At 46.9% G+C, this 144,179-nt stretch overlaps 1 protein-coding gene across 1 annotated transcript; it reads left to right on the plus strand.

Moving 5' to 3' along the window:
* The first annotated feature begins 49,790 nt into the window (after nt 1-49,790).
* On the plus strand, nt 49,791-106,591 carry LOC138520069 (hatching enzyme 1.2-like). Its single transcript, XM_069632596.1, has 9 exons — nt 49,791-49,891; nt 79,509-79,554; nt 79,665-79,754; nt 95,606-95,758; nt 98,034-98,151; nt 100,353-100,531; nt 102,908-102,989; nt 104,869-104,990; nt 106,426-106,591. The coding sequence occupies exons 1-9, from the start codon at nt 49,808-49,810 to the stop codon at nt 106,428-106,430; spliced, it is 879 nt and encodes a 292-aa protein (XP_069488697.1). The 5' UTR covers nt 49,791-49,807; the 3' UTR covers nt 106,431-106,591.
* Nucleotides 106,592-144,179: the final 37,588 nt, after the last annotated feature.

Below are 144,179 nucleotides of genomic sequence, written 5' to 3' on the forward strand. Positions count from 1 at the left end.
AGATACTCCTCAAGTTAAATATAGAGTAATGGAGGACACCAAGCAGAACCCACGAGTATCAATTGTCATACTCCCCGAGTGAAATATAGAGTAATAGAAGACACCAAGCGGAACCCATGAGTAACATGTGTCATACTCCCTGAGTTAAATATAGTGTAATGGAGGACACCAAGTCGAACCCACTAGTATCACTTGTCATACTCCCTGAGTTAAATATAGAGTAATGGAGGACAACAAGACAAACCCACGAGTAACATGTGCCGTACTCCCCAAGTTAAATATAGAATAATGGAGGACACCAACCCGAACCCACTAGTATCACTTGTCATAGTCCCTAAGTTAAATATAGAGTAATGGAGGACACTAAGCTGAGTTCATGAGTAACATGTGTGATACTTGCCAAGTTAAATATAGAGTAATGGAGGACCCCAAGCCGAACCCACGAGCATCACTTGTCATACTCCCCGAGATAAATATAGAGTAATGGAGGAAACCAAGCCGAACCCAAGAGTAACATGTGTCATGCTCCCTGACTTAAATATAGAGTAATGGAGTACACCAAGCAGAACCCACGAGTATCACTTGTCATACTCACCGAGTTAAATATAGAGTAATGGAGGACACCAAGCCGAACCCAAGAGTAACATGTGTCATGCTCCCTGACTTAAATATAGTGTAATGGAGGACACCAAGCCGAGCCCTTGTGTATCTCTTGTCATACTCACCGAGTTAAATATAGAGTAATGGAGGACACCAAGCCGAACCCACAGTAACATGTGTGATACTCCCCAAGTTAAATATAGAGTAATAGAAGACACCAAGCCAAACCCACGAGTAACATGTGCCATACTCCCCCAGTTAAATATAGAATAATGGAGGACACCAACCCGAACCCACTAGTATCACTTGTCATAGTCCCTAAGTTAAATATAGAGTAATGGAGGACACTAAGCTGAGTTCATGAGTAACATGTGTGATACTTGCCAAGTTAAATATAGAGTAATGGAGGACCCCAAGCCGAACCCACGAGCATCACTTGTCATACTCCCCGAGATAAATATAGAGTAATGGAGGAAACCAAGCCGAACCCAAGAGTAACATGTGTCATGCTCCCTGACTTAAATATAGAGTAATGGAGTACACCAAGCAGAACCCACGAGTATCACTTGTCATACTCCCCGAGATAAATATAGATTAATGGAGGACACAAGCCGAACCCACAAGTATCACTTGTCATACTCCACAAGTTAAATATAGAGTAATAGAAGACACCAAGCGGAACCCATTACTAACATGTGTCATGCTCCCTGAGTTAAATATAGAGTAATGGAGGACGCTAAGCCAAGCCCACTAATAGCATGCGCCATACTCCCCAAGTTAAATATAGAGTAATGGAGGACACCAAGCCGAATGCATGAGTATCTATTGTCATACTCCTCGAGTTAAACATAGAGTAATGGAGGACACCAAGCCGAACCCACGAGTAACATGTGCCATACTCCCCAAGTTAAATATAGAGCAATGGAGGACACCAAGCCGAACCCACGAGTAAAATGTGCCATACTCCCCAAGTTAAATATAGAGTAATGGAGGACACCAAGCCGAACCAACGTTAACACTTGTCATGCTCCCCAAGTTAAATATAGAATAATGTAGGACACCAAGCCGAACCCACTAGTATCACTTGTCATACTCCCCGAGTTAAATATAGAGTAATGGAGGACACCAAACTGAACCCACGAGTAACATGTGCCATACTCCCCAAGTTAAATATACAGTAATGGAGGACACCACGCCGAGCCCATGAGTATCTCTTTTCATACTCCCTGAGTTAAATATAGAGTAATTGTGGACACCAAGCCGAACCCACGAGTAACATGTATCATACTGCCTTTGTTAAATATAGAGTAATGGAGGACACCAACCCGAACCCACGAGTAACATGTGTGATACTCCCCGAGTTAAATATAGAATAATGGAGGACACAAAGCCAAACGCACGAGTAACATGTGCCATACTCCCCAAGTTAAATATAGAGTAATGGAGGACACCAAGCCGAACTCACTAGTATCACTTGTCATACTCCACGAGTTAAATATAGAGTAATGGAGGACAACAAGCTGAACCCACGAGTAACATGTGCCATACTCCCCAAGTTAAGAATAGAGTAATGGAGGACACCAAGCCGAGCCTATGAGTATCTCTTGTCATACTCCCCGAGTTAAATATAGGGTAATGGAGGACACCAAGCCGAACCCACGAGTAACATGTGCCATACTCCCCAAGTTAAATATAGAGTGATGGAGGACACCAAGCCGAACCCACGAGTAAAATGTGCCATACTCCCCAAGTTAAATATAGAGTAATGGGGACACCAAGCCGAACCAACCTTAACACTTGTCATGCTCCCCAAGTTAAATATAGAATAATGGAGGACACCAAGCCGAACCCACTATTATCACTTGTCATACTCCCCGAGTTAAATATAGATTAATGGAGGACACCAAGCTGAACCCACGAGTAACATGTGCCATACTCCCCACGTTAAATATACAGTAATGGAGGACACCAAGCCAAACCCACGTTAACACTTGTCATACTCCCCAAGTTAAATATAGAGTAATGGAGGACACCAAGCCGAACTCAAGAGTAACATGTGAGATACTCCTCAAGTTAAATGTAGAGTAATGGAGGACACCAAGCAGAACCCACGAGTATCAATTGTCATACTCCCCGAGTGAAATATAGAGTAATAGAAGACACCAAGCGGAACCCATGAGTAACATGTGTCATACTCCCTGAGTTAAATATAGTGTAATGGAGGACACCAAGTCGAACCCACTAGTATCACTTGTCATACTCCCTGAGTTAAATATAGAGTAATGGAGGACAACAAGACAAACCCACGAGTAACATGTGCCGTACTCCCCAAGTTAAGTATAGAGTAATGGAGGACACCAAGCCGAGCCCTTGTGTATCTCTTGTCATACACCCCGAGTTAAATATAGAGTAATGGAGGACACCAAGCCGAACCCACAGTAACATGTGTGATACTCCCCAAGTTAAATATAGAGTAATAGAAGACACCAAGCCAAACCCACGAGTAACATGTGCCATACTCCCCCAGTTAAATATAGAATAATGGAGGACACCAAGCCAAACCCACTAGTATCACTTGTCATACTTCCTGAGTTAAATATAGAGTAATGGACAACACCAATCTGAACCCACAAGTAACATGTGCCATACTCACCAAGTTAAATATTGATTAATGGAGGACACCACGCCGAGCCCATTAGTATCTCTTTTCATACTCCCTGAGTTAAATATAGAGTAATTGTGGACACCAAGCCGAACCCACGAGTAACATGTATCATACTGCCTTTGTTAAATATAGAGTAATGGAGGACACCAAGCCGAACCCACGAGTAACATGTGTGATACTCCCTGAGTTAAATATAGAATAATGGAGGACACCAAGCCGAACCCATGAGTATCACTTGTCATACTCCCTGAGTTAAATATAGAGTAATAGAAGACACCAAGCGGAACCCATGAGTAACGTGTGTCATACTCCCTGAGTTAAATATTGAGTAATGGACGACACAATGCCAAACCCACGAGTAACATGTGCCATACTCCCCAAGTTAAATATAGAGTAATGGAGCACACCAAGCCGAACTAACTAGTATCACTTGTCATACTCCACGAGTTAAATATAGAGTAATGGAGGACAACAAGCCGAACCCACTATTATCACTTGTCATACTCCCCGAGTTAAATATAGAGTAATGGAGGACACCAAGCTGAACCCACGAGTAACATGTGCCATACTCCCCAAGTTAAATATACAGTAATGGAGGACACCAAGCTGAACCCACGAGTAAAATGTTCCATACTCCCCAAGTTAAATATAGAGTAATGGCGGACACCAAGCCGAACCCATGTTAACACTTGTCATACTCCCCGAGTGAAATAAAGAGTAATAGAAGACACCAAGCAGAACCCATGGATAACATGTGTCATACTCCCTGAGATAAATATAGAGTAATGGAGGACACCAAGCCGAACCCACTAGTATCACTTGTCATACTCCCTGAGTTAAATATCGAGTAATGGAGGACAACAAGACAAACCCACGAGTAACATGTGCCGTACTCCCCAAGTTAAGTATAGAGTAATGGAGGACACCAAGCCGAGCCCACGAGTATCACTTGTCATACTCCTCAAGATAAATATAGAGTAATGGAGGACACCAAGCCGAGTTCATGAGTTTCATGTGTGATACTCGCCAAGTTATGATATGATATGATATGATATGATATGGCATTTGTAACGCGCCTATACACAGGTGTTTCAAGGCGCGACGAGGCAGGGAGGGGAGGAACAAGGGGAGACAGACAACGATCCTACTAGGCCAAGTGTCATTCAGATCGCGCAAGTGCAGGGGTGGGGGAGGGGGAAAAGTGCAAGGGGAAGGGGAGGGGGGGAAGTGCAGTACAAGGTAGGTGGCGTAAAGTAATAAATAAATAGGGCCAGCTGGTGGCAAGTGCAAGGTAAGTGCAGAACAAGTGCTGGAAAAGGGGGGGGCTGTAGGGATACAGAGACAGTCCCGCAGTGCAAAGGGGTTCCAGGGCATCAGTGCAAGTGGAGAGTGACTAGGCCCAGGACCGAGGCTGTTAAGAGTGGTCCAGTTGCAGAATGAGTGCAGTTTCAGTGAAGAATATTAGATGTTCAGCAGGGGAGAGGAAGAGAGAATGCAGAAGCAAAGAGGAAGGTTTTGAGGTGCTTATAGTGTAATGGAGGACACCAAGCCATACGCCCCGAGATAAATATGGAGTAATGGTGGACACCAAGCCGAACTCATGAGTAACATATGTGATACTCCCTGAGTTGAATATAGAGTAATGGAGGACACCAAGCCGAACCCACGAGTATCATTTGTCATACTCCCCGAGTTAAATATAGAGTAACAGAAGACACCAAGCGGAACCCGTGAGTATCACGTGTCATACTCCCCGAGTTTAATATAGAGTAATGGAGGACCACAAGCCGAACCAACGAGTAACATGTGCCATACTCCCCAAGTTAAGTATAGAGTAATGGAGGACACCAAGCTGAGCCCATGAGTATCTCTTGTCATGCTCCTGAGTTAAATATAGAGTAATGCAGGACACCAAGCCGAACCCACGAGTAACATGTGACATACTCCCCAAGTTAAATATAGAGTAATGGAGGACACCAAGCCGAACCCACCTTAACACTGGTCATGCTCCCAAAGTTAAATATAGAGTAATGGAGAACACCAAGCCGAACCCACTAGTATCACTTGTCATACTCCCCAAGTTAAATATAAAGTAATGGAGGACACCAAGCCGATCCCAAGAGTAACATGTGTCTTGCTCCCTGAATTAAATATAGAGTAATGGAGGACACCAAGCCGAACCACCGAGTATCACTTGTCATACTCCCCGAGATAAATATAGAGTAATGGAGGACACCAAGCTGAACGCACGAATATCATATGTCATACTCCCTGAGTTAAATATAGAGTAATAGAGGACACCAAGCGGAATCACGAGTAACATGTGTCATACATTCCAAGTTAATTATAGAGTAATGGAGGACCACAAGCCGAACCAACGAGTAACATGTGCCATACTCCAAAAGTTAAGTATAGAGTAATGGAGGACACCAAGCTGAGCCCATGAGTATCTCTTGTCATGCTCCTGAGTTAAATATAGAGTAATGGAGGACACCAAGCCGAACCCATGAGTAAAATGTGCCATACTCCCCAAGTTAAATATAGAGTAATGGAGGACACCAAGCCGAACCCACCTTAGCACTGGTCATGCTCCCCAAGTTAAATATAGAGTAATGGAGGACACCAAGCCGAACCCACTAGTATCACTTGTCATACTCCCCAAGTTAAATATAAAGTAATGGAGGACACCAAGCCGATCCCAAGAGTAACATGTGTCTTGCTCCCTGAATTAAATATAGAGTAATGGAGGACACCAAGCCGAACCACCGAGTATCACTTGTCATACTCCCCGAGATAAATATAGAGTAATGGAGGACACCAAGCTGAACGCACGAATATCACATGTCATACTCCCTGAGTTAAATATAGAGTAATAGAGGACACCAAGCGGAATCACGAGTAACATGTGTCATACATTCCAAGTTAATTATAGAGTAATGGAGGACACCAAACCGAACCCACGAGTAACATGTGCCATACTCCCTAAGTTAAATATAGAGTAATGGAGGACACCAAGCATAACCCACGAGTAACATCTGCCATACTCCCCAAGATAAATATAGAGTAATGGAGGACACCAAGCCGAACCCATGAGTAAAATGTGCCATACTCCCCTAGTTAAATATAGAGTAATGGAGGACACCAGGCCGAACCAACGAGTAACATGTGCCATACTCCCCAAGTTAAATATAGAGTAATGGAGGACACCAAGCCAAGCCCATGAGTAACATGTGTGATACTCTCCAAGTTAAATATAGAGTAATGGAGGACACCAAGCCAAACCCACGAGTAACATGTGCCATACTCCCCAAGTTAAATATATAGTAATAGAGGACACCAAGCCAAGTCCATGAGTATCATGTGTGATACTCGCCAAGTTAAATATAGAGTAATAGAGGACACCAAGCCAAACCCACGAGTAACATGTGCCATACTCCCCAAGTTAAGTATAGAGTAATGGAGGACACCAAGCCGAGCCCTTGAGTATCTCTTGTCATACTCCCCGAGTTAAATGTTAAATATAGAGTAATGGAGGACACCAAGCCGAGCCCTTGAGTGTCTCTGGTCATACTCCCCAAGTTAAATATAGAGTAATGGAGGACACCAAGCCGAACCCACGAGCATCACTTGTCATACTCCCCGAGATAAATATGGAGTGAAGGTGGACACCGAGCCGAACTCAAGAGTAACATGTGTTATACTCCTCAAGTTAAATATAGAGTAATGGAGGACACCAAGCAGAACCCACGAGTACCACTTGTCATACTCCCCGAGTGAAATATAGAGTAATAGAAGACACCAAGCGGAACCCATGAGTAACATGTGTCATACTCCCTGAGTTAAATATAGTGTAATGGAGGACACCAAGTCGAACCCACTAGTATCACTTGTCATACTCCCTGAGTTAAATATAGAGTAATGGAGGACAACAAGACAAACCCACGAGTAACATGTGCCGTACTCCCCTAGTTAAGTATAGAGTAATGGAGGACACCAAGCCAAGCCCTTGAGTATCTCTTGTCATAATCCCCGAGTTAAATATAGAGTAATGGAGGACACGAACCCGAACCCACTAGTATCACTTGTCATAGTCCCCAAGTTAAATATAGAGTAATGGAGGACACCAAGCTGAGTCCATGAGTAACATGTGCAATACTCACCAAGTTAAATATAGAGTAATGGAGGACACCAAGCCGAACCCACGAGCATCACTTCTCATACTCCCCAAGATAAATATAGAGTAATGGAGGACACAAGCAGAACCCACAAGTATCACTTGTCATACTCCACAAGTTAAATATAGAGTAATAGAAGACTCCAAGCGGAACCCATTGTTAACATGTGGCATGCTCCCTGAGTTAAATATAGAGTAATGGAGAACACCAAGCCGAGCGCATGAGTATCTCTTGTCATACTACCCGAGATAAATATAGAGTAATGGAGGACACAAGCCGAACCCACAAGTATCACTTGTCATACTCGACAAGTTAAATATAGAGTAATAGAAGACACCAAGCGGAACCCATTACTAACATGTGTCATGCTCCCTCAGTTAAATATAGAGTAATGGAGGACACTAAGGCAAGCCCACTAGTAGCATGTGCCATACTCCCCAAGTTAAATATAGAGTAATGGAGGACACCAAGCCGAACGCATGATTATCTCTTGTCATACTCCCCAAGTTAAATATAGAATAATGGAGGACACCAAGCTGAACCCACGAGTAACATGTGCCATACTCCCCAAGTTAAATATAGAGCAATGGAGGACACCAAGCTGAACCCACGAGTAAAATGTTCCATGCTCCCCAAGTAAAATATAGAGTAATGGAGGATACCAGGCCGAACCCACGTTAACACTTGTCATGCTCACCAAGTTAAATTTAGAGTAATGGATGACACCAAGCTGAACCCACTATTATCACTTGTCATACTCCCCGAGTTAAATGTAGAGTAATGGAGGACACGAAGCTGAACCCTCGAGTAACATGTGCCATACTCCCCAAGTTAAATATAGAGTAATGGAGGACACCAAGCCAAGCCCATGAGTAACATGTGTGATACTCTCCAAGTTAAATATAGAGTAATGGAGGACACCAAGCCGAACCCACGAGTAACATGTGCCATAATCCCCAAGTTAAATATATAGTAATAGAGAACACCAAGCCGAGTCCATGAGTTTCATGTGTGATACTCGCCAAGTTAAATATAGAGTAATGGAGGACACCAAGCTGAACCCACGAGTATCACTTGTCATACTGCCCAATTTAAATATAGAGTAGTGGAGGACAACAAGCCGAACCCAAGAGTAACATGTGTCATGATCCCTGACTTAAATATAGAATAATGGAGGACACCAAGCAGAACCCACGAGTACCACTTGTCATACTCCCCGAGTGAAATATAGAGTAATAGAACACACCAAGCGGAACCCATGGGTAACATTTGTCATACTCCCTGAGATAAATATAGAGTAATGGAGGACACCAAGCCGAACCCACTAGTATAACTTGTCATACTCCCTGAGTTAAATATAGAGTAATGGAGGACAACAAGACGAACTCACGAGTAACATGTGCCGTACTCCCCAAGTTAAATATAGAGTAATGGAGGACACCAAGCCGAACCCACGAGTATCTCTTGTCATACTCCCCGAGTTAAATATAGAGTAATGGAGGATACCAAGCCGAATCCACGAGTAACATGTGCCATACTCCCCAAGTTAAATATAGAGTAATGGAGGACACCAAGCCGAACCCACGTTAACACTTGTCATGCTCCCCAAGTTAAATATAGAGTAATGGAGGACACAAACCCGAACCCACTAGTATCACTTGTCATAGTCCCCAAGTTAAATATAGAGTAATGGAGGACACCAAGCTGAGTCCATGAGTAACATGTGCGATACTCGCCAAGTTAAATATAGAGTAATGGAGGACACCAAGCCGAACCCACGAGCATCACTTCTCATACTCCCCGAGATAAATATAGGGTAATTGAGGACACAAGCCGAACCCACAAGTATCACTTGTCATACTCCACAAGTTAAATATAGAGCAATGGAGGACACCAAGCTGAACCCACGAGTAAAATGTTCCATGCTCCCCAAGTAAAATATAGAGTAATGGAGGATACCAGGCCGAACCCACGTTAACACTTGTCATGCTCACCAAGTTAAATTTAGAGTAATGGATGACACCAAGCTGAACCCACTATTATCACTTGTCATACTCCCCGAGTTAAATGTAGAGTAATGGAGGACACGAAGCTGAACCCTCGAGTAACATGTGCCATACTCCCCAAGTTAAATATAGAGTAATGGAGGACACCAAGCCAAGCCCATGAGTAACATGTGTGATACTCTCCAAGTTAAATATAGAGTAATGGAGGACACCAAGCCGAACCCACGAGTAACATGTGCCATAATCCCCAAGTTAAATATATAGTAATAGAGAACACCAAGCCGAGTCCATGAGTTTCATGTGTGATACTCGCCAAGTTAAATATAGAGTAATGGAGGACACCAAGCTGAACCCACGAGTATCACTTGTCATACTGCCCAATTTAAATATAGAGTAGTGGAGGACAACAAGCCGAACCCAAGAGTAACATGTGTCATGATCCCTGACTTAAATATAGAATAATGGAGGACACCAAGCAGAACCCACGAGTACCACTTGTCATACTCCCCGAGTGAAATATAGAGTAATAGAACACACCAAGCGGAACCCATGGGTAACATTTGTCATACTCCCTGAGATAAATATAGAGTAATGGAGGACACCAAGCCGAACCCACTAGTATAACTTGTCATACTCCCTGAGTTAAATATAGAGTAATGGAGGACAACAAGACGAACTCACGAGTAACATGTGCCGTACTCCCCAAGTTAAATATAGAGTAATGGAGGACACCAAGCCGAACCCACGAGTATCTCTTGTCATACTCCCCGAGTTAAATATAGAGTAATGGAGGATACCAAGCCGAATCCACGAGTAACATGTGCCATACTCCCCAAGTTAAATATAGAGTAATGGAGGACACCAAGCCGAACCCACGTTAACACTTGTCATGCTCCCCAAGTTAAATATAGAGTAATGGAGGACACAAACCCGAACCCACTAGTATCACTTGTCATAGTCCCCAAGTTAAATATAGAGTAATGGAGGACACCAAGCTGAGTCCATGAGTAACATGTGCGATACTCGCCAAGTTAAATATAGAGTAATGGAGGACACCAAGCCGAACCCACGAGCATCACTTCTCATACTCCCCGAGATAAATATAGGGTAATTGAGGACACAAGCCGAACCCACAAGTATCACTTGTCATACTCCACAAGTTAAATATAGAGCAATGGAGGACACCAAGCTGAACCCACGAGTAAAATGTTCCATACTCCCCAAGTAAAATATAGAGTAATGGAGGATACCAAGCCGAACCCACGTTAACACTTGTCATGCTCCCCAAGTTAAATATAGAGTAATGGGTGACACCAAGCTGAACCCACTATTATCACTTGTCATACTCCCCGAGTTAAATGTAGAGTAATGGAGGACCCGAAGCTGAACCCTCAAGTAACATGTGCCATACTCCCCAAGTTAAATATAGAGTAATGGAGGACACCAAGCCAAGCCCATGAGTAACATGTGTGATACTCTCCAAGTTAAATATAGAGTAATGGAGGACACCAAGCCGAACCCACGAGTAACATGTGCCATAATCCCCAAGTTAAATATATAGTAATAGAGGACACCAAGCCGAGTCCATGAGTTTCATGTGTGATACTCGCCAAGTTAAATATAGAGTAATGGAGGACACCAAGCTGAACCGACGAGTATCACTTGTCATACTGCCCAATTTAAATATAGAGTAGTGGAGGACAACAAGCCAAACCCAAGAGTAACATGTGTCATGATCCCTGACTTAAATATAGAATAATGGAGGACACCAAGCAGAACCCACGAGTACCACTTGTCATACTCCCCGAGTGAAATATAGAGTAATAGAACACACCAAGCGGAACCCATGGGTAACATTTGTCATACTCCCTGAGATAAATATAGAGTAATGGAGGACACCAAGCCGAACCCACTAGTATCACTTGTCATACTCCCTGAGTTAAATATAGAGTAATGGAGGACAACAAGACGAACCCACGAGTAACATGTGCCGTACTCCCCAAGTTAAGTATAGAGTAATGGAGGACACCAAGACAAGCCCACGAGTATCTCTTGTCATACTCCCCGAGTTAAATATAGAGTAATGGAGGATACCAAGCCGAACCCACGAGTAACATGTGCCATACTCCCCAAGTTAAATATAGAGTAATGGAGGACACCAAGCCGAACCCACGTTAACACTTGTCATGCTCCCCAAGTTAAATATAGAGTAATGGAGGACACGAAACCGAACCCACTAGTATCACTTGTCATAGTCCCCAAGTTAAATATAGAGTAATGGAGGACACCAAGCTGAGTCCATGAGTAACATGTGCGATACTCGCCAAGTTAAATATAGAGTAATGGAGGACACCAAGCCGAACCCACGAGCATCACTTCTCATACTCCCAGAGATAAATATAGGGTAATGGAGGACACAAGCCGAACCCACAAGTATCACTTGTCATACTCCACAAGTTAAATATAGAGTAATAGAAGACACCAAGCAGAACCCATTACTAACATGTGTCATGCTCCCTGAGTTAAATATAGAGTAATGGAGGACACCAAGCCGAGCGCATGAGTATCTCTTGTCATACTCCCCAAGTTAAGTATAGAGTAATGGAGGACACTAAGGCAAGCCCACTAGTAGCATGTGCCATACTCCCCAAGTTAAATATAGAGTAATTGAGGACACCAAGCCGAACGCATGAGTATCTCTTGTCATACTCCCCAAGTTAAATATAGAGTAATGAAGGACACCAAGCTGAACCCACGAGTAACATGTGCCATACTCCCCAAGTTAAATATAGAGCAATGGAGGACACCAAGCTGAACCCACGAGTAAAATGTTCCATACTCCCCAAGTTAAATATAGAGTAATGGAGGACACCAAGCCGAACCCACGTTAACACTTGTCATGCTCTCCAAGTTAAATATAGAGTAATGGAGGACACCAAGCTGAACCCACGAGTATCACTTGTCATACTGCCCAATTCATACATAGAGTAGTGGAGGACAACAAGCCGAACCCAAGAGTAACATGTGTCATGATCCCTGACTTAAATATAGAATAATGGAGAACACCAAGCAGAACCCACAAGTATCACTTGTCATACTCCCCGAGTGAAATATAGAGTAATAGAAGACACCAAGCGGAACCCATGGGTAACATGTGCCGTACTCCCCAAGTTAAGTATAGAGTAATGGAGGACACCAAGCCGAACCCACTAGTATCACTTGTCATACTCCCTGATTTAAATATAGAGTAATGGAGGACAACAAGACGAACCCACGAGTAACATGTGCCGTACTCCCCAAGTTAAGTATAGAGTAATGGAGGACACCAAGCCGAGCCCACGAGTATCTCTTGTCATACTCCCTGAGTTAAATATAGAGTAATGGAGGACACCAAGCCGAACCCACGAGCATCACTTCTCATACTCCCAGAGATAAATATAGGGTAATGGAGGACACAAGCCGAACCCACAAGTATCACTTGTCATACTCCACAAGTTAAATATAGAGTAATAGAAGACACCAAGCGGAACCCATTACTAACATGTGTCATGCTCCCTGAGTTAAATATAGAGTAATGGAGGACACCAAGCCGAGCGCATGAGTATCTCTTGTCATACTCCCCAAGTTAAGTATAGAGTAATGGAGGACACTAAGGCAAGCCCACTAGTAGCATGTGCCATACTCCCCAAGTTAAATATAGAGTAATTGAGGACACCAAGCGAACGCATGAGTATCTCTTGTCATACTCCCCAAGTTAAATATAGAGTAATGGAGGACACCAAGCCGAACCCACGAGTAACATGTGCCATAATCCCCAAGTTAAATATATAGTAATAGAGAACACCAAGCCGAGTCCATGAGTTTCATGTGTGATACTCGCCAAGTTAAATATAGAGTAATGGAGGACACCAAGCTGAACCCACGAGTATCACTTGTCATACTGCCCAATTTAAATATAGAGTAGTGGAGGACAACAAGCCGAACCCAAGAGTAACATGTGTCATGATCCCTGACTTAAATATAGAATAATGGAGGACACCAAGCAGAACCCACGAGTACCACTTGTCATACTCCCCGAGTGAAATATAGAGTAATAGAACACACCAAGCGGAACCCATGGGTAACATTTGTCATACTCCCTGAGATAAATATAGAGTAATGGAGGACACCAAGCCGAACCCACTAGTATAACTTGTCATACTCCCTGAGTTAAATATAGAGTAATGGAGGACAACAAGACGAACCCACGAGTAACATGTGCCGTACTCCCCAAGTTAAATATAGAGTAATGGAGGACACCAAGCCGAACCCACGAGTATCTCTTGTCATACTCCCCGAGTTAAATATAGAGTAATGGAGGATACCAAGCCGAATCCACGAGTAACATGTGCCATACTCCCCAAGTTAAATATAGAGTAATGGAGGACACCAAGCCGAACCCACGTTAACACTTGTCATGCTCCCCAAGTTAAATATAGAGTAATGGAGGACACAAACCCGAACCCACTAGTATCACTTGTCATAGTCCCCAAGTTAAATATAGAGTAATGGAGGACACCAAGCTGAGTCCATGAGTAACATGTGCGATACTCGCCAAGTTAAATATAGAGTAATGGAGGACACCAAGCCGAACCCACGAGCATCACTTCTCATACTCCCCGAGATAAATATAGGGTAATTGAGGACACAAGCCGAACCCACAAGTATCACTTGTCATACTCCACAAGTTAAATATAGAGCAATGGAGGACACCAAGCTGAACCCACGAGTAAAATGTTCCATACTCCCCAAGTAAAATATAAAGTAATGGAGGATACCAAGCCGAACCCACGTTAACACTTGTCATGCTCCCCAAGTTAAATATAGAGTAATGGGTGACACCAAGCTGAACCCACTATTATCACTTGTCATACTCCCCGAGTTAAATGTAGAGTAATGGAGGACCTGAAGCTGAACCCTCAAGTAACATGTGCCATACTCCCCAAGTTAAATATAGAGTAATGGAGGACACCAAGCCAAGCCCATGAGTAACATGTGTGATACTCTCCAAGTTAAATATAGAGTAATGGAGGACACCAAGCCGAACCCACGAGTAACATGTGCCATAATCCCCAAGTTAAATATATAGTAATAGAGGACACCAAGCCGAGTCCATGAGTTTCATGTGTGATACTCGCCAAGTTAAATATAGAGTAATGGAGGACACCAAGCTGAACCCACGAGTATCACTTGTCATACTGCCCAATTTAAATATAGAGTAGTGGAGGACAACAAGCCAAACCCAAGAGTAACATTTGTCATGATCCCTGACTTAAATATAGAATAATGGAGGACACCAAGCAGAACCCACGAGTACCACTTGTCATACTCCCCGAGTGAAATATAGAGTAATAGAACACACCAAGCGGAACCCATGGGTAACATTTGTCATACTCCCTGAGATAAATATAGAGTAATGGAGGACACCAAGCCGAACCCACTAGTATCACTTGTCATACTCCCTGAGTTAAATATAGAGTAATGGAGGACAACAAGACGAACCCACGAGTAACATGTGCCGTACTCCCCAAGTTAAGTATAGAGTAATGGAGGACACCAAGACAAGCCCACGAGTATCTCTTGTCATACTCCCCGAGTTAAATATAGAGTAATGGAGGATACCAAGCCGAACCCACGAGTAACATGTGCCATACTCCCCAAGTTAAATATAGAGTAATGGAGGACACCAAGCCGAACCCACGTTAACACTTGTCATGCTCCCCAAGTTAAATATAGAGTAATGGAGGACACGAAACCGAACCCACTAGTATCACTTGTCATAGTCCCCAAGTTAAATATAGAGTAATGGAGGACACCAAGCTGAGTCCATGAGTAACATGTGCGATACTCGCCAAGTTAAATATAGAGTAATGGAGGACACCAAGCCGAACCCACGAGCATCACTTCTCATACTCCCAGAGATAAATATAGGGTAATGGAGGACACAAGCCGAACCCACAAGTATCACTTGTCATACTCCACAAGTTAAATATAGAGTAATAGAAGACACCAAGCGGAACCCATTACTAACATGTGTCATGCTCCCTGAGTTAAATATAGAGTAATGGAGGACACCAAGCCGAGCGCATGAGTATCTCTTGTCATACTCCCCAAGTTAAGTATAGAGTAATGGAGGACACTAAGGCAAGCCCACTAGTAGCATGTGCCATACTCCCCAAGTTAAATATAGAGTAATGGAGGCCACCAAGCCGAACCCACGAGTAACATGTGCCATACCGCCCAAGTTAAATATAGAGTAATGGTGGACACCAAGCAGAACCCATGAGTATCACATGTCATACTCCCCAAGATAAATATAGAGTAATGGAGGACACCAAGCAGAACCCACGAGTATCACTTGTCATACTCCTCAAGATAAATATAGAGTAATGGAAGACACCAAGCCTAACCCACGAGTATCACTTGTCATACTCCACAAGTTAAATATAGAGTAATAGAAGACACCAAGCGGAACCCATGAGTAAAATGTGTCATACTCCCCGAGTTAATTATAGAGTAATCGAGGACACAAAGCCGAACCCACGAGTAACATGTGCCATACTCCCCAAGTTAAATATAGAGTAATGGAGGCCACCAAGCCGAACCCACGAGTAACATGTGCCATGCTCCACAAGTTAAATATAGAGTAATGGAGGACACCAAGCCGAACCCACTGGTATCACCTGTCATACTCCCCAAGTTAAATATAGAGTAATGGAGCACAGCAAGCCGAACCCAGAAGTAAAATGTGCCATGTTCCCCAAGTGAAATATAGAGTAATGGAGCACACCAAGCCGAGTTCATGAGTTTCATGTGTGATACTCGCCAAGTTAAATATAGTGTAATGGAGGACATCAAGCCAAACCCACGAGTATCACTTATCATACTGCCTGAGTTAAATATAGAGTAATGGAGGACACCAAGCTGAACCCAAGAGTAACATGTGTCATACTCCCAGAGATAAATATGGAGTAATGGTGGACACCAAGCCGAACTCATGAGTAACATATGTGATACTCCCCGAGTTAAATATAGAGTAATGGAGGACACCAAGCCGAACCCACTAGTATCACGTGTCATACTCCCCGAGTTAAATATAGAGTAATGGAGGACCACAAGCCAAACCAACGAGTAACATGTGCCATACTAACCAAGTTAAGTATAGAGTAATGGAGGACACCAAGCTGAGCCCATGAGTATCTCTTGTCATGCTCCTGAGTTAAATATAGAGTAATGGAGGACACCAAGCCGAACCCACGGGTAACATGTGACATACTCCCCAAGTTAAATATAGAGTAATGGAGGACACCAAGCCGAACCCATGAGTAAAATGTGCCATACGCCCCAAGTTAAATATAGAGTAATGGAGGACACCAAGCCAAACCCACCTTAACACTGGTCATGCTCCCCAAGTTAAATATAGAGTAATGGAGGACACCAAGCCGAACCCACTAGTATCACTTGTCATACTCCCCAAGTTAAATATAAAGTAATGGAGGACACCAAGCCGATCCCAAGAGTAACATGTGTCATGCTCCCTGAATTAAATATATAGTAATGGAGGACACCAAGCCGAACCACCAAGTATCACTTGTCATAGTCCCCAAGTTAAATATAGAGTAATAGAGGACACCAAGCGGAATCACGAGTAACATCTGCCATACTCCCCAAGTTAAATATAGAGTAATGGAGGACACCAAGCCGAACCCATGAGTAAAATGTGCCATACTCCCCTAGTTAAATATAGAGTAATGGAGGACACCAAGCCGAACCCACTAGTATCACTTGTCATACTCCCCAAGTTAAATATAAAGTAATGGAGGACACCAAGCCGATCCCAAGAGTAACATGTGTCATGCTCCCTGAATTAAATATATAGTAATGGAGGACACCAAGCCGAACCACCAAGTATCACTTGTCATTGTCCCCAAGTTAAATATAGAGTAATGGAGGACACCAAGCCGAACCCACGAGTAACATCTGCCATACTCCCCAAGTTAAATATAGAGTAATGGAGGACACCAAGCCGAACCCATGAGTAAAATGTGCCATACTCCCCTAGTTAAATATAGAGTAATGGAGGACACCAGGCCGAACCAACGAGTGACATGTGCCATACTCCCCAAGTTAAATATAGAGTAATGGAGGACACCATGCCAAGCCCATGAGTAACATGTGTGATACTCTCCAAGTTAAATATAGAGTAATGGAGGACACCAATCCAAACCCGCGAGTAACATGTGCCATACACCCCAAGTTAAATATATAGTAATAGAGGACACCAAGCCGAGTCCATGAGTATCATGTGTGATACTCGCCAAGTTAAATATAGAGTAATGGAGGACACCAAGCCAAACCCACGAGTAACATGTGCCATACTCCCCAAGTTAAGTATAGAGTAGTGGAGGACACCAAGCCGAGCCCTTGAGTATCTCTTGTCATACTCCCCGAGTTAAATATAGAGTAATGGAGGACACCAAGCCGAACCCATGAGTAACATGTGCCATACTCCCCAAGTTAAATATAGAGCAATGGAGGACACCAAGCTGAACCCACGAGTAAAATGTTCCATACTCCCCAAGTTAAATATGAAGTAATGGAGGACACCAAGCCGAACCCACGTTAACACTTGTCATGCTCCCCAAGTTAAATATAGAGTAATGGATGACACCAAGCCGAACCCACTATTATCACTTGTCATACTCCCTGAGTTAAATATAGAGTAATGGAGGACACAAAGCTGAACCCTCGAGTAACATGTGCCGTACTCCCCAAGTTAAGTATAGAGTAGTGGAGGACACCAAGCCGAGCCCTTGAGTATCTCTTGTCATACTCCCCGAGTTAAATATAGAGTAATGGAGGACACCAAGCCGAACCCACGAGTAACATGTGCCATACTCCCCAAGTTAAATATAGAGCAATGGAGGACACCAAGCTGAACACACGAGTAAAATGTTCCATACTCCCCAAGTTAAATATAGAGTAATGGAGGACACCAATCCGAACCCACGTTAACACTTGTCATGCTCCCCAAGTTAAATATAGAGTAATGGATGACACCAAGCCGAACCCACTATTATCACTTGTCATACTCCCCGAGTGAAATAAAGAGTAATAGAAGACACCAAGCGGAACCCATGGGTAACATGTGTCATACTCCCTGAGATAAATATAGAGTAATGGAGGACACCAAGCCGAACCCACTAGTATCACTTGTCATACTCCCTGAGTTAAATATAGAGTAATGGAGGACAACAAGACGAAACCACGAGTAACATGTGCCATACTCCCCAAGTTAAGTATAGAGTAATGGAGGACACCAAGCCGAGCCCTTGAGTATCTCTTGTCATACTCCCCGAGTTAAATATAGAGTAATGGAGGACACCAAGCCAAACCCACGTTAACACTTGTCATGCTCCCCAAGTTAAATATAGAGTAATGGAGGACACCAACCCGAACCCACTAGTATCACTTGTCATAGTCCCCAAGTTAAATATAGAGTAATGGAGGACACCAAGCTGAGTCCATGAGTAACATGTGTGATACTTGCCAAGTTAAATATAGAGTAATGGAGGACCCCAAGCCGAACCCAGGAGCATCACTTGTCATACTCCCCGAGTTAAATATAGGGTAATGGAGGAAACCAAGCCGAACCCAAGAGTAACATGTGTCATGCTCCCTGACTTAAATATAGAGTAATGGAGGACACCAAGCAGAACCCACGAGTATCACTTGTCATACTCCCCGAGAAAAATATAGAGTAATGGAGGACACAAGCCGAACCCACAAGTATCACTTGTCATACTCCACAAGTTAAATATAGAGTAATAGAAGACACCAAGCGGAACCCATTACTAACATGTGTCATGCTCCCTGAGTTAAATATAGAGTAATGGAGGACACTAAGCCGAGGCCACTAGTAGCATGTGCCATACTCCCCAAGTTAAATATAGAGTAATGGAGGACACCAAGCCGAATGCATGAGTATCTATTGTCATACTCCTCGAGTTAAATATAGAGTAATGGAGGACACCAAGCCGAACCCACGAGTAACATGTGCCATACTCCCCAAGTTAAATATAGAGCAATGGAGGACACCAAGCCGAACCCACGAGTAAAATGTTCCATACTCCCCAAGTTAAATATAGAGTATTGGAGGACACCAAGCCGAACCCACATTAACACTTGTCATGCTCCCCAAGTTAAATATAGAGTAATGGATGACACCAAGCCGAACCCACTATTATCACTTGTCATACTCCCCGAGTTAAATATAGAGTAATGGAGGACACGAAGCTGAACCCTCGAGTAACATGTGCCATACTCCCCAAGTTAAATGTAGAGTAATGGTGGACACCAAGCCGAACCCACGAGTATCACTTGTCATACTCCCTGACTTAAATATAGAGTAATGGAGGACACCAAGCTGAACCCACGAGTATCACTTGTCATACTCCCCGAGAAAAATATAGAGTAATGGAGGACACAAGCTGAACCCACGAGTATCACTTGTCACACTCCACAAGTTCAATATAGAGTAATAGAAGACACCAAGCGGAACCCATGAGTAACATGTGTCATACTCCCTGAGTTAAATATAGAGTAATGGAGGACACCAAGCCGAGTGCATGAGTATCTCTTGTCATACTCCCCGAGTTAAATATAGAGTAATGGAGGACACGAAGCTGAACCCACATTAATACTTGTCATGCTCCCCAAGTTAAATATGGAGTAATGGATGACACCAAGCCCCACTCACTAGTATCATTTGTCATACTCCCCGAGTTAAATATAGAGTAATGGAGGACACAAAGCTGAACCCTCGAGTAACATGTGCCATACTCCCCAAGTTAAATATAGAGTAATGGTGGACACCAAGCCGAACCCACGAGTATAACTTGTCATACTTCCCGAGATAAATATAGAGTAATGGAGGACACCAAGCCGAACCCACGTTAACACTTGTCATGCTCCCCAAGTTAAATATAGAGTAATGGATGACACCAAGCCGAACCCACTATTATCACTTGTCATACTCCCTGAGTTAAATATAGAGTAATGGAGGACACAAAGCTGAACCCTCGAGTAACATGTGCCGTACTCCCCAAGTTAAATATAGAGTAATGGAGGACACCAAGCCGAACCCACGTTAACACTTGTCATGCTCCCCAAGTTAAATATAAAGTAATGGAGGACACCAAGCCGAACGCATGAGTATCTCTTGTCATACTCCCCGAGTTAAATATAGAGTAATGGAGGACACCAAGCCGAACCCACGAGTAACATGTGCCATACTCCCCAAGTTAAATATAGAGCAATGGAGGACACCAAGCTGAACACACGAGTAAAATGTTCCATACTCCCCAAGTTAAATATAGAGTAATGGAGGACACCAATCCGAACCCACGTTAACACTTGTCATGCTCCCCAAGTTAAATATAGAGTAATGGATGACACCAAGCCGAACCCACTATTATCACTTGTCATACTCCCCGAGTGAAATAAAGAGTAATAGAAGACACCAAGCGGAACCCATGGGTAACATGTGTCATACTCCCTGAGATAAATATAGAGTAATGGAGGACACCAAGCCGAACCCACTAGTATCACTTGTCATACTCCCTGAGTTAAATATAGAGTAATGGAGGACAACAAGACGAACCCACGAGTAACATGTGCCATACTCCCCAAGTTAAGTATAGAGTAATGGAGGACACCAAGCCGAGCCCTTGAGTATCTCTTGTCATACTCCCCGAGTTAAATATAGAGTAATGGAGGACACCAAGCCAAACCCACGTTAACACTTGTCATGCTCCCCAAGTTAAATATAGAGTAATGGAGGACACCAACCCGAACCCACTAGTATCACTTGTCATAGTCCCCAAGTTAAATATAGAGTAATGGAGGACACCAAGCTGAGTCCATGAGTAACATGTGTGATACTTGCCAAGTTAAATATAGAGTAATGGAGGACCCCAAGCCGAACCCACGAGCATCACTTGTCATACTCCCCGAGTTAAATATAGGGTAATGGAGGAAACCAAGCCGAACCCAAGAGTAACATGTGTCATGCTCCCTGACTTAAATATAGAGTAATGGAGGACACCAAGCAGAACCCACGAGTATCACTTGTCATACTCCCCGAGATAAATATAGAGTAATGGAGGACACAAGCCGAACCCACAAGTATCACTTGTCATACTCCACAAGTTAAATATAGAGTAATAGAAGACACCAAGCGGAACCCATTACTAACATGTGTCATGCTCCCTGAGTTAAATATAGAGTAATGGAGGACACTAAGCCGAGGCCACTAGTAGCATGTGCCATACTCCCCAAGTTAAATATAGAGTAATGGAGGACACCAAGCCGAATGCATGAGTATCTATTGTCATACTCCTCGAGAAAAATATAGAGTAATGACCAAGCCGAACCCACGAGTAACATGTGCCATACTCCCCAAGTTAAATATAGAGCAATGGAGGACACCAAGCCGAACCCACGAGTAAAATGTTCCATACTCCCCAAGTTAAATATAGAGTATTGGAGGACACCAAGCCGAACCCACATTAACACTTGTCATGCTCCCCAAGTTAAATATAGAGTAATGGATGACACCAAGCCGAACCCACTATTATCACTTGTCATACTCCCCGAGTTAAATATAGAGTAATGGAGGACACGAAGCTGAACCCTCGAGAAACATGTGCCATACTCCCCAAGTTAAATGTAGAGTAATGGTGGACACCAAGCCGAACCCACGAGTATCACTTGTCATACTCCCTGACTTAAATATAGAGTAATGGAGGACACCAAGCTGAACCCACGAGTATCACTTGTCATACTCCCCGAGAAAAATATAGAGTAATGGAGGACACAAGCTGAACCCACGAGTATCACTTGTCACACTCCACAAGTTCAATATAGAGTAATAGAAGACACCAAGCGGAACCCATGAGTAACATGTGTCATACTCCCTGAGTTAAATATAGAGTAATGGAGGACACCAAGCCGAGTGCATGAGTATCTCTTGTCATACTCCCCGAGTTAAATATAGAGTAATGGAGGACACGAAGCTGAACCCACATTAATACTTGTCATGCTCCCCAAGTTAAATATGGAGTAATGGATGACACCAAGCCCCACTCACTAGTATCATTTGTCATACTCCCCGAGTTAAATATAGAGTAATGGAGGACACAAAGCTGAACCCTCGAGTAACATGTGCCATATTCCCCAAGTTAAATATAGAGTAATGGTGGACACCAAGCCGAACCCACGAGTATAACTTGTCATACTTCCCGAGATAAATATAGAGTAATGGAGGACACCAAGCTGAACCCACGAATATCACATGTCATACTCCCTGAGTTAAATATAGAGTAATAGAGGACACCAAGCGGAACCCATGAGTAACATGTGTGATACTCGCCAAGTTAAATATAGAGTAATGGAGGACACCAAGCCGAACCCAAGAGTAACATCTGTCATGCTCCCTGACTTAAATATAGAGTAATGGAGGACACTAAGCAGAACCCACGAGTATCACTTGTCATACTCCACAAGTTAAATATAGAGTAATAGACGACACCAAGCGGAACCCATGAGTAACATGTGTCATACTCCCTGAGTTAAATATAGAGTAATGGAGGACACAAAGCCAAACCCACGAGTAGCATGTGCCATACTCCCCAAGTTAAATATAGAGCAATCGAGGACACCAAGCCGAACCCACGAGTAAAATGTTCCATACTCCCCAAGTTAAATATAGAGTAATGGAGGACACCAAGCCGAACCCACATTAACTTTTGTCATTCTCCCTAAGTTAAATATAGAGTAATGGATGACACCAAACTGTTCCCACTAGTATCACTTGTCATACTCCCCGAGATAAATATAGAGTAATAGAGGACACCAAGCGGAACCCATGAGTAATATGCGTCATACACACCGAGTTAATTATAGAGTAATGGAGGACACCAAGCGGAACCCACGAGTAAAATGTGCCATACTTCCCTAGTTAAATATAGAGTAATGGAGGACACCAAGCCAAACCAACAAGTAAGATGTGCCATACTCCCCAAGTTAAATATAGAGTAATAGAGGACACCAAGCCTAACCCACTAGTATCAATTGTCATACTCCCTGAGTTAAATATAGAGTAATGGACGACACCAAGCTGAACCCACAAGTAACATGTGCCATACTCCCCAAGTTAAATATAGAGTAATGGAGGACACCACGCCGAGTCCATGAGAAACATGTGTGATTCTCGCCAAGTTAAATATAGAGTAATGGAGGACACCAAGCCGAACCCACGAGCATCACTTGTCATGCTCCCCGAGTTAAATATAGAGTAATGGAGGACACCAAGCCGAACCCAATAGTAACATATGTTATGCTCCCTGACTTAAATATAGAGTAATGGAAGACACCAAGCCAAAGCCACGAGTATCACTTGTATACTCCCCAATATAAATATAGAGTAATGGTGGACACCAAGCCGAACTCATGAGTAACATGTGTGATACTCCTCAAGTTAAATATAGAGTAATGGAGGACACTAAGCAGAACCGACGAGTATCACTTGTCATACTCCCCGAGATAAATATAGAGTAATGGAGGACACCAAGCCGAACCCACGAGTATCACTTGTCATACTCCCCGAGTTAAATATAGAGTAATAGAAGACAACAAGCGGAACCCATGAGTAACATGTATCATACTCCCTGAGTTAAATATAGAGTAATGGAGGACACCAAGCCTAACCCACGAGTAACATGTGCCATACTCCCCAAATTAAATATAGAGTAATTGAGGACACCAAGCCGAACCCACTAGTATCACTTGTCATACTCCACGAGTTAAATATCGAGTAATGGAGGACAACAAGTCGAACCCACAAGTAACATGTGCCATACTCCCCAAGTTAAGAATAGAGTAATGGAGGACACCAAGCCGAGCCCATGAGTATCTCTTGTCATACTCCCCGAGTTAAATATAGAGTAATGGTGGACACCAATACGAACCCACGAGAAACAGGTGCCATACTCCCCAAGTTAAATATAGAGTAATGGAGGACACCAAGCTGAACCAACGTTAACACTTGTCATGCTGCCCAAGTTAAATATAGAGTAATGGAGGACACCAAGCCGAACCCACTAGTATTACTTGTCATGCTCCCCGAGTTAAATATAGAGTAATTGAGGACACCAAGCTGAACCCATGAGTAACATGTGCCATACTCCCCAAATTAAATATACAGTAATGGAGGACACTACGCCGAGCCCATGAGTATCTCTTTTCTTACTCCCCGAGTTAAATATAGAGTAATCATGTACACCAAGCCGAACCCACGAGTAACATGTATCATACTCCCTTTGTTAAATATAGAGTAATGGAGGACACCAAGCCGAACCCACGAGTAACATGTGTGATACTCCCCAAGTTAAATATAGAGTAATAGAGGACACCAAGCCAAACCCACGAGTAACATGTGCCATACTCCCCAAGTTAAATATAGAATAATGGAGGACACCAAGCCAAACCCACTAGTATCACTTGTCATACTTCCTGAGTTAAATATAGAGTAATGGATGACACCAAACTGTTCCCACTAGTATCACTTGTCATACTCCCCGAGATAAATATAGAGTAATAGAGGACACCAAGCGGAACCCATGAGTAATATGCGTCATACACACCGAGTTAATTATAGAGTAATGGAGGACACCAAGCGGAACCCACGAGTAAAATGTGCCATACTTCCCTAGTTAAATATAGAGTAATGGAGGACACCAAGCCAAACCAACAAGTAAGATGTGCCATACTCCCCAAGTTAAATATAGAGTAATGGAGGACACCACGCCGAGTCCATGAGTAACATGTGTGATTCTCGCCAAGTTAAATATAGAGTAATGGAGGACACCAAGCCGAACCCACGAGCATCACTTGTCATGCTCCCCGAGTTAAATATAGAGTAATGGAGGACACCAAGCCGAACCCAATAGTAACATATGTTATGCTCCCTGACTTAAATATAGAGTAATGGAGGACACCAAGCCGAACCCAATAGTAACATATGTTATGCTCCCTGACTTAAATATAGAGTAATGGAGGACACCAAGCCGAACCCACTAGTATTACTTGTCATGCTCCCCGAGTTAAATATAGAGTAATTGAGGACACCAAGCTGAACCCATGAGTAACATGTGCCATACTCCCCAAATTAAATATACAGTAATGGAGGACACTACGCCGAGCCCATGAGTATCTCTTTTCTTACTCCCCGAGTTAAATATAGAGTAATCATGTACACCAAGCCGAACCCACGAGTAACATGTATCATACTCCCTTTGTTAAATATAGAGTAATGGAGGACACCAAGCCGAACCCACGAGTAACATGTGTGATACTCCCCAAGTTAAATATAGAGTAATAGAGGACACCAAGCCAAACCCACGAGTAACATGTGCCATACTCCCCAAGTTAAATATAGAATAATGGAGGACAGCAAGCCAAACCCACTAGTATCACTTGTCATACTTCCTGAGTTAAATATAGAGTAATGGACAACACCAATCTGAACCCACAAGTAACATGTGCCATACTCACCAAGTTAAATATTGAGTAATGGAGGGCACCACGCCGCGTCCATGAGTAACATGTGTGATACTCACCAAGTTAAATATAGAGTAATGGAGGAAACCAAGCAGAACCCACGAGTATCACTTGTCATACTCCCCGAGATAAATATAGAGTAATGGAGGACATCAAGCCAAACCCACGAGTATCACTTATCATACTGCCTGAGTTAAATATAGAGTAATGGAGGACACCAAGCTGAACCCAAGAGTAACATGTGTCATACTCCCAGAGATAAATATGGAGTAATGGTGGACACCAAGCCGAACTCATGAGTAACATATGTGATACTCCCCGAGTTAAATATAGAGTAATGGAGGACACAAAGCCGAACCCACTAGTATCACGTGTCATACTCCCCGAGTTAAATATAGAGTAATGGAGGACCACAAGCCAAACCAACGAGTAACATGTGCCATACTAACCAAGTTAAGTATAGAGTAATGGAGGACACCAAGCTGAGCCCATGAGTATCTCTTGTCATGCTCCTGAGTTAAATATAGAGTAATGGAGGACACCAAGCCGAACCCACGGGTAACATGTGACATACTCCCCAAGTTAAATATAGAGTAATGGAGGACACCAAGCCGAACCCATGAGTAAAATGTGCCATACGCCCCAAGTTAAATATAGAGTAATGGAGGACACCAAGCCAAACCCACCTTAACACTGGTCATGCTCCCGAAGTTAAATATAGAGTAATGGAGGACACCAAGCCGAACCCACTAGTATCACTTGTCATACTCCCCAAGTTAAATATAAAGTAATGGAGGACACCAAGCCGATCCCAAGAGTAACATGTGTCATGCTCCCTGAATTAAATATATAGTAATGGAGGACACCAAGCCGAACCACCAAGTATCACTTGTCATAGTCCCCAAGTTAAATATAGAGTAATAGAGGACACCAAGCGGAATCACGAGTAACATCTGCCATACTCCCCAAGTTAAATATAGAGTAATGGAGGACACCAAGCCGAACCCATGAGTAAAATGTGCCATACTCCCCTAGTTAAATATAGAGTAATGGAGGACACCAAGCCGAACCCACTAGTATCACTTGTCATACTCCCCAAGTTAAATATAAAGTAATGGAGGACACCAAGCCGATCCCAAGAGTAACATGTGTCATGCTCCCTGAATTAAATATATAGTAATGGAGGACACCAAGCCGAACCACCAAGTATCACTTGTCATAGTCCCCAAGTTAAATATAGAGTAATGGAGGACACCAAGCCGAACCCACGAGTAACATCTGCCATACTCCCCAAGTTAAATATAGAGTAATGGAGGACACCAAGCCGAACCCATGAGTAAAATGTGCCATACTCCCCTAGTTAAATATAGAGTAATGGAGGACACCAGGCCGAACCAACGAGTGACATGTGCCATACTCCCCAAGTTAAATATAGAGTAATGGAGGACACCATGCCAAGCCCATGAGTAACATGTGTGATACTCTCCAAGTTAAATATAGAGTAATGGAGGACACCAATCCAAACCCACGAGTATCACTTTTCATACTGCCTGAGTTAAATATAGAGTAATGGAGGACACCAAGCTGAACCCAAGAGTAACATGTGTCATACTCACAGAGATAAATATGGAGTAATGGTGGACACCAAGCCGAACTCATGAGTAACATATGTGATACTCCCCGAGTTAAATATAGAGTAATGGAGGACACCAAGCCGAACCCACTAGTATCACGTGTCATACTCCCCGAGTTAAATATAGAGTAATGGAGGACCACAAGCCAAACCAACGAGTAACATGTGCCATACTAACCAAGTTAAGTATAGAGTAATGGAGGACACCAAGCTGAGCCCATGAGTATCTCTTGTCATGCTCCTGAGTTAAATATAGAGTAATGGAGGACACCAAGCCGAACCCACGGGTAACATGTGACATACTCCCCAAGTTAAATATAGAGTAATGGAGGACACCAAGCCGAACCCATGAGTAAAATGTGCCATACGCCCCAAGTTAAATATAGAGTAATGGAGGACACCAAGCCAAACCCACCTTAACACTGGTCATGCTCCCCAAGTTAAATATAGAGTAATGGAGGACACCAAGCCGAACCCACTAGTATCACTTGTCATACTCCCCAAGTTAAATATAAAGTAATGGAGGACACCAAGCCGATCCCAAGAGTAACATGTGTCATGCTCCCTGAATTAAATATATAGTAATGGAGGACACCAAGCCGAACCACCAAGTATCACTTGTCATAGTCCCCAAGTTAAATATAGAGTAATAGAGGACACCAAGCGGAATCACGAGTAACATCTGCCATACTCCCCAAGTTAAATATCGAGTAATGGAGGACACCAAGCCGAACCCATGAGTAAAATGTGCCATACTCCCCTAGTTAAATATAGAGTAATGGAGGACACCAAGCCGAACCCACTAGTATCACTTGTCATACTCCCCAAGTTAAATATAAAGTAATGGAGGACACCAAGCCGATCCCAAGAGTAACATGTGTCATGCTCCCTGAATTAAATATATAGTAATGGAGGACACCAAGCCGAACCACCAAGTATCACTTGTCATAGTCCCCAAGTTAAATATAGAGTAATGGAGGACACCAAGCCGAACCCACGAGTAACATCTGCCATACTCCCCAAGTTAAATATAGAGTAATGGAGGACACCAAGCCGAACCCATGAGTAAAATGTGCCATACTCCCCTAGTTAAATATAGAGTAATGGAGGACACCAGGCCGAACCAACGAGTGACATGTGCCATACTCCCCAAGTTAAATATAGAGTAATGGAGGACACCATGCCAAGCCCATGAGTAACATGTGTGATACTCTCCAAGTTAAATATAGAGTAATGGAGGACACCAATCCAAACCCGCGAGTAACATGTGCCATACACCCCAAGTTAAATATATAGTAATAGAGGACACCAAGCCGAGTCCATGAGTATCATGTGTGATACTCGCCAAGTTAAATATAGAGTAATGGAGGACACCAAGCCAAACCCACGAGTAACATGTGCCATACTCCCCAAGTTAAGTATAGAGTAGTGGAGGACACCAAGCCGAGCCCTTGAGTATCTCTTGTCATACTCCCCGAGTTAAATATAGAGTAATGGAGGACACCAAGCCGAACCCATGAGTAACATGTGCCATACTCCCCAAGTTAAATATAGAGCAATGGAGGACACCAAGCTGAACCCACGAGTAAAATGTTCCATACTCCCCAAGTTAAATATTAAGTAATGGAGGACACCAAGCCGAACCCACGTTAACACTTGTCATGCTCCCCAAGTTAAATATAGAGTAATGGATGACACCAAGCCGAACCCACTATTATCACTTGTCATACTCCCTGAGTTAAATATAGAGTAATGGAGGACACAAAGCTGAACCCTCGAGTAACATGTGCCGTACTGTTCTGACTTGAGTGTCGTGTAGACCGATGAGACCTCCGTCCCCAAGTGACGTACAGGGGAACTAAATAGAAACCCACTGTACGACCCTTGAGGCCACAGGTGAGAGATGTCTTCTCGGATCCACGGAGCCTCTTGGAACACCGATGCTGCTGTCAAGGGGGGAATGAGGTTAAGTACCAGGCAAGCACAATACAATGAAGAAGACAAGTAACTAAAGTGTCTTACCTATCTGGTGTAATGGAGACCCAGGTGACCTAGTATGGAGGTTCGAGGCTCATTAGATGCGGCGATCCTTGGAGTGGTAGAACCGCAGGTTCAGCGTGGATGAAGAGTAGCCACCTGTGGGAGTTAGGGCTTGACTTGAATCCCCAGTGGGGAAGAAGGCGTAGAAGATCAGCAAGGTACCAAGGGATGATCCAAAGACAAGTCGAGGTGTAGTCCAAAAATCCGGCAACGGGTAAACAGTTCCAAGCAAAAGTACCAAGGGGTGTCCGAGGGAGTCCGAGATAGAGTTCCGTGATCAGGGTAACAAGGAGCAAGTTGTAACGCCAAACAGTGTCCGAAGCCAGCTGAGAAGCAATGAGCGTTCTGTCTCTCAGACCTTTATACTGATCGCCCCTGGGTCATGTGACGTCCACCAAGATCACATGGGGAACGCCGCAGTGTATCACGTGACTGGCGGGAAGACGTAAGGCCGCCCTTACTGCTATACGTTCTCCAAGGCAGTTGCCAATGCAGAAAGGGTTGCAATCGAGCCCGTACACTGGTACGGAGCCTTCGGTTCTGTGGGTTCACCGAATCACTTGAGCCTCGAAGCTTGGGAGGAGATGTTGGGGGAATGTGGGCAGTGTTCTGATGTGTCGTGGCCTGGTGTGCAGAGGATCGCCTAACATAGCCCCCCCCCAACGGCCCACGACCCCGTGGGCAGGACGGATGATCCCTATGGAAGCGGGCTACCAACCGCGGGGCGTTCACATCAGATGCGGAAACCCACGAACGCTCCTCCGGGCCGTAACCCGTCCAATCCACCAGATACTGGAGCCTACCCCTAAACCACCTGGAACCCAAAATGGGCGACACCTCAAAAACATCAGGAGAGGTCAAGGACACCGGCGCAACAGGTGTACGAAGACGGACTGAGTCAGGACAGGGTTTGAGGAGGGAGACATGAAACACAGGATGGATACGCCAAGAGCTGGGGAGAACTAGACGAAAAGCCACCGGATTAACAACCTGCGAGATCACATACGGCCCGACAAAGCGAGGCAGCAATTTCCGGCAACCCACCAGGCGAAGATGTCGGGAAGACAACCAGACCCTAGAACCCACCACCAGGGGGGGAGCAGCACGACGCTTGCCATCCACACGGGCCTTCATAGAGGCCTTTGCTTCAGTGAGATGAACCACTGTACTCGCATGAATAGCAGAAAGATCCCTAAGACACGTCGTGGCCGCGGGATTCAAAGAACCAGAGGCATCAGGGACCGGCAAGACCTTGGGATGTTGACCATGGAGGGCGTAAAAAGGAGAATAACCAGTAGCCGAATGAGCCGCGTTGTTATACGCGAACTCCGCAAGCCGCAAAACGGCCAACCAAGAGGACTGATGTTGCAATATGAGGCAACGAAGGTATTGTTCCATCGATTGATTCGTCCTTTCGGTCTGACCATCGGTCTCCGGATGATAGGCCGAAGAATACCTCGTATCGATGCCCAATAGTTTCGTCAAGGCCCTCCAAAACCGAGAGGTGAACTGTGAACCTCGATCGGAAACTATGACCGAAGGGAGGCCGAATAGCATAAACACATGTTCAAAAAACAAGTCCGCCAAGACAGGGGCCGAAGGGATACCCCTACAAGGAACAAAACGGGCCATTTTAGTGAATGTGTCCACCACTACCCAGACGGTATAAAAGCCTTTTGACTTGGGGAGATCGGTAACGAAATCCATTGTCAACGTATGCCAGGGCCTGGGAGGTACCGGAAGTGGAAGCAACAATCCAACCGGTCGACCCCTTTGATGTTTAGCCTGAGCACATACCGCACAAGACCTGACATAACACTCCACATCGCGCTTCATAGAAGGCCACCAACACCAACGCTTGAGTAGATCTAAAGTGCGCTCTTGTCCAGGATGGGCATTGAAGGGAGCGTCATGAGACCACTCAAGAGCTAGGTTACGTGTATCAGGTGTAGGAAGAAACAGGCGTTCATGTACGAAGGGTAAACCATCAGAATATACAGGATCCCATTCTCGCAACTGGTCAGAATGAACGCTAGTCCAGGACCGGACCGAATCCAATAGTGACAATGAGGGTGTACAGAGACAAATCACATGGCTCTTACCGAGGACAGTGTCGGGGAATGTAGGCAACTGGACCCCTCCCGGAGAACGTGACAAGGCATCCGCCTTCCCATGTGAAGTGCCAGGACGGTGCATGATATGGAAATCAAAGGCGGAAAAGAAAAGATGCCATCGGACCTGTCTGCTATTAATGCATTTCAAAGAAGCCAGATCCTGTAAGTTCCGATGATCGGAGTATACCGTGATGGGATGCCTAGCCCCCAGAAGATGATGACGCCAGACACGGAAAGCATCCATGACGGCCAAGAGTTCCTTCTCCGTAACGGTATAATGAGACTCAGTACTGGAAAACTTACGGGAATGATATGCAACTGGATGTAATTTGCCTGTATTTGGACATGTTTGTGATAATACCGCACCGAGGGCAAAGGAAGAGGCATCCGCCTCTACTATGAACGGAAGATCAGGATTTGGATGTTGGAGTACCGGTGCGGTAGTAAAGGCGGTTTTCAAAGCCTCAAAAGCCTCCTGCTGTTCTCTCTGCCATTGATAAGATACCTGAGGACTAGTCAGGGCCGTAAGCGGGGCTACAATCGTGGAGAAGGAAGAAATGAAACGTCTGTAAAAGTTGGCAAATCCTAAAAAAGCCTGCAAGGATTTGAGTGTTCGAGGTACTGGCCAATCTAATACTGCTTTGACCTTAGATTCATTCATGGATAACGCCCCAGGGGTGATGTGAAAACCCAAAAACTCAACAGTTGTCTTATGGAACTGACATTTCTCAGGTTTGGCAAACAAGGAGTGTTCTCTCAAACGGGTCAATATTTCTCGGACATGGTTCACGTGTTCGTCAAGATCACGAGAAAAGATTAAGATATCGTCCAAGTACACAACCATATGTACATCCAGTATATCCCTGAATATGTCGTTCATGAATCGTTGGAAAGTGGCCGGGGCGTTACATAGGCCAAAGGGCATGACCAGATATTCGTACAGGCCATACCGAGTGCAAAAGGCGGTCTTCCACTCGTCTCCCTCGCGGACGCGTACTAAGTTGTATGCGCCGCGTAGGTCGAGCTTAGTGAAAATGGAAGCGTGTGTTAAATGGTCTAGTAGTGGAGTGATTAACGGGATGGGATACCTATCCTTTTTTGTGATAGCGTTAAGACGCCGATAATCTACACAAGGCCGTAAATCCCCCTCCTTCTTGGGTACAAAGAAGATAGGACTTGCCGCGGGTGAAGTGGAGGGGCGGATGTGTCCTAATCGTAGGGCGTTCTGTACATAGTCTTTTAGCGCCAGTTCCTCCGAAGGAGACAAAGAATAGATCCTGCCCGAAGGAATATTGGAATCGGGAAGCAGTTCGATTGGGCAGTCATATGGTCTGTGTGGAGGGAGTACCTCAGACGAGCCCCGGTCGAACACTGTCTCAAATTCTCTGTATTCTGGCGGAATCCCAGATACCAACCCCCCAACAGTATGTGTATGCACAAACTCTGGATCGTCGACAGTCAGTGTGAGTTGGGCTAAGGCCCCCAAGACCCGAGAAGGTGTGTCAGGGGCTTGATGGACCGGAAGACAATAGTTCTGACAAATATCAGACTCAAAGACTACAGTACCTGACTGCCAATTGATCAATGGATTATGTTCATGTAACCATGGAATCCCTAGTATGATGCCGAATTGGGGTGTGGTGATCAAATCAAAACTCAGGGTTTCGGTGTGTACTTCTTGTATGGTTAACAGGAGGGGTGCGGTTTGATGTCTGACAGGACCAGAAACCAGTGCAGAGCCGTCTACGGCTTGGACATGTTCCGGACGTGTTTTCACCACTAAAGGTAGGTTGAGGGAATGGGCCAAATCAATATCTATGTAGTTACCAGTGGCACCCGAATCGATAATGATATTGACTGCATGAAGAAGGCCTGTAGAGGGACATAGGGTAGCCTTTACAGAAATGGGTTGCACACGAGTAAAGGCAAGAGAGGTACCCGGAGAAGATGACGGAACACTCGACCTGTTCTCCGGTTCTAAGGTCGAGCCGTCCGAAAAACCTGACTCTTCCGGGGCCGTCGAGGACACTCTTTCACGAAATGGCCAGTGGTACCACAATAAAAGCATGCATTATCCACCCTTCTACGTTCTCTCTCAGATGTTGTAATGGGACTACGTAACCCTCCCACTTGCATAGGTTCTTCGGTACTGGAAGCAGGTGTGCCAACAAGAGTGGGAGAGGAAGAGGCCCCTATTTCAGCTCTACGCTCCGATCGTCGCGCATCTACCTGCAAGACCAGATCAACCAATTCCTGATACTGAGTAGGCATAGAAGGGATCACTGCTAAGGCATCTTTCATGGTGTTGCTCAACCCCCTATAGAAAACCACCGCCCTCTTGTTTTCTGGCCATGATGTTTCCGCAACTAGTTGATTGAATCGGGTGATGTAATCTATCAGAGACCTTTTACCCTGAGTCAATTCCAACAACTCCAAATCCCTAGACTGTACCTTGTGTCAGGTATCGAATACTCGGGCCATTTCTAGGACCAACAAATCAAAGTCATATAGAAGTGGGCTGTTGTTCTCTAACAGGGGATTAGCCCAAGCAGCTGCTGTTCCGGCCAAATGGGAAAGGGCGAAGGCAGCTTTAGCAGTGGTGGTGGGAAAAGCCAAAGGTCTGCATAGGAAATGTAACTTGCACTGATTAATAAAGGTTCTGAACTTCTTGGGATCCCCTTGATAGCGTTCAGGAGCAGCTAAGGGGGAAGGAGTTGGGAGTATCATCGGAGTCGGGACTACAGGAGCAGTAACGGGAGAGGGTGTAGTGGAGGAGCCGGTATCGCCAAACTCAGGGTCTGCAGGAAGGGAATGTTGAACACTTTGTATGGAATCCAACCTTTGATGGATCACAGTGTTTGCGGCGGCCATATCTGCCCTTAATATTGTAATTGCCTGAACTAAAGCAGCTATGGGTTCATCCGTGGATCCCTGCATCGTCTAACACGACTATACGGCTTCTCAGTCTGTTCTGACTTGAGTGTCGTGTAGACCGATGAGACCTCCGTCCCCAAGTGACGTACAGGGGAACTAAATAGAAACCCACTGTACGACCCTTGAGGCCACAGGTGAGAGATGTCTTCTCGGATCCACGGAGCCTCTTGGAACACCGATGCTGCTGTCAAGGGGGGAATGAGGTTAAGTACCAGGCAAGCACAATACAATGAAGAAGACAAGTAACTAAAGTGTCTTACCTATCTGGTGTAATGGAGACCCAGGTGACCTAGTATGGAGGTTCGAGGCTCATTAGATGCGGCGATCCTTGGAGTGGTAGAACCGCAGGTTCAGCGTGGATGAAGAGTAGCCACCTGTGGGAGTTAGGGCTTGACTTGAATCCCCAGTGGGGAAGAAGGCGTAGAAGATCAGCAAGGTACCAAGGGATGATCCAAAGACAAGTCGAGGTGTAGTCCAAAAATCCGGCAACGGGTAAACAGTTCCAAGCAAAAGTACCAAGGGGTGTCCGAGGGAGTCCGAGATAGAGTTCCGTGATCAGGGTAACAAGGAGCAAGTTGTAACGCCAAACAGTGTCCGAAGCCAGCTGAGAAGCAATGAGCGTTCTGTCTCTCAGACCTTTATACTGATCGCCCCTGGGTCATGTGACGTCCACCAAGATCACATGGGGAACGCCGCAGTGTATCACGTGACTGGCGGGAAGACGTAAGGCCGCCCTTACTGCTATACGTTCTCCAAGGAAGTTGCCAATGCAGAAAGGGTTGCAATCGAGCCCGTACACTGGTACGGAGCCTTCGGTTCTGTGGGTTCACCGAATCACTTGAGCCTCGAAGCTTGGGAGGAGATGTTGGGGGAATGTGGGCAGTGTTCTGATGTGTCGTGGCCTGGTGTGCAGAGGATCGCCTAACACGTACTCCCCAAGTTAAGTATAGAGTAGTGGAGGACACCAAGCCGAGCCCTTGAGTATCTCTTGTCATACTCCCCGAGTTAAATATAGAGTAATGGAGGACACCAAGCCGAACCCACGAGTAACATGTGCCATACTCCCCAAGTTAAATATAGAGCAATGGAGGACACCAAGCTGAACACACGAGTAAAATGTTCCATACTCCCCAAGTTAAATATAGAGTAATGGAGGACACCAATCCGAACCCACGTTAACACTTGTCATGCTCCCCAAGTTAAATATAGAGTAATGGATGACACCAAGCCGAACCCACTATTATCACTTGTCATACTCCCCGAGTGAAATAAAGAGTAATAGAAGACACCAAGCGGAACCCATGGGTAACATGTGTCATACTCCCTGAGATAAATATAGAGTAATGGAGGACACCAAGCCGAACCCACTAGTATCACTTGTCATACTCCCTGAGTTAAATATAGAGTAATGGAGGACAACAAGACGAACCCACGAGTAACATGTGCCATACTCCCCAAGTTAAGTATAGAGTAATGGAGGACACCAAGCCGAGCCCTTGAGTATCTCTTGTCATACTCCCCGAGTTAAATATAGAGTAATGGAGGACACCAAGCCAAACCCACGTTAACACTTGTCATGCTCCCCAAGTTAAATATAGAGTAATGGAGGACACCAACCCGAACCCACTAGTATCACTTGTCATAGTCCCCAAGTTAAATATAGAGTAATGGAGGACACCAAGCTGAGTCCATGAGTAACATGTGTGATACTTGCCAAGTTAAATATAGAGTAATGGAGGACCCCAAGCCGAACCCAGGAGCATCACTTGTCATACTCCCCGAGTTAAATATAGGGTAATGGAGGAAACCAAGCCGAACCCAAGAGTAACATGTGTCATGCTCCCTGACTTAAATATAGAGTAATGGAGGACACCAAGCAGAACCCACGAGTATCACTTGTCATACTCCCCGAGAAAAATATAGAGTAATGGAGGACACAAGCCGAACCCACAAGTATCACTTGTCATACTCCACAAGTTAAATATAGAGTAATAGAAGACACCAAGCGGAACCCATTACTAACATGTGTCATGCTCCCTGAGTTAAATATAGAGTAATGGAGGACACTAAGCCGAGGCCACTAGTAGCATGTGCCATACTCCCCAAGTTAAATATAGAGTAATGGAGGACACCAAGCCGAATGCATGAGTATCTATTGTCATACTCCTCGAGTTAAATATAGAGTAATGGAGGACACCAAGCCGAACCCACGAGTAACATGTGCCATACTCCCCAAGTTAAATATAGAGCAATGGAGGACACCAAGCCGAACCCACGAGTAAAATGTTCCATACTCCCCAAGTTAAATATAGAGTATTGGAGGACACCAAGCCGAACCCACATTAACACTTGTCATGCTCCCCAAGTTAAATATAGAGTAATGGATGACACCAAGCCGAACCCACTATTATCACTTGTCATACTCCCCGAGTTAAATATAGAGTAATGGAGGACACGAAGCTGAACCCTCGAGTAACATGTGCGATACTCCCCAAGTTAAATGTAGAGTAATGGTGGACACCAAGCCGAACCCACGAGTATCACTTGTCATACTCCCTGACTTAAATATAGAGTAATGGAGGACACCAAGCTGAACCCACGAGTATCACTTGTCATACTCCCCGAGAAAAATATAGAGTAATGGAGGACACAAGCTGAACCCACGAGTATCACTTGTCACACTCCACAAGTTCAATATAGAGTAATAGAAGACACCAAGCGGAACCCATGAGTAACATGTGTCATACTCCCTGAGTTAAATATAGAGTAATGGAGGACACCAAGCCGAGTGCATGAGTATCTCTTGTCATACTCCCCGAGTTAAATATAGAGTAATGGAGGACACGAAGCTGAACCCACATTAATACTTGTCATGCTCCCCAAGTTAAATATGGAGTAATGGATGACACCAAGCCCCACTCACTAGTATCATTTGTCATACTCCCCGAGTTAAATATAGAGTAATGGAGGACACAAAGCTGAACCCTCGAGTAACATGTGCCATACTCCCCAAGTTAAATATAGAGTAATGGTGGACACCAAGCCGAACCCACGAGTATAAATTGTCATACTTCCCGAGATAAATATAGAGTAATGGAGGACACCAAGCCGAACCCACGTTAACACTTGTCATGCTCCCCAAGTTAAATATAGAGTAATGGATGACACCAAGCCGAACCCACTATTATCACTTGTCATACTCCCTGAGTTAAATATAGAGTAATGGAGGACACAAAGCTGAACCCTCGAGTAACATGTGCCGTACTCCCCAAGTTAAATATAGAGTAATGGAGGACACCAAGCCGAACCCACGTTAACACTTGTCATGCTCCCCAAGTTAAATATAAAGTAATGGAGGACACCAAGCCGAACGCATGAGTATCTCTTGTCATACTCCCCGAGTTAAATATAGAGTAATGGAGGACACCAAGCCGAACCCACGAGTAACATGTGCCATACTCCCCAAGTTAAATATAGAGCAATGGAGGACACCAAGCTGAACACACGAGTAAAATGTTCCATACTCCCCAAGTTAAATATAGAGTAATGGAGGACACCAATCCGAACCCACGTTAACACTTGTCATGCTCCCCAAGTTAAATATAGAGTAATGGATGACACCAAGCCGAACCCACTATTATCACTTGTCATACTCCCCGAGTGAAATAAAGAGTAATAGAAGACACCAAGCGGAACCCATGGGTAACATGTGTCATACTCCCTGAGATAAATATAGAGTAATGGAGGACACCAAGCCGAACCCACTAGTATCACTTGTCATACTCCCTGAGTTAAATATAGAGTAATGGAGGACAACAAGACGAACCCACGAGTAACATGTGCCATACTCCCCAAGTTAAGTATAGAGTAATGGAGGACACCAAGCCGAGCCCTTGAGTATCTCTTGTCATACTCCCCGAGTTAAATATAGAGTAATGGAGGACACCAAGCCAAACCCACGTTAACACTTGTCATGCTCCCCAAGTTAAATATAGAGTAATGGAGGACACCAACCCGAACCCACTAGTATCACTTGTCATAGTCCCCAAGTTAAATATAGAGTAATGGAGGACACCAAGCTGAGTCCATGAGTAACATGTGTGATACTTGCCAAGTTAAATATAGAGTAATGGAGGACCCCAAGCCGAACCCACGAGCATCACTTGTCATACTCCCCGAGTTAAATATAGGGTAATGGAGGAAACCAAGCCGAACCCAAGAGTAACATGTGTCATGCTCCCTGACTTAAATATAGAGTAATGGAGGACACCAAGCAGAACCCACGAGTATCACTTGTCATACTCCCCGAGATAAATATAGAGTAATGGAGGACACAAGCCGAACCCACAAGTATCACTTGTCATACTCCACAAGTTAAATATAGAGTAATAGAAGACACCAAGCGGAACCCATTACTAACATGTGTCATGCTCCCTGAGTTAAATATAGAGTAATGGAGGACACTAAGCCGAGGCCACTAGTAGCATGTGCCATACTCCCCAAGTTAAATATAGAGTAATGGAGGACACCAAGCCGAATGCATGAGTATCTATTGTCATACTCCTCGAGAAAAATATAGAGTAATGACCAAGCCGAACCCACGAGTAACATGTGCCATACTCCCCAAGTTAAATATAGAGCAATGGAGGACACCAAGCCGAACCCACGAGTAAAATGTTCCATACTCCCCAAGTTAAATATAGAGTATTGGAGGACACCAAGCCGAACCCACATTAACACTTGTCATGCTCCCCAAGTTAAATATAGAGTAATGGATGACACCAAGCCGAACCCACTATTATCACTTGTCATACTCCCCGAGTTAAATATAGAGTAATGGAGGACACGAAGCTGAACCCTCGAGTAACATGTGCCATACTCCCCAAGTTAAATGTAGAGTAATGGTGGACACCAAGCCGAACCCACGAGTATCACTTGTCATACTCCCTGACTTAAATATAGAGTAATGGAGGACACCAAGCTGAACCCACGAGTATCACTTGTCATACTCCCCGAGAAAAATATAGAGTAATGGAGGACACAAGCTGAACCCACGAGTATCACTTGTCACACTCCACAAGTTCAATATAGAGTAATAGAAGACACCAAGCGGAACCCATGAGTAACATGTGTCATACTCCCTGAGTTAAATATAGAGTAATGGAGGACACCAAGCCGAGTGCATGAGTATCTCTTGTCATACTCCCCGAGTTAAATATAGAGTAATGGAGGACACGAAGCTGAACCCACATTAATACTTGTCATGCTCCCCAAGTTAAATATGGAGTAATGGATGACACCAAGCTCCACTCACTAGTATCATTTGTCATACTCCCCGAGTTAAATATAGAGTAATGGAGGACACAAAGCTGAACCCTCGAGTAACATGTGCCATATTCCCCAAGTTAAATATAGAGTAATGGTGGACACCAAGCCGAACCCACGAGTATAACTTGTCATACTTCCCGAGATAAATATAGAGTAATGGAGGACACCAAGCTGAACCCACGAATATCACATGTCATACTCCCTGAGTTAAATATAGAGTAATAGAGGACACCAAGCGGAACCCATGAGTAACATGTGTGATACTCGCCAAGTTAAATATAGAGTAATGGAGGACACCAAGCCGAACCCAAGAGTAACATCTGTCATGCTCCCTGACTTAAATATAGAGTAATGGAGGACACTAAGCAGAACCCACGAGTATCACTTGTCATACTCCACAAGTTAAATATAGAGTAATAGACGACACCAAGCGGAACCCATGAGTAACATGTGTCATACTCCCTGAGTTAAATATAGAGTAATGGAGGACACAAAGCCAAACCCACGAGTAGCATGTGCCATACTCCCCAAGTTAAATATAGAGCAATCGAGGACACCAAGCCGAACCCACGAGTAAAATGTTCCATACTCCCCAAGTTAAATATAGAGTAATGGAGGACACCAAGCCGAACCCACATTAACTTTTGTCATTCTCCCTAAGTTAAATATAGAGTAATGGATGACACCAAACTGTTCCCACTAGTATCACTTGTCATACTCCCCGAGATAAATATAGAGTAATAGAGGACACCAAGCGGAACCCATGAGTAATATGCGTCATACACACCGAGTTAATTATAGAGTAATGGAGGACACCAAGCGGAACCCACGAGTAAAATGTGCCATACTTCCCTAGTTAAATATAGAGTAATGGAGGACACCAAGCCAAACCAACAAGTAAGATGTGCCATACTCCCCAAGTTAAATATAGAGTAATAGAGGACACCAAGCCTAACCCACTAGTATCAATTGTCATACTCCCTGAGTTAAATATAGAGTAATGGACGACACCAAGCTGAACCCACAAGTAACATGTGCCATACTCCCCAAGTTAAATATAGAGTAATGGAGGACACCACGCCGAGTCCATGAGAAACATGTGTGATTCTCGCCAAGTTAAATATAGAGTAATGGAGGACACCAAGCCGAACCCACGAGCATCACTTGTCATGCTCCCCGAGTTAAATATAGAGTAATGGAGGACACCAAGCCGAACCCAATAGTAACATATGTTATGCTCCCTGACTTAAATATAGAGTAATGGAAGACACCAAGCCAAAGCCACGAGTATCACTTGTATACTCCCCAATATAAATATAGAGTAATGGTGGACACCAAGCCGAACTCATGAGTAACATGTGTGATACTCCTCAAGTTAAATATAGAGTAATGGAGGACACTAAGCAGAACCGACGAGTATCACTTGTCATACTCCCCGAGATAAATATAGAGTAATGGAGGACACCAAGCCGAACCCACGAGTATCACTTGTCATACTCCCCGAGTTAAATATAGAGTAATAGAAGACAACAAGCGGAACCCATGAGTAACATGTATCATACTCCCTGAGTTAAATATAGAGTAATGGAGGACACCAAGCCTAACCCACGAGTAACATGTGCCATACTCCCCAAATTAAATATAGAGTAATTGAGGACACCAAGCCGAACCCACTAGTATCACTTGTCATACTCCACGAGTTAAATATCGAGTAATGGAGGACAACAAGTCGAACCCACAAGTAACATGTGCCATACTCCCCAAGTTAAGAATAGAGTAATGGAGGACACCAAGCCGAGCCCATGAGTATCTCTTGTCATACTCCCCGAGTTAAATATAGAGTAATGGTGGACACCAATACGAACCCACGAGAAACAGGTGCCATACTCCCCAAGTTAAATATAGAGTAATGGAGGACACCAAGCTGAACCAACGTTAACACTTGTCATGCTGCCCAAGTTAAATATAGAGTAATGGAGGACACCAAGCCGAACCCACTAGTATTACTTGTCATGCTCCCCGAGTTAAATATAGAGTAATTGAGGACACCAAGCTGAACCCATGAGTAACATGTGCCATACTCCCCAAATTAAATATACAGTAATGGAGGACACTACGCCGAGCCCATGAGTATCTCTTTTCTTACTCCCCGAGTTAAATATAGAGTAATCATGTACACCAAGCCGAACCCACGAGTAACATGTATCATACTCCCTTTGTTAAATATAGAGTAATGGAGGACACCAAGCCGAACCCACGAGTAACATGTGTGATACTCCCCAAGTTAAATATAGAGTAATAGAGGACACCAAGCCAAACCCACGAGTAACATGTGCCATACTCCCCAAGTTAAATATAGAATAATGGAGGACACCAAGCCAAACCCACTAGTATCACTTGTCATACTTCCTGAGTTAAATATAGAGTAATGGATGACACCAAACTGTTCCCACTAGTATCACTTGTCATACTCCCCGAGATAAATATAGAGTAATAGAGGACACCAAGCGGAACCCATGAGTAATATGCGTCATACACACCGAGTTAATTATAGAGTAATGGAGGACACCAAGCGGAACCCACGAGTAAAATGTGCCATACTTCCCTAGTTAAATATAGAGTAATGGAGGACACCAAGCCAAACCAACAAGTAAGATGTGCCATACTCCCCAAGTTAAATATAGAGTAATGGAGGACACCACGCCGAGTCCATGAGTAACATGTGTGATTCTCGCCAAGTTAAATATAGAGTAATGGAGGACACCAAGCCGAACCCACGAGCATCACTTGTCATGCTCCCCGAGTTAAATATAGAGTAATGGAGGACACCAAGCCGAACCCAATAGTAACATATGTTATGCTCCCTGACTTAAATATAGAGTAATGGAGGACACCAAGCCGAACCCAATAGTAACATATGTTATGCTCCCTGACTTAAATATAGAGTAATGGAGGACACCAAGCCGAACCCACTAGTATTACTTGTCATGCTCCCCGAGTTAAATATAGAGTAATTGAGGACACCAAGCTGAACCCATGAGTAACATGTGCCATACTCCCCAAATTAAATATACAGTAATGGAGGACACTACGCCGAGCCCATGAGTATCTCTTTTCTTACTCCCCGAGTTAAATATAGAGTAATCATGTACACCAAGCCGAACCCACGAGTAACATGTATCATACTCCCTTTGTTAAATATAGAGTAATGGAGGACACCAAGCCGAACCCACGAGTAACATGTGTGATACTCCCCAAGTTAAATATAGAGTAATAGAGGACACCAAGCCAAACCCACGAGTAACATGTGCCATACTCCCCAAGTTAAAAATAGAATAATGGAGGACACCAAGCCAAACCCACTAGTATCACTTGTCATACTTCCTGAGTTAAATATAGAGTAATGGACAACACCAATCTGAACCCACAAGTAACATGTGCCATACTCACCAAGTTAAATATTGAGTAATGGAGGACACCACGCCGCGTCCATGAGTAACATGTGTGATACTCACCAAGTTAAATATAGAGTAATGGAGGAAACCAAGCAGAACCCACGAGTATCACTTGTCATACTCCCCGAGATAAATATAGAGTAATGGAGGACACCAAGCCGAACCCACGAGTATCACTTGTCATACTCCCTGAGTTAAATATAGAGTAATAGAAGACACCAGGCGGAACCCATGAGTAACATGTGTCTGCTCCCTGAGTTAAATATAGAGTAATGGAGGACACAAAGCCAAACCCACGAGTAACATGTGCCGTACTTCCCAAGTTAAACATAGAGTAATGGAGGACACCAAGCCGAACCCACTAGTATCACTTGTCATACTCCACAAGTTAAATATAGAGTAATGGAGGACAACAAGCCGAACCCACGATTAACATGGGCCATACTCTCCAAGTTAAGAATAGAGTAATGGAGGACACCAAGCCGAGCCCATGAGTATCTCTTATCATACTTCCCGAGTTAAATGTAGAGTAATGGAGAACACCAAGCTGAACCCATGAGTAACATGTGCCATACTCCCCAAGTTAAATATAGAGTAATATAGGACACCAAGCCGAACCCACGAGTAAAATGTGCCATACTCCCCAAGTTAAATATAGAGTAATGGAGGACACCAAGCCGAACCAACGTTAACATTTGTCATGCTCCCCAAGTTAAATATAGAATAATGTAGGACACCAAGCCGACCCCACTAGTATCACTTGTCATACTCCCCGAGTTAAATATAGAGTAATGGAGGACACCAAACTGAACCCACGAGTAACATGTGCCATACTCCCCAAGTTAAATATACAGTAATGGAGGACACCACGCCAAGCCCATGAGTATCTCTTTTCATACTCCCTGAGTTAAATATAGAGTAATTGTGGACACCAAGCCGAACCCACGAGTAACATGTATCATACTCCCTTTGTTAAATATAGAGTAATGGAGGACACAAAGCCGAACCCACGAGTAACATGTGTGATACTCCCCAAGTTAAATATAGAATAATGGAGGACACCAAGCCGAACCCATGAGTATCACTTGTCATACTCCCCGAGTTAAATATAGAGTAATAGAAGACACCAAGCGGAACCCATGAGTAACGTGTGTCATACTCCCAGAGTTAAATATTGAGTAATGGAGGACACAAAGCCGAACCCACGAGTAACATGTGCCATACTCCCCAAGTTAAATATAGAGTAATGTAGGACACCAAGCCGACCCCACTAGTATCACTTGTCATACTCCCCGAGTTAAATATAGAGTAATGGAGGACACCAAACTGAACCCACGAGTAACATGTGCCATACTCCCCAAGTTAAATATACAGTAATGGAGGACACCACGCCGAGCCCATGAGTATCTCTTTTCATACTCCCTGAGTTAAATATAGAGTAATTGTGGACGCCAAGCTGAACCCACGAGTAACATGTATCATACTCCCTTTGTTAAATATAGAGTAATGAAGGACACCAAGCCGAACCCACGAGTAACATGTGTAATACTCCCCAAGTTAAATATAGAATAATGGAGGACACCAAGCCGAACCCATGAGTATCACTTATCATACTTCCCGAGTTAAATATAGAGTAATAGAAGACACCAAGCGGAACCCATGAGTAACATGTGTCATACTCCCTGAGTTAAATATAGAGTAATGGAGGACAACAAGCCAAACCCACGAGTAACATGTGCCATACTCCCCAAGTTAAGAATAGAGTAATGGAGGACACCAAGCCGAGCCTATGAGTTTCTCTTGTCATACTCCCTGAGTTAAATATAGAGTAATGGAGGACACCAAGCCGAACCCACGAGTAACATGTGTGATACTCCCCAAGTTAAATATAGAGTAATAGAGGACACCAAGCCAAACCCACGAGTAACATGTGCCATACTCCCCCAGTTAAATATAGAATAATGGAGGACACCAAGCCAAACCCACTAGTATCACTTGTCATACTTCCTGAGTTAAATATAGAGTAATGGACAACACCAATCTGAACCCACAATTAACATGTCCCGTACTTCCCACGTTAAACATAGAGTAATGGAGGAAACCAAGCCGAACCCACTAGTATCACTTGTCATACTCCACGAGTTAAATATAGAGTAATGGAGGACAACAAGCCGAACCCATGAGTAACATGGGCCATACTCCCCAATTTAAGAATAGAGTAATGGAGGACACCAAGCCGAGCCCATGAGTATCTCTTATCATACTTCCCGAGTTAAATGTAGAGTAATGGAGGACACCAAGCCGAACCCATGAGTAAAATGTGCCATACTCCCCAAGTTAAATATAGAGTAATGGAGGACACCAAGCCGAACCAACGTTAACACTTGTCATGCTCCCCAAGTTAAATATAGAATAATGTAGGACACCAAGCCGAACCCACTAGCATCACTTGTCATACTCCCCGAGTTAAATATAGAGTAATGGAGGACACCAAACTGAACCGACGAGTAACATGTGCCATACTCCCCAAGTTAAATATACAGTAATGGAGGACACCACGCCGAGCCCATGAGTATCTCTTTTCATACTCCCTGAGTTAATTATAGAATAATTGTGGACACCAAGCCGAACCCACGAGTAACATGTATCATACTCCCTTTGTTAAATATAGAGTAATGGAGGACACCAAGCCGAACCCACGAGTAACATGTGTGATACTCCCCGAGTTAAATATAGAATAATGGAGGACACCAAGCCGAACCCATGAGTATCACTTGTCATACTCCCCGAGTTAAATATAGAGTAATAGAAGACACCAAGCGGAACCCATGAGTAACGTGTGTCATACTCCCTGAGTTAAATATTGAGTAATGGAGGACACCAAGCCAAACCCACGAGTAACATGTGCCATACTCCCCAAGTTAAATATAGAGTAATGGAGGACACCAAGCCAAACTCACTAGTATCACTTGTCATACTCCACGAGTTAAATATAGAGTAATGGAGGACAACAAGCCGAACCCACGAGTAACATGTGCCATACTGCCCAAGTTAAGAATAGAGTAATTTTAGGACACCAAGCCGAGCCTATGAGTATCTCTTGTCATACTCCCCGAGTTAAATATAGAGTAATGGAGGACACCAAGCCGAACTCACGAGCAACATGTGCCATACTCCCCAAGTTAAGAATAGAGTAATGGAGGACACCAAGCCGAGCCTATGAGTATCTCTTGTCATACTCCCCGAGTTAAATATAGAGTAATGGAGGACACCAAGCCGAACCCACGAGTAACATGTGCCATACTCCCCAAGTTAAATATAGAGTGATGGAGGACACCAAGCCGAACCCACGAGTAAAATGTGCCATATTCCCCAAGTTAAATATAGAGTAATGGGGGACACCAAGCCGAACCAACCTTAACACTTGTCATGCTCCCCAAGTTAAATATAGAATAATGGAGGACACCATGCCAAACCCACGAGTAACATGTGCCATACTCCCCGAGTTAAATATAGAGTAATTGTGGACACCAAGCCGAACCCACGAGTAACATGTATCATACTCCCTTTGTTAAATATAGAGTAATGGAGGACACCAAGCCGAACCCATGAGTAACATGTGTGATACTCCCCAAGTTAAATATAGAGTAATGGAGGACACCAAGCCGAACCCATGAGTAACATTTGTGATACTCCCCGAGTTAAATATAGAGTAATGGAGGATACCAAGCCGAATCGTGATGCTTGCAAACCAACCAAGCCACTCACACGTGGCTTCTTAATGCACACCCTCTACACTGCTAAGACACATCCACAACCAACCTACACAGCACAGCCCCCAGCCAGGTCATCCAAGGTCCCCCTCTGGACACAGACGCCTCCGCGCTCCTGACACAACACACATAGGCACTGACCCCATGCAGAGCTCAGGATCCCTCCTCCCCCATCCCCCACCCCCCAGACCCCATGGAAAGCCTGGAGACCTTGGAAACGCCAGCTGGGCGTGATGCTATGCGGCACGGTCCCCGCATCACTGTTTCCAGGTATTGCAATCTTGTTTGCGCAGGTGCTCGCATTGCCTAGGGGGGCCCAGCGGCAGGCGCAATGTTTTGCGTTGCATACAAAAAGTGGGGAGGGCCCTGTATAACACAGTGGAATGGGACACAAATCTTAAGCAAAAAACAACAAGGTCCACTGTGATGAAAAGATAAATTCAATAAATCGTAGACTTGAAATGTACAGTGTATCTCTCATTATTTCACTGTCATTCTGATGTAAGCCAAATCAAAATTCTGTAAGCCATCCAGTGATTATTTCATAACATTTATGGATTTGTTCAATTACAAATGAAGAGGTGGTTGTAAATTTTGAAATACAAATTTGTTGTAAAAAACACATATTCAAAATATATATATATAAATATATGTGGGTGCTCAAAGAAAGAACATATATTGAAACAGTTAGGCAAGATCACACAAAGCAAATAAGCAAACATAAGAGGTTTTTTTGACAAAATGAGAGATGGTGTGAGACCAACAATTGATGAGAGCAAAAAAATCTGAAAAAGTATCTTTTTTTCTCTTTCTAAACTTCAAGATTCTTAGTTTAGCTTGTCATTCGTCCTTCTCTATTCATCATTCTCTTGGCAGGTCTGCCTACGTGCTGGTGTCCAATCCAGCACACCTGCCGGGCAGTGATTTCAAAAGATGCCTTCCTCAGGGCGAGTGGACCCTATGGGGAAGCAGACACAAGAAAAGGAAATAAGTTGTACTTGTGGCTTTCTGAATAAGTTTGGCTGTTCATCTTTTAAACACATTTCTCATTATTAGACTGCCTACTGACTAGTGGTCCCTAACAGACATCTTAGCCAAACATGGGGGGCACGATCTGTAGGGAGCAGGACAGGTGTGACCAAGGAGGTATAGGCGTTGCAATTCGGAAGATAAAGCTGCTAACAACTCGTCGGTTGTAGTCCAGGCGGATGGGGAAATCCAATGGCCGAATGTTATAGAAAAGACTGGATCCGGTAAATAGACAAATAATGAAGAGGTCTACTTGCGGCTTTCGCGTTTTTTTAAAAGAACACTAGAAATACTGGTTATAGAGCTGCATAAGGAGGGGGAGAAGCCGACCTGCGGGCCAGGGAGCTGCTGGTGCTGCTCTCTTTCACCTGGACACTGGCATCACATGGTAGGCGTGGCTGCTAGGGGCCTGGGGTTGCCATCCCTTGCCCAGGTACTGGCACCATGTACCCAGAGTGGCAAGAGAGGGCAAATGGCACGAGTGCCTGCTTTATCAGGGTGGCTTTGCCCTTCAGTGATGCGAGTATATGGCAACACGATGGCAAAGGGTGTCCTACAGAGCCAGCACATCACCGCCATGCATGTCAAGGGGTCGGAGTAGCTGGCATGGGGTACCCACCCCTGGCAGCACAGATTACAAAAGCCAAACCCATTGGCCTTGCCAATGCCTGTCCATGCAAGTCTGAATACCGAGGCGGGTCATGACTCCACCTTTCATCCTTCAAAATGGGATAAACAGCACCATTAAAAAAGGGTGACAATGGCACCTGCTATTAGAGTGCTTAGAAACGGGAGGAGTCCTTCGTGAGGCTCTTTATTATTATTATTATTATTATTATTATTATTATGTTGCTGTGTGAGTAACGGCCAGGATAGCTCAGCTAGTTATTCCTGTGTGTAACCCGCAAGCTTTGGAGGCTGATACATTGACTACCATCACATTGGGTAGTAACTGCTATCATTACAGAGCTTAGAAGCTAGAGTAATTCAGCATGAAGCACTAGATAACATGTTACAGGATTACTGCCCTGCGCCCAGCGTCTATTGTTGGCAGGTCTCATGTTTCTTATATGAGGCCAGCAACATGTCACGATAGTTTCCATGATGTAGGCATGTCTTGGAAAATGTGAAGGGCCCAAGGTCTCATATCCAGGCGTGTCTTTGTGGTCAGCTATGATGTTGCCCCTACCTCCAACCCCCCACCCCACCGCCCCCCTAGCAACCCCCGCCCCACTGGGCCCCCGTCGATTAGGAGCCGCAGATGAGCCAATCGGGTTAGCCAGAGAGTTGTCCAAGGACATCTCGCGCTACGGCCTGGCCGTGCCCGCCTCCGATAGAGGGTATAAAGAGCAGGCCTCCCGAAGTGCCTCGGTATCCAGCTGCTCCTCCAGGCACTATGAAGCTCCTACTCCTAAGCGTCCTCCTATCGGCGCTGCCGGCCGCCCTCTATGCCCTCCCGCTGCCTGGACTCGCCGGGCAGGTGAGTAGTGAGCTTAATGTATGTTCATATGTATAGCGCCGACATGCCGCCTTCATGGCCCTCTGGGGCATTGTGAGCCAGCTGGAATCAGAAAATGCAAATACTGTCTGAGACTCTCAGGGCACACATCGCATTGAATGAATGATTTAACTTGTAATGCTGAGAGTGTTGGACTACACCTCTCCCCTATTCATGGGGCTTTCAAGCGTCCCACGGCGCATTCTTCTAAGACGTGGTGGGGGGGGGCTCTGGGGGGGGTGCTGTCTGTATCTCCAATGTATGGCAGCGAATTGCATTCCCAGGTCATTAACGAGTTACAAGGACACTAGCTGCATGACCCGGCGTTTCAAACACCGACCTCTCGAACTCTCCCTCTCTCTCTCTCTCCTGCTCTTTCTCTCTCTTTGCGCTCTCTCTCCCTGCCGCGCTTGCACTCTCCTCTCTGCCCACTTTCCCCTCCTTGTTTCAAACAATGACCTCTCACACTGCTTCTTCCTCTCTCTCTCCTTCTTTTTAAACACCGACCTCTCAAACTCTCCCTCTCTCTCTTTCTCTCTCTCTCTCTCCCTCTTTGCGCTCTCTCTCCCTGCCTCTCTTACACTCTCCTCTCTCGCACTTCCCCCTCCTAGTTTCAAACAATGGCCTCTCACACTGCTTCTCCCTCTCTCTCTCCCTCCTTTTAAACACCGATCTCTCACACTCTGTCCTGTTCCTCTCTCTGCTCTCTCCCCCTCCCTCAGGGGTGGACTGGCCCTGGAAATACTGTTTAAAGAGGCCCAATATTGCACATTTCCAGTAACCCAACTCTTTTCCTATGGTAAAATTTGCAAAGACCACACAAAAGATTCCTACGGTACAGAGGCCTACCAGGAAATCTCCAGCGTTCCCTGTATGCCAGTCCACCCCTGACCAGGGTGCAGAGGCCTGCAGGGAAATCCCCAGAGTTCCCTGTATGCCAGTCCACCCCTGCCCAGGGTGCAGAGGCCTACCGGGAAATCTCCAGAGTTCCCTAGAGGCCAGCCCACCCCTGCCCACGGTGCAGAGGCCTACCGGGAAATCTCCAGAGTTCCCTGTATGCCAGTCCACCCCTGCCCAGGGTGCAGAGGCCTACCGGGAAATCTCCAGAGTTCCCTAGAGGCCAGCCCACCCCTGCCCAGGGTGCAGAGGCCTACCGGGAAATCTCCAGAGTTCCCTAGAGGCCAGCCCACCCCTGCCCACGGTGCAGAGGCCTACCGGGAAATCTCCAGAGTTCCCTGTTTGCCAGTCCACCCCTGACCAGGGTGCAGAGGCCTGCAGGGAAATCCCCAGAGTTCCCTGTATGCCAGTCCACCCCTGCCCAGGGTGCAGAGGCCTACCGGGAAATCTCCAGAGTTCCCTAGAGGCCAGCCCACCCCTGCCCACGGTGCAGAGGCCTACCGGGAAATCTCCAGAGTTCCCTGTATGCCAGTCCACCCCTGCCCAGGGTGCAGAGGCCTACCGGGAAATCTCCAGAGTTCCCTAGAGGCCAGCCCACCCCTGCCCAGGGTGCAGAGGCCTACTGGGAAATCTCCAGAATTCCCTAGAGGCCAGTCCATCCCTGCCTATGGTACAGAGGCCTACCTGGAAATCTCCAGAGTTCCCTAGAGGTCAGCCCAACCCTGCCCACGGTGCAGAGGCCTACCGGGAAATCTCCAGAGTTCCCTATAGGCCAGTCCACCCCTACCCAGGGTGCGGGGACCTACCAGGAAATCTCCAGAGTTCCCTAGAGGCCAGCCCACCCCTGCCCAGGGTGCAGAGGCCTACCGGGAAATCTCCAGAGTTCACTGTAGGCCAGTCCACCCCTGACCAGGGTGCAGAGGCCTACCGGGAAATCTCCAGAGTTCCCTATAGGCCAGTCCACCCCTGCCTCAGACTCTCTCCTTTTCTCTCTCTTTGCTCTCTCTCAAGCACTCCCTTTCTCTCACCCTCTCTCCCTCATTTCAATCACCGACCTTTTTCTCTCCCGCCCTCGTGTCAAACAAAGATCTCCCACTCTCTCCTTTTCTCTCTCTCCATCCTTTCGAACACTGATCTCTCGCATACTTGCCTATTCTCTCTCTGCTCCCCCCCCCCGCTGTGTCGCACACAGCGGGGGGGGGGAAGTGAGTTACGTTGTTATAGCTGCGTTTTTTAGAGGCCCCCCAGCCTTTGCTGACAGCTTCTGGGTAAGAGTTAAAAAAAACAGATATCTTAAAGTTTCAAAAAAGGAAAATATTTAATTTTACTAACATTGTAAACTGGCTTCTTTTAAAATGGTGCAGTGTTTATTTCTACAGATCACGTCCAGTACACACTGAACACCTAATAGGAATGTTGCTTTAGTCTTACTGAGCAAAGCACATTATCACATCCTAGAGTAACCATAGAGTATTTTCTGATAGAAGGTTTCCATTGCAAGATGGACGCTCTGGTACAGTCCTATTGTAGAAATTATTCTATGAACAAGGGAAGGAGACAAACAGCAGCAATGAAGGTTTGAGACTGCTTTGCATAAAATCAAAGAAGTTTGGGAATTTAAAAATGACCACAGATTATATGTGACACATAATGTTGTGATAAAGGGTTAAACGCTTGTATCACTAAGTGCACAGTGTGCACTGGGTTAGAGGTGCAATTCATTTTACACAACCTCACCCTAGCATTAAAGTGTTTGTAACCATAAGCCACATGCATTCATAGAGAGAGTCTCAGGATTTTGATGTCAGGATAAATCGTCTGTGCAGCGGTTACTCCATTAGGGTGTAAGGGCTCAGGGTAAGGGTAGCTCTGCCCATCAAACGATGAACAGGGGTCGTGACAGGGGAGAGGTCTAGGGGGACATGGGGGACTCGGGGACATGGAACAGCGTGTCAGCAAACACGATGTCGAGACAGTGACCCAGATCCAGCTGCTGTTTAGAGACTCGGGACCCAGATCCAGCTTCTGTGTAGAGACTTGGGGCCCAGATCCAGCTGCTGTTTAGAGCCTTGGGACCCAGATCCAGCTGCTGTTTAGAGACTTGGGGCCCAGATCCAGCTGCTCTTTAGAGACTAGGGAACCAGATCCAGCTGCTCTTTAGAGACGTGAGACCCAGAGCAAGCTGCTGTTTAGAGACTTGGGACCCAGATCCAGCTGCTGATTAGAGACTTGGCACCCAGATCCAGCTGCTGTTTAGAGACTTGGGACCCAGATCCAGCTGCTGTGTAGAGACTCGGGGCCCAGGTCCAGCTGCTGTTTAGGGACTCGGGACCCAGATCCAGCTGCTGTTTAGAGACTTGGCACCCAGATCCAGCTGCTGTTTAGAGACTTGGGACCCAGATCTAGCTGCTGTTTAGAGACTTAGGACCCAGATCCAGCTGCTTTTTAGAGACTCGGGACCCAGATCCAGCTGCTGTTTAGGGACTTGGGACCCAGATCCAGCTGCTGTTTAGAGACTTGGGACCCAGATCCAGCTGCTGTTTAGAGACTTGGGACCCAGATTCAGCTGCTGTTTAGACACTTGAGACCCAGATCCAGCTGCTGTTTAGAGACTCGGGGCCCAGATCCAGCTACTGTTTAGGGACTCGGGACCCAGATCCAGCTGCTGTTTAGAGACTTGGGACCCAGATCCAGCTGCTGTTTAGACACTTGTGACCCAGATCCAGCTGCTGTTTAGAGACTCGGAACCCAGATCCAGCTGCTGTTTAGAAACCCGGGGCCTAGATCCAGCTGCTGTTTAGAGACTTGGGACCCAGATCCAGCTGCTGTTTAGACACTTGAGACCCAGATCCAGCTGCTGTTTAGACACATGGGACCCGGATCTAGCTGCTGTTTAGAGACTTGGGACCCGGATCCAGCTGCTGTTTAGAGTCTCGGGACCCAGATCCAGCTGCTGTTTAGAGACTCGGAACCCAGATCCAGCTGCTGTTTAGAGACTCGGGACCCAGATCAAGCTGCTGTTTAGAGACTCGGGACCCAGATCCAGCTGCTGTTTAGGGACTTGGGACCCAGATCCAGCTGCTGTTTAGACACTTGGGACCCAGATCCAGCTGCTGTTTAGGGAACTGGGACCCAGATCCAGCTGCTGTTTAGAGACTTGGGACCCAAATCCAGATGCTGTTTAGGGACCTGGGACCCAGATCCAGCTGCTGTTTAGAGACTTGGGACCCAGATCCAGCTGATGTTTAGAGACTTGGGACCCATATCCAGCTGCTGTTTAAAGACTCAGGCCCCAGATCCAGCTGCTGTTTGGAGACTTGGTACATAGATCCAGCTGCTGTTTAGGGACTTGGGACCCAGATCCAGCTGCTGTTTAGAGACTCGGGGCCCAGATGCAGCTGCTGTTTAGAAATTCGGGACCCAGATCAAGCTGCTGTTTAGAGACTTGGGACCCAGATCCAGCTGCTGGTTAGGGACTTGGGACCCAGACCTAGCTGCTGTTTAGGGACTTGGGACCCAGATCCAGCTGCTGTTTAGAGACTCGAGACCCAGATCCAGCTGCTTTTTAGACATTCGGGACCCAGATCCAGCTGCTGTTTAGAGACTTGAAACCCAGATCCAGCTGCTGGTTAGGGACTTGGGACCCAGACCTAGCTGCTGTTTAGAGACTTGAAACCCAGATCCAGCTGCTGGTTAGGGACTTGGGACCCAGATCCAGCTGCTGTTAAGAGACTTGGGAGCCAGATCCAGCTGCTCTTTAGAGACTAGGGACCCAGATCCAGCTGCTGTTTAGACACTTGGGACCCAGATCCAGCTGCTGTTTAGAGACTTGGGACCCAGATCCAGATGCTGTTTAGAGACTTGGGACCCAGATCCAGCTGCTGGTTGGGGACCTGGGACCCAGATACAGCTGCTGTTTAGAGACTTGGGACCCAGATCCAGCTGCTGGTTGGGGACCTGGGATGCAGATCCAGCAGCTGTTTAGACACTAGGGACACAAATCTAGCTGCTCCTTAGAGACTTGGGACCCAGATCCAGCTGCTGTTTAGAGACTCGGGATCCAGATCCAGCTGTTGTTTGCAGACACGGGACCCAGATCCACCTGCTGTTTAGAGACTTGGGACCCAGATCCAGCTGTTGTTTGGAGACTTGGGACATAGATCCAGCTGCTGTTTGGAGACGAGGCACCTAGATCCAGCTGCTGTTTAGAGACTTGGGACCCAGATCCAGCTGCTGTCTAGAGACTTGGGACCCAGATCCAGCTGCTGGTTGGGGACCTGGGACCCAGATACAGCTGCTGTTTAGAGACTTGGGACCCAGATCCAGCTGCTGGTTGGGGACCTGGGATGCAGATCCAGCAGCTGTTTAGACACTAGGGACTCAAATCTAGCTGCTCCTTAGAGACTTGGGACCCAGATCCAGCTGCTGTTTAGAGACTCGGGATCCAGATCCAGCTGTTGTTTGCAGACACGGGACCCAGATCCACCTGCTGTTTAGAGACTTGGGACCCAGATCCAGCTGTTGTTTGGAGACTTGGGACATAGATCCAGCTGCTGTTTGGAGACGAGGCACCTAGATCCAGCTGCTGTTTAGAGACTTGGGACCCAGATCCAGCTGCTGTCTAGAGATTTGGGACCCAGATCCAGCTGCTGTTTAAACACTTAGGACCCATATCCAGCAGCTGTTTAGAGACTTGGTACCCAGATCCAGCTGCTGTTTAGACACTTGGGACCCAGATCCAGCTTTTGTCTAGAGACTTGGGACCCAGATCCAGCTGCTGTCTAGAGACTTGAGACCCAGATCCAGCTGCTGTTTAAACACTCAGGACCCAGATCCAGCTGCTGTTTCGAGACTCGGGACTCAGATCCAGCTGCTGTTTAGACACTTGGGACCCAGATACAGCTGCTGTCTAGAGACTCGGGACCCGGATCCAGCTTCTGTCTAGAGACTTGGTACCCAGATCCAGATGCTGTTTAGACACTTGGGACCCAGATCCAGCTGCTGTTTAGACACTTGGGACCCGGGACCCAGATCCAGCTGCTATCTAGAGACCTGGGACCCAGATCCAGCTGCTGTTTAGGAACTTGGGACCCAGATCCAGCTGCTGTTTAGAGACTTTGGACCCAGATCGAGCTGCTGTTTAGAGACTCGGGACCCAGATCCAGCTGCTGTTTAGAGACATGGGACCCAGATCCAGCTGCTGTTTAGAGACTTGGGACCCAGATCCAGCTGCTGTTTAGAGACTCAGGACCCAGATCCAGCTGCTGTTTAGAGACTTGGGACCCAGATCCAGCTGCTTTTTGGAGACTTGGGACCTAGATCCAGCTGCTGTTTGGAGACTAGGGAGCTAGATCCAGCTGCTGTTTAGAAACTTTGGACCTAGATCCAGCTGCTGTTTGGAGAATTGGGACCTAGATCCAGCTGCTTTTTAGAGACTTGGGACCCAGATCCAGCTGCTGATTGGAGACTTGGGACCCAGATCCAGCTGCTGTTTAGAGACTCGGGACCCAGATCCAGCTGCTGTTTAGAGACTTGGGACCCAGATCCAGCTGCTGTTTGGAGACTCGGGACGTAGATCCAGCTGCTGTTTGGAGACTAGGGACCTAGATCCAGCTGCTGTTTAGAGACTTGGGACCTAGATCCAGCTGCTGTTTGGAGACTTGGGACCTAGATCCAGCTGCTGTTTAGAGACTTGGGACCCAGATCCAGCTGCTATTTAGAGACTTGTTCAAGGGGCTTTCAAGCGTGCGTTGCTGTTAGGATCCTGGGGCAGCTGATGCCGATTGGGTGGAGGTTAAGTACATCAAAATCCAACCAGAAAGCAGTGAGGTGTTGGTTGGATTTGTGATTTTAGAGATTTGGGAATGTCCTGTATGATCCCTTCCGGCTTTTTGTAATAAATGAAAGTTCTAACTTCCCCTTGGCTCAGTCCTCCGTTTGTTACTGGGGGTAGGGGAGTTTGGGGCCTTTGGGAGCAGAACGGGTAAGCTCGTAGTCACCCCCATACCTCTGGCGTACCTCTTTGGCAGAGAATGCTACCAACTTCCCGCAGAGGTAATACTGTGCCCCTCTTCAATGCACATGGGGGCTGTGCAGAGTGTAGTGCAGTCTGGGGGTCCCGGGTGAGATGGCATCCCGGAAGCTTCATGTGATGATGGGGAGAGAGTGATGGCATACCTGAGACAGCAGTAAATTGTGCACTAAACATTGTTGCTTTGCATTGTGTGTTGATTTTCTGAAGCACAGGGCAAGAGATTTGCCAAACACTGGCCATCACTTTGCCCCGCGCTCCTGGGGCCCTGAGCTCTTGGAGCCCGGTGCTCCTGGGGCCCCACGCAAACAGTGTCTTCAGGCCCGCAGCATGGGAGCTTACTGCACTCTGAGAACATGCATGGGGGAAGCCTGGGGGGTAGAGTGGCCGCCATTCCAGAATGTTCCAAGTAGAAGATCTTGAACAGGAGCCTCGCCAGCCGTAGCGCCGCGAGTGACTGTGGAGTATGACTTCAGCGCTTGGAGGTCCGCGTGCCAGTGGTGCATTGCCCATACATGACTGGCAACTGGTGAATCTGAAGGAAAGCCTGCGGGATGGAACTTACCTGCCCAAGAGCGATCAGGTACTGGCCGGCTTCCCTGGCAGTGACTGGGCTCTAGGAAGCAACTGGGGAAGCTGAAGGAAAGCCTGTGGGATGGAACTTATCTGCCCAAGACTGATCGGATAGTGGCGGGCTTCCCTGGCGGTGCTTGGGCTCTAGGAAGCAACTGGGGAATCTGAAGGAAAGCCTGTGGGATGGAACTAAGGTGCCCCAGACTGAACAGGTAGTGGCCGGCTTCCCTGGCAGTGCCTGGGCTCTAGGAAGCAACTGGTGAATCTGAAGGAAAGCCTGTGGGATGAAACCTAACTGCCCAAGACTGATCGGGCAGTGGCCAGCTTCCCTGGCAGGGCCTGGGCTCCAGGAAGCAACCAGTGAATCTGAAGGAAAGCCTGTGGGTTGGAACATACCTGCCCAAGACTGATCGGGTAGTGGCAGGTTTCCCTGGCAGTGCCTGGGCTCTAGAAAGCAACCCGAGAATCTGAAGGAAAGCCTGTGGGATGGAACGTACCTGCCCAAGGCTGATCGGGTAGTGGCCAGCTTCCCTGGCAGTGCCTGGGCTCTAGGAAGCAACTGGTGAATCTGAAGGAAAGCCTGTGGGATGGAACTTACCTGCCCAAGAGTGATTAGGTAGTGGCGGGCTTCCCTGGCAGTGTCTGGGCTCCCGGAAGCAACTGGTGAATCTGAAGGAAAGCCTGTGGGATGGAACTTACCTGCCCCAGACTGATCGGGTAGTGGCCGACTTCCCTGGCAGTGCCTGGGCTCTAGAAAGCAATTGGTGAATATGAAGGAAAGCCTGTGGGATGGAACTTAACTGCCCCAGACTGATCAGGGTAGTGGCCAGCTTCCCTGGCAGTGCCTGGGCTCTAGGAAGCAACCAGTGAATCTGACGGAAAGCCTGTGGGATGGAACCTACCTGCCCAAGATTGATCGGGTAGTGGCAGGCTTCCCTGGCAGTGCCTGGGCTCTAGGAAGCAATTGGTGAATCTGAAGGAAAGCCTGTGGGATGGAACAAAGAGGCCCCAGACTAATCAGGTGGTTGCAGGCATTCCTGGCAGTGCCTGGGCTCTAAGAAGCAACTAGTGAATCTTAAGGAAAGCCTGTGGGATGGAACTTACCTGCCAAGGGCTGATCGGGTAGTGGCCAGCTTCCCTGGCAGTGCCTGGGCTCTAGGAAGCAACCAGTGAATCTGAAGGAAAGCCTGTGGGATGGAACTTACCTGCCCAAGATTGATTGGGTAGTGGCAGGCTTCCCTGGCAGTGCATGGGCACTAGGAAGCAATTGGTGAATCTGAAGGAAAGCCTGTGGGATGGAACATACAGGCCCCAGACTTATCAGGTAGTTGCAGGCATCCCTGGCAGTGCCTGGGCTCTAGGAAGCAACCAGTGAATCTGAAGGAAAGCCTGTGGGATGGAACTTACCTGCCCAAGAGTGATTAGGTAGTGGTGGGCTTCCCCGACAGTGCCTGGGCTCCCGGAAGCAACTGGTGAATCTGAAGGAAAGCCTGTGGGATGGAACTTAACTGCTCCAGACTGATCGGGTAGTGGCCAGCTTCCCTGAAAGTGCCTGGGCTCTAGGAAGCAACCAGTGAATCTGAAGGAAAGCCTGTGGGATGGAACTTACCTGCCCAAGATTGATTGGGTAGTGGCAGGCTTCCCTGGCAGTGCCTGGGCACTAGGAAGCAATTGGTGAATCTGAAGGAAAGCCTGTGGCATGGAACATACAGGCCCCAGACTTATCAGGTAGTTGCAGGCATCCCTGGCAGTGCCTGGGCTCTAGGAAGCAACCAGTGAATCTGAAAGAAAGCCTGTGGGATGGAACCTACCTGCCCAAGAGTGATCGGGTAGTGGCCGGCTTCCCTGGCAGTGCCTGGGCTCTAGGAACCACCTGGTGAATCTGAAGGAAAGCCTGTGGGATGGAACTTACCTGCCCCAGACTGATCGGGTAGTGGCCGGCGTCCCTGGCAGTGCCTGGGCTCTAGGAAGCAACTGGCCAATCTGAAGGAAAGCCTGTGGGATGGAACTTACATGCCCCAGACTGATCGGGTAGTGGCTGGCTTCCCTGGCAGTGCCTGGGCTCTAGGAAGCAACTGGTGAATCTGAAGGAAAGCCTGTGGGATGGAACTTAACTACCCCAGACTTGTCGGGTAGTGGCCAGCTTCCCTGGCAGTGCCTGGACTCTAGGAAGCAACCAGTGAATCTGAAGGAAAGCCTGTGGGATGGAACTTACCTGCCCAAGATTGATCGGGTAGTGGCAGGCTTCCCTAGCAGTGCATGGGCTCTAGGCAGAAATTGGTGAATCTGATGGAAAGCCTGTGGGATGGTATATACAGGCCCAAGACTTATCAGGTAGTTGCAGGCATCCCTGGCAGTGTCTGGGCTCTAGGAAGCAACCAGTGAATCTGAAGGAAAGCCTGTGGGATGGAACTTACCTGCCCAAGAGTGATCGGGTAGTGGCCGGCTTCCTTGGCAGTGTCTGGGCTCTAGGAAACAACTTGGTGAATGTGAAGGAAAGCCTGTGGGGTTGAACTTACCTGCCCAAGAGTGATCAGGTAGCGGCGGGCTTCCCTGGCAGTGCCTGGGCTCTAGGAAGCAACCAGTGAATCTGAAAGAAAGCCTGTGGGATGGAACCTACCTGCCCAAGAGTGATCGGGTAGTGGCCGGCTTCCCTGGCAGTGCCTGGGCTCTAGGAACCACCTGGTGAATCTGAAGGAAAGCCTGTGGGATGGAACTTACCTGCCCCAGACTGATCGGGTAGTGGCCGGCGTCCCTGGCAGTGCCTGGGCTCTAGGAAGCAACTGGCCAATCTGAAGGAAAGCCTGTGGGATGGAACTTACATGCCCCAGACTGATCGGGTAGTGGCTGGCTTCCCTGGCAGTGCCTGGGCTCTAGGAAGCAACTGGTGAATCTGAAGGAAAGCCTGTGGGATGGAACTTAACTACCCCAGACTTGTCGGGTAGTGGCCAGCTTCCCTGGCAGTGCCTGGACTCTAGGAAGCAACCAGTGAATCTGAAGGAAAGCCTGTGGGATGGAACTTACCTGCCCAAGATTGATCGGGTAGTGGCAGGCTTCCCTAGCAGTGCATGGGCTCTAGGCAGAAATTGGTGAATCTGATGGAAAGCCTGTGGGATGGTATATACAGGCCCAAGACTTATCAGGTAGTTGCAGGCATCCCTGGCAGTGTCTGGGCTCTAGGAAGCAACCAGTGAATCTGAAGGAAAGCCTGTGGGATGGAACTTACCTGCCCAAGAGTGATCGGGTAGTGGCCGGCTTCCTTGGCAGTGTCTGGGCTCTAGGAAACAACTTGGTGAATGTGAAGGAAAGCCTGTGGGGTTGAACATACCTGCCCAAGAGTGATCAGGTAGCGGCGGGCTTCCCTGGCAGTGCCTGGGCTGTAGAAAGCAACTGGGGAAGCTGAAGGAAGGCCTGTGGGATGGAACTTACCTGCCCAATACTGATCGGATAGTGGCGGGCTTCCCTGGCGGTGCTTGGGCTCTAGGAAGCAACTGGGGAATCTGAAGGAAAGCCTGAGGGTTGGAACTTACCTTCACAAGACTGATCGGGTAGTGGCAAGCTTCCCTGGCAGTGCCTGGGCTCTAGAAAGCAACCGGTGAATCTGAAGAAAAGCCTGTGGGATGGAACCTAACTGCCCCAGACTGATCGGGCAGTGGCCAGCTTCCCTGGCAGTGCCTGGGCTCCAGGAAGCAACCAGTGAATCTGAAGGAAAGCCTGTGGGTTCAAACTTACCTTCCCAAGACTGATCGGGTAGTGGCAGGCTTCCCTGGCAGTGCCTGGGCTCTAGAAAGCAACCCGTGAATCTGAAGGAAACCCTGTGGAATGGAACTTATCTGCCCAAGGCTGATCGTGTAGTGGCCAGCTTCCCTGGCAGTGCCTGGGCTCTAGGAAGCAACTGGTGAATCTAAAGGAAAGCCTGTGGGATGGAACTTACCTGCCTAAGAGTGATCGGGTAGTGGCGGGCATCCCTGACAGTGCCTGGGCTCCAGGGAGCAACCAGTGAATCTGAAGGAAAGCCTGTGGGATGGAATTTACCTGCCCAAGAGTGATTAGGTAGTGGCGGGCTTCCCTGGCAGTGTCTGGGCTCCCGGAAGCAACTGGTGAATCTGAAGGAAAGCCTGTGGGATGGAACTTACCCGCCTCAGAGTGATCGGGTAGTGGCAAGCTTCCCTGACAGTGCCTGGGCTCTAGGAAGCAAGCAGTGAATCTGAAGGAAAGCCTGTGGGATGGAACTTACCTGCCCAAGATTGATCGGGTAGTGGCAGGCTTCCCTGGCAGTGCCTTGGCTCTAGGAAGCAATTGGTGAATCTGAAGGAAGGCCTGTGGGATGGAACATACAGGCCACAGACTTATCAGGTAGTTGCAGGCATCCCTGGCAGGGCCTGGGCTCTAGGAGGCAACCAGTGAATCTGAACGAAAGCCTGTGGGATGGAACCTACCTGCCCAAGATTGATTGGGTAGTGGCAGGCTTCCCTGGCAGTGCCTGGGCACTAGGAAGCAATTGGTGAATCTGAAGGAAAGCCTGTGGGATGGAACATACATGCCCCAGACATATCAGGTAGTTGCAGGCATCCCTGGCAGTGCATGGGCTCTAGGAAGCTACCAGTGAATCTGAAGGAAAGCCTGTGGGATGGAACTTACCTGCCCAAGAGTGATCGGGTAGTGGCGGGCTTCCTTGGCAGTGTCTGGGCTCTAGGAAGCAACTTGGTGAATCTGAAGGAAAGCTTGTGGGGTTGAACTTACCTGCCCAAGAGTGATCAGGTAGCGGCGGGCTTCCCTGGCATTGCCTGGGCTCTAGGAACCAACTGGTGAATCTGAAGGAAAGCCTGTGGGATGGAACTTACCTGCCCCAGACTGATCGGGTAGTGGCCAGCGTCCCTGGCAGTGCCTGGGCTCTAGGAAGCAACTGGCCAATCTGAAGGAAAGCCTGTGGGATGGAACTTACATGCCCCAGACTTATCGGGTAGTGGCTGGCTTCCCTGGCAGTGCCTGGGCTCTAGGAAGCAACTGGTGAATCTGAAGGAAAGCCTGTGGGATGGAACTTAACTACCCCAGACTTGTCGGGTAGTGGCCAGCTTCCCTGGCATTGCCTGGACTCTAGGAAGCAACCAGTGAATCTGAAGGAAAGCCTGTGGGATGGAACTTACCTGCCCAAGATTGATCGGGTAGTGGCAGGCTTCCCTGGCAGTGCCTGGGCTCTAGGCAGAAATTGGTGAAGCTGAAGGAAAGCCTGTGGGATGGAATATACAGGCCCAAGACTTATCAGGTAGTTGCAGGCATCCCTGGCAGTGTCTGGGCTCTAGGAAGCAACCAGTGAATCTGAAGGAAAGCCTGTGGGATGGAACTTACCTGCCCAAGAGTGATCGGGTAGTGGCGGGCTTCCTTGGCAGTGTCTGGGCTCTAGGAAGCAACTTGGTGAATCTGAAGGAAAGCTTGTGGGGTTGAACTTACCTGCCCAAGAGTGATCAGGTAGCGGCGGGCTTCCCTGGCAGTGCCTGGGCTCTAGGAAGCAACTGGGGAAGCTGAAGGAAAGCCTGTGGGATGAAATTTACCTGCCCAATACTGATCGGATAGTGGCGGGCTTCCCTGGCGGTGCTTGGGCTCTAGGAAGGAACTGGGGAATCTGAAGGAAAGCCTGTGGGTTGGAACTTACCTTCCCAAGACTGATCGGGTAGTGGCAGGCTTCCCTGGCAGTGCCTGGGCTCTAGAAAGCAACCGGTGAATCTGAAGGAAAGCCAGTGGGATGGAACCTAACTGCCCCAGACTGATCGGACAGTGGCCAGCTTCCCTGGCAGTGCTGGGCTCCAGGAAGCAACCAGTGAATCTGAAGGAAAGCCTGTGGGTTCAAACTTACCTTCCCAAGACTGATCGGGTAGTGGCAGGCTTCCCTGGCAGTGCCTGGGCTCTAGAAAGCAACCCGTGAATCTGAAGGAAAGCCTGTGGAATGGAATTTACCTGCCCAAGGCTGATCGTGTAGTGGCCAGCTTCCCTGGCAGTGCCTGGGCTCTAGGAAGCAACTGGTGAATCTAAAGGAAAGCCTGTGGGATGGAACTTACCTTCCTAAGAGTGATCGGGTAGTGGCGGGCATCCCTGACAGTGCCTGGGCTCCAGGGAGCAACCGGTGAATCTGAAGGAAAGCCTGTGGGATGGAATTTACCTGCCCAAGAGTGATTAGGTAGTGGCGGGCTTCCCTGGCAGTGTCTGGGCTCCCGGAAGCAACTGGTGAATCTGAAGGAAAGCCTGTGGGATGGAACTTACCTGCCCCACGCTGATCGGGTAGTGGCCAGCTTCCCTGGCAGTGCCTGGGCTCTAGGAAGCAACTGGTGAATCTGAAGGAAAGCCTGTGGGATGGAACTTACCTGCCTAAGAGTGATCGGGTAGTCGCCGGCTTCCCAGGCAGTGCCTGGGCTCTAGGAAGCAACTGGTGAATCTGAAGGAAAGCCTGTGGGACGGAACTTAACTGCCTCAGACTGATTGGGTAGTGGCAAGCTTCCCTGGCAGTGCCTGGGCTCTAGGACGCAACCAGTGAATCTGAAGGAAAGCCTGTGGGATGGAACTTACCTGCCCAAGATTGATCGGGTAGTGGCAGGCTTCCCTGGCAGTGCCTTGGCTCTAGGAAGCAATTGGTGAATCTGAAGGAAGGCCTGTGGGATGGAACATACAGGCCACAGACTTATCAGGTAGTTGCAGGCATCCCTGGCAGGGCCTGGGCTCTAGGAGGCAACCAGTGAATCTGAACGAAAGCCTGTGGGATGGAACCTACCTGCCCAAGATTGATTGGGTAGTGGCAGGCTTCCCTGGCAGTGCCTGGGCACTAGGAAGCAATTGGTGAATCTGAAGGAAAGCCTGTGGGATGGAACATACATGCCCCAGACATATCAGGTAGTTGCAGGCATCCCTGGCAGTGCATGGGCTCTAGGAAGCTACCAGTGAATCTGAAGGAAAGCCTGTGGGATGGAACTTACCTGCCCAAGAGTGATCGGGTAGTGGCCGGCTTCCCTGGCATTGCCTGGGCTCTAGGAACCAACTGGTGAATCTGAAGGAAAGCCTGTGGGATGGAACTTACCTGCCCCAGACTGATCGGGTAGTGGCCGGCGTCCCTGGCAGTGCCTGGGCTCTAGGAAGCAACTGGCCAATCTGAAGGAAAGCCTGTGGGATGGAACTTACATACCCCAGACTGATCGGGTAGTGGCTGGCTTCCCTGGCAGTGCCTGGGCTCTAGGAAGCAACTGGTGAATCTGAAGGAAAGCCTGTGGGATGGAACTTAACTACCCCAGACTTGTCGGGTAGTGGCCAGCTTCCCTGGCATTGCCTGGACTCTAGGAAGCAACCAGTGAATCTGAAGGAAAGCCTGTGGGATGGAACTTACCTGCCCAAGATTGATCGGGTAGTGGCAGGCTTCCCTGGCAGTGCCTGGGCTCTAGGCAGAAATTGGTGAAGCTGAAGGAAAGCCTGTGGGATGGAATATACAGGCCCAAGACTTATCAGGTAGTTGCAGGCATCCCTGGCAGTGTCTGGGCTCTAGGAAGCAACCAGTGAATCTGAAGGAAAGCCTGTGGGATGGAACTTACCTGCCCAAGAGTGATCGGGTAGTGGCGGGCTTCCTTGGCAGTGTCTGGGCTCTAGGAAGCAACTTGGTGAATCTGAAGGAAAGCTTGTGGGGTTGAACTTACCTGCCCAAGAGTGATCAGGTAGCGGCGGGCTTCCCTGGCAGTGCCTGGGCTCTAGGAAGCAACTGGGGAAGCTGAAGGAAAGCCTGTGGGATGAAATTTACCTGCCCAATACTGATCGGATAGTGGCGGGCTTCCCTGGCGGTGCTTGGGCTCTAGGAAGCAACTGGGGAATCTGAAGGAAAGCCTGTGGGTTGGAACTTACCTTCCCAAGACTGATCGGGTAGTGGCAGGCTTCCCTGGCAGTGCCTGGGCTCTAGAAAGCAACCGGTGAATCTGAAGGAAAGCCAGTGGGATGGAACCTAACTGCCCCAGACTGATCGGACAGTGGCCAGCTTCCCTGGCAGTGCTGGGCTCCAGGAAGCAACCAGTGAATCTGAAGGAAAGCCTGTGGGTTCAAACTTACCTTCCCAAGACTGATCGGGTAGTGGCAGGCTTCCCTGGCAGTGCCTGGGCTCTAGAAAGCAACCCGTGAATCTGAAGGAAAGCCTGTGGAATGGAATTTACCTGCCCAAGGCTGATCGTGTAGTGGCCAGCTTCCCTGGCAGTGCCTGGGCTCTAGGAAGCAACTGGTGAATCTAAAGGAAAGCCTGTGGGATGGAACTTACCTTCCTAAGAGTGATCGGGTAGTGGCGGGCATCCCTGACAGTGCCTGGGCTCCAGGGAGCAACCAGTGAATCTGAAGGAAAGCCTGTGGGATGGAATTTACCTGCCCAAGAGTGATTAGGTAGTGGCGGGCTTCCCTGGCAGTGTCTGGGCTCCCGGAAGCAACTGGTGAATCTGAAGGAAAGCCTGTGGGATGGAACTTACCTGCCTGAGAGTGATCGGGTAGTCGCCGGCTTCCCAGGCAGTGCCTGGGCTCTAGGAAGCAACTGGTGAATCTGAAGGAAAGCCTGTGGGATGGAACTTACCTGCCTAAGAGTGATCGGGTAGTCGCCGGCTTCCCAGGCAGTGCCTGGGCTCTAGGAAGCAACTGGTGAATCTGAAGGAAAGCCTGTGGGACGGAACTTAACTGCCTCAGACTGATCGGGTAGTGGCAAGCTTCCCTGGCAGTGCCTGGGCTCTAGGACGCAACCAGTGAATCTGAAGGAAAGCCTGTGGGATGGAACTTACCTGCCCAAGATTGATCGGGTAGTGGCAGGCTTCCCTGGCAGTGCCTTGGCTCTAGGAAGCAATTGGTGAATCTGAAGGAAAGCCTGTGGGATGGAACATACAGGCCCCAGACTTATCAGGTAGTTGCAGGCATCCCTGGCAGGGCCTGGGCCCTAGGAGGCAACCAGTGAATCTGAAGGAAAGCCTATGGGATGGAACTTACCTGCCCAAGGCTTATCGGGTAATGACCAGCTTCCCTGGCAGTGCCTGGGCTCTAGGAAGCAACTGGTGAATCTGAAGGAAAGCCTATGGGATGGAACTTACCTGCCCAAGAGTGATTAGGTAGTGGCGGGCTTCCCCGGCAGTGCCTGGGCTCCCGGAAGCAACTGGTGAATCTGAAGGAAAGCCTGTGGGATGGAACTTAACTGCCCCAGACTGATCGGGTAGTGGCCAGCTTCCCTGGCAGTGCCTGGGCTCTAGGAAGCAACCAGTGAATCTGAAGGAAAGCCTGTGGGATGGAACTTACCTGCCCAAGATTGATTGGGTAGTGGCAGGCTTCCCTGGCAGTGCCTGGGCACTAGGAAGCAATTGGTGAATCTGAAGGAAAGCCTGTGGGATGGAACATACAGGCCCCAGACTTATCAGGTAGTTGCAGGCATCCCTGGCAGTGCCTGGGCTCTAGGAAGCAACCAGTGAATCTGAAGGAAAGCCTGTGGGATGGAACTTACCTGCCCAAGAGTGATCGGGTAGTGGCCGTCTTCCTTGGCAGTGCCTGGGCTCTAGAAAGCAACAGGTGAATCTGAAGGAAAGCCTGTGGGGTTGAATTTAGCTGCCCGAGAGTGATCAGGTAGCGGCGGGCTTCCCCGGCAGTGCCTGGGCTCTGGAAAGCAACTGGGGAAGCTGAAGGAAAGCCTGTGGGATGGAACCTACCTGCGCAAGACTGATCGGATAGTGGCGGGCTTCCCTGGCGGTGCTTGGGCTCTAGGAAGCAACTGGGGAATCTGAAGGAAAGCCTGTGGGATGGAACTTACGTGCCCCAGACTGATCAGGTAGTGGCCGGCTTCCCTGGCAGTGCCTGGGCTCTAGGATGCAATTGGTGAATCTGAAGGAAAGCCTGTGGGATGGAACTTAACTGCCCCAGACTGATCGGGTGGTGGCCAGCTTCCCTGGCAGTGCCTGGGCTCTAGGAAGCAACCAGTGAATCTGAAGGAAAGCCAGTGGGATGGAACTTACCTGCCCAAGAGTTATCGGGTAGTGGCCGTCTTCCTTGGCAGTGCCTGGGCTCTAGGAAGCAACTGGTGAATCTGAAGGAAAGCCTGTGGGGTTGAACTTAGCTGCCCGAGAGTGATCAGGTAGCAGCGGGCTTCCCGGCAGTGCCTGGGCTCTAGGAAGCAACTGGGGAAGCTGAAGGAAAGCCTGTGGGATGGAACTTAGCTGCGCAAGACTGATCGGATAGTGGCGGGCTTCCCTGGCGGTGCTTGGGCTCTAGGAAGCAACTGGGAAATCTGAAGGAAAGCCTGTGGGATGGAACATACGTGCCCCAGACTGATCAGGTAGTGGCCGGCTTCCCTGGCAGTGCCTGGGCTCTAGGAAGCAACTGGTGAATCTGAAGGAAAGCCTGTGGGATGGAACTTAAAATGCCCCAGACTGATCGGGTAGTGGCCAGCTTCCCTGGCAGTGCCTGGGCTCTAGGAAGCAACCAGTGAATCTGAAGGAAAGCCTGTGGGTTGGAGCTTACCTGCCCAGGACTGATCGGTTAGTGGTAGGCTTCCCTGGCAGTGCCTGCGCTCTAGGAAGCAACAGGTGAATATGAAGGAAAGCCTTTGGGGTGGAATTTACCTGCCCAAGAGTGATCGGGTAGTGGCCGGGTTCCTTGGCAGTGCCTGGGCTCTAGGAAGCAACTGGTGAATCTGAAGGAAAGCCTGTGGGGTTGAACTTACCTGCCCAAGAGTGATCAGGTAGCGGCGGGCTTCCCCGGCAGTGCCTGCGCTCTAGGAAGCAACTGGGGAAGCTGAAGGAAAGCCTGTGGGATGGAACTTAATTGCCCAAGACTGATCGGATAGTGGCGGGCTTCCCTGGCGGTGCTTGGGCTCTAGGAAGCAACTTGGGAATCTGAAGGAAAGCCTGTGGGATGGAACTTACATGCCCCAGACTGATCAGGTAGCGGCGGGCATCCCTGGCAGTGCCTGGGTTCCAGGAAGCAACTGGTGAATCTGAAGGAAAGCCTGTGGGATGGAACTTAACTCCCCCAGACTATCGGGTAGCAGTGGGCTTCCCTGGCAGTGCCTGGGCTCTAGGAAGCAACTGTTGAATCTGAAGGCAAGCCTGTGGGTTGGAACTTACCTGCCCAATACTGATCGGATAGTGGCGGGCTTCCCTGGGGGTGCTTGGGCTCTAGGAAGCAACTGGGGAATCTGAAGGAAAGCCTGTGGGTTGGAACTTACCTTCCCAAGACTGATCGGGTAGTGGCAGGCTTCCCTGGCAGTGCCTGGGCTCTAGAAAGCAACCGGTGAATCTGAAGGAAAGCCTGTGGGATGGAACCTAACTGCCCCAGACTGATCGGACAGTGGCCAGCTTCCCTGGCAGTGCTGGGCTCCAGGAAGCAACCAGTGAATCTGAAGGAAAGCCTGTGGGTTCAAACTTACCTTCCCAAGACTGATCGGGTAGTGGCAGGCTTCCCTGGCAGTGCCTGGGCTCTAGAAAGCAACCCGTGAATCTGAAGGAAAGCCTGTGGAATGGAATTTACCTGCCCAAGGCTGATCGTGTAGTGGCCAGCTTCCCTGGCAGTGCCTGGGCTCTAGGAAGCAACTGGTGAATCTAAAGGAAAGCCTGTGGGATGGAACTTACCTGCCTAAGAGTGATCGGGTAGTGGCGGGCATCCCTGACAGTGCCTGGGCTCCAGGGAGCAACCGGTGAATCTGAAGGAAAGCCTGTGGGATGGAATTTACCTGCCCAAGAGTGATTAGGTAGTGGCGGGCTTCCCTGGCAGTGTCTGGGCTCCCGGAAGCAACTGGTGAATCTGAAGGAAAGCCTGTGGGATGGAACTTACCTGCCCCAGGCTGATCGGGTAGTGGCCAGCTTCCCTGGCAGTGCCTGGGCTCTAGGAAGCAACTGGTGAATCTGAAGGAAAGCCTGTGGGATGGAACTTACCTGCCTAAGAGTGATCGGGTAGTCGCCGGCTTCCCAGGCAGTGCCTGGGCTCTAGGAAGCAACTGGTGAATCTGAAGGAAAGCCTGTGGGACGGAACTTAACTGCCTCAGACTGATCGGGTAGTGGCAAGCTTCCCTGGCAGTGCCTGGGCTCTAGGACGCAACCAGTGAATCTGAAGGAAAGCCTGTGGGATGGAACTTACCTGCCCAAGATTGATCGGGTAGTGGCAGGCTTCCCTGGCAGTGCCTTGGCTCTAGGAAGCAATTGGTGAATCTGAAGGAAAGCCTGTGGGATGTAACATACAGGCCCCAGACTTATCAGGTAGTTGCAGGCATCCCTGGCAGGGCCTGGGCCCTAGGAGGCAACCAGTGAATCTGAAGGAAAGCCTATGGGATGGAACTTACCTGCCCAAGGCTTATCGGGTAATGACCAGCTTCCCTGGCAGTACCTGGGCTCTAGGAAGCAACTGGTGAATCTGAAGGAAAGCCTATGGGATGGAACTTACCTGCCCAAAAGTGATTAGGTAGTGGCGGGCTTCCCCGGCAGTGCCTGGGCTCCCGGAAGCAACTGGTGAATCTGAAGGAAAGCCTGTGGGATGGAACTTAACTGCCCCAGACTGATCGGGTTGTGGCCAGCTTCCCTGGCAGTGCCTGGGCTCTAGGAAGCAACCAGTGAATCTGAAGGAAAGCCTGTGGGATGGAACTTACCTGCCCAAGATTGATTGGGTAGTAGCAGGCTTCCCTGGCAGTGCCTGGGCACTAGGAAGCAATTGGTGAATCTGAAGGAAAGCCTGTGGGATGGAACATACAGGCCCCAGACTTATCAGGTAGTTGCAGGCATCCCTGGCAGTGCCTGGGCTCTAGGAAGCAACCAGTGAATCTGAAGGAAAGCCTGTGGGATGGAACTTACCTGCCCAAGAGTGATCGGGTAGTGGCCGTCTTCCTTGGCAGTGCCTGGGCTCTAGAAAGCAACAGGTGAATCTGAAGGAAAGCCTGTGGGGTTGAATTTAGCTGCCCGAGAGTGATCAGGTAGCGGCGGGCTTCCCCGGCAGTGCCTGGGCTCTGGGAAGCAACTGGGGAAGCTGAAGGAAAGCCTGTGGGATGGAACCTACCTGCGCAAGACTGATCGGATAGTGGCGGGCTTCCCTGGCGGTGCTTGGGCTCTAGGAAGCAACTGGGGAATCTGAAGGAAAGCCTGTGGGATGGAACTTAACTGCCCCAGACTGATCGGGTGGTGGCCAGCTTCCCTGGCAGTGCCTGGGCTCTAGGAAGCAACCAGTGAATCTGAAGGAAAGCCAGTGGGATGGAACTTACCTGCCCAAGAGTTATCGGGTAGTGGCCGTCTTCCTTGGCAGTGCCTGGGCTCTAGGAAGCAACTGGTGAATCTGAAGGAAAGCCTGTGGGGTTGAACTTAGCTGCCCGAGAGTGATCAGGTAGCAGCGGGCTTCCCCGGCAGTGCCTGGGCTCTAGGAAGCAACTGGGGAAGCTGAAGGAAAGCCTGTGGGATGGAACTTAGCTGCGCAAGACTGATCGGATAGTGGCGGGCTTCCCTGGCGGTGCTTGGGCTCTAGGAAGCAACTGGGAAATCTGGAGGAAAGCCTGTGGGATGGAACATACGAGCCCCAGACTGATCAGGTAGTGGCCGGCTTCCCTGGCAGTGCCTGGGCTCTAGGAAGCAACTGGTGAATCTGAAGGAAAGCCTGTGGGATGGAACTTAAAATGCCCCAGACTGATCGGGTAGTGGCCAGCTTCCCTGGCAGTGCCTGGGCTCTAGGAAGCAACCAGTGAATCTGAAGGAAAGCCTGTGGGTTGGAGCTTACCTGCCCAGGACTGATCGGTTAGTGGTAGGCTTCCCTGGCAGTGCCTGCGCTCTAGGAAGCAACAGGTGAATATGAAGGAAAGCCTTTGGGGTGGAATTTACCTGCCCAAGAGTGATCGGGTAGTGGCCGGGTTCCTTGGCAGTGCCTGGGCTCTAGGAAGCAACTGGTGAATCTGAAGGAAAGCCTGTGGGGTTGAACTTACCTGCCCAAGAGTGATCAGGTAGCGGCGGGCTTCCCCGGCAGTGCCTGCGCTCTAGGAAGCAACTGGGGAAGCTGAAGGAAAGCCTGTGGGATGGAACTTAACTCCCCCAGACTATCGGGTAGCAGTGGGCTTCCCTGGCAGTGCCTGGGCTCTAGGAAGCAACTGTTGAATCTGAAGGCAAGCCTGTGAGATTGAACTTACATGCCCAAGACTGATCGGGTAGTGGCGGGCATCACTGGCAGTGCCTGGGCACCAGGAAGCAACTGGTGAATCTGGAGGAAAGCCTGTGGGGTTGAACTTACCTGCCCAAGAGTGATCAGGTAGCGGCGGGCTTCCCCGGCAGTTCCTGCGCTCTAGGAAGCAACTGGGGAAGCTGAAGGAAAGCCTGGGGGATGGAACTTACCTGCCCAAGACTGATCGGATAGTGGCGGGCTTCCCTGGAGGTGCTTGGGCTCTAGGAAGCAACTGGGGAATCTGAAGGGAAGCCTGTGGGATGGAACTTACGTGCCCCAGACTGATCAGGTAGTGGCGGGCATCCCTGGCAGTGCCTGGGTTCCAGGAAGCAACTGGTGAATCTGAAGGAAAGCCTGTGGGATGGAACTTAACTCCCCCAGACTATCGGGTAGCGTTGGGCTTCCCTGGCAGTGCCTGGGCTCTAGGAAGCAACTGTTGAATCTGAAGGCAAGCCTGTGGGATTGAACCTACATGCCCAAGACTGATCGGGTAGTGGCGGGCATCCCTGGCAGTGCCTGGGCTCCAGGAAGCAACTGGTGAATCTGAAGGAAAGCCTGGGGGATGGAACTTAAGGTCCCAAGAGTGATCGGGTAGTGGCGGGCTTCCCTGGCAGTGCCTGGGATCTAGGAAACAACTGGTGAATCTGAAGGAAAGCCTGGGGGATGGAACTAAAGTGCCCATGAGTGATCGGGTAGTGGCGGGCTTCCCTGGCAGTCCCTGGGCTCTAGGAAGCAACCGGTGAATCTGAAGGAAAGCCTGTGGGATGGAATTTACCTGCCCCAGACTGATCGAGTAGTGGCCAGCTTCCCTGGCAGTGCCTTGGCTCTAAGAAGCAACCAGTGAATCTGTAGGAAAGCCTGTGGGATGGAACTTACCTGCCCAAAACTGATCGGGTAGTGGCAGGATTCCCTGGCAGTGCCTTGGCTCTAGGAAGCAATTGGTGAATCTGAAAGAAAGCCTGTGGGATGGAACACACAGGCCCCAGACTTATCAGGTAGTTGCAGGCATCCCTGGCAGTGCCTGGGCTCTAGGAAGCAACTGGTGAATCTGAAGGAAAGCCTATGGGATGGAACTTACCTGCCCAAGGCTGATCGGGTAGTGACCAGCTTCCCTGGCAGTGCCTGGGCTCTAGGAAGCAACTGGTGAATCTGAAGGAAAGCCTGTGGGATGGAACTTACCTGCTTAAGAGTGATCGGGTAGTGGCCGGCTTCCTTGGCAGTGCCTGGGCTCTAGGAAGCAACTGGTGAATCTGAAGGAAAGCCTGTGGGGTTGAACTTACCTGCCCAAGAGTGATCAGGTAGCGGCGGGCTTCCCCGGCAGTGTCTGGGCTCTAGGAAGTAACTGGGGAAGCTGAAGGAAAGCCTGTGGGATGGAACTTACCTGCCCAAGACTAATCGGATAGTGGTGGGCTTCCCTGGCGGTGCTTGGGCTCTAGGAAGCAACTGGGGAATCGGAAGGGAAGCCTGTGGGATGGAACTTACGTGCCCCAGACTGATCAAGTAGTGGCGGCATCCCTGGCAGTGCCTGGGTTCCAGGATGCAACTGGTGAATCTGATGGAAAGCCTGTGGGATGGAACTTACCTCCCCCAGACTATCGGGTAGCGGTGGGCTTCCCTGGCAGTGCCTGGGCTCTAGGAAGCAACTGTTGAATCTGAAGGCAATCCTGTGGGGTTGAACTTACCTGCCCAAGAGTGATCAGGTAGCGGCGGGCTTCCCCTGCAGTGCCTGCGCTCTAGGAAGCAACTGAGGAAGCTGAAGGAAAGCCTGTGGGATGGAACTTACCTGCCCAAGACTGATCGGATAGTGGCGGGCTTCCCTGGCGGTGCTTGGGCTCTAGGAAGCAACTGGTGAATCTGAAGGAAAGCCTGTGGGATGGAACTTAACTCCCCCAGACTATCGGGTAGCAGTGGGTTTCCCTGGCAGTGCCTGGGCTCTAGGAAGCAACTGTTGAATCTGAAGGCAAGCCTGTGAGACTGAACTTACATGCCCAAGACTGATCGGGTAGTGGCGGGCATCACTGGCAGTGCCTGGGCACCAGGAAGCAACTGGTGAATCTGGAGGAAAGCCTGTGGGGTTGAACTTACCTGCCCAAGAGTGATCAGGTAGCGGCGGGCTTCCCCGGCAGTTCCTGCGCTCTAGGAAGCAACTGGGGAAGCTGAAGGAAAGCCTGTGGGATGGAACTTACCTGCCCAAGACTGATCGGATAGTGGCGGGCTTCCCTAGAGGTGCTTGGGCTCTAGGAAGCAACTGGGGAATCTGAAGGAAAGCCTGTGGGATGGAACTTACGTGCCCCAGACTGATCAGGTAGTGGCAGGCATCCCTGGCAGTGCCTGGGTTCCAGGAAGCAACTGGTGAATCTGAAGGAAAGCCTGTGGGATGGAACTTAACTCCCCCGGACTATCGGGTAGCGTTGGGCTTCCCTGGCAGTGCCTGGGCTCTAGGAAGCAACTGTTGAATCTGAAGGCAAGCCTGTGGGATTGAAGTTACATGCCCAAGACTGATCGGGTAGTGGCGGGCATCCCTGGCAGTGCCTGGGCTCCAGGAAGCAACTGGTGAATCTGAAGGAAAGCCTGGGGGATGGAACTTAAGGTCCCAAGAGTGATCGGGTAGTGGCGGGCTTCCCTGGCAGTGCCTGGGATATAGGAAACAACTGGTGAATCTGAAGGAAAGCCTGGGGGATGGAACTAAAGTGCCCATGAGTTATCGGGTAGTGGCGGGCTTCCCTGGCAGTCCCTGGGCTCTAGGAAGCAACCGGTGAATCTGAAGGAAAGCCTGTGGGATGGAATTTACCTGCCCCAGACTGATCGAGTAGTGGCCAGCTTCCCTGGCAGTGCCTTGGCTCTAAGAAGCAACCAGTGAATCTCTAGAAAAGCATGTGGGATGGAACTTACCTGCCCAAAACTGATCAGGTAGTGGCAGGATTCCCTGGCAGTGCCTTGGCTCTAGGAAGCAATTGGTGAATCTGAAAGAAAGCCTGTGGGATGGAACACACAGGCCCCAGACTTATCAGGTAGTTGCAGGCATCCCTGGCAGTGCCTGGGCTCTAGGAAGCAACTGGTGAATCTGAAGGAAAGCCTATGGGATGGAACTTACCTGCCCAAGGCTGATCGGGTAGTGACCAGCTTCCCTGGCAGTGCCTGGGCTCTAGGAAGCAACTGGTGAATCTGAAGGAAAGCCTGTGGGATGGAACTTACCTGCTTAAGAGTGATCGGGTAGTGGCCGGCTTCCTTGGCAGTGCCTGGGCTCTAGGAAGCAACTGGTGAATCTGAAGGAAAGCCTGTGGGGTTGAACTTACCTGCCCAAGAGTGATCAGGTAGCGGCGGGCTTCCCCGGCAGTGTCTGGGCTCTAGGAAGTAACTGGGGAAGCTGAAGGAAAGCCTGTGGGATGGAACTTACTTGCTCAAGACTAATCGGATAGTGGTGGGCTTCCCTGGCGGTGCTTGGGCTCTAGGAAGCAACTGGGGAATCGGAAGGGAAGCCTGTTGGATGGAACTTACGTGCCCCAGACTGATCAAGTAGTGGCGGCATCCCTGGCAGTGCCTGGGTTCCAGGATGCAACTGGTGAATCTGATGGAAAGCCTGTGGGATGGAACTTACCTCCCCCAGACTATCGGGTAGCGGTGGGCTTCCCTGGCAGTGCCTGGGCTCTAGGAAGCAACTGTTGAATCTGAAGGCAAGCCTGTGGGATGGAACTTACATGCCCAAGACTGATTGGGTAGTGGCGGGCATCCCTGGCAGTGCCTGGGCTCCAGGAAGCAACTGGTGAATCTGAAGGAAAGCTTGGGGGATGGAACTTAAGTGCCCAAGAGTGATTGGGTAGTGGCGGGCTTCCCTGGCAGTGCCTGGGATCTAGGAAGCAACTGGTGAATCGGAAGGAAATCCTGTGGGATGGAAATTACATGCCCAAGAGTGATCGGGTAGTGGCGGGCTTCCCTGGCAGTGCCTGGGCTCTAGGAAGCAACTGGTGAATCTGAAGGAAAGCCTGTTGGATGGAACTTACCTGCCCCAGACTAATCGGGTAGTGGCCGGCTTCCATGGCAGCACATGGGCTCTAGGGAGCAATTGGTGAATCTGAAGGAAAGCCTGGTGGATGGAACATACGTGCCTGCGACTAATCGGGTAGTGGCGGGCTTCCCTGGCAGTGCCTGGGCTCGAGGAAGCAACTGGTGAATCTGAAGGAAAGCCTTTCGGGTGGAACTTACCTGTCCCAGACTGATCGGGTAGTGGCAGGCTTCCCTGGCAGTGCCTGGGCTCTAGGAAGCAACTGGTGAATCTGAAGGAAAACCTGTGGGATGGAACTTACCTGCCCAAGAGTGATCGGGTAGTGGTGGGCAACCCTGGCAGTGCCTGGGCTCCAGGGAGCAACCAGTGAATCTGAAGGAAAGCCTGTGGGATGGAACTTGCCTGTCCAAGAGTGATGGGGTAGTGGCCGGCTTCCCTGGAAGTGCCTGGGCTCTAGGAAGCAACTGGTGAATCTGAAGGAAAGCCTGGGGGATGGGACTTAAGTGCCCATGAGTGATCAGAAAGTGGCGGGCTTCCCTGGCAGTGCCTGGGCTCTAGGCAACAACTGGTTAATCTTAAGGAAAGCCTCTGGGGTGGAACTTACCTGCCCCAGATGATCGGGTAGTGGCCGGCTTCCTTGGCAGTGCCTGGGCTCTAGGAAGCAACTGGTGAATCTGAAGGAAAGCCTGTGGGGTTGTACTTACCTGCCCAAGAGTGATCAGGTAGCGGGGGGCTTCCCCGGCAGTGTCTGGGCTCTAGGAAGTAACTGGGGAAGCTGAAGGAAAGCTTGTGGGATGGAACTTACCTGCCCAAGACTAATCGGATAGTGGTGGGCTTCCCTGGCGGTGCTTGGGCTCTAGGAAGCAACTGGGGAATCGGAAGGGAAGCCTGTGGGATGGAACTTACGTGCCCCAGACTGATCAAGTAATGGCGGCATCTCTGGCAGTGCCTGGGTTCCAGGATGCAACTGGTGAATCTGATGGAAAGCCTGTGGGATGGAACTTACCTCCCCCAGACTATCGGGTAGCGGTGGGCTTCCCTGGCAGTGCCTGGGCTCCAGGAAGCAACTGGTGAATCTGAAGGAAAGCTTGGGGGATGGAACTTAAGTGCCCAAGAGTGATCGGGTAGTGGGGGGCTTCCCTGGCAGTGCCTGGGATCTAGGAAGCAACTGGTGAATCGGAAGGAAATCCTGTGGGATGGAAATTACATGCCCAAGAGTGATCGGATAGTGGCGGGCTTCCCTGGCAGTGCCTGGGCTCTACGAAAGGGCTCTCAATTTATAGGCAAAACAAGTGTTAATCAAGTGTTTAAAGGCAAAATCCACTTTATATTAAGTGTTTATTGCACATGTTTATTTAAAACGTTTGGAATTTCCCAGTGTGAGGCACTATTCACCTTATGAAAAGGTATGTTTGTTAGGGAGAATTCTCTTATACTGCTAATTTCCCAAACCTAGTGGTCCCCCAGCAGCTTTGCTGGATTTTTGGCGTTTGTTTTTTTTCTCCTGCTAAGAGTGAGACTCTTTTCCTCCCACTCTTAGGCATGATTTGAGGTATGTCTCTGACTTTTTGTGTGCTTATGGGATATGGGGTCTTTTACTCCATAGGGTATCATCTGTTTTTTGTGTATGTGTTACACAGCACCCTCAGTGCACTAACACAGGGGTGTCATAGCGACCCCAAACATAGACTCCATACCCTGGGACTGACTACTGTCTCCCAGGGCATGTAAAGTCACCATTGACTTTACTAGTACAAAATTGTGAACAGAACCAGTACAAACCATCATATTGTGGAAATACTGGAAGGGGTTAATTCGATTGCCCCTGGGTCTGTTTCCAAGGGGGCACTGTCCAGTCCCCGCTTGTCGAGTTTCTGGCTGGTGGCAGTGGTTACCACGCAAAATATTCCACCAGAATATTTCCTATGGGATTTTCCCATTGATTTCAAACGCACCACTTTTTGGTGCAATGTTAAAGATACCGCTGGTTTATTTATTTAATATCAAATCACCGGTTGGGTCTTTTTGCCAGAGCTCTTTTCTAAAATGGCGTTTGTGTCCGCCTCTGTAACTCCAACCAAGGTCGGACCCTTTGTTCCACTTTTTGGCAGACTTCCCCACAGAAGCCCTCCAACTGGTGCCACTCTGTCTGGGTTCCACAGGATGTGTGGGTGGGGGAATTGTCACCCTGGAATGCGTTGCCTTAGCAACTCAAGTCGCACTCTGTTCTGATTGGGCCAGTGGTGAGCCACCCGGCTCACCATTTAGCATGTGTGAGTGACAGCTAGGCTGTTGAATGGGGGTTTTTCAGCATAAAAGCAGGGCCTTTGGGACTGGAACTTCAGAAGAAGCCACAGGACCTAAGAATCCAATGAGGGAAGAAGCTGAGCCATCTGCAACGACGACACCACCGGTGAAGCCCTGCTGCAACAAACTCACCAACGACAAGAGAAGATCTTCTGCTGGACGAGTCTTCTTCCTTTGAGTTGGTGGGACCAACCAGTTCACCCCTTTCGTCTTCCAAAGACATCTCTTGGTCGAATCGCCCGTGCCAAGCACCCCAGCAGCTGGATAGCCAAGCTGCACCACTGTGACCGCGAATACCAGGAACACACCTTTCCACCGATGAACACCGCGGCTAGTTTCTTCCCTGGGCAGTGCAACGACTCCAAGTTTCCTCCTTGACGAGATCCTCTCTTCCCCTGGTCGAAACCACGAACTGCACCCGCTGCCACGAACAACTGCCACCGCTGGAGCTTCCTCACTCTTTAAGGTACTGTGTTCTACCTTGCCTCCCTTTCTTTGGTTTGCCCAAGGTGACCCTTAAATCCTTGGCTTTCCAAATGGGTTGGCCCCCAGACCTTCTAACTTTGTCTTTTGAACCACCCCAACCTCTTTTGAACATTTCTACAAAGACTTGAATGCATTGCTAAACCGTGTGATCTTGGGCACATTTCGCCTTGCTCCATTCAAAGTGGGCCTGGCCTATGAACTTTGGCTCTACAGTATACCCTGCCTTCAGTAACTTGATTTTGTCTCTTAAAAGTGTTGGGAACTGTTTTATTTTTATGACCTGCCTTTTTTCTCTCCCTTTAACCTAATTATTGGAGTGCCATCTAAGTTACGCGCTCATCTCTGTTTTGATAAAAAGTGGTGTTTTAACTTAGACTTGTCTAGTAATTGCTAAGGGAGGTGTAAATACTTTTCTGATTGTGTTGGAACTTGCTTTTAATTAATAGTGCTAGTGTATTCTCTGAAGTGTGTGTTAAATAAATAATTATATACTTTTGATACAAAGCTCTGGTCAGTGTTTGCTTGTTCTACTGTGTTCTTTTGCCCTATTGTGTATGCTCTGTATACTGCCCTACTCTTCTTGAGAGAAGTCTGACTGCTCAGCCACAGCTACCAGGTAAATCTGGGTGGTACAGACTGCTACCAATTGGGTTTACTGCTTACTCCTATAGTCTTAATCTTCTTGCACTGGTCCCTAAGGAAACTGCACAGGATTCTGCCTAACAATGTTTACAAGCAAGTATCCATTTCTGCATGTGATGTCACTTCCTGTGATGTCACTTCCTGTGATGTCATTTCCGGTCCCTCGCTAACTGTAAGCCACTCTACAGCTGCTATCCAGTTGTATTTTTTATTTTACTTTAAACATCCCCCGCTAATCTTTTAATTTTGTAGCCAACACTCAAGTGCTTATAACCTGGCGCAGTGTTGCCAGTTCTGCAGAAAGCATTTACTCTTGAAGCGAGAAACTGTTCTGCAGTCGTTGGCATCTTTCAGAACGGTTCGGAAAAAGGTTCCCTGCAAATGCCATGTGTATGTCTACCCAGCTGCATGCAGGGAAAGGGCAGCACCCCAAAAACAGGCCCAACTCTACTGCCTTGCCTGCTCTTTCAGCTGTGCCCTCTCCTCTTTTTCAGGCGCAGGGATGGCTGGCGGGACCCTCGGAGACCCAGCACCACCTTGGTAAGTATTCCAGCTAGACCTGGGTGCGCTAAGCGGGGGTGGGGCCGGGGGCGGGGTCACTGTTTCACTTCTTAATGTCTAAGTCACATGATCAGATCCTGTTTTGATAGGAGGAGGGCCCGACGAGCAGGCTGACCTCAGCTCTGGGGAGGAAGACCCCGAACCATCAGCTCAGATCCTAAAGGTCAACGAAGCTTCTGGTAAGTCGAGATGAGGGGTACCTGGTGTTGGGGCAGGGGTGTTGCTACGTCTGGAAACGACCCGGGGCTACGCTAAGGTCAGAACATTTGGGACTGGGGGCTATCCGGCCCTTTTGTTTGTAGCTCCTGAGTTTCTATCCGGGGCTACAACCAAAAGACCAGGGGCTATAGCCCCCTTAGCCACCCCCTAGCAACGCCTCCGTGTTGGGGTGACTGCCGGGATATAAGGATTGCTTGGGGCTGTGGTGACTGCCAACGGGCCATGGTTACTTCTGGGGTTTTGGTTGAGAGTTTGGTGGCCATATGGTGACTGCCTGCAGACAACAGTGACTGCGGGGGGAGGGGTGGGTGGCGGGAGTGGAGTTATCAGGGATGGGGTAGAGGTGTGGGGGCCTGGGGGGTGGTGAGTTCTGGGACTCAAAGCTATTGCCTGGTGTCTGGGTGACTGCTGGGGGCGTAGTAGTTGCCTGGGTGCCACAGTGATTGCCTGGTGTCTGGGTGACTGCTGGGGGGTGTAGTAATTGCCTGGGTGCCACAGTGATTGCCTGGTGTCTGGGTGACTGCTGGGGGGGCGTAGTAATTGCCTGGGTGCCACAGTGATTGCCTGGTGTCTGGGTGACTGCTGGGGGCGTAGTAATTGACTGGGGTGCCACAGTGATTGCCTCGTGTCTGGGTGACTGCTGGGGGGCGTAGTAATTGCCTGGGTGCCACAGTGATTGCCTGGTGTCTGGGTGACTGCTGGGGGACGTAGTAATTGCCTGGGTGCCACAGTGATTGCCTGCTGTCTGGGTGACTGCTGGGGGACGTAGTAATTGCCCGGGGTGCCACAGTGATTGCATGGTGCTTGGGTGACTTTTGTAATGAAAAAACCCATCGAATTTAGTTTTATTTTATTTTTCGATGGGGTCCCCCAAGCCCCCCATTCCCTTTAATTTTGTATGTATTCCCGAACACCCACAACCCATATATGTCATTTTCTACCCCCCCCCCCTAAAAAATTTGATGGGTTTTTTCGTTAAAAATTTCACTGTGAAAATACCATTGAAAAAACATCCTGCGATGAAAGGACGTTGTACCGCTTAGACTGAGGGCCAAAGTGACGGTGAGGGACAGGGTAACTTCTTTAGCTGAAAGCGACTGCCCTGCTTTTCTCTTCAGTCTCTCTCTGCTTTTTGTTGTTCTCGGTCTCTTGCACTCAGAGTGTATGTGAAACCTGTGTGTAGTAGCACCTGGCAGGTATCAAGTGCTGGGCGGGGCTACCATAACACTAATTACAGGCCCAAATAACTGGACCGACTCACATAATATGCCAAAATACTACTTTATTATCAGCTCAATAAAGCAGGGAAATCCGGCAAGCATAACAAGTCGCAGATTACTCGCTCTCAAAATACATTCCCATTATACAGAGGCTTTATAACGCAAAATGCATCAGCTATGAGGCCATCCTACTGGCAAGTAGTAAAAACCTACTGAGCGGAGCGATAGGTTAAGGGAACATAAATAGCTATCATTAGAAACATCACTGGTTGCCCTTCACCTGATAGGCATGCTTAGCGGCTGGCATCTTCTTCCAACCTTGGACGTTCAGCTCGTTAGCAGAACGTAAGCAAAACGAAACCAAGGTGCAGGGAACAACGTCTGACAACTGCCCACTTGGCCCACTAGCCTACCATCACTCATCAGTTAGGCCCTAAGGCAAGGCCTCTTCTTTGGAGTTGACCTTGCTGACTGTTCTCTTCTCCGGGACTCTTAAGCGAGTGAGGGTACACTGCTATCTTCGTCTCAAGCATTATGAATAGCCCTGGTTTTCTGTTCTTGCACCACGTGTGAGCAGACCATGATCTCTCCATTCTGTCCTCCTATTTAGTGCTACTTGATTCAGTTATACTGGGTGCTATTACTCTCTTTGGCCTCTGGGGACTTGGTTGCTCTGTCTTGCACATGCTCTTCTTCACTTTTAATTGTCCAACACTTGGCTCTCACAGATGTTTACTCCTTTGCTTAATCTAAGAGAAATATGTCCTGCGTACATGGCTTATCCTCTTTCACTCCTTTTGTTCTTTGCAGTTGGTTCTGACTGTGGCATCCTTGATCCTTAGCCAAACAAATATTCATTGTTCTTGCATGAATTTGTATTCCAGTACCTGTCAGCTCTTCTGCCTCGGTCTCTCTCCGTGGGGTTTTCAGCTTGCTATTACACGAAACCGACGCCTATCTTTTCAAAATGGCTGCTTTACCCGTGTTATATTTTCTACTGCAGCATGCTTCTATATTTCTCATCTACCTTGCGTTTCTGCGTATACACATCTACTGCATCTCTTCTCCAGTGTCTTCTTATTACACATGATTTCTTCACATTTTTATGTTCGTTTACTTTGTTGCTTCAGTTACATCTTCATTCTTTGAGTGTTTGTATATCGCTTCAGTGCGTCATTATGTCTTCTCTTTATGACGTCACTTTACACCTGTCAGACTTTACTTATAACTCTTCTACGTCTGGTGTTGTCTGCATACTTCCTTCTACCACGTCAGTTTGAGGGTACATTCGAAACAGTTGTCTGAGTGCATAACGTCATTCATATCGTCAATGCGGTATTGGGACGATACCAGGTGTCATGCACAGTGCTTTCTTGCTGCTCTTCCAATATGGAAGAGAAAAAAAAAATGGGCGAACCCTCTTTTTTAGGGGGCCTGACTCGAGAGGGTTGAGAAGTATACAGATACGTGGGGGTAGAGTCAAAGGCTTCCCAAGCCAATAGCGTGACAGGAGGTCGCTATAGCCTTGCAAAAGGAGCTAGATAACTGCTAACTCAGAACAAAGAATCACCGTGGATGAATAAAACATTATAAATTTATTAAACAGGAAGACATTTTTGTGCCATAATCTGGCATATATGCATACATTAAATCTGCATTGTGAAGGATTAGTATACAGTGGTGACAGTCTATTTTATGTGCTTTGTTGTCCTTTGGTGCAAAGAGGTAAGGCCTTTCACTCCATGCCGCCAACGTGCCAATCAAGTATAGTAATCTGGGAGGCACGGAGCCCACCCGGTGAGCTCGGTCTCAAGGAATAAACCCCTCCTGGGGGAAAACCTGACTGGAATGTTATGGTGCCAGGTCACTGTAGTTGTTGAAGATCACAGTAGCAGTAGCAGCTCTCCTTCAAACCGTGCAGCAGATACGGAAAAAATATGAGAGCTGTGGCAGGTAACAGCGGATATGCAGAGAAGAGAACCAACTGTATATGAAGAATTAAGAGAGCAAGGCAGGAAACTCAGGCAGGGGGGAACCACAGAAGGCGCCAGTTACAAGAATCCAGAATAGCACAGGGAGAGGCACAGAATGTAGAATGCCGCGAGAATCTGGAGGCACGGCAAGCGGGTGTAACGCTTACCTTAGACTCCTCGGGGACACCACTTGATATTCGGAAACTTCTCAGGGTGCGCTGTTATCTTATCCCAATTGGACTCTCTATCTATACATGAAAACAATTACCACACTCAATAACTAAGTGATTCCTAAAATAGGGAAAAAAGAATCACCTTCAAAATAAACTGTATTCTTCGGTTACCTTAGTTGGTGATTTGGTTAGCTCTCCATCCTGCTTCTGCGCAGGGGTGCGTGTTCTGAAGAAGGGACGTGAGGAGAATGGAATTATCCTTAAACTTCCAGAAATGTCTAAAGGGGTACACTTCCTAACAGTGTCAGACAGGAATGGTGTCACTAACCCTCTAAATGCAGAAACACCCTAATGTGTCTAAAAACTGAAGTGCACAACCCGCAACATTTTTGGTTCCAAAATGCGTAAACTTAGTGTACCTGATGACGACAGAAAAAACGAACACTAATGTTCCTAGAAACAATTCTCCACACAACCCTCTTAACTTCTGTGAGGTGAATATGGTTTGAACATTCACTTGCGCGAAAGAACTAATGTGTGAAAAGCAGTTGCTACTATAGGAACCATTAATCTATAGCGAGAACTAAAAGGGAAAGATACTTGCTGTGAAAACAACAGGGGCGACAGAACTGGGAGGTGCGCCTCGAAAACTCTCCTCACAATAAACGCCAACTGGAAAAGCGTAACCGCCAACACCGCACTGAAGAAAGCCAACTTTACACAGAATTCACAACTTGGGACAGCGGACTGGACGGGAAAAGCTATTCCAGGGCACTACAGAAAAGGGTTTCCATGGAATACTAGGGAAGCTGAGGAATTCCTGTCAGAGGGCTGAACCGCGGTAAGCGTTCGCTGAGACAGCTGAAGACGCGAAGCGCCGTTGAGCAAAGGGGCGGGGCTTAAATACTCCCGAGTGACAGAAAACTAGACTGCTGGCCCACCTAGAGGTTGTAACTACAGGCAGCCATGTTGAGTGATGAGGAAGAGTCAACCTGCCTATTCTTAGACCAGCAACTGTAAGCGGCCAACCAGGAACTCTTGGAAATTCTTTTGCGAGGGAACCCCGTAATCATGACAGTATTCCCCCCCAAGGCCCCTCCAAAACTGAAATTCCCTCTCCCTGGTTTGGATGGGTGGTTGCGGTGAAACATTCTGAGTAGCCTAGGGGCATGAACATTCTCGCAGGGTTCCCAAGTTCTGTCTTGAGGGCCATAACCTTTCCAATCCACTAAGTAGAATAGCCTATTACGCACAATTTTGGAATCTAAAATGGCCTTGACCTCGTATTCTAGTTGGTCATCATCAATGACCACAGGGGCTGGTGCTTCGGAGATTCGTGTGTTTGGATTAACAGGCTTTAAAAGAGAGACGTGAAATACTGGATGGATTTTCATGTTCTTTGGAAGGGTTAACTTGATGGCCACGGGATTGATGATTTTTTCAATTGCAAAAGGTCCCAGGAAGCGGGGAAGGAACTTTCTAGCTCCCTTCAAGGTCAGGTTTCGGGTGGCCAACCAAACCAAATTCCCCACCTCATACTCTGGTGCAACACTTCTTTTGTCATCTGCAAATTTTTTCTGGGATTTTTTGGCCATGGATAATTGTTCTCGAGCTTGAGCGATGGCTGAGGTGATTTTCTCATGCAGGGATTTTACTGCTGGCATTTCTAACGGTTCAGGTGGATCGTAAGCTGAGGTGCGTGGATGTCGGCCATGTAAGGTGTAAAAAGGACTCAAACCAGTGGAGGAATGAACAGAATTGTTATATGCATATTCGGTTATCCACAAAACATTTAGCCAGGTGTTCTCCAATTGATGCAACATACATCTGAGGTACTGCTCTAGAGTTTGATTGGTTCGCTCAGTTTGACCGTCAGTTTGGGGATGATGACTGGTGGACAAACGTACATCAACTTTGGCCAATTCACAACATCTTCTCCAAAACTTGGCGACGAATTGGCTACCTCGATCAGAGATTATCACCGCAGGAAAGCCATGCAGCTTCACAATATTCTCCAAAAAGGTTTTTGCCAGAACTGAGGCTGACGGCAATCCTTTCAATGCGATAAAATGTGCCATTTTGGAGAACAAGTCCACCACCACCATGATCGTGTCAAACCCTTCACAAGGAGGTAAATCGGTGATGAAGTCCATGGAGATGGTGTGCCAGGGGGTTGGTGGCACACTCAATGGAAGAAGCAAGCCTGCAGGTTTTCTCTTTTGATTCTTATTTTGAGCGCAGTTACCACAAGTTTTCAAATGCTGAATGACATCTTTTCTCCAGGTAGGCCACCAATAAGATCTTTTAACTTTCTCCATGGTCTTTTTGATTCCGGGGTGACCTTCCAAAAGAGCGTCATGATAGTTGGTAACCACTCTTTCTTGTAGTTGAGGCGTGGGCAAGTATAACCGTTCTTGATAAAAGGGAAGACCCTCCTGCACTGTAAAGCCTACTCCTCTGGACTCCCAGTTCAACAATTCATCCTGCGTAAGATGGTTTTGAATTTCCCTTTTTAACTCTTCAAAGGCAGAGTCCGTTGTGTTCATTACTCCCAGGATCTTTTCTCCAGAAATGATCTCCACTGGATTCACTGGCACATAGGCTTCTTCTCCATTACCCATTCGAGACAAGGCATCAGCCTTACCATTTCGCACTCCTGGTCTGAAAGTAATAACAAAGTCATATTCCGCTAGAAAGAGGGCCCATCGTAGCTGTCTTGAAGATTGTGCCTTTGCAGAGCGTAAGTATTGCAAGTTCCGATGATCGGTGAAGATGGTCACCGTGTGTCGTGCGCCCAGCAAGTGATGCCTCCATTCCTTCAAGGCACAAATTATAGCCAAAAACTCCTTATCGGTAATGGTGTAATTTAATTCTGCAGCAGCGAACTTCCTTGACCAGAAAGCTACGGGGTGCAATTCTTGGGTGTCAGGATCACGCTGAGACAATACGGCTCCCATAGCCACGTTAGAGGCATCAGTCTCGACTACAAACGGAAGATCAGGTCTTGGATGTTGTAGAACAGGTGCAGCAGTAAATTGCTCTTTTAATTTCTTAAATGCCTCATCAGCTTCATTAGTCCATTCAAATTTCCTGTTTTTTCGAAGTAGTGAGGTGATAGGATGAACTAGGCCAGAGAAATCAGAAACAAAACGCCGATAGAAATTCGCGAATCCCAGAAAACTCTGAACTCCTTTGACAGAAGTTGGAGCAGGCCAAGACAGGATGGCATCAACCTTTCTGTTATCCATTTTGACTCCACTAGAAGATAGAATGAACCCCAAGAATTCAATCTCAGGGACGTGAAAATGACACTTTTCCAATTTCACATACAGAGAATTGTCTTGGAGCCTTTGAAGCACCGATGTCACGTGCCTTACATGATCCGCCAGGTTTGCAGAGAAAATTAAAATGTCGTCCACATAGACCACCACACAGATGTCCAGTAGATCTCTGAAGATATCATTCATAAAGGCCTGGAAGGCAGCAGGAGCATTGCAAAGCCCGAAGGGCATGACTTGATATTCGAAGAGCCCGAATCGTGTCCGAAAGGCGGTTTTCCACTCCTCACCTTTCTTAATTCGAATGAGATGATAGGCACCTCTTAGATCAAGCTTGGTGAATATTTGTGCCTGCTTCACCTGATCCAGCAAGGTCGAAATAAGGGGAAGAGGATAGCGGTTCTTCACCGTGATTTGATTCAGTGCTCTGTAATCTATGCAGGTTCGCAAATCCCCTTCCTTTTTGGGCACAAAAAAGAGAGGAGATGCCACCGGTGACTTGGACGGTCTAATAAACCCATTGGCCAGGTATTGATCCAGATAAGCCTTTAGATGAGCATTTTCTTTTTCAGTGAGGGCATAAATTCTGCTACAAGGAAGCTGAGCCCCTGGAATGAGATCAATTTGACAGTCATAGGGTCTGTGAGGGGGCAAAATTTCTGCCTGTTTTTCTTTTTGGAAAATATCCTGGAATTTTTTGTATTCTACTGGTAATGAACCTATGAGACCCAAGGTGGTGTAGATAGTCATCTCAGACTGCCTGGCGTCCTTTGGACCTTCTGCAGAAAAACACATACTTTGGCACTTGGAGTCAAACTTCAATGTCCGGGAACACCAATCGATCACAGGGTTATGCTTCTCCAACCAAGGTATTCCCAAGATGATCTGGAATTGAGGAGCTTGAATCAGGTCAAAAGAGATCCTCTCCCTGTGTCCTTCCTGGCAAAGCATTAAGAGGGGGTCAGTGCACTGGGTCACGGGACCTGACACCAAAGGTGTACCATCCACTCCGGAGACGTTTTCAGCTTCCAACTTATTCCTCAAGGGGAATCCCAATTTACTAGCCAGATGTTGATCCATGTAGTTGCCAATGGCCCCACAGTCTATGTACGCAACCAATGCATGCCTCTGTGTGGGGTTATTGTGGCAAGAAAGGACAATAGGACACACGAAGTGTGAGGTCGCTGCAACCTTTTCCATGCTCGACAAGCGGACCTCTAAACTTGTCGGGCACTGGAGTTTTCCGCCGTCTGTTCTTTTTTATCCGGATTGATTCCTCCTAAAGGCCTCCGTGAAGGTTTTACTGGACAATCCTTTAAAAAATGACCGGCCTTGCCACAATACAAACACAACTGCAACTGTCGTCTCTTCTCTCTCTCTGCTTGGGAAATTGGGCCTCGAATTCCGCCCAACTGCATGGGTTCATTGGGAACATCTAATCCTGACTTCGACGTTGGTTCTCGGGAGCGGACTACAAAGGGTCGACTGTCCTGACGAGCTCGATCCGTTCTCCTATCCTGAAGACGATGATCCAACTGGATTGTCAGGTCTATGAATTCTGTGAGACATTCGGGCGGATTGACAACTTGAGCGAGAACATCCTTCAGCTCACTGCGCAGACCACGATAAAACAGTGTCACTCTCTTTTCTGTAGGCCAATTAGTTTCTGCCACTAATCGATTGAAAGTAGCCACGTAAGCAAGCAGCTCCTGATTGCCCTGCTTGAGTGACAGTAACTCATTGTCCAATGCCTGACCTTGTGAATGGCGAGCAAACAATTTCTCTAACTCTCTCTGGAATTCTGAAAAGTTCTGCAACACGGGATCATCCCGATTAACCAAAGGAATGGACCAATCTGCTGCATGACCACCCAAATAAGACAACACGAAAGCAACCTTTGATTGGTCAGTGGAGAAAACCCCAGGTCTGCACAAAAAATGTAGTCTACACTGATTTAAAAACACGGCAAACCTTTTCGGGTCCCCCGTGAATCTCTCAGGAGGGGCTAAGGGAATATTTCCTGGAATTACCACTTGGAACGGAACTGAGGGCGATGTAGAAGAGGAAGCTTGGGCATTACCTTGGGGAAGGGGAACCTGTCCCGCCTGATTCTGTAATAACTGGCGAGCCAACTCTTCAGTTCGTTCCCTATTGATTCCCAGTTCCCTTCTAAGAGCGCCGGTTTCGGACCGGGCTGCATGGACTTCAGCTCTAAGTTCTCCCAGTAGTTGAGCTAACTGATCTACCTCAGAAGTTCCCATGATGCCCAGGCGGAGTATTTTTTATGACTGGCTTCGCGTTCTGTAACGCTTACCTTAGACTCCTCGGGGACACCACTTGATATTCGGAAACTTCTCAGGGTGCGCTGTTATCTTATCCCAATTGGACTCTCTATCTATACATGAAAACAATTACCACACTCAATAACTAAGTGATTCCTAAAATAGGGAAAAAAGAATCACCTTCAAAATAAACTGTATTCTTCGGTTACCTTAGTTGGTGATTTGGTTAGCTCTCCATCCTGCTTCTGCGCAGGGGTGCGTGTTCTGAAGAAGGGACGTGAGGAGAATGGAATTATCCTTAAACTTCCAGAAATGTCTAAAGGGGTACACTTCCTAACAGTGTCAGACAGGAATGGTGTCACTAACCCTCTAAATGCAGAAACACCCTAATGTGTCTAAAAACTGAAGTGCACAACCCGCAACATTTTTGGTTCCAAAATGCGTAAACTTAGTGTACCTGATGACGACAGAAAAAACGAACACTAATGTTCCTAGAAACAATTCTCCACACAACCCTCTTAACTTCTGTGAGGTGAATATGGTTTGAACATTCACTTGCGCGAAAGAACTAATGTGTGAAAAGCAGTTGCTACTATAGGAACCATTAATCTATAGCGAGAACTAAAAGGGAAAGATACTTGCTGTGAAAACAACAGGGGCGACAGAACTGGGAGGTGCGCCTCGAAAACTCTCCTCACAATAAACGCCAACTGGAAAAGCGTAACCGCCAACACCGCACTGAAGAAAGCCAACTTTACACAGAATTCACAACTTGGGACAGCGGACTGGACGGGAAAAGCTATTCCAGGGCACTACAGAAAAGGGTTTCCATGGAATACTAGGGAAGCTGAGGAATTCCTGTCAGAGGGCTGAACCGCGGTAAGCGTTCGCTGAGACAGCTGAAGACGCGAAGCGCCGTTGAGCAAAGGGGCGGGGCTTAAATACTCCCGAGTGACAGAAAACTAGACTGCTGGCCCACCTAGAGGTTGTAACTACAGGCAGCCATGTTGAGTGATGAGGAAGAGTCAACCTGCCTATTCTTAGACCAGCAACTGTAAGCGGCCAACCAGGAACTCTTGGAAATTCTTTTGCGAGGGAACCCCGTAATCATGACAGCGGGAAAGCAAGAATCAGAGAAAGGAAGTCAAATAGAACAGAAGCGCGCGGCGAGCCGTGCAAGGGAAAAACACACACACTAGCAAACAGCATCAATGGAAAGCAGTTGCAACGCGCAGCCTACCTGTTCTTCTGTGTCTATATTGCCGGAACTGCATTCTTCCGGTACTGACGCAAACGTAATGACTTCAATGTTGCGGGTACGTGAATGCCGGCCATGTTGGAATGGGGAAAGCTCCTCCAGCGTTTCCATAGCGACACACGGTTTAGCAACCTCCATGTCTGCCGTAAACATAACAGAGATGTTACATTATGCCCCTCCTGTGTGAAAATACACCTGGCTTCCAGGGGTGACGTTGGTGGAATTCTTGAATCAAACGAGGGGCACGTATTTTGGAGGAGGATTGTATGTTGGAGGGGGATTCCCTCAATATTTCAGCTGCAGAATAACCTTCCCAATGTACCAGATACTGAAGTACACCCTGATGGTACCTGGAGTCGCAGACCTTATTGACCTTGTATTCACCCTCCTGGTCCTTCACTGGGGGAATTACATCTTTCTTGTCTTGCCCAATAAACAGTTTCAACAAAGCGGTGTGGAACACAGGATGTAAACGTTGCCAAGTGGTTGGCAAACAGAGTTTATAAGCCACCAGATTGATGGTTTTCATCACTGGAAACGGTCCGACATGTTTAGGGGGGAACTTGCCAGGTCTTAGTCTGCGTGGGAGGTATTTTGAGAATTACCATACCAGGTCGCCATTTTGATAGTTCTCGGATTGTTTCCTCCTACAATCAGCATAGGTCATGTACGTGGCTTGAGCGTCTTGCAAGGCTTGACAGGTCTTTTGCTGAACATCCCGTAAGTTCCTTAGGTTTTCCTCTACAGATGGCACTGAAGTGACCACAGCGGGTAGATCCGGGATCCAGATGGGATGAAATCCGTAGGAACAAAAGAAAGGACTCTTTGCCATAGCTGAGTGTACCATGTTGTTATAGGAGAACTCAGCTAAAGGTAACAGAGTTGCCCAGTTGTCCTGACAGTAGTTAGTCAAACATTTGAGGTATTGCTCCAGGGTTTGGTTAAGGCGCTCGGTCTGACCATTTGTCTCAGGATGGTATCCGGATGACATGGCTCTAGAGATACCAAGGTGCCTACACAATGCCCCCCAGAACCTAGAGGTATGCTGCACTCCATGGTCAGAAGTTATGGACTCCGGTAACCTATTCAAGTGAAAGATGTCCCTGAGGTACACAGCGCTCATTTCTTCTGCAGTTGGTATCTTTCTCAGAGAGGAGAAATGTGCTAGTTTTGTGAAATAAACCACAGTCACCATAATGACGGTACATCCACAGAATTCCAGTAGCTCTACTATAAAGTCTGTTGAAATCTTCTGCCATGGTCGAGAAGGCAATGTGTGGGAATAGAGGTGACCTGCTGGAAGACGGCGTGATGTCTTATTCTGAGCACAAACCAAACATTCATTAACGTAGGTGGTAACGTCACTGATAAGAGAGGGCAACCAAAACTACCTCTTTATGAGCTCGATAGTGACTCTCTGTCCATGGTGTCCACGCATAAATGAGTTTTGTCCCAATTTCATAACCCTTTAGTGGAATTCTGGTGTAGGTACATATATCTTTGTTTTGAAGTAGTATAGACCGTGTTTAGACGTGAGTTGTGGACGTAGTTTACTATCAAGGGGACTGCCTGTTACTGCTGTATCCAAGTTTTGATTTTGTGTATGAAGATGGTGGTAGGAAACATCTTACCCCGAAATGGTCCTTCCGCTTCTAGGTGTCTGTTTCTGGACAGAAGGTCAGCGATCACGTTCTTTGTTCAAGGAAGCTAGGTAATCACAAACAAATAATGGGAAAAGAAGTGCACCCACCGTGCTTGCCAGCTGTTCTGGCAGTCTAGGCTTTGTAAGGACATCCGGTTTCGATGGTCTGTCCTGATCTCAGTGGGATGAGGAGTGCCAAGTAACAAGTGTCTCCACTCTTTACAGGCCAGTTTCATGGCGAGCAGCTCTTTCTCCAATTCCGAGTAATTGCACGCAGCGGGCGATAAGGTCTTTGAAAAATAGGCCAAAAGCGTGTTCTCTGCCATTGTCTTGTAGCTTTTTTAACACGGCTCCTATGGCAGCATCGGTGGCATCCGTTTCCAGAAGAAAGACCATTGCGCAATGGGAGGGAGAGTTGGTACTTGACTAACTTCATGGACTACAGCTACCAGAATTCCCTGAGGCCACGATCTTGTACTAAACAGCAACACCTGAACAGACTGCCTCTCTGATGAGTGAGAGAGGCGCTGAAGCACTCGAAGGAGAACACCATCTGGACTTTGGGCGGCTGATTGAACTGGGAACCAGAGTGCGCCCCTCACCATGACATGCACCACTGTGCAGTGGTGGTGTGGGTGCAAGATTTGGTTGCAGAATTAGTTTGGGGATCGTGTGGGCGCATTACTTCACGTGTTGTTGGCCAGAATTCAAGGCCTAGCACTGCTGTCCAAATTGTATTTGTATTTTATTGCAATTTATGAGCACTTTCGTAAAAGTGCTGTACATATCACATGGCAAAAGACAGTACAAAAAAAATGAAATTGAATATGAATATCAAACCGAGGTAAATAAGCGGACATTAAAGGGGATAAAGAGGTGCCAGAAGATGAGTCTTTAATCAAGAGTAAAAGATGTGAAGAAAGGGAGAGACAGGAATATCAGGTGAGGGGCATTCCAAGATGCTGGAGCCAGCAGAGAGAGTGACCGAAAGCCAGAAGCAGCACAAGGAGGCTCAGGAAGAGCGAGGAGGGGATAAAATGCTGGTAACAAAGAGAACGTGAGAGAGTGTAGGGAGAAATAAGGTAAACAAGAACCTGCTAACACATGAGGAGGGGCATTCCAGAATGCTGGAGCCAGCAGAGAGGCTGACCAGAAGCCAGAAGCAGCACAAGGAGGCTCAGGAGGTGTGACGAGGGGAGGCTAGGAACAAAGAGGGCATAAGAGAGAGTAGGGAGGAATATGAGAAGCAAGTCCCTGGTAAGACCATGAGGAGGGACATTCTGCAATGCTGGAGCCAGCAGAGAGATTGACCAGAAGCCAGAAGCAGCACAAGATGCCTCAGGAGCCGCGACGAGGGGATGAGAGGCTGTTAACGAAGAGAACGTGAGGCGGAGTGAGGGTAAATAAGGGAAGCAGGACCCTGGTAAGACTTAAAACGATTCAGAGGAAGTGGAAAAGAAGACGAGAGTCTCAAGGAAGTAGAGATATAGAACGGAGGGAATAAGGGACGAGAGAGGAGAAAGTGAGATCAGAAGATGATAGCAGAGTTAAATACAGAGCAGAGGGGGTGATATGGGAGAATGGTAGTCAAATGAGGAGAGCAGAGCAGCAGTCTCGACGGGAAAAGATTGAGGCCGTAGTAAGGAGTTTAGCAGCGTGAAAGGACAGGTGAAGGCGGATTTCCTGAAAGTTAAAGAGAAAGAAGCGACGGTGCGAACAGTTAGGAAAATATGAGCGGAGAAGGAAAGAGAAGAATCATAACTGACGCCTCGATCATGAAAAGGGGAGAACAGATGGAGAAAGAAGAGAAGAGGGGAGAGGGAGAAGTTGGTGCAAAGTACACAATCTACATTTTCGAAGGGTTAAGATGAAGAAAATGGAAGCGCATCCAATCCTTTATGGCAGAGAGCCATGATGAGACTGAGCCAGAAAACGGAGAAATGGCAAAAACGATTTGAGAGTCATTGGCATAAATGTGCAAGGAAAGTTAAAAGATTCAATGATAGAGACCAACGGGAGAGTATATATAGAGACGTGCTAGGGGCCAAGTACTGAGCCTTGTGGGATCCCGTAGCAGATCGGCTGTGGAGAAGAGGTGCAGCCTGCCCAGGACATAAAAACGGGCGATTAGAAAGATAAGAATGGAACCAGTGGATAATAGAGCTAGAGAACCCAAGTGCAGTGAACACAGAAAGTAAAGTAGGGTGCTCAACAGTGTCAAAGGGCGCAAATAGATCCAGGAGAATGAGAATGGAACCAGCTAATAATAGAGCTAGAGAACCCGAGTGCAGTGAACGCACAAAGTAGATTAGGGAGGTTGACAGTGTCAAAGACCGCAGATAGATCCAGGAGAATGAGAATGGAACCAGTGGATAATAGAGCTAGAGAACTTGAGTGCAGTGAACGCAGAAAGTAGATTAGGGTGGTCGAGTGTCAAAGGTCGCATGACTAGAAAGGTAAGAATGGAACCAGTGGATAATAGAGCTAGAGAACCCGAGTGCAGTGAACGCAGAAAGTAGAGTAGGGTGATTGACAGTGTCAAAGGTCGCATGACTAGAAAGATAAGAATGGAACCAGTGGATAATAGAGCTGCAGAACCTGAGTGCAGTGAACGCAGAAAGTAGAGTGGGGTGATCAACAGTGTCAAAGGCCACAGATAGATCCAGGAGAATGAGAACGGAACCAGCGGATAATAGAGCTAGAGAACCCAAGTGCATAGAACGCAGAAAGTAGATTAGAGTGCTCAACAGTGTCAAAGACCTCAGACAGATCCAGGAGAATGAGAATGGAACATTGGAAAATACAGCTAGCGAACCGGAGTGCAGTGAACGCAGAGAATAGGGTGGTCGACATGTCAAAGGACGCAAATAGATGCAGGAGAATGAGAATGGAACCAGAAGATAATAGAGCTAGCTAATCCGAGTGGAGTGAACGCAGAAAGTAAAGTTGGGTGGGCGACAGTGTCAAAGACCGGAGATAGATCCAGGAGAATGAGAATGGAACAGCGGAAAATACAGCTAGTTAACCCGAGTGCAGTGAACGCAGAGAGTAGGGTGGTCAACAGTGTCAAAAGCCACAGATAGATCCAGGAGAAAGAGAATGGAACCAGCGGATAATAGAGCTAGAGAACCCGAGTGAATTGAACGCACAAAGTAGAGTAGGGTGTCGACAGTGTCAAAGGCCGCAGATAGATCCAGGAGAAAGAGAACAGAACCAGTGGATAAGAGAGCTAGAGAACCTAAGTGTAGCGAACGCAGAAAGTAGAGTAGGGAGGTCGACAGTGTCAAAGGCCACAAATAGATCCAGGAGGATGAGTATGGAACCAGCGGATAATAGAGCTAGAGAACCTGAGTGCAGTGAACTCAGAAAGTAGAGTAGGGCGGTCGACAGTGTCAAAGACCGCAGATAGATCCAGGAGAATCCGAATGGAACCAGCGGATAATAGAGCTAGAAAACCCGAGCGCAGTGAACGCAGAAAGTAGGATGGTCGACAGCAGTGTCACAGGCTGCATGACTAGATAGATAAGAATGGAACCAGTGGATAATAGAGCTAGTGATCCCGCGTGCAGAGAACGCAGACAATAGAGTAGGGTGGTCGACAGTGTCAAAGGCCGGAGATAGATCCAGGAGAATGAGAACGGAACCAGCGGATAATAGAGCTAGAGAACCGAGTGCAGTGAACACAGAAAGTAGAGTAGGGTGGTCGACAGTGTCAAAGACCGCAAATAGATCCAGGAGAATCCGAATGGAACCAGCGGATAATAGAGCTAGAGAACTTGAGTGTAGTGAACGCAGAAAGTAGAGTAGGGTGATCGAGAAGAGAAGTGATTGTAGAGGGGTCAGAAGCAGGAGAACAAAGCATTTTGTTAGTGACCTGGAACTCGTGGCGGGGTAACGATAGAGGAGGGGTACGAGTAGAGACTGCATTTTGGAGGCACACATGATCAGCTTTTTAACTCCTTGTTCTCTCTTCCCCATTTCATAGGCGAATCCCCCATTGGGCAGCCGTCCCTCGAGTTCGGTGATATCGCTGTGGATCCCCTCAGAAATGCCGACCAGTGTGCTTCTGGCCAATGCCGATGGCCACGTGCCAACAACGGCCAAGTGCTGGTACCATATCAGATCTCGTCCAGTTACAGTAAGTGCCATCACCAACTTCATGTCATGGGTCTCATCAGCACTGGGGGCAACCATTAAGTTTGGCATTTTACAATAAAACTTTGTTTTTTCCATAAAGATGTGGCGGTCCACTACGTGGGATTAAAATTCCTGGTGGTCCATTACACCAGAGATAGGCTACTCTGTTCCCACAAGTAGGCATCTCCGATGGTCTGGTGGGACTGGGGCAGAGTCAGTCGTATGTCAGACAGGCTCTGCAGAGTCAGTTACAGGCGAGTTTCTCTCCCTGGAGGCTTGCCCACCTCTGCTCAGTGCCATCGCATATCCTACTTTAGGGGGGTTTAGTGTGACCCTGCAGTGGTGCTGCAGCTGAACGACTAAGCCGTGTATTGATGGCCCCAGCCGCCCACCTCCCAAACTGCCTGAACTTCTTATTTAAAATGGTATCTCTCCATATGGTGCCCATGCCAGAAAATACCCTGTCCGCCATTGGATGCTTACGGCATGGCCTTGTTACAGCGCTGACCCTGTACTAGCATGTAGACCACTTTACCTGTTGACGAAGGAGATTCACAATTTGTTGGCCAAAACTACTGCTGTTTTTCATAGATTGTTTACTTTCTCTCTCATAAAATATCACCACAATGCAATTGAACAGGCACATTCAACACTCCGGGCCTCATTACGACCCAGGCGGTAAGTTACCGCCTGGGCCGTGACTTTACCACCATGGCGTAAACTACGTTTACGCCATGGTGGTTGGCGGACTTACCGCCCCATTCCGACCTTGGCGGGGCGGTAAGTCCCCAATCCCCATTTACCCTTCCCCATTCCCATTTTTGCCCCATAGGGCATAATGGGAGTGGGGAAGGTGTTAATTACGCCACCGTAAATTACGGTGGCGTAATTAACTCCATGGTCCCTTAGCGCCATGGATTTTAACACCCGCTAAAATCGGGTGTTAAAACCTCCATGGCGCTAGGGGAACTCGGAATTGGCGGTAAGGGGTCGGCGCAGCTAACGCTGGCGTTAACCCCTTACCGCCAGGGTCGTAATGAGGCCCTCCATCTTTTCGTCTTAAAAGCTCCTTCCTAGCAGTCTCAAATGTTCGCTATTAATGTAAAATATTTGGATGTCTGATTTTAGTATTGAAGTCACGATGGCGGCCATGTTACAGTCAGGCATGACGCGCCACTGCACAGGTCATGTTTGAGTCAGCAAAGCTGTGGCAGCTATGTTGCGTCAGTTATGACACTTCAAAGCTGCAATTCTGCATCACAGAATTGGCCCCCACATTCTGGAACTCACTACCTAAGGAACTTTGAAGGGCACCACCAGACTTTCAAGGAACAGCTCAAAACATGGCTCTTCAACTAATTGCTATAACCACCGTTCCTGAGATGAGCAAGGAGGTGGTCTACTCTATATCCCACCTACAGACCACGACTCACGTAGCTTTGCTTAACCGCTTGTGTCTTTTCCATGTTCTTCAAACCGGACTACAACCCCTGAACCAGGGAACAGCCCCAGCACTGCTTCTGAGGAACGTTCCCTTCCCTCCTTCCCCACTCACTAACACCCTCACTGCTAAAATCTCTGATGTTTACACCACACTCCTTCCCCATCCGACAGCCCACAAGGCCTAGCATCGGAATCACAGACTCCCATCAAGCTCTACTCCATCAGCACCTACACCGCATCTATCGCAGGGCTCCCAGCTGAGGCATGTCTCATGGATATCCTCCACTGCGCCCTTCCTCCCCCTGAACACCGAGAACCCCTCCTGCCAAATAGTTAGGGGTGCTTCCCACCTGCACTCTTCAGCGCAGCAGTCTTCTGCATCTGCCACTCCCTCTATCGCACTCACAGTCCACCACCACCTGTCTCATTATAGAGCCACTTTACCTTATCACTTGAAGTAGTAAAAAGAGTAGTATGGCTGAAGTAGAGTTCCCTTCAGCTGACCCTTTTGGGTCAAATTAGTCTGCATTTATTTAAGCAGCTAAAAATGTATTAAGTGGTCATTTTTATATTATAATTATATTTTTTGGGTAGCTCGTGCACTGTTCTGATTGTGTTTTAGGACCAGCTGACCTCTTGGAAAATTCCCAAATCCAGTTCCTGTTCACGTTGTTTCTTGCCATCGTTTTGCACCTCATTTTCAAACCAAGATCCTATGTCAAGTGCTTCCTTGATTTAATCTTGTCAGAGCTACTTTAAACCTTGCCAGATCATAGTATGTTTGTGTCGAATGAAAGCATGCAACTCCTTCCTCTTCTGTTTCCCCTCCTTAGCCTCGAACGAGCGTTCCGTCATCATGTCCGCCATCCAGTCCTTCTCGCAAAGCACCTGCATTTCCTTCAGATCTCGAACCAACGAGCGCGACTATCTCTTCATCGAGCCACAGAATGGGTCAGTAAGGGTGTCTGTGACAGTCGGGGGACCATATTTTCAAACAAAAAAACCATGACAGCCCACCGACATAGAAGTAGGACTACAATTTCCGCTGTGATAAACAGCAAAGAAGGACTAAAACACAAACAGGGTGCTGATGAAACTTTTGTCCTACTTCTGTGTCAGTGGTCAGTCTCTGTGCATGTTGGAGGCACAGAACGCTGATTGGAGGAAAGATGACCTGGAGGAAGGGACCAGGTTTGGTAAGTGGGATGAAAAGTGATTGGGGAGAGCGGTAACCCGCTCGATCTCAGATTTTTCAATAGTGTTTGGCAAAAAAACTGGGACAGTGTCCACCAGGGGGTTGACTTACAGTTTCCCTGGTGGGATTTGAGAGGCCGGCAGTAAGACAAAAAGTCCCATTGTAATGTATGATGACTTTTATGCAATTGGCCTTTCCAGGGGTGGGGGCTGGGCCCTAGAGCACCTGTGTACTTGGCGACCCTGGTCTCCCCCAGACCTTCTATTCCCAGGGTTTTTAAACTTAAAAAAGCCTCGGGACACCGTGACGGAGGGGCAAATACCGGGACAGTCCTGGAAAAACCAGGACATCTGGACACCCTATCTCTGTGGGTACTGTTGGGCATATCATGGCACGGCCTGGTGGGCATTTCAGGGGACAATTGGATTGGCATTTCATTGCACAGGTGTGGGAATTTGATGGCACTGTCTCTGTTAGGTATTTCATGGCACAGTGCTGGGGATTTCCCCGCACAGTCTGGAGATTGTGTGGCACTCTTTCTGATGGACATTGCATGGGACAGTCTCTGAGGGGCATTTCATGGGACAGTCTCTGATGGACATTTAATGTGGCACTCTCTGATAGACCTTTCATTGCCTGGCCTCTGGGAATGTCATGGCACAGCCTGCAGTATGCCTTTCATGGCATGGTCTGGGTTGGGCATTTCATGGCACAGACTGTGGTGGGCGTTTCATGGCACAGACTGTGGTGGGAATTTCATGGCACAGTCTGTGGTGGGCATTTCATGGCACAGTCTGTGATGGGCATTTCATGGCACAGTCTCTGGTGGGCATTTCATGGCACAGCCTGTGATGGGCTTTTCATGGCACAGCCTGAGGGGGGCTTTTCATGCCACAGTCTGTGGTGGGCGTTGCAAGGCACAGACTGTGGTGGGTGTTTCTTGGCACAGTCTGTGGTGGGAGTTTCATGGCACAGTCTGTGGTGGGAGTTTCATGGCATAGTCTGTGGAGGGCTTCTCATGGCAGAGTCTGTGGTGGGCTTTTCATGGCACGGTCTGTGGTGGGCTTTTCATGGCATGGCCGTGGTGAGATTTTCATGGCATGGTCTGTGATAGGCATCTTTTGCTGTTATTCTGTGACACTGAGTGCTGTGTCAGAGAGAATATCACATGGGATCTCCATAGGAAAGTCAAGGGCCCGATTGACACCTATGAAGCATGGGGGCGTTGGGAGGAGGGTTGGTTTGCTTCTCTGTGGGCTCCTTGATGTCCTGGATTAGAAACACAGAAGGTGGTCCTGCCTGAGGGCAGCCTCAGCTGTGCCCTTAATAAGCCTCTAGGTCTGCTGATAAAGGGCCCCAGGTTGGTGCTACCGGGCTGTACCCACATTCCTTGTTTACGTACACACGGTTCTCCGAGGCTGTGTGGATTTACACGATAGCCAGATATTACATTTCAACCTCCAGAGAAATTCCTCTTGTGCTGTGTCCTAAGGATTCAGACATTGTATTCCAGAGAAGGAACAATTTCAGTGGGGTAGGGCAATAAAACCCCTGCTGTAACTCCATTCAGTGTCGTAGTACTCAACGCTGGCCCCTAGCACTGTTCTTGACCACTGCATTGAGTGTTTCAAAGCCTGTGTTTACCTAGTCCTCCCAGAAGGACCACTGATGTCCTCTAATTGTTGCATATCTGCAGCTGAAGGTTTGGGTGCTCCTTTCTAGGTGGGCCCTCTCTTTGTGATAATTGTCATTGGTGAGGAACGCCTTTATCATCGCAAATCCTTCAAGCCATCATACTCTTCAAGATGGTTCATGCAGGTAGAGGTTCAGAAATATGTCAATCCTCAAGGGTTGAGACCCTTCCTCGTGGGAAGGTCTTTGAGCCCTACGGATATCAGCGCACCCAATGACAGTCAGCAAATGTGCCCATTTGAGTACTAATCCCTCCTCTTTTCAGATGCTGGTCCTACATTGGACGAACTGGGGGCCGCCAGGTTGTTTCCTTGCAGCGGAACGGATGCGTCTACCTGGGCACGGCGCAGCATGAGCTCCTCCATGCCCTGGGATTCCACCACGAACAGAACCGTAGTGACCGCGACAGCTTTGTTGACATCTTGCTCCAGAATGTGACACCTGGTAAGGCTTGCAGCCTTCTCTCCTCTTTGACTCCCGAATGTGTTACCGCTATTCAGGCATGGTGTGCTGCTAACGATCTCCGTCTTAATGCCAGTAAGACTGAGATCCTTCTCGTTGGAACTCCCTCCCCCTACTCTCTGGCCGCTCTTCTTGGGCTCCCTTCCCTCACCCTCTTGTGAAGCAAAAAACGTGGGTGTCATCTTCGACTTCTCTCTCTCCTTCCCACATCTTATCACTGGCATTCCCAAGAAGGATCACTTTCAGCTTTACCTACTCAGAGGCATTCTCCCTTTCCTCACCATCCCCAGAGCTCTGGTTCTCTCCAGGCTGGACTAATGCAACAGCCTCTTGCTCAATCTGCCTCTGTCCTCCCTCCGCCCACTACAACTAATCCAGAATAGAACTGCAAGACTTATCCTTGGCCTCAAGCCCAGGGACCCCATCTCTCCAGCCCTAAAATCTCTCCACTGGCTCCTGGTGGCCGTAAGGATCAAATTCAAGACCCTCTGCATCATCCACAAGAATTTCTGGGTACCGCGCTACATCCAACTTTCTCTCCCTAGATGCCACCCGGCTAAAGTCTTTCAGTCCTCTAACTCTAACTCTTTGCAGGTCCGATGTTTCTCCAAGCAGAGAGTGGGGGTAGGTCTCTTTACTCGGCAGGAGATGGCCTCTCACCCCTCTCAGACTTCAGCCGGAGCTCCTTACATTCAAGAAGCTTCTCAAGACCTTCCTCTTCTCCTCCTCCTTCCCTCTCTTGCTTGCTTGCTAAGACCCCCTATTGCTGCAACTGGCTACCTGGTCCCTTCGGAGTCATACAGGGGCCAGGCCGCCCCCTTGACCAGTCTGCCTCAGCACCTCCTTAGTAGCACTTGCACACGGGCACCCTTCCCTGACTAGACTACTGAGTCTGGTCCACCCCCCTCCTCACACTAATTGACCCTTATCCTGTCCCCCGCCACACTTGCCCTCCGGGCTCCGCATAGCACTTAGCCAGCTCCTGGGGCCCTCTCCCTCCTGCATCCTCCACCTTTACCTTCCCTTTCGCCTCCCCCTCTACATTTCCTGTTTGTTGCACTTGCACGATACAAATGTCACAAGGCCTAGTAGAACTGTTTATTGTTGTATATCCTCTTCTGTTCCCCTCGCCCCTTAGTCTTGTGCCGCCTGGAAACACATTCTGCTGTATAAGCGCCAAACAAATGTTAAATAAATAAATAAAATGACTTGCTGTCTGTTTAATCCAAAAAAAGGTTGGCGCAGTGGCGGGTGATGCGCATCTGCTAGTTCTGGTTGGCAATGAGGGACAAAAACACTTTTGTAAGTTGAACACATAAGATTAAGACATCAAACGGGGTGAATGTCGATGTAAAGTTCTATACGTGGTAAAGGGCAGATAGTGGAGACACTTCTGTTGAGTGCTTGCAGGGACACTCAGTAAGCCAGAGGTATTTCCTGAATTTAAGGGGATATATAGCGTATTGGTTGTTTTGGGGGGTACCGTGAATATACTTCTTACTCTTCAGAAACCTACTTATCTATGTAAGTGACCCAAGGGAGATAACTAACGCAGGTGGCCTGTGTGTGCAATGGACAGACAATACATGTTGAGCGTTCTACACACGAGACGAAGTGTTGACATTCTGGGCATGATCTGGCTCTTGGGGCAAGGGATGGATTTTCTTCAGTTCAGGCCAGTGGGCAATTAAGATGTGTCTTTGCTTTGCTGCACTAGTGATAAGATCCAGGAATGGACTTGTGTCATTGACATGGTTTTTTAAAATCTAGAATGGAATGCTTATGTATAAATTCCAGGATGGGTTTAAGAAGTCCGAAGTTGGGGTTTCAAGTCTAAGTAGCATTCTCTCAGCACACTCAGCACTTGGTATCACCAATTTAGTTAAACATTACAGATATTAGCAGCGTCACCAAGGAGAAGTCTTGTCTAATACATGCCAAAGTGGCTAAACCTGTTTTTAGTATTGCACTTCTAACTCTTGAGGAGGACTGTATTGCACATCCCATTAGGTTTAATAGCATAGATTATGCTACTGACAACAATAAAAAGTATTATATATTTGCACATCACAATTTTACTACCACTGTAATTTAATATCACAAATCTGACACTAGTCCAGACATATATTGCCCAACCCACAATGGCCAACAATGTAGAGTTTTCCGTATAAATCGCTGTAAAGACTGATCTTTAAAGTTATGTGTACGTGATTCATCAAGGACTGCTCATCCCTTCAGATAAACTGCTAGAACTGCAATGTATAGTTAAAAGCAATGGTAAATTACTGTGACCCAGACATAATAACATTGGAAACAATGATTGATAACTTCTCCTAATAACAAGCTGTATCATTTTAGGCATGGAACATAATTTTCGGAAGGTGAGCAGCAACAACCTGGGCACCCGCTATGACTATGCATCAATCATGCACTACGCAAGGCAAGTATTGTTAATCACAATGTGCGATGCTTTTTCGCTACTGAGGTTTGGGGCATTTTTGTATCCGTGAATGGCAGATGTTATGTTATACCAATTTGTATAGCACAAACATTCACCACAAGGGCACCTTGGCGCTAAACAACACAAGTCAGAAAAAAGAAAAAGGAAAAAACCCCTAGAAGAGACACGTTTTCAAAAGTCACCAAAATGTGAAATGATTCTCAGTAGCACGAAGTTGCGGGACAGCCCATTCCATAGCTGGGCAGCTGCCACGTAAAAGGCTCGGCTAGCAATGCGCAATAGTGAAAAGCGTGCAATCGCAATTAGAGAATCAGTCTCAGATCTAAAAAACTGGTGGGGACATAAGGGCGAAATTTTGCTTTTAGAAAATCCGTCCCATTGCTATAAAAAGCAATGGGACTATGCAGAACTATGCAAAGTGTTCTGAATTCAGTACGTTTGGCAAGAGGAAGCCAGTGCAACGATTTAAGAATTGGAGCAATAGACAAACGGAAACCAGAACCCGTTGCAACTCTGGCCGCCGCGTTCTGCAAAATTTGCAGGCCGTTAACCAAATAAGCTGTTTGAGCCAGATACAAAGAATTGCAATAATCCAAGGTTCCAGAAATAATAGTAGCCACAACCGGAAGACGAAAGTGCATGGGGAGAAATGGAAACACGTTATGAAGAACCTTAAGTTTAAAATGTATCTTCTGAGAGACAGCACTTACTTGCGCCTCAGTAGACAGTGAAGAAGACATTTTGAAGCCCATATCCCTAACCATGGAAACAGGAACCTGCAGCAGCCCAAGAGATGCCGGCCAGAAGGCCGGTGTCCAGAGTGAGGCTGCAGACGGTGGACCCACAATCATCACTTCCGTCTTGTCTTCATTGAGGCAAAACCAGTAACGGTTTCTTGCGAAACTGGTCCTGGGATGAGCGTTCCATGTATGTGCTTCCTCGTCTACACGCGTGAGATCATCGCCACCGAGATGTATCCCTGTAGTAAAGATGGAAGGGTGTGTGTGTGTGTTATTTCCGGTGTGCTGTTTCAATATGAATACATGTTAAAGTGCCGCTGGGAATTTACTTCATCCGTAGAACTCTGCAGTGGGGACCTTGTATGATGCTGAAAAATGGGAATTAAAAATAATAGTATCATTCATTATTCCACACCTTTGGTTCTCTGCATTTTTCTAATGAGAAAAAAAAAACAGACTACAGCATTTTCTGTGAGAAATGTGATGGACAAAAGGTATGTGTTGCTCTTGGCTGTGAATTAGTCCTATCAGCATGTCCATTTGTGTTGTTTAGAGTTTGAAACCATCTATGGATTGGATTGAACTGTGCGAGGCTCACCTCCTTCCGTAGAGTCTGGTCCAGTGGCCAACATGTGCTAACTCCAGGCAGGGTTGTCCAACTCCAGGCCTCGAGGGCTGGAAACCTGACGGGTCTTCAGGAAATCCCTCATGAATATTCAGGAGAAAACATTGCATACATTTAGAATCATTGTATGCAAATTTATCTCATGAATATTAATGAAGGGTGTCCTGAAAATCTGACCTGGAACCCGCCCTCAAAGCCTGGAGTTAGACAACCAGTCCCACCGTGGGAGGAAGGACCCAAGGGTGGTGGGACTCCACTAGAATATGGAGGTGTTCTCAAGTCATAGGATTCAGGAAGCTTTTCCCTGTGCTCTTAAGTGCAGTAGTGAGTGAGTGAGTGAGTGAGTGAGTGAGTGAGTGAGTGAGTGAGTGAGTTCTCTCTCTCCAGCGTCCCTCTTAGTAGCCGAGCGCTTGCACAGTTTTCTCACAATGGTCTCTCGGCGCAGTGTACTTGCTAAATGCTTCACATCTCTCCTTTCTGTGCTTCCCTACAGGACCGCCTTCTCAAGCAATGGACGCGCCACCATTGTCCCCAAGCCGGATCCCAACGTTGCTATTGGTACATCCCGCCAGTTCACCAGCACGGACATCACCAAGATCAACCGCCTGTACTGCTGTAAGTATGCAAGGCGGCACCTGGGATTCCCTTCATGCCATTTGCTTTGTTGCTGTCGCTCTGAAGACTCTGGTTATACTGACTGGGAGCTCGTTGAGTGGACTAGGCCATTGTCTCCTGAATGACTGCATTAGATATTGCACACACTGCACACACTGCACACACTGCCTCATCTCTTAGCACTAAGAGCTCATGTTACTACACCCCAAGGCCCACCATTGGGTCTACCTTAGAATAGGTTGGTTACTTAGTCTCTGTAGCATTCAAATAAATCCCACTGTCATTACAGACATCTCACTCATCTGCGGCCTCCTATGCCTGGTTTCCAAACACTCTTTTGAAAGAGAAGCTCGAATTTTGGAAAGAAAGTTTCAATTTGATGAGGTTCCTAGAAAGGGCCCCTTGGTTTGAGTCCTAACTACTTTGATCTGACACTATTTTGCACTAGCAGTCCTCCACCCAAGAGGGCTGGTGCTAGCTGGGGGCACCAAAGGGTAACGAAAAGACCCCCAGTAGTTAGCCGGGGTAAGGAAGCATTTTTTTAAAAGCTTGTTTCTTGCTGTTTCCCTGAAGAAGGTTAATGCTGGTCCCAAGATCCTTGTCCATGGAAAAGAGTTTGGAAACTCAACACAAATGACGCTCCTGTGTCTTTCATCTATGCATGTAACATGGACAAGATGGCGTTGCGTGGTTAATAAAGCACCAACGCCCTGGTGTTGCTCCCCGGGATCATTGATTTCCCACAAAGAGTTTCCAGCCCATGGGCTTTCGTACATTGGCATCCTGTATAATGTGCATCCCAAGGTTCCCGGGTGGCAAGAGTACCAGTTTCAGCACTATCGGCACTTGATTTTTACTGGATGCCCGCTACCCTCGTAATGGAGGGCCACGAGGTGAGGGTGAGCAGAGCAGGGAGACTGAGGGGAAGAACAGGTGTACCAGAAGGGTCAATGCTCAGGAAAGTGCCCGCTTCTCTACTGGGAAAAGGCACTGGGCTAGCCAGCATGGATGGCAAGGGCATGGCACGAGTCAAGCAGGGGATCTTTGGTTAATGCACCCCCTCTAATTGACAAAATGTGTCCACAGCGCCCCAGATGCAGCACTCTAATAACCAAGAGCTGGAATGTATTGCTTTACTGCAGCATCGAACCCCACAAGGGGTTGAAAGCTCTGTAAACGGCAAGTCTTTTGATCAAGATTTGGACGCAGCCTCTGATGAAACATATGCTGCTGAACCCTCATGCCTGCATAAGGCGCATTTACCCACTGAGCTCTGCTACTTGCTTCTACTTCTGTGTGATCTGTGGTGTGGATTTTAGGTCCTTCTCTATGTACTTGTTGGTTCATTTCCCATGTGATTGTGCAAAGTGGCCTTCTTCAGGAGCTACACTGCCGGTGTGATCTGTGTGTTGTAACTTTTCTTCTTTCCTTTCAGCTTGAGGAGCACGTGAGAACATTCTGCTTTAAAGACTGCGCTTTTCTCAAGACGACGAACACTGTGAAGACCCAAAGCCTTACTTTTGCTAACATAATGTTTTGGTGTGTCGGTTCTGTTTCGCCATTTTATCTTATTTACTTAATAAACAGAATGTGAAAGCTGACCTATGTCTCTCAGAATGCTTAGTATTTACATCTTTCTGGATGATGGGTCATTCATACATTTATTATATTGTGTTACATATCCTGTTGTTTTGCTGACATATTTAAATGCCAAAATTACTATGAAAAAACTAATTGAAATATATAGGGGGTAAGGGGTTAAAATGGGTGGGGAGGGGTTTGGAGTAGGAGTTAGAATATAGAGAAAGGGGACCCCCCAAAAATAAAAAATACAAATTTGCAGAGTTTTTTTCGAAGTAATTTTGGTGTTATAAATTATTTTTAAAAAAAGCTGTCAATAAAGGGACATAGAACCGTTATGTTATTGTGACTTACACTGCAAACTGCTACCATATTTTAAGGTCTCCAGGTGCTCAGGTAGATCTGAAAGGGAAGGGGGTTAGGGTGGTTAGTTAATTAGTAGGTCTGAGAGGGACCAGCGCAAGAGAGCTTTGATGTGCTGTTGGTAGCTTCAGCTTGAGAAAACCGGTTGCTGTGTGCTGGTATGGTTTTAGTTGATTGTCATTTTGTGATGTTTTGTGTGTAGTTGTATGAAGATGTTTCATGTGCGTGTTGGGTGTTGTGGAGAATTGGTAGAGTGCCTGCAGTGTGGGTGTTTTGTGGTGGAGGTCTGATTGGGTGGTGGGTATGCAGAGTGTAGGAGGGTTATTTGCAGTGTTAGTCGGGGGTTGTCTGGGTTGTTTTTTGCATTGGGATAGCCCTTCAGCTTATTTTGTTCCTTTTCTGATTAGCGTCGGATACCTGTTTGGGTGGTCTGGTTTTGTAGAGTTTTCTTGTGTTGTGGTCATGGCTTTTTTCTCTCTGTGATTTCTTCAGCTCTGTGTGTTAAAAAGCCCTGTTTTAATAGCTTTCTGAATTGGAGGTGGTTTTCTACTGCTCGTATTTCCCTTGGGAGCAAGTTCCATAGTTTCACTGCTATGCATGAGAAGGATGATCCCCCAAATGTTTGTTTTTGCGTATTGTGTTGGTTCGAGGCAGGTGTCATTGCTGGATCTTAGCGTTTGAGTTGGTTTGTGAATGGTGATTTGTTCCTGTATGAATTCCGGTCCTTGGCTGTTGTTCACTCTGTGTGTTATGTAGAGAGTTTTGAAGAAGATTTGTGTTTTGACTGGTAGCCAATGTAGTATTCTCAGCGCTCCTGTGATGTGTTCTTTCTTAATGAGTCTGAGGAGTAATCTTGCTGCTGCATTCTGAATTTGTTGTAGCTTCCTCGTAAGGTATTCTGGCATTCTGAGGTGGATGCTGTTGGTGTAGTCTATTCTTAGCAAAAACAAAGAGGTGATGGCTGGAAGGTTTAGAATTAATCTTAACCACTGGCAATGCTCTGGGCAACCCTCCAGACCACTGTTCTTCGCCTGCCAAGCCATTACAGAAGGGAAAGACCATATGCAAATCAGGCTTGGCCCCACCCCAAAAGGGGCAGTCCAGCCCGAACTGCTAGGCCACATCCCTTCTGCACGAGACCACAAGCATCCCCAAACATGTTTCGCCCTTGTTGGGGCTCATCAGTGAGGAGTAGCTTGGATCTCTAGGCCCAGCAGGCACGGGACCCACGTCTGGGCATACCCGTCCCACTCGGGGTGACATAACAAAAACAAAGAGGTGATGGCTGGAAGGTTTAGAATTAATCTTAACCACTGGCAATGCTCTGGGCAACCCTCCAGACCACTGTTCTTCGCCTGCCAAGCCATTACAGAAGGGAAAGACCATATGCAAATCAGGCTTGGCCCCATCCCAAAAGGGGCAGTCCAGCCCGAACTGCTAGGCCACATCCCTTCTGCACGAGACCACAAGCATCCCCAAACATGTTTCGCCCTTGTTGGGGCTCATCAGTGAGGAGTAGCTTGGATCTCTAGGCCCAGCAGGCACGGGACCCACGTCTGGCCATACCCGTCCCACTCGGGGTGACATAGCAAAAACAAAGAGGTGATGGCTGGAAGGTTTAGAATTAATCTTAACCACTGGCAATGCTCTGGGCAACCCTCCAGACCACTGTTCTTCGCCTGCCAAGCCATTACAGAAGGGAAAGACCATATGCAAATCAGGCTTGGCCCCACCCCAAAATGGGCAGTCCAGCCCGAACTGCTAGGCCACATCCCTTCTGCACGAGACCACAAGCATCCCCAAACATGTTTCGCCCTTGTTGGGGCTCATCAGTGAGGAGTAGCTTGGATCTCTAGGCCCAGCAGGCACGGGACCCACGTCTGGGCATACCCGTCCCACTCGGGGTGACATAGCAAAAACAAAGAGGTGATGGCTGGAAGGTTTAGAATTAATCTTAACCACTGGCAATGCTCTGGGCAACCCTCCAGACCACTGTTCTTCGCCTGCCAAGCCATTACAGAAGGGAAAGACCATATGCAAATCAGGCTTGGCCCCACCCCAAAAGGGGCAGTCCAGCCCGAACTGCTAGGCCACATTCCTTCTGCACGAGACCACAAGCATCCCCAAACAGTCTATTCTTGACATGATGAGAGAGATGACGGCGAGTGTTCTGTGTGTGAAAGAGGGGTAAGGAAGTATCTTCTTGATCAAGTGCAGGTAGAAAACATATTTCTTTACTACTCCATTGACTTGTGGTTCTAGTGTTAGTTCCTTATCGATTAGGATTCCCAGGTCTTTGACCACTTTGGATGGTTCTGGCAGGTTTCCTAGCTCGGTGGGCTATGGAATGTGAATGTTGCTCAGCAGGTCGTCGGGTGCAATCATGATTTTTGTTTTGCCCGGGTTGAGTTTAAGGCTCTTGGTGCTCATCCACTGGTTTAATTCAGTGAGTCATTCGGTGAGTGTTGGGTTTTGTTCTTCGCTGGCATTGAAGTAACTGTATTTCTCCAGCATTGGTATCTTTCATAGATTCACATGCACCCTACCCTGAGAGGCTGCTCCAACGCCCAGCAGTCATCACACATGTAGTCTACTCATGGCTCAAAATCTGAAGATGGCTGCCTGGGGCGGGGCTTAAACCCTGCCACCCCATTGGTTATGGTCATAAATGACCAAAGTGAGGTGGAGGTGCTACACAAATGAATGCCTCATTAGGCATAATAGGCTATCCAAATTCAATTTTTCTTTGGAAATAATATATATATTTAATTATTAATAATTATTTTAAATCCCCGAGGATTCCCGGTCTGACGACAGGGAATATTCAAGCATGTGAATCTATGAAAGATCCAATGCTGGAGAAATAAAAGAAACACTAGTGGTCATATTTGTCAAATAATCATACATCTCATCCCCTGATATTTTTGCTACACTATGGGCATCAGCTTTTTGAATCGCAAAAGCAGCATCAGCTAACGTTGTTCGCAAGGGTTCTAGACCCTTTCATTACTGGGTCTAGAATCTCATTATAGTAGGCTAACTGGAGCGGTTTATGTCCATGTCCTACTGTTGTCTTCTACGTGAGGACTATAGCCATCACTTCTCCATTTGTATGTGAGAATAAATACAATTCCTCATTATAGTCCGGAATCCCTAACAGGGGGATGTAAAAATTGCCCTTTTTAATTCCTGGAATCCTTCAGTCATCTCATCTGTCCATGCTATTTTACTTTTATATATCTGTGCTCCCTTCATTCCTTTTAAAAGTGGTCAAATATATGTACTGTAATCAAAAACCCAGGCCCTGCAATAATTACATAGACCTAACAACGGCTGTATCCTTTCTCTGCTAGTATTGTCATTAGTCGAACTGAATCTTCTCTGCACCTTTCCTCTATCTTACTGCACACTAATATGTCATCTACGTACTGAATTATTGTGCTCTCCAATCGTACATTATCTAGGTCCCTATGAAGAATCCTATTAAAGATTGATGGGGACTCACAATACTCCTGAGGTATTCTTGTATGTTTCTACCACTGATTTCTATTAAAAAACAAAGTCAAATCTTATGAGTCTTCAAGAAGGGGAATTGAAAAGAATGCATTTTTAAAACTATAACTTTTAAATGTTTGGTTTTAGCTCCAATGTTACATAACATCATAGCAGTAATCGGAACCAGCGTAAACTCTGCTTCACAAATATTGTTTGGCAGGAGCAGATCCTGAATAAATCTCCATGCCCCCCCCCGTTGCTTTCTTCACCGGGTATACAGCTGTGTTACATGGGGATTCTGATGGTAACAATATTCCCTGCTGTATTAAAACAGAAATGGTCTCATCTATACCTTCATCTGCCTCTCTCAACATTGAATACTGTTTTGCTCGTGGCAAATTGCTCCTGGTTTGAGTTTTATTTTAACTGCTCCTGCGCCACTCAATAGACTCACATCATATGTGCTGCTGGTTCATAAGATGCTTGCCACGGTAACAAAATCCTCCTGGAAAATTGATGGTTTCTTTTTCACCAATGCTATTCTCTGTGGTATCTCCCTATTCTCAACTTTAATCCAATAAGTGGATTTATGAAAAATACGAATTCATCATCTGAATAATCATCATTGAACAATTCTTCATCTGTCAAGTCTCTTAGTCTGTATCCTTCACCAAGAGCAATTAATCGATTCTCTTCCTTCATCATCTGTCCCATGAACAACCACCCTTTCCTCTCTTACCACAGCTGCAACTAGTTCTAGGGGAATAGCCTGTCCTTCCTTGACATGCATGGGTATTTCTGGCCTAAACAAACATTTATGAGGTATTCTCAACAATTTACCTACCAGTCTAGGAAGCCATGTCAGCAAAATATGTATTCCATACAAAAATACTTCTGAGTCTAAAGGAACCCCTTGCAATGTGTTTTGGCCTGTAAATGCTAATCTGAATAATCTTACATGTATGTAGTATATGCCTGTGGTGGAACACGCTATCCCTTTGTCAGTAAAAGATATCGTCATGTTTAGCTTTGTCATTAAGTCACGTCCCACTATGTTAACCGGGTGTCTGCCGAGAATACAATACTGGCATAGGCACTTCATGTTCTCCTATGGAAAGTGGTAATCCTTCAGTAAAAGGAACCAAACTAGCAGGCCCAGAGAATCCCTGCGCAATCATGGCAATCCCAGACATTGGGTACTTTCCCACTCAAACACAGGAACGAGTAGCTCCTGTGTCTACAAGCAACAAAAATATCTTCCCTCCTATCGTTACCCTGACCCTTGGTGGGTCTGGTGTCACAGATAGTACTGAAAACATCAGGTTGCTCTGTGGGGTCACCTATTGTGGTTATAACGTCATCCCTGTTCTGGTAAAAGGATTCCCTCTGACTACGGTCACACTCCCTATCCTGGGCGTGGTTACCTGTGGGGCTCCTGCATTCTCCTTCCATTGTGGCACTGTTGCTTGTTGCATCGGAGTGTACTGCGGTTGTTGTGTCCGTACTTGTGTTTCCATAGGCATTTGATGTGGTTGCCCTTGTGGCGACTGTGTTTGCAGCGTGATATGCTGTGTTTTCTGTATTTGCAGCACATGTGTCTAATACTGTGTGTGATCCTGGGCATAATACACCTGCGGCTCTGTATTATACAGTGGAAAATAGCCCGTCCCCCCTCTTGGAACTTGCCAGTTCTGTTGCATGCCCCGTCTACTTCTACACATGCAGGCTATATGTCTTGTCATTATACAAATCCAGCACTGATGCGCTTGTCCTTCAATAATTCCCTCTCCCCTTGAGGGTTTTGAAATCTGCTTGTCCTCTGGGTCCATTCCCTCTACCTCATGACCAAAAATTGTACCCACCTTTAACTATAGGGTACCCTGCATTGCTTGGCCGCGCTGGCTGTAACTCTTGTGTGGCCATGCCATCACCACTCGTCAATACTGCTCCTTCTATTGCAAACCTCAACAATTCTTTCAGAACCAAATTTGCTTCATCCTGCTTCCAATTAGCTTTTTTCTTATTCTTCTCTTGTAATAATCGACAATGATGTACATTAGTCAACAGCATTTCTGGCCATGGCTTCGCTTGCATCTCTACCTGTTTCTTCATTTGCTGTTGCACTGGCTCGGCAGTCCCTGGCATAAAATATTATAAAATAATGCTACGGTTTCTAGACGCAAATGTTCTTGAATCTCCTGAATAAAAGCAGCAGGATCTTCGTCCTTTCCCATTTTCCTAGTCATAATCGTACCTATATCTGATGTGTCAGGGCATTGTACTGTAAGCACCCTCCATATGTCTGCTCCAAAATTATTAAATGGTGCTCCATCATGTGTCATATTTTGTGCTGTCACAATTGCATTCCCCACTCGTCTCCAGATGTTGCCAGCTCTCTCCCCTAGAATAGCTGCTAGTAGTCCTTTTACATCACCCAATGCTAACGTCATTCCAGCTGTCATTCTTTCTAACTCAAAAATCCATTTTCCTGCACCTGCAGTCAAACTAGGTAATTTACATTACACATTTTCTTTATCCATTTGTGGCCATTGTATACATTGTGGTTGTCCTCCTCCTTTATCTATTAATGGAAATTGTATAAATCCTGGTCCATAACTGTATTCAAATTGTCTTCCAGGTGGGGCTAGTTCCACCCATTCATCTTCATTCTGACAATGAATTTAATCTACTTCATAAAATGGAAATATATCCTCTAAACTACGCAACCGTGCTTGTGGTCATTCAGAATATGGAATAGGTTCTGGTGTTTTTTTCTTTTGGGTCCTCTAAGTCTAACCACTATACCCCTTTTCTATGTTCGGATATATCAAAAAGCTGCATATGCCCTCTCTTTGCGCTCTCTCCTTGTCTCCCCTTTCTTCATCTGACATCGTTATACCCCAACTGGTATGACTGCTGTCCCTTTCCTCGTCATCAAGATCTAGTGTGCTTAAGGACAGTGTTCTATGCTTGTCCATCATTATGTCATCCAATCTGCCTCTTGGTTCTTTCGGTGGAGATCCTTTGATACTCCCTCTGGTCTCATAACCATTTTCCTCCCTCACTTGCCTTTGTAGATCCCCAATCGTTTTCCTTATGGCTTCTGCCTCAAGCTCATCGGCCCATGTCGGTGCACTAGGTATGTTGTGCAGCTCCCTGCAGGCCGGTTGTGACCCTCTCTCTTCTTCCCATCATTCTCATGCTACAATTGGTATCATACATCTATTAACATTGTGATCTACTTTGTCATCCCGTTGTGCCCTACTCCTTCTCATTTCTTCTTCCCTTCTTCTCATCTCCCTTTTCTCTTCTTCCTCTTGCCTTCTTTGCAACGTTCTTTCAATCTCTGTGCTTCTATTTCTTCACATTTCTTCTCTTCCTTTCTCTATTTCTCTTTTTCTGTTCTTCACACCTTCTTCATTCTTCCTTTCGCTTCTTATCTTTATCTGCCTCATCTTTATATATCCTTTCTTGTTTCTTTTCCTTCTTTTGCTGTTCCTCTCTTTCTTTGACATCGTCAATACCCTTTCTGTCTAATTTAAGTAGTATCTGTCCTCCCATCCACTTGTTCTGTACTATTGTCACTCCACTAGTTCAGTCTTTGTCTCCTTTTTGTCGCTTAGCTTATTCTTCTATCGCTATCTGTCTGTACCATCTTTGATCACACTCTTTACATTCATCGGGTGTGGACATATATTTACTCTTCAATCTCTATCTGTCTGTACCATCTTTGATCACACTCTTTACATTCATCGGGTGTGGACATATATTTACATTCTTTAGTCTTGATTCCTTCCATGCTATCCTCACTACTATAATCGGGGAGCGCAAATGTTGGGTTAACATACCCCACCGCTGCCCTTAACTCCTTTAGAGGATATATTCCCTGTTTGTCTTCAGTTGTACTATCATTTTTAGGAGGAGAAAGAGGAGCCGAGGGCGTTACATCCTGCTCTATATGCTAATTAAGCATCCACTCCTTCTCGGGCAGATCTTCACTCTCGCTCTGGTACATTTTCCATAGCTCTAAAACAGCTAACCTTTTCTGTAACGTCTTCCCTGAGTATGCAGCGTTTAAGTATGTTGTTATGTGTGGCAATATTGTTCTTGATAGCAAACCTTCTTGAAGCCAAGCCATGTCAGCTGTGCCTTTTACCCACTCTGCATGGTATTTCCTAATCTTAGGTGTGTATCTTGGTAATGTTTTGCACCCCACCCCACTTTGTCCCCATAATGACAAGTCGTTTTTAACTGTCAGTAATTACTGGTTCCTTTTATTCTGTTAATACTTTAATTAATTATACCACAACAATCCATTTGGGCAAGCACCATCAATCAGCGCCCATTTCCCAAAAACAATTCTTTAAACAATTTTCAAGCCTGCACAATAACATTCTTTTTATTTCTTCCTTTATAGTTCTATTGATTCTTACTATCCTGCTTTTATTATTGACAATCTAAAAATCTTATTGTATTCGATTTTTTCTCAACTGCTACCCTCCTATGATTGGGGACAACGCTTCTTTTTTGTCTGTTAACCAGTCAAATGTATTACTACACGCACAAGTCATCAAAATCACCTTTTGGTATTGAGATCCTGAGCCTTATGTTCCTTTTCAGCTCAGTATGATTCACTTAATCACGTGATTTAGATGACATGTGCCTTCAAATATTTCTGCCACGGCTACATGTAGCTGCTTAACACTACAGACGTGCACCAATGTGTGTACCCTTTGCTACGAGTTAAACACTCAAGTCTTTGGTGTCAATTGCCTAAACGGAATAATTCTTCCTGTGAGCTAACATACCGTTGGCATACCACACTTTGCCTAAGAGCACGATACTCTATTCAGGGCTGAACAGAGAAATCCTCTACCTGATGAAGGTGGTACACCCCTTTCATCCCACCAAAACACCCATTGTGCCAAACGTCCGCTTGGGTACTGTGTTGTACCATCAGAACAATAGCGGTTGGCTATCAACACTTTCTTTCAACTCAGGCAAGCGTAGGGTGTAGGCTCCTATACATCGGCCTTAAACTGGTATCTTCTACCAGGCCCTTTTGGAATAATTTATTCATGTTTATAATGATGTATTGATGTCCACAATAAGTTGCAATTGTTTTTTCTTGAGTCAATATGCACATGATGATGGCTTAACCTCACTGATTAGCCAGGGACAGTCAGCCAATTCAGCTGTATTTTCCGTTTTGCAAACACATAGATCCCGCTTGGGACTAATTTTGTTTCAAATCACATTGGATGTGCTTTTCCATTTCATGCTGAAACTGTTTTTGTACTTACTGTTTGTGTTTCCTCACAACAATATTTTCTCTGTTGCTAGCTTTTCCCCATATGATTATGTTCAAATGTACATTTAGATTTTTTCACAAATGTCTAATTATTGAAATAATAGCAAGGTGCTCTATTTTATTTAGCTTTTGTATTAGTTTTTGATTTATCAGCGCTATATTAAGCCGGAATGTCTATTTCATGAATCACAGACAATTTTCTTTTGCACTAAAAAAAAAAAAAACAATTTACTTTTTCTTTTCTTTTTTTCGATATTGGCATCATTGAGACCCTGAATACTCACAGGGCTTATGTTAAAATATAGTTACAGGTACCATAGATCTGTAAAAATATGTGATTAAATCACCACTTAATGCAACATCTAAAAAGCATAAGTTGTACTTACAAAGTTAACTAATTTCGTACATGCGAACACCTTTTTGTGTACTCCAGGGTAAGTGCAGACATCAGGTGTAAGTGCTGCTATTGGGACTGTAGGGATACAGAAACAGTCCCAAGTGCAGGGGTTACCAGGAAGGCAGTGCAGGTGTGTGACTGGCGGGGGAGGGGACCTGGGTCTGAGGACAGAGGGTGGCCAAGTAACCAGTGCAGTTTCAGTATCAGCCAGGAGGTCAGCATGGGAGAGGAGGAGAAAAAAGCAGAAGCAAAGAGAAATGTTTTGAGGTGCTTCCGGAACTGGAGATGATACTCCTCAAGTTTCAGGGAGGGAGGCTGTTCCAGAGGGAGGCCCCAGCTGAAGAAAGAGATCTACCACCAACGTGTTGCTTGGAGAAGCAACTAACCCTGAGGGAGTTGGAGGCGGATGAGCGAAGAGCTCGAGAAGGAATATATTTAGGAAGAGAGAGTTGAAGGTATTAAGGCCCCAGAAGGCCTTGTGGACAATGCAGAGGGTTTTGAACTTTATCCTCGCAGCCTCTAGGAGCCAGTGCAGAGATGTCAGTCCTGAAGAGATATGAACCAGAGCTCTGGAGACAGTGAGCTTCTGGTGGAAGGAGAGGAAAGGAAGAATACCTCTGAGGAGGTGCAGGTGGTAGTGCGACTTCTCAGAGACATCAGAGATGTGAGGAGAGAATGAGAGTGTGGAGTGGAAGATGACCCTGAGGTTTTTAGCCTCACAAGTGGGAGCAGGGAGAGGGCCAAGAGAGGCCGGCCAGAGAGTGACAGGAAAGGAGGGTGTGGGTGTGCCGATGAGGAGAATCTCATTCTTACTGGCGTTAAGGCAGAGATCCTTGGCGTCACACCACTCCTGGATGGCGGACAGACAGTCTAAGATGAGAGAGGGAGAATAAGTGGCTGAGGGTAGCCTGAAAATTAGCTGGGTGTCATCCGCATAGCATTGGAAGTTGGGGCAGAGCGCAGCAATGCGGTGGGCAAGAAGTGCCAGGTATTGGTTGAACAGCCAGGGAGAGAGGTTAGATAGAGATCAGTGGTGGCTCCTTATTTAGGGTGTGGGGGCGCAACCCCCTCCTGGAGTGCAGAAAGAAAAGGAATTATTGTAATCTGTTTGTTAAACATGGCGGCGTGATGGCAATGTGATACATAAATATCTCCTATCGCTCCGCTCGCATGGCTGGAGGTACCTTGCCTTTCAACAGCAGGGGCGCGTCCCATTTAACGCAGTGTTCTTTTCATTATAGTGCATGGAGCTTGTCGTAGCTCCACGCACGTTATGCTAGCAGAGTAGTAGCATTTGAATGTGGAGGCTGGCGGGGTGCAAGAGCAGTGACCCCGGCCCCACCACTATATATCTATATTCTGTGCGCAAACAGCGCAGTGAAATGCTGCCTAGTAACAATGGCAGATTATACAGTTTTCATTGGCTGTTTGCCAGCTAATTAAAATAATTATGGTCACGTGTCGGGTGGGTGATGGGCAGGCTCCTCGAGGAGGGTGTGCATGCTTCGGCCTAGTTGGACTTGCCTTCTTGCCTGCCCTGGCCCACCCCGAGCTGAATCCAAAAATGTACCTGACGGCGTTCGACAACCAAAATGTAGCTGGTGACGAATTACCGATCAGGCACATTTTGGAAAGCACAGGTGCTGCCCGGCTAACTTCTTGAATCCATTACTTAGACAAACTCACAGTCACCGTCGATAGATTTGGAAGGCGCTTGCAGCCTACCTAGCATAAAGCGTCAGACATTCTAGAACAAAGTTAAGCACCTATTCCAACCTGCTTGAAGTTGGCAGGCAGGACTGTAGCTGCATGAACGTGATGGTGAAAGCAGAGTCACCAGGCTTTTTTGCAGCAGCAATATTGCAAACAATGACCAAGGCCCCCATTTAGAGTTGGGTGCAGGGGCCTGCAGTTTGTTGAATTGCACCGCATGTGTGCGAAAATGCGACCTCCCCCAGCATTTAATTTCAAGTTGGGGGTGAGCTTGCCCCAGCGCAAACAATGAGGAAGCAAGAACCAGAAAAGTGACCATCTTACTCATTGCAAGCGCTGTAGGGGTATGAACAGTTTCACTTTATTTAGGGTGATTATCTGCAGAGTGAACATAAAACAGACCTACATTAAAAGCGCACATTTTATTTGTATTTTGTTTATTAAATTTGATTTTGCATGGTTGCATATCGCAAAAGTGCCAGTTGCTAGGGGGCAGCCCAACCTGCACTTCCCATTGTGTGAATGTTTGGCTGCGGGAACTAGCAGCATTCACAAAGCGACGTTAATCCTTGCCACCGTGCAGTCAACTCTAAGTGAGGGATGGATGGGCCATCTTGGATTGTAGTGCAGTACCTTTGCAAAGCTGCTGAGGCAGTTTCGGTGCTTCCAGTGTGAGTCACCTGCAACAGAAAACATTGCAGTCTCACAATGGTCTCATGGTGAATTCCCAATACCGAGCAGGCTATCTATATTTCGCAGGGATTGAGCTCTCACACATGTGGCTGCTTATTTATTCAGAAGTGCATGAAAGGATGGACATGTTTTCTTCTGGTCAATGATGTATGACCCCTTAGCAGCTGTCCTGCCGCTTCTGCACTGTGAGCAAACAGTTCTAATAAAAGCGAGTAGCAGACAGCATTGGAGTCCGTTTTGCTAGTGCGACGCTGCAGTTTCCTATAGTATAAAGCTTAAGAAGACCGCTTGCTGTGGCACTGGTATGAGGACATAGTTAGACACTGCCGTCTGCAATGATGTGAGGGCTGGGCGGGCTTGCATTAGCACTGCAATATGGCCATGAACAGTTAGACACCAGTATGGCCTGAGAGGGATTCCATAGTACTGGTCTGTGGGCACTCGCGATTAGATGCCGCCATCTACAACAATGTGAGCCCTAAGGAAGCTTGAATACCACAGGCGCATGGCCACGCAGACCATCACTGTCCTTCAGTAACCAATGAGTTGTGAAGTAGGGTAGCTAGGTTTAGAACTCAGTGCGCCACTCGAGCCATGGATTGGATGGTTCATTTGGGGAGGAATGCAGGTGGAGGCGGTATGCCCACTGAAAGATGCATAGTGCCAGCGTGGTGGCCTCAACAGAAGCTCATCGCCACTGTGGTATGGGGAGTTAAGGCCCCTGCAGGGAAGACTGACACATCAGTGGTAGCAGAAGAGCCAAACGGTTCAGGGACCCCTGCACCAGGCACTGTTTGCCACGTGTCTTCTTTAGTGCTCTCTTCTCTGTTGTGTCGGGCTCTCCAATCCTCGTGCGCATGCATCTGCGCTAGCAAGCGCGCAGTATATGCAGGACACTGCGCAAAGGGTGTGGTAATACTGCACTGTAGTATATGGTCTGAAATATATATATTTAGAAACCGTTTTTACGCAATCCCATTTGCAGGACACTTGGTTGGCACTAGCAACATGTCTATAAAATTAGCCCCATTTCCGGCCTTCGCCATATATTCGCCATCACAAGGCAGGGGTACCAGTAATGGTAAATGAGATGTCATCTTCCACAATAAAGAAATGAAATGCAAATTCAGGATGAAGGTCGCACTTTGCGCCCTATTCTTATGGGAAAGGGTTGCCATTAATGAGCCAATTGCACGATCACAGACCGACACAATTAAACTTACTGTAATAAAGTGCCTTCCAGGAACTTCACCTACTCATTGCACTCGCCTTCATTTTTGCAGCAGTATTAATTACATTTGAGATCTTATTAGTATGCATCAGAGAGTGCTGCGGGAGAAGCACGTGTAGCACGCAGACAAAATGGCATATTTCATAAATTGCAAGGAAGGAAACCACAGCACAAGAAAATAACTACACACGATCGCGTGCAGGCTTACCATTGTCATGTACAGTAAAAAGGCTCCATTGCAGAATTGCATTTTAAATTATGTGATAATGAAGTGTTATTTACATATAGCGTTTTTACCAAAGCGCTTTACATAGAACATATTAACATACAATATATCACCCAGCCGAAGTTGATACTCCTCGACCGCGGATGGATGAAAGTCTGAGTTGCTCTTGCCTGAGTTTGAACCTGCAAGTCACACTGATCGTTTTGCAGCATTTTTGGGATGTCTGCTGTTCCTCCTCCACCTCTGTAATGTTAGGAAAGATACACAGTTTCTCAGTTGACTAAATATCTGTAGTGTTTCATGACTGCAGTGAAACCAAAAACGTGATGGGTGGAAGGTTTTGAATTCATCTGTGCCACTGCCACTGCTCTGGGCATCCTTCCACACCACTGTTTTTTCGCCGGGCTGTGCCATTGCAAAAGGGATCCCGCCATATGCAAATCAGTCATGTACTGCCACCAATGGGAGCAGCCCTGCCCATCAACTGCCTTCATACCTGGAAATTACCCTTCTCAATACAAACTGCTGTAAAATACTTCACCATCACACTTGCACACGTAAGAATAATGTACCAGAATTAGTAGCTAAAACCTAATGCTTTTAGGTCATGTTTGTGTGGGTTACGCAGTAAATTTCACATTTTGGAAGCCCTTTTTCCGAAGTTTTCCCAGAGGGGAAAACCAGCTCTACCCCTCTTGATATGCATTGGGCTCACTCGCTGCGCTCTCTTGCTTCCAAATTCGTCCCGGCAAATTCATGCCCCACCAGCCGCCACTGATAGAGATAGAGGAGAGGAAGGACCCAAGTTGAACCTGGGAGGGTTGATCAGAGAGGAAAGAAGTCAGCCACGCTAGGACCCGACCGGTGATACCCAGGTTATCACGAAGGCGGTTGAGCAGGATGGCATGGTTGACCGTGTCAAAGGCAGGGTAGAGATCAAGTAAGATGAGGACACAGGGGCTGTTGGAATCAAGGTTGGAGAGCAAGTCTTCACGGATGTTCAGGAGAGCAGTTTCCGTGCTTCTGGCAGCTCTGAAGCCAGACTGATGATCATGGAGACAAGCAACAGGTTCAGTGTGGAGATTAAGCTGGGCAGACCCCTCAGTTTATAGCGATTTTTTGCGATCCCGCAAAATGCTGCGAAAATGGCCGTTTTGCACAAAATGCTGCGAAAACGGCCGTTTTGCAAAAAAACTGCTGTTTTTGCAGAAAAAAAGGCAAAACTACCATTTAAAAAAATTGAAATATTCTGGGTGCCAGATTCTCTAAACTTTTTTACGCAAGAAATGAAATGCACTAACACATCTCATCACTTACGCCCAAAAAAAGAGCAGCCCAATCCACAAGAGACACCTGAATGGGCACATTTTATTAAAATGTGCCCATTCAGGTGTCCCTTCTAAATTGTATATGCGCGCCCATTAAGATGGCCTTTTTCACCTCCTTGAGCAAATCAGGGGGCATTTCTGCCATTTAAAAGCACATCCTAAATTTCCAAGCAAGATGCACTTTTAAATGTGCAGAAATTGTAGGCAACCCCACGCGCACGGGAGATGGGGGTGCCCATGCATGAAAGGGTCTTTCTCGAACCTGTCATGTATTTTTTTAATATATGAACCGCTGCTATGTCGCTTGCATTTCTGTTCCTCAAACAGGATAGAAATGCGTTTTTTGGGTCACATTTTACAGTGGCAGGCCCCTGAAGGGCCTGTCACTGTAAATGGCGCTGGGAGCTTGCAGAACACTGTCGGGAGAGCACTTCTATTCAAGGTACTTCCCATTTTGACTGCCAAAAATCGATCGAATGGTACAATTTGACCTATTTTGCCAGTGCCATTCAATCAGTTTTGATAAATACCGAACCTGTGGAGCAGGGGTTGCAGGGGTGTCACCCGCTCCTCATGTTCAGTTTTTTGGGGCATGGGGGTTGCAGGGGTGCTCCCCGCTTCCTCAAAATTGGAGGTGGGATCCAATAACAGAAAACAAAAACAAACTAAAAAGGGACCCTCCGGCGTCGGATTCGACCTGCGTTAGAGGGACGGATCTTACTCCGCAGGGTTGCAGGGGAAGCGACAGCAACCAAGCAGTTAAGTAGGCGAGGCGGTGGGGTGGTGGTGAAAGGTACATTTTGGGTTGTTTGGCTGAAGAGCAAATCTATTTGCTGCAAAATTGACTCCGGCAAATTCCGCCTCAAATAATGAAACTTCGGTCAAACAACCCAGAACCCTATTCAAAGCAGCTGGCCAGAGCAGAATTAGCACTACAGCTCAGCCCCTTGGAAATGCGCAGGTCACCTTTGAGAATAAGGTGACCTACTCATTTCCAAAAAGGGGTTATCTAAAAATAGCATATCCTCTGCTCTATTTTTAAATGCCCCATTTTTTGAGAATCATGGTCAAAATCTACATTTAAAAAAAATGGTCATACTATGAGAGGGAAAGGGGAGACAGTGAGAGTGATGGGTGAGATGTGACGTGATAGGCAAGAAAGCAGAGGGAGAGAAGTGGGTCAGAGGAGGAGGTGGTGCACAAGAGAGCAGAGGAAGCAGTGATGCAGTGGTCCAGAAATCTGAGAGCGAGTGGAGGTACAGAAAGTAGAGGGAGCGTGTGGTCATGGGGGACGTTGAGCCAGAAAGTAGAGAGGAAGCGGTTGGCCGGAAAGAGGCAGTGAGTTGCAGATTGGGAAAAAGAATGAGTGAAGAGTGCGATAGAATGGGAGAAAGGATGCAAGATGCAGAAGAAGCACAAAAGAATGAAGGACTGTATATTGCGGGAGGAATTGTGGTGTGCAAGGTGTGAGTTGGGAGTATGATTTGGAGTTTGGCAGGGGCAGGGGAGTGCACATTGTGACTTGACAGTGTGACATAGCACAAAAGTATTTGTATGATGCAGTGAGAGGTTCAGGATTACAAGTTGTGATGAGGAATTGATGAGACGTGTGAGGTGTGTTGGTGCGAGAGGTGTGTGTGGGTGTTTGGGGATTGGAGAACACAGAAGGGGAATAGTTTCAGCATTACAACTGATAATGATCAGTTTATTTAATACTATTAAATAGGCAGGCACATTAAACCAAAAATATAGCCAAAACAAAAACTGTTCTGCCAATCCAGAGACATCATGGACTCTTCCTATTAAATTAATACAAAAGATACATAATAATGACACCCTGGCTCTCTTGTAGTCTTGCACTCTGCCTATTTCCTACAATGTGGCAATCTTACACCCTCCAGTTAATACAAAATGTCCCGCAAAAATGCCGCAATAAATAAAGGTTGGTAATGCAATATTTGCCATTTCATGCCACATAATTTGACAATTCATGCCGCAATATCCTGGAAGGTCTGGCTGGGAGATGGCCAACTTTTCCAAGAGTTTGCCCAGGAAAGGAGTGATGGAGATTGGGAGATAGTTAGCTGGGCAGGACGGGTCGGCAGAGGGTTTCGTAAGAAGAGGGGTCACAAGGGAGTGCTCCAGGGGGAAGGGAAGACTCCAGTGGTGAAGGAGTGGTTGAAGAAGTTGGCCAGAGCAGGAGCCAGGGAGTCAATGTGGTCCTTGATGGTTTTGGAGGGACAGGGTTGCACCTGTTTTGACGAGTCTTTCATGGATGGGACTTGTCTCGAAACCTCGTCTGGGGAGAACAGGGGAAAGGAAGAGAAGGAGGGAGGAGAGGTGGCCAAAGAAGGGCCAGAGGAAGAGCAAGGAGTAGAGGGATGAAGGGGAGAGGAGGAGAGAGAGGATAGGATGTCCTAGTTTTAGAGATGAAATGAGAGGCCATCGCCGTGCAGAGGGCCTGGGAGGGGACAGGAGAGGTAGAGACTGCGGCAGGATTGGCCAGTTCCTTGCAGATTTTAAAGAGTTCATCTGAGTTGTTAGATGCCGTAGAGATGCAGGCTTGGATGTGAGCTCTCTTCTTGGTGAGGACAGAGAGCCGGTATTGCCTGTGGAGCAGGCAGCAGGCCAGTTTGGCAGAGGATCTACCAGAAGCACGCCATTTCCTCTCAGCCACCCTGCACTTGCATTTGAGGGTGACAAGGTCTGGGTCCTACCAAGAGTTGCACTTGGCTTTGGGCTTCAGGCGGATCCTCATGACAGGGGCAAGAGCATTGAGAGTATCAGATAGAAGAGTGGAGCATGGAAAGGGCTGTGTCAGGGTGTGAGTCAGCCAAAGGGGGAGGAGGGTATGAGAAAGTGGCGGCGAAAGCCTCAACTGACACTCGCTTCATGGGTCAGATTACTGTAAATACAGTATACTGGGGTTTCGGGGAAGAATAATTAAAGGGACGTAATGAAGAATGGGAAGGGCAATGACTAGAGGAATTTGAGTAGGGAATAGACAAAGAGGGATTCTGGGGTGGATAATCTTTGGGTGCAAGCGGGTTTAAAATCTTAGGGGATTGTTTTTGTACAAAGGGGTCATTGGATCTAGGTAGAAGAGATTTAATGGGAGGAGGTGAGGCAGATGTGTTATAGCCTATAAAGGCCTCAGAGATGTCATTCGCCTCATAATCTTCCTCCGCATAGTATCGCGTCTCACCTGGGGCGTTCCCCCAAGCATAACCCTGGGTTTCCTTATCCAGGGGATCCTTGCTCGTTCACCCCCAGCGTTGGGATCTGAGAGCGCCAGCCCTCCTCTGGCCCTGAGGTCTACTTAGGAGAACACCCTCAGGTTTCTCACAGCACCAAGCTGAGCCCATGAGTAATATGTGTCATACTCCCCAAGTTACATATAGAGTAATGGTGGACACCAAGCCAAACTCACGAGTAACATGTGTGATACTCCCTGAGTTAAATATAGAGTAATGGAGGACACCAAGCCAAACCCACGAGTATCACTTGTCATACTCCCCGAGTTAATATAGAGTAGTAGTGGACACCAAGCCGAACCCACGAGTAACATGTATCATACTCCCTGAGTTAAACATAGAGTAATGGAGGACACCAGGCCAAACCCACGAGTAACATGTGTAATACTCCGCAAGTTAAATATAGAGTAATGGAGGACACCAAGCTGAACCCACGAGTATCACTTGTCATACTCCCTGAGTTAAATATACAGTAATGAAAGACACCAAGCCGAACTCACGAGTAACATGTGTGATACTCCCCGAGTTAAATATAGAGTAATGGAGGACACCAAGCCAAACCCACGAGTAACATGTGCCATACTCCCCAAGTTAAATGTAGAGTAATGGAGGTCACCAAGCCGAACCCACGAGTAACATGTGCCATACTCCCCTAGTTAAATATAGAGTAGTGGTGGACACCAAGCCAAACTCACGAGTAACATGTGTGATACTCCCTGTGTTAAATATAGAGTAATGGAGGACACCAAGTCGAACCCACGAGTATCACTTGTCATACTACCCGACTTAAATATAGAGTAGTAGTGGACACCAAGCCGAACCCACGAGTAACATGTGTGATTCTCCGCAAGTTAAATATAGAGTAATGGAGGACACCAAGCTGAACCCACGAGTATCACTTGTCATACTCCCTGAGTTAAATATAGAGTAATGGAGGACACCAAGCCGAACCCACGAGTAACATTTGTGATACTCCGCAAGTTAAATATAGAGTAATGGAGGACACCAAGCTGAACCCACGAGTATCACTTGTCATACTCCCTGAGTTAAATATAGGGTAATGGAAGACACCAAGCTGAACTCACGAGTAACATGTGTGATACTCCCGAGTTAAATATAGAGTAATGGAGGACACCAAGCCGAACTCACGAGTAACATGTCTGATACTCCCCGAGTTAAATATAGAGTAATAGAGGTCACCAAGCCGAACCCACGAGTAACATGTGCCATACTCCCCTAGTTAAATATAGAGTAGTGGTGGACATCAAGCCAAACTCACGAGTAACATGTGTGATACTCCCTGAGTTAAATATAGAGTGATGGAGGACACCAAGCCGAACTCACGAGTATCATGTGTGATACGCCCTGTGTCAAATATAGAGTAATGGAGGACACCAAGTCGAACCCATGAGTATCACTTGTCATACTCCCCGAGTTAAATATAGAGTAGTAGTGGACACCAAGCTGAACCCACGAGTAACATGTGTGATACTCCGCAAGTTAAATATAGAGTAATAGAGGACACCAAGCTGAACCCACGAGTATCACTTGTCATACTCCCTGAGTTAAATATAGAGTAATGGAGGACACCAAGCCGAACCCACGAGTAACATTTGTGATACTCCGCAAGTTAAAAATAGAGTAATGGAGGACAGCAAGCTGAACCCACGAGTATCACTTGTCATACTTCCTGAGTTAAATATAGGGTAATGGAGGACACCAAGCCGAACTCACGAGTAACATGTGTGATACTCTCCGAGTTAAATATAGAGTAATGGAGGACACCAAGCCGAACCCACGTGTAACATGTGCCATACTCCCCAAGTTAAATATAGAGTAATGGAGGTCACCAAGCCGAACCCATGATTATTACTTGTAATACTCCCCAAGTTAAATATAGAGTAATGGTGGACACCAAGCCGAAGTCACGAGTATCACTTGTCATAGTCCCCGAGTTAAATATAGAATAATGGTGGACACCAAGCCGAACCCACGATTTATCACTTGTCATACTCCTGGAGTTAAATATAGAGTAATGGTGGACACCAAGCCGAAACCACGAGTAACATGTGTCATACTCCCCGAGTTAAATTTAGAGTAATGGAGGACACCAAGCCGAACCCACGAGTATCACTTGTCATACTCCTTGAGTTAAATATGAAGTAATGAAGGACACCAAGCTGAACCCACGATGTATCACTTGCCATACTCCCAGAGTTAAATATAGAGTAATGGAGGACGCCAAGCCGAACCCATGAGTAACATTTGTCATACTCCCCGAGTTAAATATAGAGTAATGGAGGACACCAAGCCGAACCCACGAGTATCACTTGTCATACTACCTGAGTAAAATATAGAGTAATGGAGGGCACCAAGCCAAACCCACGAATATCACTTGTCATACTCCCTTAGTTAAATATAGAGTAATGGTGGACACCAAGCCGAACCCACAAGTAACATGTGTCATACTCCCTGAGTTAAATATAGAGTAATGGAAGACACCAAGCTGAACCCACGAGTATCACTTCTCATACTCCTGAGTTAAATATAGAGTAAAGGTGGACAGCAAGCCAAACTCATGAGTAACATGTATGATACTCCCCGAGTTAAATATAGAGTAATGGAGGACACCAAGTCGAACCCACGAGTATCACTTGTCATACTCCCCGAGTTAAATATAGAGTAGTAGTGGACACCAAGCCGAACCCACGAGTAACATGTGTGATACTCCGCAAGTTAAATATAGAGTAATGGAGGACACCCAGCTGAACCCACGTGTAACACTTGTCATACTCGCTGAGTTAAATGTAGAGTAATGGAGGACACCAAGCCGAACCCATGAGTAACATGTGTGATGCTCCGCAAGTTAAATATAGAGTAATGGAGGACACCAACTGCACCCACGAGTATCACTTGTCATACTCCCTGAGTTAAATATAGAGTAATGGAGGACACCAAGCCGAACTCACGAGTAACATGTGTGATACTCCCGAGTTAAATATAGAGTAATGGAGGACACCAAGCCGAACTCATGAGTAACATTTGTGATACTCCCCGAGTTAAATATAGAGTAATGGAGGACACCAAGCCAAACCCACGAGTAACATGTGCCATATTCCCAAGTTAAATATAGAGTAATAGAGGTCACCAAGCCGAACCCACGAGTAACATGTGCCATACTCCCCTAGTTAAATATAGAGTAGTGGTGGACACCAAGCCAAACTCACGAGTAACATGTGTGATACTCCCTGAGTTAAATATAGAGTGATGGAGGACACCAAGCCGAACTCACGAGTATCATGTGTGATACGCCCTGTGTCAAATATAGAGTAATGGAGGACACCAAGTCGAACCCACGAGTATCACTTGTCATACTCCCCGAGTTAAATATAGAGCAGTAGTGGACACCAAGCTGAACCCACGAGTAACATGTGTGATACTCCGCAAGTTAAATATAGAGTAATGGAGGACACCAAGCTGAACCCACGAGTATCACTTGTCATACTCCCTGAGTTAAATATAGAGTAATGGAGGACACCAAGCCGAACCCACGAGTAACATTTGTGATACTCCGCAAGTTAAAAATAGAGTAATGGAGGACACCAAGCCGAACTCACGAGTAACATGTGTGATACTCCCCGAGTTAAATATAGAGCAATGGAGGACACCAAGCCGAACCCACGAGTAACATGTGCCATACTCCCCAAGTTAAATAAAGAGTAATGGAGGTCACCAAGCCAAACCCATGATTATTACTTGTCATACTCCCCAAGTTAAATATAGAGTAATGGTGGACACCAAGCCGAACTCACGAGTATCATTTGTCTTAGTCCCCGAGTTAAATATAGAATAATGGTGGACACCAAGCCGAACCCACGATTTATCACTTGTCATACTCCTGGAGTTAAATATAGAGTAATGGTGAACACCAAGCCGAACCCACGAGTAACATGTGTCATACTCCCCGAGTTAAATATAGAGTAATGGAGGACACCATGCCGAACCCACGAGTATCACTTGTCATACTGCCTGAGTTAAATATAGAGTAATGGAGGGCACCAAGTCAAACCCATGAGTATCACTTGTCATACTCCCTTAGTTAAATATAGAGTAATGGTGGACACCAAGCCGAACCCACAAGTAACATGTGCCATACTCCCTGAGTTAAATATAGAGTAATGGAAGACACCAAGCTGAACCCACGAGTATCACTTGTCATACTCCTGAGTTAAATATAGAGTAAAGGTGGACAGCAAGCCAAACTCATGAGTAACATGTGTGATACTCCCCGAGTTAAATATAGAGTAATGGAGGACACCAAGTCGAACCCACGAGTATCACTTGTCATACTCCCCGAGTTAAATATAGAGTAGTAGTGGACACCAAGCCGAACCCACGAGTAACATGTGTGATACTCCACAAGTTAAATATAGAGTAATGGAGGACACCAAGCTGAACCCACGAGTAACACTTGTCATACTCCTTGAGTTAAATATAGAGTAATGGAGGACACCAAGCCGAACCCATGAGTAACATGTGTGATGCTCCGCAAGTTAAATATAGAGTAATGGAGGACACCAACGGAACCCACGAGTATCACTTGTCATACTCCCTGAGTTAAATATAGAGTAATGAAGGACACCAAGCCGAACTCACGAGTAACATGTGCCATACTCCCCAAGTTAAATATAGAGTAATGGAGGTCACCAAGCCGAACCCATGATTATTACTTGTCATACTCCCCAAGTTAAATATAGAGTAATGGTGGACACCAAGCCGAACTCACGAGTATCATTTGTCTTAGTCCCCGAGTTAAATATAGAATAATGGTGGACACCAAGCCGAACCCACGATTTATCACTTGTCATACTCCTGGAGTTAAATATAGAGTAATGGTGAACACCAAGCCGAACCCACGAGTAACATGTGTCATACTCCCCGAGTTAAATATAGAGTAATGGAGGACACCATGCCGAACCCACGAGTATCACTTGTCATACTGCCTGAGTTAAATATAGAGTAATGGAGGGCACCAAGTCAAACCCATGAGTATCACTTGTCATACTCCCTTAGTTAAATATAGAGTAATGGTGGACACCAAGCCGAACCCACAAGTAACATGTGCCATACTCCCTGAGTTAAATATAGAGTAATGGAAGACACCAAGCTGAACCCACGAGTATCACTTGTCATACTCCTGAGTTAAATATAGAGTAAAGGTGGACAGCAAGCCAAACTCATGAGTAACATGTGTGATACTCCCCGAGTTAAATATAGAGTAATGGAGGACACCAAGGCGAACCCACGAGTATCACTTGTCATACTCCTTGAGTTAAATATGAAGTAACGAAGGACACCAAGCTGAACCCACAATGTATCACTTGCCATACTCCCACAGTTAAATATAGAGTAATGCAGGACGCCAAGCCGAACCCATGAGTAACATTTGTCACACTCCCCAAGTTAAATATAGAGTAATGGAGGACACCAAGCCGAACCCACGAGTATCACTTGTCATACTGCCTGAGTTACATATAGAGTAACAGAGGGCACCAAGCCAAACCCACGAGTATCACTTGTCATAATCCCCTAGTTAAATATAGAGTAATGGTGGACACCAAGCCGAACCCACAAGTAACATGTGTCATACTCCCTTAGTTAAATATAGAGTAATGGAAGACACCAAGCTGAACCCATGAGTATCACTTGTCATACTCCTGAGTTAAATATAGAGTAAAGGTGGACACCAAGCCAAGCTCACGAGTAACATGTGTGATACACCCCGAGTTAAATATAGAGTAATGGAGGACACCAAGCCGAACCCATGATTATTACTTGTCATAGTCCCCAAGTTAAATATAGAGTAATGGTGGACACCAAGCCGAACTCACGAGTATCATTTGTCATAGTCCTTGAGTTAAATATAGAATAATGGTGGACACCAAGCCAAACCCACGATTTATCACTTGTCATACTCCTGGAGTTAAATATGAAGTAATGAAGGACACCAAGCTGAACCCACGATATATCACTTGCCATACTCCCAGAGTTAAATATAGAGTAATGGAGGACCCCAAGCTGAACCCACGAGTATCACTTGTCATACTCCCTGAGTTAAATATAGGATAATGGAGGACACCAAGCCGAACTCACGAATAACATGTGTGATACTCCCCGAGTTAAATATAGAGTAATGGAGGACACCAAGCTGAACCCACGAGTTTCACTTGTCATACTCCTTGAGTTAAATATGAAGTAATGAAGGACATCAAGCTGAACCCACGATGTATCACTTGCCATACTCCCAGAGTTAAATATAGAGTAATGGAGGACACCAAACTGAACCCACGAGTATCACTTGTCATACTCCCTGAGTTAAATATAGGGTAATGGAGGACACCAAGCCGAACTCACGAGTAACATATGTGATACTCCCCGAGTTAAATATAGAGTAATGGAGGACACCCAGCCGAACCCACGAGTAACATGTGCCATACTCCCCAAGTTAAATATAGAGTAATGTTGGACACCAAGCCGAACTCACGAGTATCACTTGTCATAGTCCCCGAGTTAAATATAGCATAATGGTGGACACCAAGCCGAATCCACGATTTATCACTTGTCATACTCCTGGAGTTAAATATAGAGTAATGAAGGACGCCAAGCCGAACCCACGAGTAACATGTGTCATACTCCCCGAGTTAAATATAGAGTAATGGAGGACACCAAGCCGAACCCACGAGTATCACTTGTCATACTCCCAGAGTTAAATATAGAGTAATGGAGGACACCAAGCTGAACCCACGAGTATCACTTGTCATACTCCCTGAGTTAAATATAGGGTAATGGAGGACACCAAGCCGAACTCACGAGTAACATGTGTGATACTCCCCGAGTTAATTATAGAGTAATGGAGGACACCAAGCTGAACCCACGAGTATCACTTGTCATACTCCTTGAGTTAAATATGAAGTAATGAAGGACATTAAGTTGAACCCACAATGTATCACTTGCCATACTCCCAGAGTTAAATATAGAGTAATGGAGGACACCAAGCTGAACCCACGAGTATCACTTGTCATACTCCCTGAGTTAAATATAGGGTAATGGAGGACACCAAGCCGAACTCACGAGTAACATATGTGATACTCCCCGAGTTAAATATAGAGTAATGGAGGACACCAACTGAACCCACGAGTATCACTTGTCATACTCCTTGAGTTAAATATGAAGTAATGAAGGACATCAAGCTGAACCCACGATGTATCACTTGCCATACTCCCAGAGTTAAATATAGAGTAATGGAGGACACCAAGCTGAACCCACGAGTATCACTTGTCATACTCCCTGAGTTAAATATAGGGTAATGGAGGACACCAAGCCGAACTCACGAGTAACATGTGTGATACTCCCCGAGTTAAATATAGAGCAATGGAGGACACCAAGCCGAACCCACGAGTAACATGTGCCATACTCCCCAAGTTAAATAAAGAGTAATGGAGGTCACCAAGCCAAACCCATGATTATTACTTGTCATACTCCCCAAGTTAAATATAGAGTAATGGTGGACACCAAGCCGAACTCACGAGTATCACTTGTCTTAGTCCCAGGGTTAAATATAGAATAATGGTGGACACCAAGCCGAACCCACGATTTATCACTTGTCATACTCCTGGAGTTAAATATAGAGCAATGGAGGACACCAAGCCGAACCCACGAGTAACATGTGTCATACTCCCCCAGTTAAATATAGAGTAATGGAGGACCCATGCCGAACCCACGAGTATCACTTGTCATACTGCCTGAGTTAAATATAGAGTAATGGAGGGTACCAAGCCAAACCCACGAGTATCACTTGTCATACTCCCTTAGTTAAATATAGAGTAATGGTGGACACCAAGCCGAACCCACAAGTAACATGTGTCATACTCCCTGAGTTAAATATAGAGTAATGGAAGACACCAAGCTGAACCCACGAGTATCACTTGTCATACTCCTGAGTTAAATATAGAGTAAAGATGGACAGCAAGCCAAACTCATGAGTAACATGTGTGATACTCCCCGAGTTAAATATAGAGTAATGGAGGACACCAACGGAACCCACGAGTAACACTTGTCATACTCCCCGAGTTAAATATAGAGTAGTAGTGGACACCAAGCCGAACCCACGAGTAACATGTGTGATACTCCACAAGTTAAATATAGAGTAATGGAGGACACCAAGCTGAACCCACGAGTAACACTTGTCATACTCCTTGAGTTAAATATAGAGTAATGGAGGACACCAAGCCGAACCCATGAGTAACATGTGTGATGCTCCGCAAGTTAAATATAGAGTAATGGAGGACACCAACTGAACCCACGAGTATCACTTGTCATACTCCCTGAGTTAAATATAGAGTAATGGAGGACACCAAGCCGAACTCACGAGTAACATGTGCCATACTCCCCAAGTTAAATATAGAGTAATGGAGGTCACCAAGCCGAACCCATGATTATTACTTGTCATACTCCCCAAGTTAAATATAGAGTAATGGTGGACACCAAGCCGAACTCACGAGTATCACTTGTCATACTCCTGGAGTTAAATATAGAATAATGGAGAACGCCAAGCCGAACCCATGAGTAACATGTGTCATACTCCCCGAGTTAAATATAGAGTAATGGAGGACACCAAGGTGAACCCACGAGTATAACTTGTCATACTCCTTGAGTTAAATATGAAGTAACGAAGGACACCAAGCTGAACCCACAATGTATCACTTGCCATACTCCCACAGTTAAATATAGAGTAATGGAGGACGCCAAGCCGAACCCATGAGTAACATTTGTCACACTCCCCGAGTTAAATATAGAGTAATGGAGGACACCAAGCCGAACCCACGAGTATCACTTGTCATACTGCCTGAGTTAAATATAGAGTAACAGAGGGCACCAAGCCAAACCCACGAGTATCACTTGTCATACTCCCCTAGTTAAATATAGAGTGATGGTGGACACCAAGCCGAACCCACAAGTAACATGTGTCATACTCCCTTAGTTAAATATAGAGTAATGGAAGACACCAAGCTGAACCCATGAGTATCACTTGTCATACTCCTGAGTTAAATATAGAGTAAAGGTGGACACCAAGCCAAGCTCACGAGTAACATGTGTGATACACCCCGAGTTAAATATAGAGTAATGGAGGACACCAAGCCGAACCCATGATTATTACTTGTCACAGTCCCCAAGTTAAATATAGAGTAATGGTGGACACCAAGCCGAACGCACGAGTATCACTTGTCATAGTCCCCGAGTTAAATATAGAATAATGGTGGACACCAAGCCAAACCCACGATTTATCACTTGTCATACTCCTGGAGTTAAATATGAAGTAATGAAGGACACCAAGCTGAACCCACAATGTATCACTTGCCATACTCCCAGAGTTAAATATAGAGTAATGGAGGACACCAAGCTGAACCCACGAGTATCACTTGTCATACTCCCTGAGTTAAATATAGGGTAATGGAGGACACCAAGCCGAACTCACGAGTAACATGTATGATACTCCCCGAGTTAAATATAGAGTAATGGAGGACACCAAGCTGAACCCACGAGTATCACTTCTCATACTCCTGAGTTAAATATAGAGTAAAGGTGGACAGCAAGCCAAACTCATGAGTAACATGTATGATACTCCCCGAGTTAAATATAGAGTAATGGAGGACACCAAGTCGAACCCACGAATATCACTTGTCATACTCCCTTAGTTAAATATAGAGTAATGGTGGACACCAAGCCGAACCCACAAGTAACATGTGTCATACTCCCTGAGTTAAATATAGAGTAATGGAAGACACCAAGCTGAACCCACGAGTATCACTTCTCATACTCCTGAGTTAAATATAGAGTAAAGGTGGACAGCAAGCCAAACTCATGAGTAACATGTATGATACTCCCCGAGTTAAATATAGAGTAATGGAGGACACCAAGTCGAACCCACGAGTATCACTTGTCATACTCCCCGAGTTAAATATAGAGTAGTAGTGGACACCAAGCCGAACCCACGAGTAACATGTGTGATACTCCGCAAGTTAAATATAGAGTAATGGAGGACACCAACTGAACCCACGAGTATCACTTGTCATACTCCCTGAGTTAAATATAGAGTAATGGAGGACACCCAGCTGAACCCACGTGTAACACTTGTCATACTCGCTGAGTTAAATGTAGAGTAATGGAGGACACCAAGCCGAACCCATGAGTAACATGTGTGATGCACCGCAAGTTAAATATAGAGTAATGGAGGACACCAACTGAACCCACGAGTATCACTTGTCATACTCCCTGAGTTAAATATAGAGTAATGGAGGACACCAAGCCGAACTCACGAGTAACATGTGTGATACTCCCGAGTTAAATATAGAGTAATGGAGGACACCAAGCCGAACTCATGAGTAACATTTGTGATACTCCCCGAGTTAAATATAGAGTAATGGAGGACACCAAGCCAAACCCACGAGTAACATGTGCCATACTCCCCAAGTTAAATATAGAGTAATAGAGGTCACCAAGCCGAACCCACGAGTAACATGTGCCATACTCCCCTAGTTAAATATAGAGTAGTGGTGGACACCAAGCCAAACTCACGAGTAACATGTGTGATACTCCCTGAGTTAAATATAGAGTGATGGAGGACACCAAGCCGAACTCACGAGTATCATGTGTGATACGCCCTGTGTCAAATATAGAGTAATGGAGGACACCAAGTCGAACCCACGAGTATCACTTGTCATACTCCCCGAGTTAAATATAGAGCAGTAGTGGACACCAAGCTGAACCCACGAGTAACATGTGTGATACTCCGCAAGTTAAATATAGAGTAATGGAGGACACCAAGCTGAACCCACGAGTATCACTTGTCATACTCCCTGAGTTAAATATAGAGTAATGGAGGACACCAAGCCGAACCCACGAGTAACATTTGTGATACTCCGCAAGTTAAAAATAGAGTAATGGAGGACACCAAGCTGAACCCACGAGTATCACTTGTCATACTCCCTGAGTTAAATATAGGGTAATGGAGGACACCAAGCCGAACTCACGAGTAACATGTGTGATACTCCCCGAGTTAAATATAGAGCAATGGAGGACACCAAGCCAAACCCACGAGTAACATGTGCCATACTCCCCAAGTTAAATAAAGAGTAATGGAGGTCACCAAGCCAAACCCATGATTATTACTTGTCATACTCCCCAAGTTAAATATAGAGTAATGGTGGACACCAAGCCGAACTCACGAGTATCACTTGTCTTAGTCCCCGAGTTAAATATAGAATAATGGTGGACACCAAGCCGAACCCACGATTTATCACTTGTCATACTCCTGGAGTTAAATATAGAGTAATGGTGAACACCAAGCCGAACCCACGAGTAACATGTGTCATACTCCCCGAGTTAAATATAGAGTAATGGAGGACACCATGCCGAACCCACGAGTATCACTTGTCATACTGCCTGAGTTAAATATAGAGTAATGGAGGGCACCAAGCCAAACCCACGAGTATCACTTGTCATACTCCCTTAGTTAAATATAGAGTAATGGTGGACACCAAGCCGAACCCACAAGTAACATGTGCCATACTCCCTGAGTTAAATATAGAGTAATGGAAGACACCAAGCTGAACCCACGAGTATCACTTGTCATACTCCTGAGTTAAATATAGAGTAAAGGTGGACAGCAAGCCAAACTCATGAGTAACATGTGTGATACTCCCCGAGTTAAATATAGAGTAATGGAGGACACCAAGTCGAACCCACGAGTATCACTTGTCATACTCCCCGAGTTAAATATAGAGTAGTAGTGGACACCAAGCCGAACCCACGAGTAACATGTGTGATACTCCACAAGTTAAATATAGAGTAATGGAGGACACCAAGCTGAACCCATGAGTAACACTTGTCATACTCCTTGAGTTAAATATAGAGTAATGGAGGATACCAAGCCGAACCCATGAGTAACATGTGTGATGCTCCGCAAGTTAAATATAGAGTAATGGAGGACACCAACGGAACCCACGAGTATCACTTGCCATACTCCCTGAGTTAAATATAGAGTAATGAAGGACACCAAGCCGAACTCACGAGTAACATGTGCCATACTCCCCAAGTTAAATATAGAGTAATGGAGGTCACCAAGCCGAACCCATGATTATTACTTGTCATACTCCCCAAGTTAATTATAGAGTAATGGTGGACACCAAGCCGAACTCACGAGTATCACTTGTCATAGTCCCCGAGTTAAATATAGAATAATGGTGGACACCAAGCCGAACCCATGATTTATCACTTGTCATACTCCTGGAGTTAAATATAGAATAATGGAGGACGCCAAGCCGAACCCATGAGTAACATGTGTCATACTCCCCGAGTTAAATATAGAGTAATGGAGGACACCAAGGCGAACCCACGAGTATCACTTGTCATACTCCTTGAGTTAAATATGAAGTAACGAAGGACACCAAGCTGAACCCACAATGTATCACTTGCCATACTCCCACAGTTAAATATAGAGTAATGCAGGACGCCAAGCCGAACCCATGAGTAACATTTGTCACACTCCCCGAGTTAAATATAGAGTAATGGAGGACACCAAGCCGAACCCACGAGTATCACTTGTCATACTGCCTGAGTTAAATATAGAGTAACAGAGGGCACCAAGCCAAACCCACGAGTATCACTTGTCATACTCCCCTAGTTAAATATAGAGTAATGGTGGACACCAAGTCGAACCCACAAGTAACATGTGTCATACTCCCTTAGTTAAATATAGAGTAATGGAAGACACCAAGCTGAACCCATGAGTATCACTTGTCATACTCCTGAGTTAAATATAGAGTAAAGGTGGACACCAAGCCAAGCTCACGAGTAACATGTGTGATACACCCCGAGTTAAATATAGAGTAATGGAGGACACCAAGCCGAACCCATGATTATTACTTGTCATAGTCCCCAAGTTAAATATAGAGTAATGGTGGACACCAAGCCGAACTCACGAGTATCACTTGTCATAGTCCTCGAGTTAAATATAGAATAATGGTGGACACCAAGCCAAACCCACGATTTATCACTTGTCATACTCCTGGAGTTAAATATGAAATAATGAAGGACACCAAGCTGAACCCACGATGTATCACTTGCCATACTCCCAGAGTTAAATATAGAGTAATGGAGGACACCAAGCTGAACCCACGAGTATCACTTGTCATACTCCCTGAGTTAAATATAGGGTAATGGAGGACACCAAGCCGAACTCACGAGTAACATGTGTGATACTCCCCGAGTTAAATATAGAGTAATGGAGGACACCAAGCTGAACCCACGAGTATCACTTGTCATACTCCTTGAGTTAAATATGAAGTAATGAAGGACATCAAGCTGAACCCACGATGTATCACTTGCCATACTCCCAGAGTTAAATATAGAGTAATGGAGGACACCAAGCCGGACTCACGAGTAACATATGTGATACTCCCCGAGTTAAATATAGAGTAATGGAGGACACCCAGCCGAACCCACGAGTAACATGTGCCATACTCCCCAAGTTAAATATAGAGTAATGGAGGTCACCAAGCCAAACCCATTATTATTACTTGTCATACTCCCCAAGTTAAATATAGAGTAATGTTGGACACCAAGCCGAACTCACGAGTATCACTTGTCATAGTCCCCGAGTTAAATATAGCATAATGGTGGACACCAAGCCGAATCCACGATTTATCACTTGTCATACTCCTGGAGTTAAATATAGAGTAATGGAGGACGCCAAGCCGAACCCACGAGTAACATGTGTCATACTCCCCGAGTTAAATATAGAGTAATGGAGGACACCAAGCCGAACCCACGAGTATCACTTGTCATACTCCCAGAGTTAAATATAGAGTAATGGAGGACACCAAGCTGAACCCACGAGTATCACTTGTCATACTCCCTGAGTTAAATATAGGGTAATGGAGGACACCAAGCCGAACTCACGAGTAACATGTGTGATACTCCCCGAGTTAAATATAGAGTAATGGAGGACACCAAGCTGAACCCACGAGTATCACTTGTCATACACCTTGAGTTAAATATGAAGTAATGAAGGACATTAAGCTGAACCCACAATGTATCACTTGCCATACTCCCAGAGTTAAATATAGAGTAATGGAGGACACCAAGCTGAACCCATGAGTATCACTTGTCATACTCCCTGAGTTAAATATATGGTAATGGAGGACACCAAGCCGAACTCACGAGTAACATATGTGATACTCCCCGAGTTAAATATAGAGTAATGGAGGACACCAACTGAACCCACGAGTATCACTTGTCATACTCCTTGAGTTAAATATGAAGTAATGAAGGACATCAAGCTGAACCCACGATGTATCACTTGCCATACTCCCAGAGTTAAATATAGAGTAATGGAGGACACCAAGCTGAACCCACGAGTATCACTTGTCATACTCCCTGAGTTAAATATAGGGTAATGGAGGACACCAAGCCGAACTCACGAGTAACATGTGTGATACTCCCCGAGTTAAATATAGAGCAATGGAGGACACCAAGCCGAACCCACGAGTAACATGTGCCATACTCCCCAAGTTAAATAAAGAGTAATGGAGGTCACCAAGCCAAACCCATGATTATTACTTGTCATACTCCCCAAGTTAAATATAGAGTAATGGAGGACGCCAAGCCGAACCCATGAGTAACATTTGTCATACTCCCCGAGTTAAATATAGAGTAATGGAGGACACCAAGCCGAACCCACGAGTATCACTTGTCATACTACCTGAGTAAAATATAGAGTAATGGAGGGCACCAAGCCAAACCCACGAATATCACTTGTCATACTCCCTTAGTTAAATATAGAGTAATGGTGGACACCAAGCCGAACCCACAAGTAACATGTGTCATACTCCCTGAGTTAAATATAGAGTAATGGAAGACACCAAGCTGAACCCACGAGTATCACTTCTCATACTCCTGAGTTAAATATAGAGTAAAGGTGGACAGCAAGCCAAACTCATGAGTAACATGTATGATACTCCCCGAGTTAAATATAGAGTAATGGAGGACACCAAGTCGAACCCACGAGTATCACTTGTCATACTCCCCGAGTTAAATATAGAGTAGTAGTGGACACCAAGCCGAACCCACGAGTAACATGTGTGATACTCCGCAAGTTAAATATAGAGTAATGGAGGACACCCAGCTGAACCCACGTGTAACACTTGTCATACTCGCTGAGTTAAATGTAGAGTAATGGAGGACACCAAGCCGAACCCATGAGTAACATGTGTGATGCTCCGCAAGTTAAATATAGAGTAATGGAGGACACCAACTGAACCCACGAATATCACTTGTCATACTCCCTGAGTTAAATATAGAGTAATGGAGGACACCAAGCCGAACTCACGAGTAACATGTGTGATACTCCCGAGTTAAATATAGAGTAATGGAGGACACCAAGCCGAACTCATGAGTAACATTTGTGATACTCCCCGAGTTAAATATAGAGTAATGGAGGACACCAAGCCAAACCCACGAGTAACATGTGCCATATTCCCAAGTTAAATATAGAGTAATAGAGGTCACCAAGCCGAACCCACCAGTAACATGTGCCATACTCCCCTAGTTAAATATAGAGTAGTGGTGGACACCAAGCCAAACTCACGAGTAACATGTGTGATACTCCCTGAGTTAAATATAGAGTGATGGAGGACACCAAGCCGAACTCACGAGTATCATGTGTGATACGCCCTGTGTCAAATATAGAGTAATGGAGGACACCAAGTCGAACCCACGAGTATCACTTGTCATACTCCCCGAGTTAAATATAGAGCAGTAGTGGACACCAAGCTGAACCCACGAGTAACATGTGTGATACTCCGCAAGTTAAATATAGAGTAATGGAGGACACCAAGCTGAACCCACGAGTATCACTTGTCATACTCCCTGAGTTAAATATAGAGTAATGGAGGACACCAAGCCGAACCCACGAGTAACATTTGTGATACTCCGCAAGTTAAAAATAGAGTAATGGAGGACACCAAGCCGAACTCACGAGTAACATGTGTGATACTCCCCGAGTTAAATATAGAGCAATGGAGGACACCAAGCCGAACCCACGAGTAACATGTGCCATACTCCCCAAGTTAAATAAAGAGTAATGGAGGTCACCAAGCCAAACCCATGATTATTACTTGTCATACTCCCCAAGTTAAATATAGAGTAATGGTGGACACCAAGCCGAACTCACGAGTATCACTTGTCTTAGTCCCCGAGTTAAATATAGAATAATGGTGGACACCAAGCCGAACCCACGATTTATCACTTGTCATACTCCTGGAGTTAAATATAGAGTAATGGTGAACACCAAGCCGAACCCACGAGTAACATGTGTCATACTCCCCGAGTTAAATATAGAGTAATGGAGGACACCATGCCGAACCCACGAGTATCACTTGTCATACTGCCTGAGTTAAATATAGAGTAATGGAGGGCACCAAGTCAAACCCATGAGTATCACTTGTCATACTCCCTTAGTTAAATATAGAGTAATGGTGGACACCAAGCCGAACCCACAAGTAACATGTGCCATACTCCCTGAGTTAAATATAGAGTAATGGAAGACACCAAGCTGAACCCACGAGTATCACTTGTCATACTCCTGAGTTAAATATAGAGTAAAGGTGGACAGCAAGCCAAACTCATGAGTAACATGTCTGATACTCCCCGAGTTAAATATAGAGTAATGGAGGACACCAAGTCGAACCCACGAGTATCACTTGTCATACTCCCCGAGTTAAATATAGAGTAGTAGTGGACACCAAGCCGAACCCACGAGTAACATGTGTGATACTCCACAAGTTAAATATAGAGTAATGGAGGACACCAAGCTGAACCCACGAGTAACACTTGTCATACTCCTTGAGTTAAATATAGAGTAATGGAGGACACCAAGCCGAACCCATGAGTAACATGTGTGATGCTCCGCAAGTTAAATATAGAGTAATGGAGGACACCAACGGAACCCACGAGTATCACTTGTCATACTCCCTGAGTTAAATATAGAGTAATGAAGGACACCAAGCCGAACTCACGAGTAACATGTGCCATACTCCCCAAGTTAAATATAGAGTAATGGAGGTCACCAAGCCGAACCCATGATTATTACTTGTCATACTCCCCAAGTTAAATATAGAGTAATGGTGGACACCAAGCCGAACTCACGAGTATCACTTGTCATAGTCCCCGAGTTAAATATAGAATAATGGTGGACACCAAGCCGAACCCATGATTTATCACTTGTCATACTCCTGGAGTTAAATATAGAATAATGGAGGACGCCAAGCCAAACCCATGAGTAACATGTGTCATACTCTCCGAGTTAAATATAGAGTAATGGAGGACACCAAGGCGAACCCACGAGTATCACTTGTCATACTCCTTGAGTTAAATATGAAGTAACGAAGGACACCAAGCTGAACCCACAATGTATCACTTGCCATACTCCCACAGTTAAATATAGAGTAATGCAGGATGCCAAGCCGAACCCATGAGTAACATTTGTCACACTCCCCAAGTTAAATATAGAGTAATGGAGGACACCAAGCCGAACCCACGAGTATCACTTGTCATACTGCCTGAGTTACATATAGAGTAACAGAGGGCACCAAGCCAAACCCACGAGTATCACTTGTCATAATCCCCTAGTTAAATATAGAGTAATGGTGGACACCAAGCCGAACCCACAAGTAACATGTGTCATACTCCCTTAGTTAAATATAGAGTAATGGAAGACACCAAGCTGAACCCATGAGTATCACTTGTCATACTCCTGAGTTAAATATAGAGTAAAGGTGGACACCAAGCCAAGCTCACGAGTAACATGTGTGATACACCCCGAGTTAAATATAGAGTAATGGAGGACACCAAGCCGAACCCATGATTATTACTTGTCATAGTCCCCAAGTTAAATATAGAGTAATGGTGGACACCAAGCCGAACTCACGAGTATCACTTGTCATAGTCCTTGAGTTAAATATAGAATAATGGTGGACACCAAGCCAAACCCACGATTTATCACTTGTCATACTCCTGGAGTTAAATATGAAGTAATGAAGGACACCAAGCTGAACCCACGATATATCACTTGCCATACTCCCAGAGTTAAATATAGAGTAATGGAGGACCCCAAGCTGAACCCACGAGTATCACTTGTCATACTCCCTGAGTTAAATATAGGATAATGGAGGACACCAAGCCGAACTCACGAGTAACATGTGTGATACTCCCCGAGTTAAATATAGAGTAATGGAGGACACCAAGCTGAACCCACGAGTTTCACTTGTCATACTCCTTGAGTTAAATATGAAGTAATGAAGGACATCAAGCTGAACCCACGATGTATCACTTGCCATACTCCCAGAGTTAAATATAGAGTAATGGAGGACACCAAGCTGAACCCACGAGTATCACTTGTCATACTCCCTGAGTTAAATATAGGGTAATGGAGGACACCAAGCCGAACTCACGAGTAACATATGTGATACTCCCCGAGTTAAATATAGAGTAATGGAGGACACCCAGCCGAACCCACGAGTAACATGTGCCATACTCCCCAAGTTAAATATAGAGTAATGTTGGACACCAAGCCGAACTCACGAGTATCACTTGTCATAGTCCCCGAGTTAAATATAGCATAATGGTGGACACCAAGCCGAATCCACGATTTATCACTTGTCATACTCCTGGAGTTAAATATAGAGTAATGAAGGACGCCAAGCCGAACCCACGAGTAACATGTGTCATACTCCCCGAGTTAAATATAGAGTAATGGAGGACACCAAGCCGAACCCACGAGTATCACTTGTCATACTCCCAGAGTTAAATATAGAGTAATGGAGGACACCAAGCTGAACCCACGAGTATCACTTGTCATACTCACTGAGTTAAATATAGGGTAATGGAGGACACCAAGCCGAACTCACGAGTAACATGTGTGATACTCCCCGAGTTAATTATAGAGTAATGGAGGACACCAAGCTGAACCCACGAGTATCACTTGTCATACTCCTTGAGTTAAATATGAAGTAATGAAGGACATTAAGTTGAACCCACAATGTATCACTTGCCATACTCCCAGAGTTAAATATAGAGTAATGGAGGACACCAAGCTGAACCCACGAGTATCACTTGTCATACTCCCTGAGTTAAATATAGGGTAATGGAGGACACCAAGCCGAACTCACGAGTAACATATGTGATACTCCCCGAGTTAAATATAGAGTAATGGAGGACACCAACTGAACCCACGAGTATCACTTGTCATACTCCTTGAGTTAAATATGAAGTAATGAAGGACATCAAGCTGAACCCACGATGTATCACTTGCCATACTCCCAGAGTTAAATATAGAGTAATGGAGGACACCAAGCTGAACCCACGAGTATCACTTGTCATACTCCCTGAGTTAAATATAGGGTAATGGAGGACACCAAGCCGAACTCAGGAGTAACATGTGTGATACTCCCCGAGTTAAATATAGAGCAATGGAGGACAC

This window comes from Ambystoma mexicanum, chromosome 13 (genome assembly GCF_040938575.1).
Source record: "Ambystoma mexicanum isolate Mex_15411 chromosome 13, UKY_AmexF1_1, whole genome shotgun sequence".
Classification (NCBI taxonomy): Eukaryota; Metazoa; Chordata; class Amphibia; order Caudata; family Ambystomatidae; genus Ambystoma; species Ambystoma mexicanum.

What these genes read in the sequence shown, in the direction of transcription:
- LOC138520069 (XM_069632596.1), top strand. Translation starts at nt 49,808, where the DNA reads ATGAAGCTCCTACTCCTAAGCGTCCTCCTATCGGCGCTGCCGGCCGCC. An exon ending in GGAGACCCAGCACCACCTTG is followed by an intron (nt 79,555 to 79,664) that starts GTAAGTATTCCA and finishes CTGTTTTGATAG; the next exon opens with GAGGAGGGCCCGACGAGCAG. An exon ending in AAAGGTCAACGAAGCTTCTG is followed by an intron (nt 79,755 to 95,605) that starts GTAAGTCGAGAT and finishes CCCATTTCATAG; the next exon opens with GCGAATCCCCCATTGGGCAG.